The 132,161-nt window shown below is 40.8% G+C and overlaps 2 protein-coding genes across 3 annotated transcripts; both read right to left on the bottom strand.

The window, feature by feature from the left end:
* Positions 1 to 11,069: 11,069 nt before the first annotated feature.
* On the bottom strand, positions 11,070 to 60,377 carry NEDD4 (NEDD4 E3 ubiquitin protein ligase; the record flags this gene model as incomplete). 2 transcript variants are annotated; one of them, XM_083871141.1, is made up of 29 exons in its annotated part: positions 11,070 to 12,838; positions 12,917 to 12,989; positions 15,084 to 15,180; positions 15,774 to 15,881; positions 15,975 to 16,034; positions 16,612 to 16,672; positions 16,824 to 16,897; positions 17,896 to 17,991; positions 19,399 to 19,469; positions 19,568 to 19,689; positions 20,239 to 20,468; positions 21,737 to 21,802; positions 22,633 to 22,691; positions 22,781 to 22,835; positions 23,084 to 23,161; positions 24,255 to 24,461; positions 24,823 to 24,942; positions 25,530 to 25,595; positions 27,348 to 27,515; positions 27,651 to 27,768; positions 28,329 to 28,498; positions 29,174 to 29,276; positions 29,620 to 29,681; positions 30,491 to 30,541; positions 47,911 to 47,964; positions 48,422 to 48,460; positions 48,666 to 48,744; positions 50,234 to 50,307; positions 60,172 to 60,377. In XM_083871141.1, 29 exons carry the CDS (start codon positions 60,214 to 60,216, stop codon positions 12,736 to 12,738), a joined length of 2,709 nt encoding a protein of 902 aa, XP_083727267.1. In that variant the 3' UTR covers positions 11,070 to 12,735. The 2 variants fall into 2 exon arrangements, with proteins under 2 accessions (XP_083727267.1, XP_083727266.1); XM_083871140.1 differs by lacking the exons at positions 47,911 to 47,964; positions 48,422 to 48,460; positions 48,666 to 48,744; positions 50,234 to 50,307; positions 60,172 to 60,377 and adding an exon at positions 42,376 to 43,887.
* Positions 60,378 to 69,608: 9,231 nt separating this feature from the next.
* RFX7 (regulatory factor X7) lies at positions 69,609 to 90,231 on the bottom strand. The gene is made up of 7 exons (XM_083871173.1): positions 90,151 to 90,231; positions 89,226 to 89,348; positions 83,044 to 83,193; positions 81,192 to 81,264; positions 80,313 to 80,520; positions 77,772 to 78,067; positions 69,609 to 76,880 (listed from the first exon to the last, which is right to left on the bottom strand). The coding sequence occupies exons 2-7, from the start codon at positions 89,333 to 89,335 to the stop codon at positions 73,572 to 73,574; spliced, it is 4,146 nt and encodes a 1,381-aa protein (XP_083727299.1). The 5' UTR covers positions 89,336 to 89,348; positions 90,151 to 90,231; the 3' UTR covers positions 69,609 to 73,571.
* Between the last annotated feature and the right edge of the window lie 41,930 nt (positions 90,232 to 132,161).

The following is a 132,161-nucleotide window of genomic DNA, read 5'->3' as shown; positions in this document are numbered from 1 at the left end:
TCAGAAGCATTATCTTGAGAAAGACAGAAAGGCAGTCCAGGAGTACAAGATCTTGCCGCCAACATAAACAAAGCCATGCCTACTTTGCTGCAAGGCAGCAATTTTTCTTCTGTCACTAATACAGGGTTTTTTTGCTTGACTCAAGCTGTGTTTTTGGTTATCCAAACTTCCCCAGGTTTCGTGGTTCTTTTCATACCCATAGAAACTCTTTTCTATGTGAGAGCTCTCTTTGAAGTGCTATCAACAGCTGGAACAACAGCGTGCTGTCGAGGTTGCTGTCTGTAAATAACCTGACTTACCTTATGCAGCATTTCAGCCTCAGGCCTGGCCAGACTGATCTATATGCTTCCTGGAAATAAAGATTTTAAAAACCAGATTGACTTGAATAGATCTGACTCAACGTTTTTCTCCATGGGCAGCTGGCAGCACAACCAGGACTGCTAAACTGAGCGAAGGCTATAAAATCCAGAATTTTGGTACTATTATGAACCAAAGAGAAGGATTTTCCAAACATGAATGAAATCTCATGACTGTGGTACTTACATGCTTTGTCTAAAGTGTTACCAACATCTCTAGAAAATGAAGTTATAGCCAGGAGCCTTCTCTGGGATGGAATGTAGCAGCCTCAAGAAAAGGAAAGAAGCTGAAAATTCACTAACTGGACCTTCCCAAGGTGAACTCTGTATTTATGAGATCACTGCAGCCACAAACCCAGGATGGAGAATGCAGATTCTTTCCACATTAGAACAAGATTTTTCTGGTGTTAGAACATTTACATCTCCTTCAGCTTAAACCAGAAACAGTCCTGTTTGTTCTGTGGTCAGTTCTGCACTGAGCATTTCACCCCTATCTGAGAAAATGAATAGCATCATGTTAGCTCTTTCATCCCTGTGGTCTGGAAAAAGCTGTCACAGCAGCATGGATGGTGTTTGGTATGGCCACAAATGGCCTGAGCTGGGTTCCCACATGCTGCTGCATCCCTCCTGATCTAACAAGTTTGGCAAAGGGAAAGTGGTTTTGCCCACATGGTCTTTTCTCTTGTTTTGTCTTCATATGGCTGTGCTCTAACACCATAATGTCATGGAACAGAAAAGGAGGGGAATGAACACCTCTGGGTGGGAAACAAGAGAGGTGGGGAGAGAGTTATTTACAGCAGTTTAAAGTGTCCCCACTGGAATATGTGCAATCACTATCCTCAATTAGTTGTAGTACATAAGATGGGGTAGTGTGGTCCCAGAGTCAAAATTCATTTTCAAATGGACATATAATCATTATCCTGGTCCCCAACAGGCTTAGCCCTTCCCAGCTACGAGTGCCAGGTCCCAGGTCATCCTCCAGCTGCTGGGTGTCACTGCTGGTGTGGAGGAAGCTGGAGCTCCAGGCACTGCAGAGTACCAGCAGCACGGGCAGCTGAGTGTGGCTGTAGCAGTACAGGAGCTGCAGCCCAGGGCAGGCTGGGAGCAGTGGTAATTGCCAGAAACCCATTAACTGCAGGGGAATTACAGCAATTTGCACCAGCCAGCTCTGCCTTCAGACAGAGTCCCAAAGCCCAGCTAAGGGGCTGCCACGACGCTGCACTCCTGGCAGGGTGTCATTAACTCTTCTTCTCAGGGTAGCCCCTTTTGTCCTTACAGTTCTTGCTCCGAGTGTTTTTGATCTGGTGTCACTGTAAGCATGTTTAGATACTTTCTTGTTTCTCGTGCCAAACTTCTGACCCAATTACAACTGTATTCCTGGATTTTAAGTATGTTACACTAACTCTATTAAGACCCACCATAAAAATGTTTACTTTTGGCACATTTGGTCACTTAGTAGTTTCTTGTTTCATTCTAAACCCGTGTACAGTTACCATCTCCGTTGCCTTCTCAGAGGAGATTCACTCCTTCCATGAGCAGATGGGCAAAGCACACTTTGGACTGAGCCCTTGGGATGCTAATGAACTTTATCTTCAGGGAGCCTTCCTGTATAGGAAAAGCACACTCTTGACAAAGGGATTTTAACACAGATCTCATCTGATCTTGTCATAAAACAACAACTCCAAAATAAAAGCAATAAAATCATTTGCTGTATTAGCATTTTTCCCCTTCCAGCCATCTTCCAGTGTTTCACTGGCCCAAATCAGTGGTGTACCTTTGCCAGGTTGTTTCACAGTGCATCCAGCTGTTTACCCCACCCTTGAAGGCTCATCACAGAATGAAGAGGAACCCTGGCATGAATTTCAGAAGGAAATAGATGACACTCCAACATCCTCTCCCCTGCTGATGGAGGTAACCACAGGCAGTTTGGAACAGCAACCTCACAGGGATCTGGCAAAGTGCATTCCCTTGCACTCCCATGCCCATTTGCTGCTACTGAAAGGTGTGAAAAATACCTAAATAGTTTTGGTCAGTCAGCCTGCTGTTTCCTTGCAAGCCACCAGATCTTGTTGGTACTGTTAACAAACCACACAGCTACAGAAAATGGGGCATACCTGATCCCAGATGCACTCTTGCCCTCACATACAGTGGAAAGACTTTATGGTGTGGAGTTCGGATTTACTGCAGCTTCAAGCTCTCTCTTCTGGCCTTCATGCCACAGCTGATGCTCCTCTGCTTCAGTGAATTTCTCTGAACATATAACCTGCCAGAAAATTCTGGTTTTCAGTAGAGCTTGTTTTCTCCTGGTTAATCTCCCTACCCTGGCTCTTAGGGGTAGAAACACCAAGAGTTGCAACATAGAGCAGAAGGTATGGCAATAGCATGGGACAGCAGCTCAGATCAGCCAAACCACCATGAACATTTCCCAGGCCAGAGAGCCTACACACATCTGCCATGCCACCTTGGGCTCCCAAACAAGGAGCTAAGCACCATTTACTTCCTCTGAGCTCAGGGATGCTCAGCACTCCTGGAAGGAAAGTCCTCACCACTTGGCTGGCATGGGACCAAAGTGGCAGCAGACTGGCAGCAGCAGCTGGAATTTGCACTCTGAAGCACACAGAGTATTTTCATGAAGGGTTTATGCATACATAGAAATTGCAAGGCACAGGAATAGCCAGCAAGTGGAGACTCCCCTTTTATGGGAGCTGTCCCATAAAATGCATTTGCCATGTATATATTTTTCAATTGGCTCAGTGCAGTCTCCTCTCTCAAACCTTTCCCCAATATGGAAACAAACAAAATCCTGAAAATTCTGCAGTACTGTACTCTGATGTTATCTTCCATAAATCAAAGTGTTTAGGCACTGGGTCGATACAATAAGTATCAGACCAAGAATAACTAAACAGAAAGAAAATATCTCCTAGGTTACCCTTTTCTATGTTTGAATCTACAAAGGAATCTCTCAGAGGCAGCTTTTTGTTAGTCTGTCATGCTTATCATGATAACCCACTGTTCTGCAGCTATTTGTTTAGCAACAGGCATGAAATATGGTCTCCTTTCATCCCCATGTAAGTTACCTTCATTCTGCTGTTATAACAGGAAACAGGCAAGTAATTTCTTCCTCTTTTCCTTTATATGCTTGCAATGATAAAACAAATATTAGAAATAAAATAAATGACAAACAAGGCAAGTCAGAGGCTAGCTAGCATTTGGACATACTGCTGAATATACCATGGTACAGATATCTCTTTATTTTTGCTGTGAAAGATTGCCTTTCCTTTGTCTTTGCATTCTCAGCATGTCAACAATGTGGTCTCTCCTCTTATCTACAATTTATCCCAAGGAACTATTAAAAAGAAGGATTGGAGGAGGCTTCCTGCTGCTCTTGTCCCATTTCATCTCACAGAGGCATAAGGAATTGCTGGTCAGGGAGAGGCCACTTGGCCAAAGCAGGCTGTGCCCCATCGGTTTATCTCGGCGCTGCCAGCGCTGCTCCCTCCAGCGCACTGCCCTGTCACGGGAGAGCGATCGCCTCTCAGGAGTGTGAAGATAAACAGATTTGAAGCCTTCAAGGCATGTTCCCAGCACCTCCTCCCCCTCACAGGCACACAGAGGGTCGGCCTGCAAATGCCCCGGTGCACAAGGCGGCTTTGGGGATGGAGACTGAGATGTTTTTGAAGGGCCACACGGAGCTGTGACTTGCATGAAAATAGCTTTACCGAGAATTCGGGCTGACCCGCTAAAGGCAACACCCCGGTGCAAGGAGCGAGCTGAGGGGAGCCAAAAGCTGGGCATGGCACGGGTGATTTCTTTTGATGCCCAAATTGCTGCCTCCATCAGCTGCAGTTGCTGGGATTTTATCTCAGCTGGGCTGCAGGAGTCACCTGGGGGCCCGTGGGGATCTCCCCTATTTAAAGGCTCTGGAAGAACTCTGCCCAGCGCTGGACAGGATATGAAGGCAGGAGACATGGCTGGATCACAGTGCCCTGCATGGCCCAAGGGACTGTGGGGAAACAAAGCAGCCCGTCCCAATTTCTCCTTCTCCTGCACTGTTATTAACCTGGCTTAGGTCTCCACCTGGTCTCTGCCAAGGTACAGCAGAGCAGGAGGAGATCAGAAGCTCTGCTGGAAGCACATCCCCAGGTGCCTTCAGTTTAATGGAATTCAGCACTTGCCAACCCAGCACAGGCACTGCCAGTTTCAAAGAGGTTGTGTGACCAAGCAAGGAATAAAATAAAAAAATAATTCTGATGGAAATAACTTGGGGGGCAAATCACAACTTTTTTTTTGTTTTGCTGGAATTAATTCCCTGGTGCAATTTAGTGTGTGGCATACACAGGTATGGCTGCATAACACATCGAGAGAGCAACCAGCAGTTAAAGCTGCTCATAGTATAACTGTGCTGCTATCCAGCTATCTGTGCTGCTAATCATTAGTCCAGGATTATGTTTGCTAAATGCTAAATAACATTTTGCTGTCATTTGTGTTCAGATACCTCTGTAAGATCACCATGAGCAGACGCTGGCACATGATGGAACTTGTATTGTTTAAATAATACACATATGAAATACATACCAAAATGTTCATGCAAAGTAACTAGGGGAAAAAAGTATGTGTGCTATGTGTGTGGGGCAGTTATGACAAGTTAGGGAGTTCAACTGGCCTAATGTGCTCAACTGAGGACCAAGCCACTGCAAGTCACTGGGTGGAAGCCCCATCTGGAGCAGATGGGCCACCCCACCCAGCCTCAGCAAGCTGCAGCACCCAAAGCATGATGCCTAACCACAGCAAACCTTCAACATACAGACAGCAGCCCTCCAAATCCTGCCAGGTTTGCAAACTCCTGCTGGCTTCAGGAGGAGCCTGCCCCTCTAACACCTCCAGTGCAGGACAGCCCCAGTCTCATCCTGGAGCCCACTCCCCACCACAGCCTGGCTCCGCAGCAGCTGCAGCCCCCCACCAACTAATTGAGCTGCTTCAATTAGATACAGCATGATCAGGATTAATTTCTTTCTGCACTGAGAGATCAACTGATGCAGCCTGTTTGCACCTTAAGAGTCAATTAAATAGCTGGACCTTTTCCAGTGCAGAAAAGCATTTACGTGACCAAAATGTTGTTTGTTTTTCAAATTCAGATCTATGTAAGCAAGCAGAATTTCAACTTCACCTCTTATCTTTACAAAATTGTAGACATTTATATAAATGAAAATCTGATCTTAGAAAGGCTTACAGTCAGACTTCAAATTCTCAGTGGAGAATAGCAAAATTAATTAATCTTCAAAATAATATATTTTAGCTACATTAATAGAGTTAATAGAGTTCAATTATATTATATTGGATGAAGCAGTACCTCACATCTTGATAGCTAACCTTTAACTATACTAAGAAAAGCACTTGTAACAATCTGATAAAGCACAGAGAATTACTTTTTACTAACCTGTGAAATAATTATTCTGTGAGTCTTCAGCACAGGATGCCTACAACTACAGGACTGATACTCAAAATAGGAATGAACAGGTTCTCAGTCCCCTGGTTTTGGGCCCATTTCTGTAGGCCTACATAGAAAGGCAGGCATTTATTTAAAACTCTGCATTACAGCAAGCAATAGTGCATAAGCAACTAATTAGGAATAAATCTATTAAGGATGGACAACTAATTGCTGGTCAGCAATACATAGAATGGGTGAGGCTCATAACTCCATCAAACATTTTCTGAAACTGAATTTATTATATAGTTATCATAACTAGAAAACAATGTGTTGTAGCTGTTCACAATAAATAAAATATATTCACATTAATCACAGCTTCAGCTAGAAAGTAATTTCTGATATCTTCTAGAGAGAAATTCCTTTACTTGGGCAAAGGAGGAAAGCAGATTTTCCAGACAAAGGGATGGCATGGCATGGCCTGGCCAGGGTAACCTCCATTAAAATGGCATAGTTTGTCATATCTGACAACCCACTGAAGAAAGTTATCACTAGTTAAGGGCCTGACCCTGCATTCCTTAAGTAGACAAAAATCCCTTTGAAGTCAATGAAGCATCCTGCTCAGATAACTATATCAGGATTTGGCAATTAATGAAAACTTCTAATTTCTTAAGTACATTATAAGAGGTTTTCCCTGAAAAATAACTATTACATGTTACTCACAGCAACTCCTTCACAGTGTGGGTTTGCTTGTTTGCTTGCTCTTGCAGCACAGGAACTGTTTTTCACTAACTAGGAATTACCAAAAGTCAAAACTACATTGTTTTCTATTTGCATTGATCTGCCTTAAATGTTCTTCTCTAGCTGATGCCTAGTTGAAGGTTTTGACAGCTTTGCATTCAAAAGGTCAGTAAGCAGTCCTCAGGGCAATTTGATTTAAACCTTTAGCATTTTGCATACTCCCAAGCAGCAGTGTATAGAAGGAGGTGTATTCAGAGCCTCTAAAAGGTCATACTCTCAGCCCTCAAAACAAAACCCCAACCAGAAATATTTCAGCTTGTAGAAAATAACAGAAAAACTAACAGATAATTATGAAAACATTTACCATTAAATTAAACTCAAAATGGATTAAGAAAAACAAATTGTAATGTATGTTTTTAGACTGTGGTGTATTTCAACAGGAAGTTTTACATTCTGTCACATTTGGGAAGGCTGCCTTATCTGTCTTTCCTCAAGAGGCAGGCTCACTTACTTAATGTCTGTTTAGGTTTTCCAAGCTGCTTGGCCTCCCCCCTCCCCAAAATCCCAAGCCTCTCTCTGGGATGAGAACCTGAAACCTACAATGCAAAATTTGTTTGAAGTCTCATTAAAGGAGAAACCTCAAATTAAGGACAGCTCAGCAAAACAAAACATTTTTCTACAGAATCACGTGGACATAAACCAAGCATTGCATGGAAGTTCTCCCTCATTATCCCTTTTGTGAGTTGTTTGTATTCTGATTAGCATGCTAATGATATATGTTCCACAGAGAAAAAGCAATTAAGTCTCCACTTCAAAGAAAAATGATTTAGTATAAGAGCACCAAAGCTTGTGCTTGCATCTCCTACTGATTCTGTGATGCTGCAGAGCAAAATGGCAGCTGTTAAACGTTTAATTCCTGTTTATAACCATGGAAGATGGTAGGTGTGGGTTGTCTTTTAAACGTATAGACATTTCAAAAACACGCTTCTATGGCCCCAGAGGTATGGGTGGTGGTCAGACTGCAGATAAATGAGTTCCTCCCAGTTCACATCGTAAGAACTGCAGTGAGTCTTTTAATAGTTGATTAAAAAGGGGAGATATTAAAATAAACAAACTGCATCATAAAAAGCAGAATCTCATAGAAAAATAATATCATAAGACCCTATGTGAAGAACTCAAGCACCTAATGAGAAACAGAAAGGAAAACACACATAGACAGGATGAAAAATGAGAGACAGAAAAATGAGAGAGGAGTCTGATCTCCTAACGACTGACATTATTTTTGACCACACAAGAAATTAGTAAAATGAAAACAATATTGAAAAGTACACATAATCAGTTTTAAGTATTTCATATGTTTTAGCATGTTACCATTGCCATGATGCAATTCACACCCTAGGGAATTGATGAGTATCATGTATTTGGTAAGTAATACTGAAATTGCACTGAAAAAAAGTACAAAAGGAAAAAACAAGGAAATCTGTGCTGACAAAGGACACGTATGCCAGAGGCAGCCTTGGATTTCAAGGACACGTTGCAGATTTTTGTAAAGCTGTCATCAATTTGTGAAATAGCACCAAACTGTGCTATGGATCTACAGAACAAATCAAATGTCAAGGCACTAGATAGCTTACAAAGTTGCTACAAAGTATGCATGAAATAGCAAGGTTAGAGAGATAAACAGGATAAAGAAGGAAAATTAGTAGTTTACACTCATGTATTTTGCCCAGGTTTGATGCATTAGTCCTAATCTCTAATAAAAAACCCCAACTTGTTCAATACGCTTACAGATGTGATTTTTTTTAATAGTAAAAAGAATTTAAGTCATGTGTCCTTCAAACTGTGTAAGTGAAGACTCAATGGCACTTTCTATAGAAATTATTGTTTTTAACTTCCTTTTAACAAACAGCTCTACCTCATGATGCAGCCAGAATGCTGAAGAATTACCTGCACCATCTTGAGAAGTCAGACTTGATACAAGTAACACCCACTTAAAAACCTGTCTGTTGAAAGAAACTAATTTTGAAGGGAAAAGCCCACACTACCCACTGCCCCAAACCTCCAAGTGAGTGTTGAATGTGTCTTGTCCATGCCTAAAGTCTCATTTCCCTACCACCAGACTGCAGAGCAGTTACACAGACATAACCTTCAGAGTAAAAAAAAAAATTTAAAGTTTCCACTGCAAGTCTTTGTTGAGGTTAATCTATATACTTACCCTTTTTAGGCTAAATTCCCTTCTTCAAAAGCATCGTAATTCTTTATTCGGAAATACCCTTTACTATGTAACTGTAATAATTAACATACAAATAAACACCATCAGCACCCTTATTAAACATGCAACAGGAATAGTTTAACTTCCCAGGGAAGTTCAGCCCCTGAAGAGTCTCCTGGAGGTTTCACACCACCCTAACACATCTAACCCCTGTGGCAGCAGCTCAGGTCCTGCTGTGCCCCATCACCCACCGACCCCAGGGGCCTGGCCCAGCCATTTCCAGTGCCCAGGGAGGCCCCACAGCCACTCCCAGCCCAGCCAAGAGTCCAAATCCCAGGCAGAGCCTCCACTGGAGCCTCCATGTTCTATACGAGATGTCTGGAATCAGTACTGAGCTGCAGAAGCCACAACCAACAGGAAGAAACTGCTTCGTTTACAGCTCTCCAGCTTGGAGCAGCCCAGAAAACTGTAACCATAAACTCCCCTGAATTTTCAGTGTGGTGTTTTTAAAGCTGAGAAAAGCAAAACTATTCCTGTTGCAGTCATCCTCTCCCCTCCTGTTGTGATCCATCCCCTGCCCTGGAACATACATTACTCTCAAGATCTTTCTCATCTCTCAGTCTCTTCATAGATCAATGTTTCTTAAACAGATCTGCACAAAATCTCTTACCAAACATCAACCCTATATCCATTTTTCCCCTTACCTACCTGAGGAACTTCCTTACCCCTCACCTGGCACCTGCATCTGGGTGTTAAGAGCAATGAAATCAGTGGGACAGAGCTGGTCATTGACTCACAAGGAAGCAGCTGTAAACCTCTCCTCTGCAAGACCACAGTAAGAAGCCTGCAGCTGACATGTAGAACTGTTTCTGGTGAAGAAAATTGGTGTTCATAGGAGTGTCTCTGGAGTTCCTCCTCTTTCTGTGTATGTGCTTCAGGGAATACAGAGGTCGATGTGCAGAAAACACAAGTACAAAGGGACACGCAGCAGATCCCAAAGAGCACCTCCCTGCTTGCCCCAGACTGCACCTTTGTTTGGCTGTTCATGACTTCCAACAGAAGCCTCCCAGGTTGCTTCCCCTCGCACTGCCCTGCCCTGCCCACAGATGTGAGGGAATTTAGCCTCCCCTAAGAGCCAGGGTTTACAATTCTAGAATTCCTTGAGAAGCTACAAAAACCACTCTGCTCCCTTCCTCATGACAAACAGCAGCCTGGGGCAAGTCCTGACCAGGATCTTCCCTCAAGGGTCTGCACCACCCTTTTGCCCCTTCCACAGTCCTCCCTCCATCCAGCAATACCAGCCATGTCTTTTACTGCTCCCTGGCTTTTCCCTGCCTGCCTCTGTGCTCAGGCACACAAGGCAGGGCCCCTTCAGCCTGTGGCATCCTCCACAAAGGCTCTCTCACCCCCATCACCCTTGCCCCAGTTGACCACAGGGCTGGAGTACCTCTCCTCTAAGGAAAGGCTGAGAGAATTGGGACTGTTTTGGAAAAGAGAAGGCTTCAAGGAGATCTAATTATGGCCTTCTAATACCTAAAGAGAACTTATAGGATAGATGGGGCAAAGCATGTAGTGACAGAACAAGGGGGAATAGGTTCAAATTGAAAGAGAGTAGCTTTAGATTAGGTATCTAAATCTTTACCCCATCTTTTCTGCAAGGATGGTGAAGCACTGGCAGAGGTTGCCCAGAGAAGCTGTGGCTGCCCCATCCCTGCAGGTGTTCATGGCCAGGTTGGATGGGGCTTTGAGCAGCCTGGTCTAGTGAAAGGTGTCCCTGCCAATGGCAGGGGGTTGGAACTGGATGCTCTTCAAGGTCCCCTTCCAGCCTAGGCCATTCTATGACACTCAGCACCATCAACCTCTCCTTTACTTAAGCACAAGCTGCCATCACCACTCCCCCACAAACCTAGTTTAGAGCCCACAGAAAGGATGTGCTGCTGGTGCAGGGTTCAGGGCCCCTCTCCCACTCCCCACCCAGCTGTGCAGCTGCTGGGAAGGTTCCCAGAGCAGGGAGGAGCCTGGCCCTGCCTCACCTGGTCAGTGGCCTTGCTGAGGGGCTCCCCTCAGCGTCTGCAGGCTGACAGTGACCTAGAGCTGCTATGAAAACACAATGTCTATGCTTCCAAGGCTGCACATCTCAGGAGCAGAACACCAGGAGACAGCACTGCTGCATCTTCACAGCTCTGTAAAAGTAGCAGCATGTTGTGGTGGAACTACTGCTGTGGCCTACCTAGGAGTATAAAAATTACTCAATTCTTGCTATTTCAAGATTACTGATTTTCACTTCAAAGAACTGAATCACAAGTTATTAGAATAAACTTTTATTTATGCTCTCAGGATCCTTATTTTATACTTCAAAGTATGCAACAAAACCTGCTACATTCAAATCTATACAGATTTACTGATATATCATCCACGTTTTACAAAACTGCATATAGATTTGGGAAATTTGTATAAGTTACCTTTATTTACATGTAATACTCTCAGTCCTAATGACCTAGTCAAAGGATAAAACAAAGTGGGATTTTAAATATCCCTTAAGACCCTTTAACATTTGTTACATAATTTACATATCTTCAGAGAGATGTGCTACACTTCCTTCTTGCATATTTATAAAGACTGTGACTAAACAGAAATTTGCTGGCCAAAGCTAGGTACTGTCATTTCCTCAGATCATATTGGTAATAAAATGTTAAAATTTGAGCAAGCCAGGTATACAAACCAACTTTTTTCTTTCAGAACCAACTTTGCTGATCATTTTAACCAGCACTTGCTCAAAAAAAGTGTTAACATTAATACAAAAAATACCCACATTTACAAAAGAAATCAAACTAATATTTATATATGACAAGTTGATCTACAATAAATTGCACATTGTTGGTTATGACTTTGGTTATACTGTATTAACAAATTTGGTTTCTAGACTAACACTGGAGAAAAAAATATAAAAATGCAGCTGTAGAAACTAGCAACCTGTAAACATATCACAGAACCAAATTCTGCACCTGATCACATGTGCATAACCTCCATGCAGTCAGAGGAGTTTGCACATAACAGACTGCTGAATTTGGCCCAGAAAACCCTGTAAACATGTTCTTTTATTGTTATGTAGTGCAATACTGCAAGAATGGATAATAAAGGCCTCTAACTATCAGTAACTAAATACTGAGTGATATCCATACAAATTTCACTTTAAGATTGATTTGTTGCAAAAGGCTGAGTTGAAAATATTATTGTTCAACTACAAATTTATCAAAAAAAGTGATGAACACTCAATAAACCAACATCAGTATACAAATTCAAACAAAAAATGGATATATTTTTTCATTAAAACTCAGAATTATGCTGCTTATCTGTTTTGTATAAAAATCTTGGGTTTGTTACACTGTTTCAGCAAAAGCAAGTTAGAAACAGAAGTCTAAGAACTGTGTCAGCAAGTCAGTCTTCTGCAAACAAATGTTTTCCAATGTTTTATCTAATATGCTGAATTGTAAGGTGCTTTGGGCAGATCTGTTGCAAAGAGCCTGAAGCAGCGTAGATTATGATATTGTAATACATGAAGTTTGTTGGGGTTTTTTTTTTTGTTTGGCTGGGTTTTTTTAAAAACAATTTAACAATTTCAGTTGTTCCTCTTAAAGCAGCAAATCAAATTTAAATCCTCTGCGAAGATCTCTTCACAGCTTTACTTCAGTAGTTTACTGCAGGACAGTCTCCAATATTGTACAAGAGGCAACTGCTAAAAACATTTTAGGTTTTGACTTGGCACTGGCTGATCCAATGTGTATATTGCATGTATCATCAAATACACAAAACTATGGAAATGACAAAATACCTCTTCAAAAGTTAGCAATTTTTAATACTCAGTTATTTTACACATGATACTATGAAGATTCAATAGCCATGTGACTAAATACAATGGTAGTCCCTGGAAAATTCAAATTTCTTTGTAAACCCTTAAAATGAAATTGCAGCACTGGACCAACATAATTTATGTCTGTGTCTTAATCAACCCCATCAAAACCCTGAGTGTTTTCAATCGCTAGAAGAAGTTTATCCCATAAATCTTCAAACGAGTCATATGGAGGCAAATCCAACCGATTAAAGCTGAAAAACAGATAAACACTCTTTAAGTATTTTATCCCTTTTACTGGAGGTCATAATTTATCTGAATTAAATACTCACCAGGTATGAGCTCTTGGCAGTTTTTCAGGGGTACCCCACTGTTCAACTGTGAACAACTGTGGTCCATTTGAACCTGAAGAAAAGAGCACATCAATTTTCACCTTATTATGAAATCCTTTTATAATCAGAGATTCAAATTATGACATATTTGGGGGTTTTGTAATCCAGTTCTGACATTAGAAGGAGCTATCTATATGAATAAAATACAGACTATAGGCAGTAATAGACCTAAATGTATATGCATAGTAGCTGCCATTGAAGTTTTCTGGACAAGACAATTTTATATTGTTATAAATTTTGCATGTAAAAACTTACAGATGTTTATTACCACATGCCAAGTTTTATAATCTGGTAGAAAGAAGTCAATGTCCACCTTTACAAACGCAACAAAACACAGAGTAACTGAGAACTTTTGGAAACACGGCAATCGTGTACTCCCACGATGTTCTTTTGCACCTGAGAGAACATTTTTGGCTAGGAAGGGCAGCCCCAGCTCCTTCTACCCTTCAACAACTGTCTTACAGCATCTCATCTCTCAAAGTTTCTTTAACTCCTCAGTTCTCACCAAGTATACACAAAGAGCGTTTTATAACAGTTTTCTTAAGTTGGAGGAAGACCGTGCAGTTAAAAAAAAAAAAGAAAGACAATTCACTATCTCATCAGAAAACGTCTGTTCTGTGCCCCAGTGCTCCAGCACTTGTGGGTTTGAGCACTGGGTGTTTGAGGAGCAGAAACGCCCGGCTGTGCCACCAGAGGGAGATCTCCGATAGGAAGAGGCTCCAGGGCTGCAGAGCGGGCATGGGAAGGGAACAGCCCAGCAGCAGCAAAGTGCTACAGACCAGCACAAAACACTGAAAAACCACATACAGCTCTTTCAACACAAGGTACGGGAAATATAATTGTTACTGGGGTTTGGTAAGGATGGCACGCTGGCCATAGTAAAACAGAAATAACTGTAAGAGGAAAAAACAGCACCGTACAAGACAACTGCTAGTTGAGTTTTTCATTAACGAGTGAGTGAATACAACTACAGAAGACTGCCCAGACGTATTCTAATCTCCGGGCAGAAGGAAGCCAAGAACTTCAGCAGTTTCTTGCCCTGTATCAATTCTTAGTTCTATCTCTAATAGTGTTCTTCGACTAATAAGCAGAGCTCCTGAGGCAGCAGAACTCTGGCTGGGTTCCCCTGTGATGAGCATGAGCTGTACCAAGGCTCGGGTGCAGCAGCAGACACATGGCTGAGCCTGCTGAGCACACTGTTCTCCCCACTGGAACTCACAATTCATTTACTGATGGAACAACAGAAAAAAAATAAACCAAGTATTTACAATGAAAATTAAGACATGAAGAAATAGGAACACATGATGGGTGGTTTTGTTCACAATCCTTTTGTTTTATAAACAAATTAATGTCTTGTTTATAAAAAAGGAAATGTTTAATCAAAGAAGCAAGTTAGGCTATTCAGTCATTTGCACAGCATCTCAAGCACTTTTAGCCTTAATAAAGTAGTCTACCAGAAAACATAATAGCTGATGGCAGCTGAGAACAGACTTCCCCTAAGCCAAGCATCCCCACCCTTTGTGGGCTGCTCTATCTGCTTGCCCTCAGTGGCTTTTCTGGCTTTGCTATTGAAATTCACTCCCTGCTGTCCTCTGCTTGTTTCATTCTCAGCGTTGTAGTTTCAGTACTTTATGTTTAACTCGTGTCATTTCACTGGTCCCCTCTGGAGTATATCCTTACAAACAACTGCATCTGTACAACCGTGGCTTATGAGCAGATAAAAGCAGTTGTGGAACTGAAGTTAACTGCTGATGCCAGCATGTCTTTGTAATCAGATCTTGGATAACTGGGAATTTTCTTCAAGCTCAATCATGTGTTAAACAGGGATTTTTGCAGCTCTTGAGAACCTTAAAAATCCACATTCATTTGAGAACTCCTATACATTTAAAAACTTCCAAAACCAGAATTAAAACAAAGTATTTATAGAACATGGGAAACATGATATAAGTGACTCTTCTCTAACTTTGTTTCATGTAACTGCCAGTACTTACTAAATTTTAGAACAAAATTTGAAAAATAATTTGACAGTGTCTGAAGTCAAAGATCAGGACAATGTTGGTATCAGGTTCTTTGTTACTTAATTGTGAAGATAATCTCAAGTACTCACCATACAGCTCAGCAAACCCATTCATGGGAACGCGTGATGTGCCAGTAACAAACTGAAGTAATCTTATTCTCTTTTCAGAGTCCATCATTAACACTGCCTATGTATGATAATGATTACAATTAAAGATTTATTTTTAAATTCAAGTTTTAAGCTAGTAGACTTATGCAACATAGTATCTACCTGTAAATCATTATCTGTGATATACATATGCATTTTTTTTAGTGACACACAGCCTACTTCTCTACCTATTGCTTACAGCTATGAAGTCAACAATTTTTAATGGCACTGTAACGAGAGTATGGTTACTGGCTTAGCAGGCTGTTAAAATGCTTCCCTTGAAGATCTGGCCCCCTACTTTCTTTGAAGTTTCTTGATGTTATGAACTAGAAGCCAAATTCCTGTAATTTATTAAACAGAAGAGTTTAACACCTCTTTAGTGTAACCATGCCAGGAAAACCTACACAAATATTTTTAACCCCAGTCAGACAGGGATCTTTTTTAAAAAGCAAGCATCAGTATTGCATTTACATTCTTAACGTGCATCTCATAGTTAGTTTTCTTACTTTCTCAGGAATTTTAATGGTCAAATAATATTTACCTAACCTTTTAATGAATGAAACTATAAACTAGCAGAAAGGCAGCAGCTTTTGAACACATTTTCAATAAGAAAATTTTAGAACTTTATTATACCTTCCAGAACCACTGTATTACTTGATGGTTTATGTTGTAGCCATTTTTGTATTTTGTGTGTAGTTTCCAATCGGCCACGTCCACATCTCCCAGTCCACACATTAATAACTACACAGATAAAGAAAAATAAACAACACCAAAGTTTAAGTCAGTAAACTAAAATTTCAACATAATTTGTTTTCTTTTCCATGATACACCTACCTCTAGCTCATTTTCATCAAAAATTTTAATCAGATCCTGTGGTATTAGTTCAAAAAAGCCCTAAAAAAGATGAGAGAAGTTTGTAAAAATCAAGGCAACATTATTTTAGCATTTTTAGTCATGGAGAAGGACATTTAGAGGCTTTAATAAACACAACCAAAGCAATATATCAAATACAGATGTTTGGACACCGTAGCCCCCAGTTTTGTTATAGTACTTTTAATTGATTTCTCACATCTTTTCTGTGCAACACTGAGTGATGAGTATGGAAGTCTGAATATCATTTACATAATACAATTTGTATAAAAAAGGGTAAATTGCCTAGTTTAAATCAAACTAATATAATTAAATTAAGTTTAATTTCTGCATTGGTCATTAAATAGTTTGCTCTACAGCTAAAGCTGTCAGTCAGGATTGAGAAATAAGCAATTTTTTCAAGGTGAATTAAACACCTCAGTAAAAACATACCAAAATATTTTTAGCTCTGAAATAATTCAAAGCTGACACTACAAACAGCATCACTGCCTTTTTTTATACTTTTAACAAAATTATTAGTGGGTCTTCAGAGTGTCCAAAGAACCTTAATATCAGATACAACAAACTCTTAGAAGAATTTATTTTGTAATTAAAACTATACCTCTTTAAAGGCTGTCATTTGTTTCTGTACTCGGCTCACAAATCTCCACTGAATTACAAGACTGCAAAAAACAAACCAAACAAAACCACATTTAAAATAAAAGTGATTTATATAGAAAGCAACAACTTCCTTTTGTAAATAAAGCTAAAATAGAGCCTCTGTACTAGAGGGCAATCCAGAGAAGTACATTGCCCACAGCAGCTGCTACTCACTGAATGTAGTCTCTCTTGTTCTTGTTGGTGACGACGATTTCTGATCCACCACTTTTCAGTTCATGTTGATGGGTCTAAATGCAATGCACAGAACAGGTCTTAAATAAGGTGAATATGTAACAGCATTCCTATGTTACTATTAGGTAACTCATGCAACTCTTAAAGATTGCAGAACTTGAGAACTATGAGAAATAAATCCAGTCACACAGGTAACCTAATAAATAGAATGTTATACATTAAAAAAAAAAAAAAAAAAGTATTATTGAGGGGTGCAATGGGAAACCTCCATTTTTTCTGGCCTGCTACAACACACCACCAAAGAGGTTCAGAGTAAGGCACACTTCTCTAAGTGCATATTCCATGACCCAGCCCTCATTCCAAATCTCAAATCAAAACCATTACAGAAACCACTTCAGCAATGATTCCAGTAAGTGAAGCAATACACATCTCTCTTAAAAAGTGACTACTAGAACCTCAGAAGACAAATATCTCATCTTCAGTTTTCATGGATGTACACTTTCATTGCTTCTTCTTAAGATCACTATTGTTACACAAGACCACAAAGCTTATTATCCTTAAATCTGGCTGGCAACTGTAATTTGGAATTTTTATTCAAGACTTGTGGTATTTCTACATGACCTATCTTAAATAGCTTTGTATGCAATAACAAACATATTTATTCCATAGGTTTCTAGTACATCTTAAGAGAAAGGAAACATGTTATCTCCCAACGATCCCATCAGTTTCCAAAGGAGCTTTCCAGCCAATCACACAAACCCAACCTCTACTCCAGACCAAATAATGTACTATGGTATCTTAGTCTTGGTTGCCTTCACAGCATCAGCTACATTTCAATGCAAGCAGTAGTCAACAAAAAAGCACAAGCAATTTTTTAAAGCTCTGGTTATTTCCAAGTCCTTTATCATACCATGTTGAAAGCACTGCATAAGTGGAAAAAGCTGAGTGAGCAAAGGGGTTTTCTTAACACCATATAGACAAAATCCCCTAATTTCACAGGTCAAGTATTTTTTTTTCATGTTTTGTCTAGTCTACATTACATGAACATACTAACCTGACCAAAAAGTTCTTCATCAACTATGAATCTGAGGTCCAGTTCTGTTGGATCATTTTCAAGGATCCATCTCAGAGAATTGTAATATTCACTATCCTAAGAAAGAATTACAAAATAGTAAACACTAAATAAAGTAGCCACATTATAAACTGCAAGAGGTTCCCTGACAGCCCAGTGAACACTTCTGCCCAGGGTAATCCTATACTGGATACAGAGACACTGCAGTTTGTATGAAGTTCTGAAGACCTTTGAAATCCAATTGTTCAGCAATCTATGTAAATGTCTCATATAGAAAAATGGTGGTAAGATGGTATAGCACTATCTGAAGTAATAGATTTTGGACTCTTCTCTTCTCTTATCCTCTATTTATCTTCTTTTTACTGCCAGACATTACTACAAAGAACCTTAGGAAATGAAAATTAAGATAAAGCCAACCACATCCTGGCTCCATCCAAAGCAGTGTGACCAGAAGTTTGAGGCCCAGCTCTGGGGCCCCCAGCACGAGGACATGGAGCAGCTGCAGTGAGTCCAGAGGAGGCCACCAAGATGCTACAAGGGCTGGAGCACCTCTGCTCTGGAGACAGGCTGGGACAGCTGGGAGTGCTCAGCCTGGAGAAGAGAAGGCTCCAGGAGACCTTACAGCACCTTCCAGTATCAGTACAGGAGCGATAGAACAGGGGACCTTGTGATAGGACGAGGAGGGTGGATTTAGCTTGGATATTAAGGAATTCTTCCCTGAGAGGGTGGTGAGACACTGGCACAAGGTGCCCAGAGAAGCTGTGGCTGCCCCATCTCTGGAAGTGTTCAAGGTTGGACAGAGCTTGGAGCAACCCAGTCTAGTGGAAGGTGTCCCTGCCTTGCAACCCAAACCACGCCATCATTCTAGAGTACTGAACAAAAACCAAATCAAAACAAAAAAAAAATCAGGACACATCTACAAATCTATTACTCAGAAACAGATAGCAACTACATGCTGCAATCCTAAAGGGCTGCAAAACCAGTAACAGATTAAAAAAACAGAATAAAAATAATTTTGGCCATGAGTATTCTAGATAAGAGCCATTATCAGAGAACCAACTTAACAAGAAAAGTCTAAAGGACATGTCTTTCCTTTAAAAATGTTACATTGTATCACTTAAATATTTTCAGTCCCTGAAAAACTGATTTTTATAATCAAAGGAAAAAACTAAGACAGGAAGCCTAAGAGTACTTATATTCAATTTTATAAAATCTCAGTGTCTAAAACATTTTAAGAAAACATCATAGAAAGTTTAGGTTCAAGTTTCCAATACAGCTTAACTGACTTGAACCTGAGTCTAGGTCTTTGGTTTTCATCAGAAGTTTTAATTCCTATACAGCTTACAGACTTATAAAAGACATAGCCTAAAGATACCTTTGAATCATGCACTTTCAACCTTCAAAATGTCACTAAAGATATACATGTACACATAAAAATTATAAACTAACATGAAAATTATCCACATGATAAAGTAAATTACATACCACAGACTCCATATCATGTAGTGTTATTGGTTTTTGAAGCATCATCTTGTAAAAAGGACGAATAAAAAAGGCTTTAAAGAAGAAGAAATAAATTTAACAGATGTAACTTAGGACTCCAAACACATGCAATATTAATCTGAATATCACATTACATAAGATAAATACTAACCATCCAGAAGTTTTCCGTGGTAAACAGCCATTCCAGCCACACGACCTATAAACTTGAAATAAGAGAGATGATCTTCATTGCAAAGCCCAGAGTTCGGATTGATCTGCAGAGTATAGTTATCTCTGAAGTTGAAGGAGGGAAGAGGGAAGAGAAAGAAAAACAAAATGTTGTACTATTGGAACAGTCTCACATTTGAAGATCTGAAAGACATCACTCATTAAATCAGTTATTGCTTTTCATGATGATATCTAATATTAAACAATATGCAATAGAAGACTATTAGTATATCAGAAACAACCACCATGAACTACCTTAGTAACTTAGAGATATACCAAAGAGAAGGGGTTAACTCCCATTCATTTTAAAGTAGAATAACATTCTCTGCATTACTGATTACATAGTGCCTCTTCTGTGTGCAGGAGATGGTTGCAAGCACACGTTTGTCCATGCAAAAATGCCACGGCTTGTGTTAGACTGCTGTAAAAAACCCCACAAGTACTGTCTCCACATTACTCCTCTGTCAAGCAATTGTGCACAGATTATCACAGTTATTATCAACTAAACCCTCCCATGCATTTGCAAGGGCCGCAGGAACCCCATTTTTAAAGGAGGTATGAGGAATACAATTTCTTTTCCTAAGTTTTCACATCTTCTAGAACAGTATTACTTACGTAGCTGAATATTCGAACAATCCATAATAAGGATTAAACATTTCTTTAGAGAGAAGGAAGAACCATTCCCTGGCCACTCCTCCATAGTCTAAACCTTTTTCACCATCAAATTCAATCCAAAGTCTTGCTTTAAGGAAATCTGCTCTCTTTACGGCTATAATTCTTCTGTAAGAATCTTCAAGGATTGTTGTGCGATGAATTTTCATTTCAAACCTATTTGGAATATCACTCTAAAAAAGAGAATATGAAAACAAAGAATAATGAAACAAAGCCCAGCATCTTATAGTTTTGCAGAATATGCAAACTCTGAAAATAGACAAAGAGGGCACAGAAACCCTTTCCTTACATAACCTGGAAACATAACACAATATGATTGAAAAGAGGCTCTATTTACCTACAATTATACTAGCAAAGAGAATTTCAGATATTAACTTCTATTTCATGCTAAGAAAATACAGTTAAACTAAGTTCTTAACAGTAACAGCATATGAGCAGTTGTTCTGCATGCAGCAGAGTCTCTTCTGACACTGAACATTTATCATATTACACACTTGATTAAAAACAGCTCACAGTTGACACATAAAATTATCTGGAACCATTTTACCTGACTTATTTCACCTTCTAGTTTAATATTCTATAAGCCTAAGTGTCCTGTTCTCTTAACTTAAGACAAAATCTACAGTTGTATTTAATTCTTAAACTACCACGATTGCATTGCATGGCTGAGTTGTCTATCACTTCTCAGATTAAGATACTGACATTTGAATGAATGTCAATCTTGTCTGACTAGGAACACAAAAAAAGAAATGCATGTGTAATTGTGTGCAATTTACTTGTCAGCTCAAAATGCATAGGCAGACTCAGCAGGTAGAAGGTAAAGCATGGATCTAAACTCAAAGGCTGTTATTATATATGTAAAATATCTCCCAAGGGTGTAAAATTTGATTGAACTTCTGCAGACTCATTGTTATCTGGCTGTCCAGATGCTATTTAGAGTCTTTTATGCTACATGTTATAAATATACTTGGCACTACCACTTCAAACTTGAGTTTGGAAACAAGATTCATAAACTTCAGATTTTAAGGCTGCAACAATTTATTGTAGTCAACCAGCCTGATCATGATGACAGCAGATTTCTACATAGACAGACTAAAATATATTCTGAGAACTTCTGAGAACTTTCCACATTCTGACTTTCAAAAACTATTCTATGCTTGATCAGTGATTTCCAAACTTTTCTGTTGCCATTCTTACTTTCAGGTTCATGACATTTTAACCTTTGAGAATTTCTACTTTTTTAATTAGATTGCTTGCAGTCTCATCAGTGCATTAAGTCACAAACCCTGCTGTTAGAGTAAATGCAATTGTTACCAAGTCAGTTCTTCACAAATGTATTTGTGTTCCAACAGTAAATTTACCTTCCCTGTAACCTAAGATTTCCCTTGTTTAAGAGGCCTAAGTTTCATACCCTTCTGCCGGATTCCTACTGATTACTAACCTGTTTCTTCAATTTCTTTCTGAAGAATTCATATTTCCGCTTATAGTCCCTGGAGTAAGGCACAGCCTTTGAGGGAAAAAAAGAAAGAAGTCTCATGTCTTGTGAAAACCAGACAACCCCTTTAAATTCTGAGATAACAGGAATACATGTTTAACTGAGTGCCAGGGGAGACTTCCAATGTATAAACACCAGGAATGAAAAGCACTTCTCTGTTCAGATCAGATGCACAGAATTCATGCTGTACTTCCCCATTAGCTGATGTAACTGCCTGAGATCCCTGAGTGGCCCAGATCAAAGTGACCAAAATGCCTTCGGTGACGTCCATAACAGGTCCATTTCCCTGCTGTATCATGAGAGACCTGGCTACAAACACCTCTATTTTCCATGGACAGGGAAGGTTGTTTACACACGCAGGCTATTAATAAACACAGATATCAGCTGAACACTAAAACCCATCTATAATTATAATGCAAACCATCTTTGCAATTAGTTCTGGTAATTTCGCACTTCAGATTAAGTATTGAAGCTGGATAATTATTTTTCAGTTGAAAATTAATTCCTCTTTAAGCCTTTTTTTCTTTCCTTCTTCCTCAAATTTACTTCTTGAATTGAGCTAGTGCAGACAAAAAATTAATAGACTTTCTTACTCACTTCCAATCCCTCCCCACAATCTATAAGGAAACTTTCCTACTACTAGGGGAACTGCTTTTTCTTTCTGGCATTTAAAGAACAGAAAACTTTCTAAACAGTCTTTAAAAAATAAATAAAAATGCTTTGTTCAAACACCCTGAAAGTTTCAATTACTAGACAGACTAACTGATAAGTGACAAGAGTTTGTTTGGGTTCTATTAACAGTATTTCTGAAAAACATGAAAATCTACATTAGGAAAGCTTACTGGTCCAGTTATTGCCACATTCTGCAGTCGAGGATCCTCCCATTGTGTTTTCTTTGTATCTGCAAGAGATCTTTCAATTAGTTTCATTAATTTAAATAATGTTCACATATAAAATTATGAGTAGGAAAGAATACTACATTGTACATACTGTGGTTTATGAAGAATATTCTTCCATCTGTGTGAGTTCTCTCTTCCCACCCTGGCTGTAAAAAGGCAACATTTGTTTTTATTAAATTTTTATTATAAATTTCTGATCATATAATGTGCATAGAATTCAACATGATCTGCAGTTGTGGGCATTCCTCCCCACCTACTATTAGCACTGCAATTCAAAACAGTATTTTTTGTAGGAAAAAGCAGGCTGCATTTTTTCATGTGTAAATTTCAATAATGCTGACTTAAATACATAAATTGTTTCTTCTGCAAAACAAGTATAGAACGGTTTACTTACTGGTAATGGGCCCAGGTCAACTGGATCTAGGGAAGGCTTTCTCCTCGGATAAACAGAAACTTTCAGTCTTGGATCTTCCTTTGAAAAGAAAACAAGCAGCATGTTAAAATCCTTTTGCTGTTTTGTTTTTAATTTTTGTCTTTATTAATGGCTTTGTAAAGAACATGCTTAGTACCAATTAGGTAACGGTTGCATATTCTGTAGCCAGAGGAATCCTTGCCGATTCTCAGTCCTACAGTAATTTATAATAATTTTCTAGTAAGCTCTCACTTTATTTTATTTATATATATATAAATATAGAACCCTCACTCAACTCAGTTTTTCCATAATTGAGTCAAATTACTCTTTCCACATGATTTCTGACACTCCTTATCCTTTTTGGGTTTGGCAGGGGTTTTTGTTTAGTTGATATGTTGGGGCTTTTTGTAGGAACAAGGATGAAGATGGTTGTGTTAAATGAGTTCTTTTCATCTACCTGGAGAAAAGAATACCCATTTTGAATCAATTTAATGCATTTCTCTTTCCTTTTCACTTGACAGTAACACTGACTTACTCTTGAGATGCTTAAGCCCATCTAACAGCACACCAAGTGGTGTGCAGTGCCCCTCTGTGGAACTGCAGCTGTACAGCTCCCTCATCCATATGATGCTTGCACTTGGTCTGCTTTTCTAAGCATTCACAGAAATTTATGTTGTGGCCTGTGATAAATTCAAGGTAATGGATTTCCTGATGAAGGTATGTTTACAGAACTAATTTCTGTGAACAGCTCCTATAAGCTACCACAGTTCTGCAATGTCATTTAGGATGGGCTTTACATCTGCAAAGCAGATTCCTGTTTTCCTCCTTCCAAACTAAGCTTTCAAGTACCAATACAATTAGTAAAACTGATAACCTTCTACTTATAACAGGTATTATTACATAGCACTCAGACTCACACAGAATATTTTGGGTTGGAAGGGACTCACAAGGGTCATGGAGTCCATCTCCATGACCTGTACAGGGATTGAATACCCCACCTTGGCTTTATTATAACCAAGCTCTGACCTTGCTCCTGAACAGACAGACACAGCTATCTTGGGACTAAGGAAACATACGGAAACTTGCCAAAAGCAGCAAAGTTTTGACTCAAGAGGAACTAGAATTTCAGTTCATGAGAACAGTTTTCCATTACCCATGTTGTGGTTTTGGTGTTGTGGTCAATAAAGAATGGTCTCCCATTGGGTGCATGTCGGACTTCCCAGCCTTTAGGGAGAATTCCTTGCTCCATTTCAGGCTGCTGCTGAGAAGACTGTTGTGATGAATCATTTGATGTTGCTTGTGGCTGTCTTCCTACAGGAATACTTTGTGCAGCTGACACCTGACTTGCTTCCACAGCAATCTATGGTAAATGACCAAAAAACATCCTATCAAATCAAAGCCCTGTAAAGCAATATTTTCATAAAGCAAGTCCCTGACAGATTTCATAATATCAACCACACTGACTAATGATCACTGATAGTGCTGAAGGTTTACAGAAGCCTTCCAACCTCCTCAGCTACCACTCTCCAGAAGGGAGAGTGACTTGCCATAAACATTATTGTTCCTAACTCTCTGTGCAGTCTCTCAGACATTTAACGTGGTACTTTACAGTTTATGCCTTTCACGTGTTCTATTTCAAAGCCATCTCTCCACTTCTATTACGCAAGATGTTTAAAAGGTTCAATGAATACAAACATCAGTAAATTGAAGACAGGCAATACCTGTACAACTGGTTTTATCCAGGTAGTGGTTCTAGAGTTGTGATCTATATAATATGACCTTCCTTTTTCATCTTGTCGTTCTTCCCAGCCTGGGGGTAATCCAGATGAAGTAGGCAGTAACTATATATTAGTGATAACAGATGAAAAACAATTAAGGAAACAATGAAACTTACTGTGAAAAGGTTTTCCTGTCAACTTAAAACAACAAAACTGTACTTCAGAAGGTTCAAGACTTTTTTAAATTGGATAGAATAGATAAGAAATATTTAAGTCCTTCCTGAATATTATGAAGCCACAGATTCTTATTTGTTTGATAATAAAAAATTCAAACTCCTCGTGTGAAAGGATTCATTTCTATACCTGGTTTAGGTTGATCCAGCCTAGTACTTCTGGCTGTGAGATCACAGTTTCCAGTGTCACCATGAAAACATAATGGAATGTGGTATAGCTTTTAATTAGAAGTAAACAATTATAAGGCAAACCATTTGAAAAACGAAATTCATATCATCAGGGCAAGACTACTTCCTCCTGCAGGCTATGCATCAAGCTAACTCTAAACAAAGCTGAAACATGAAAGCTTTACAGCTGAACTAGACCCATAATTGCCATTTTGTCAGGACAGCTGCTGGGCAAGGAAGGCCAAATCTCATTTGAAATGTCAGCACCTAACACAGCTAAAAGCCTGTGTTTTTTGAAAAATTACTTACCACTGGATGTGCAGGCTGCTCTTCAGGTCTGTATGTTTGCAGACTACCTCTTCTGCTGGAATGGTTCTTGAAGGAGTGGAGAGGAATGACACGTTAGCTATTACTGCAGCTTTAAGGATGGCAACAAACATTCAACAATGGTTATCACACTTCAAGCTATTACAGTTTCCATCCTGAGCAAGGTGTATTTATTTTGCAATGTGATTTAGTATTGTATTTTTCAAACTCCTGTTTTAACAGCTACAAACACCAAGTTCACAGAGTCTGTTATAATCTTAGAATGATAGAGGCTTGTGAAAGTTCAGAAAACTCTAGCAATAGATGTTTTGGCATGTAAAACATTAATTACAAATAGTTACAGTATATTTGAGCTTACAGTATAGAACTTTTTGTGTTGTCAGTAAAGTCTGTGATAGAGCAGAGTTAACACAACTTTCCAGAGAGTAGATTAGGTCAATAATTAAAAGATAAGACAGTCTGAGATAACCAATTTGAGAAGAGCAATTCAATTCCTGGACTTTGCATAAGTGTCCATCTTCCTGCCTAAAGCCATGTTTAGATCTTGCTGCAATTAAGTACCTGTATTTCATTTTGCTCCAGAATTTCCACAACTATTTGAAGGATTTTCCCCTATCCAAATACTATTGGACTACTTCAAAGAAGAAGCATGATTAACTTTTTAATTTTTTTTGTTGTTGTTGTTGGAGGGGGTGGGGTGTAATGCATGTGAAGGAAGGCAAGACTGCCATTCTAGCTGTCTCTTGCAAATAATTTGAACATCTGCCCCTTTCTTTGCTCAGGCCACCCAAGCAAGCTGAAATAACAGTTTCTTTGCTATCCATCCCATGCTGAATAGGAGAAATCAAATAAAGTCTTGTTACTCTCAGTTGACTGTTTCCAGCAACACTAGTGATACATTTGTACAAACTCAGATAAACATTGTCAATTCCAAATTTACATTTGGAAGGGCATTCTTAACATCACAAAAACTAATGATTATTTCAATACCAAAATCTAACACACTAGATGGCCTGGGTCACCTCTACAGGCTTTCCTCAATGGACAGTGAATTTCTCATGTCACATATCAGGTTACAAGGCTGTTTGTGGAGCTCGGGTTGCAGAGGACAGCTGAGCTTATTTAATTGCTTGCTACCACCAAAAAGTCGAGTTTCACCCTGGCTAAATACTCCTGCTGTTTTCCCTCTGCTCCTGCAGCATTTGTCACATAACCCAGCATGCTGTTTCAGTTGCTCAAACTGCAAAAAGGCAGAGCTGGGGAAAAGAGAGTACTTTTCTGCTGGGTTAGCAAGCTGAACAGACTCATACAGAGGTCAGGCAAGTTTCACAGCTGGCACAAGGGCTGTGGAGCTGTATGAGCAAGCTCCCTTTTTTGCTGCTAAGGAAGCAGCAGGTTTAAACAACCCAATCATAAAACCTTTTCTCAATATCCACAATGAAAAATGGTCAATCTTAGAACTTGTTCTAATGGGAAAAGTAACTTACATAGCACAACTCCCATAGAAACAGGCTTTCAGGATACAGGCAGATGTTTTCATTTGTAGTTTTCAGCACTCTATGACACTAGGCTAAGAGGTAGATTTACAGATTGAAAAATAGTTCACACAAATCTGTTTTAACCTCAGGCAGAAATCCATATTAGCAAAGCAGAGAGGAAGAAAATGCTTACTTAGATGGGATTCTACAGCAAAAAGACTATTCTTAAAGTTTGTGCATTTGAGATGAAATTAAAAATATAATTCCTAAATAAAGGATTTATGGATCTAATTCTATCAGAACAATGAGAAAAATAATTTACAGTGTAGGCTGTTGACTGGCCAGTAGCTGGACTTCCAGAGGTAGTAAGTCTGTTACTCAATTCTTCTGCAAGATGACTCTGTATATCACAGCTACTCTGCGAGAGAGGTATTTGAACGTTCTGGCTGCTGTACATTGTTGCCTCATCTTCAGTTATAATTTCCCAGCTCTTTAAAAGGAAAATAGAGGGAAAACATTTTTTTAAAGTAGTTCCAAGTTACAATTAGTTAAGACAAGCTTTTTGAGTAGGCTAGATTAAAAAATCACTTGCATTTCAGAAACATTTTGAGATGTACTGCTTTACCTCGGGGGAATCTCTGTTGTCTGTGTTTTCTGTATCCTCTGATATCTGTCGCCGGTGAGTGAACACGTGCTGGGCCTCCAGCTGCACACTGCCAAGATCTGCAACAGCCACACTGTCCCTGGTGGGGCAGGGTGGGAGAAGTCAGCAAACAGCAGCCAGAGTTTATCTTTCAACAGTAAGCCAGGCTAACAGAAAACACATACATCATAGTAATTTTGGCAGAAGAAAAAGAAACAGTCTGGACTATATAAATTAATGTAAACTATTTAAAATGAATAAGCATTCATGTCAATGTGAAGTGTAAGCTGAAGAACCAGGTAGCATTCCAGGGGAAAAAGAAAAAAAAAACCTAAAAAATAAGGCAAATAATTTTACTAAGTCCCTGATGGGAAGAAAAAAAAACAGGCTGAAAACTGAAAAATTATTTACTTTCCATTCCTATAGCTGTTGACTCTCCAACTACAGCCAGTTTCTAATTGAACACATACTTCCAGAGCACAGTAAAGTCCAAATGATCACCAGCCAGTGACCACTGCATGAGGGCTTCTAAATTAAGTAAGGGAAAGGTCTCTATCAATTTTCAAACTGTTCACTTTTTATTTCTCCTTGCTTTCAATGTAACTAGGGTGAATTACACTAGCTAATACAAGACTTGAATTTTCAGGCTAAAAGACATACTGTGCAGTTGGTCTTTTCCACTGTGTTCTTCTGAATTCATGATTGACATAGTAGGTCCTGCCGAGGATGTCTTGTCTTTCTTCCCAGCCTGAAGGCAGTGGAGGAGATTCCTGCTGCTGCTGTTGTGGCTGGCTGGCAGCCTCTGGTTGGTCCAATATAATCCACCCAGGCTGAAAGACATAATATAACCACCTTTAATACTACAAACGTTGAAAAACACATCTTAATTTATCAAGCTACTTCCTGTTTTAAGGTGAAGTTCCATTACATCTTAAGCCAGCACATTTGACTCTGGTTTTTGTGTGTTTATTTCTAGAAAAATGACAGGGCACGTTATGCATGCAGAAATCTTATTTTTAACTCAAGGTCCTTAAATATATTAGTATGAGAAGATGTTAATTCCAGGAAAATAAACAGCATTCACAGAATACACTAAAAGCTTAAATATTGTCATTTCGTACATATGCTGCATATGTATGAGGCAAATGAACACACCTTTCTGTAACAAAGTTTCACTACAGCAAAGGTGGTAATGCTGAATAGAGTAAAGTCTGGAAAAGAAACCCATTAATCTACACTGGATGTACTTTAAAAGATTACATATATATGGTAGGCAAGATCAAAATATCCCTATGGATTGGAGAGAGTTGAAATTCTAAAACAAGAGAGGTGTTAGTGTCTGTCTGGGGTCAAACAATATTAAACAGTACCTACAACAGAAACTTTAAGAAATTTAAATTGCAAGATATAAGCAATGACTTTTAACTGGTTTGTTTCTAAAACACTATCTATAGCTTAGTGATGCCTCACATTCATTTTTCAGCAATAAACACATCTTTTCCCACCTCTAATTCTTCAGCCTGTTCTGTGGTTTCCTCTTCAGACCCATTGTTTTTAGGTAAGTAAGTCATTTTCAATCTAAGGTGGCCTTTAACTCTTGATTTATGGCTGCAGGAGAGAAAATAAAATGATCTTATTTTGCACTTGTAAAACAAAATCACTGAAAAAGCACAGCTATAGGATTATTCTTAAGTGTTCCAAAGCAAAACTGACTTTTTATAATCTACATTAATTGAGCTCCATAATGGCATTGAGGCTTCAGACTTCTGAATAAAATAAGTATTTAAAATAATGCTGACTTTTTAGTAGAACATGAATATCTTAGAAATGGCTCCTTGAATTTCCTTGATGGAAACAGAAAAACTTCGAAAATGCATACATATTTACAACTAATTACATAAGAGCATTGTTTAGATATAATAATTAGAATTTCCATGTGGTATTTACTAACCTTCTTGGATGAAGAACAAAATCCTTAAATGTATATGGTCTCTCCATACTTGGATTTTCTGTCTGGAATAAGAATTTTTTACAAGAAAAATCCTTATCAAGCACTTGAAATCAAAGAAAATTATCAGAAATTTATAGTTGATTCCTTTAAAGGCCTTATAACATTTTAAAACTTAAATTACAGGTTCAAGTACAGTAACCAGCAATACCAGCTTTAATGTTAGCAGCAAGACCAATACTCTGGTTCAAGAAAACAATTACCTTTGTAATATGCACATTACAGAATGAAACACTTGCTTTTGAAAAGAGTTTGCCATGGCTGCTACCCTATTTTTAGGACACTTTCTGATAAACCTGTTAGTATCTGCTAATGTTTTGAGACTTTAGAAAAAAATGAAAAAGCTTACTTATTTCAATGTTCTTGGTGATATTTCTTTAAAATTAATTATCTGCTTTGCGAAAGGAATACAAGAAACAAAAAAAATTGATCAAAGCAACACCAGCTCTATTTCCCACTTACGCTCTTTTTGGTATCTGTTTATGTGAATAAGGAACAGTAAAAATAAATTTACAGACTTTAAAGAAATATTTTAAGACATGACAATAATTACACTCTCTTCTTATCTTTAAGACTGTAAAACAATGGAAAGCTAAAAGTACTCCAATATTGAACACCAAGGTAACCTACATTACTTTATAAATATCAGCACTGAAAAATACCAAACAGATCTACAAAATAAAACAAAGAACCCACAGGACAGGAAAATTTTAATCACTTTACTATCAGTATTGTTAACTTCCTTAGATGACTAACAGAGTGCATATAGAAATATTTTTTCCCTTTCATAGTTTTAAAAACAAAAAATACAAACCGGTAACTGATAAAGAGGAATATCCACTTGTCCAAGAAAATCATCTCGAGTCTACAGAAAACAAAACAAACACCACAGAAAGTTGAAAGCTGCAAAATGTTTTAAAAATACTGTCCCCACACCCTGATAGCACAGCAGTGCTTTCTTAGAACCTGAAGGCACTTTTGAATTATAGGCAATAACTTGTTCTGTACAGAGCAACTTCTGATTGATCCAACACTCAAAGCCTTGGACAGTTTTGCCCTTCTACAAACAAAATTTGAGGGAACTGGGGGTGGAGATTTAAACTGTTTACTAAATAATACAGACTAATGTTAACCAAACAGGAGAGTTATTCAGCATCAGCACTGAGACTCTAGCATTGTCCTAAAGGACCTTCCTCCTAGGAGCACCCAACAGTTTCCATTAAACCTAGGCAGCTGTTTGAAACAGGCATGTAGAAGCATTTTTTTTCTTTTCCAAATCATACAGCTACTGTCAAAGATAATAAGAAGCAAAAGTAAGTGTAATCTGTGGTAAGTGCTTTGGAAGTTCCAGCAATTCCAGTGGTCCCAAGCTTGGCGTGAAAATCTGTTAGAACTATGAAAAAATATCTTCTGTCTACACACATTGCAAAATTTAGTCTTAACAATGACCATCCAAAGATTTTACCCTGCCTTGGACATCTGCACTGTCCAACTGGGACCAGACTATGAATGCAGAGCTGTTAGATCAGGGCAGGGACTGACAATACCCAGTATCACTGCACACTTGATTTTTCATCATGGATTTTTGCTTGCCAAAGAAATTACAATTTCAGTAATTTACATAGGTATTTTCCGTATTCACCAATAATCACCATCAGCAGTACTTTACTTGACTTCTTGCTGGATTATGGAGCATGTGCTAAGTTGCTTCAAATTAATTCATGATTTGAAAACCTTTGTGAACCTCCACAAAAGCAGGAAAAGTATTATAAGGGTCATTTAACATGAAGACATACCAGTGCCTGTGGAATAAACTCAGGTCAGCAGGGAATTTTTTGAAGGTATGTATAAGCTTATGGCTTTAAAAAAAACCCTCCTGCACTACAACAAGGCTACACTTTTTTGCACAGGCTGAGTAAGGAGCTGTAAAAGTCTTCAACTCTGCGGCTCGTGCAACCTCTGAAATTCCAGGCTTCCTGATTTTTCCAGCTAACAAAAGATTTGGTGCCTATTCTTTCCTAAATCTGTTGCTGCATTTATTCAAACTGATCACCCCAGAACTTTAATGTCTGTCCATAAAACTTTTCACCACAAGGGTCTGCAGCTTGCTGACATCTGATTCCTTCACCTCAGGGCAAAACCATGTGTTTCAATTTTCTTCTGGAAAACTTATTTTAATTTTCAATTCAAATGTTTTACAGCATTAAAACTCCAGTCTAATTCTATCCAGTTTTTGGTCCCTCTGACATTAAAGTATAGGTATTTCTTGAAGGAATTTTTTTTGCCTTAGTAATTCTGGTATCTTTTTTCCTTAGCTTTGTTGTCCTAAGTTCATCCAATTAACCTTTAAGTCATACATGTATTTGGAGAATCAGTGTCTCACATGTGCCTCTAATTTCTACACCTGCAAAAAGCACAACTGGATTGTCATAGGTGATAAGATACTAGAAATTTGGAGATATGTCACTTCAAATTCAATTTGCAGCATGGATGTCATGTTCAGATCTGAAGGGGACAAAAATGAAAACATATGCAAAACATCTGCCTTTTTAGTGCACAAACTCATTTGAGATAGAAAGCTACAACAGGTTTCCTACCTGAGGAGGCTTCCCTGAACTACTGAAGGAAAACTTTCTGTGCTATTACAGACCACAGGATTCTGGATAAAAATAGTTATCATTTTTGCCTATGAGGTTCTTTTTAAAATGGCACAGCACATACCTTAGACACGTTAAAAGGCTTAGTATTTGTAAAGTTCTTGGCAATCCTCAAGTGGAACATGCTTTCCAAATAAATTATTGGAATGTGGGACAAAAGTTTGCTCTATTTTAGAAACCCTCAGAACATTGTGTTTGTTACCAGCATAATTTGAGTATGGGCTCCTGTTATTCTCTTTATTATTCTGCTGTCTCTCCTGCTATTTTTAGCAGAGTTAGCCTCAATAACCAACTCTTAAACAGTACTTTCTCCTCCAGCTAGAATGCAAAACCCTGAGTGGAGATTTTTGTTGATCTCCAAACAACTAACACATAAATCAGATAGCAGGAATGATCTCCAGCAATGTGCCCCACTATGACAAGCTGACTAACTGCCTGCAAAGAGGTGCCAAAGCAGCTTCGCAACAGACATCGCACACATGAGCAACTAAATGCCAGTGGAGCTGAAACTGTTTGGATCTCTGTTTCATCAGAGCAGGCAACACACACAAGTGGGTCAGTTGTTCTTGTCAACTTCTAATTTCTTAACAGCCAGAGAACTCAAACTTTCTGCTTGGCATAAACCTCAATTAATGATATACTGCACTAACAGAGAAGCCTTGTATTTTACTGATTCACTGGTTTAGTCTATAGAAAGTTATTAAAAACAGGTGAGGACAGACAGCTGCTGTACACAATTCATTTGAAGAAGTCCAGTGCAATGCCAAAGCATTCAAAGAAAAGCACCAAAAGACAGTAATTCTGTTTAAAACTCATTTTCATCTATTTTATGAATATAGGCTTAATAAGTTTTAGGTTTTGGACTTTTTTTTCTGCAACACCCATCAGAAACTGAAGTAGATTTTAAACAGGCATGCTTATCTGAGTCACACAGAGTCTGAGTCTGTTTAAGAGCAGTAGTGAGAACATAACTTTTATCAGGTTTGAAAATGGGTCACTGAATTTAATGCCTTTCTTAATTGCTGGATTCACCACACAGCCTTTTGAAACGGTTCTTGTATAAGACCAGGGTGTTGAAATAACATGTATTTTCCCTACCAATTTTTGTGACAAATGCTTGTTGGTATTAGTGCATTAATTAGAATCCCAGCATATTCCCAGTCTTTCCTGAATAAACTGGCAGCTAGCTGTGCACAGGTTGCTCTTTGCACAGAAATCCACAGCTGTATGGCAAAACAAGAAAGCATACAGCTTTTATTGGAGGGAACATAAGTATCAATTCAAATTGAAAAAACAAACAGTGATCTGGAGTATCGCTGCTTAAGAAAACAAGAGCTCAATAGATGCCTTATAAAACCAACATTCTTCTTGCTTAAACACCCAAACATCAACATTAGTTACAAGCTTGATGAGAATGAAAAAAACTTTCCTGAGCTACACTAGCAAATTCAAGTATTTTTCTTTTCATGCTGTGCTGAGTGTATTATTTGGTTCTCTTAAACTCTGAATTGAAAAAGTGAGCTTTTCTTTTTTCTTCCATAAAATACTGCCAGCATATCCTATTCCTCATGGAAAAGTAACGGTTTCAAAAAAACAAGATTCAATTATGACATTAAGAATGTACCAAATTCATGGATTCCACAAGTAATGTTCTCTTGGTCTTGCAATGCAATAAACAGTTGGTTGCAAGGAATTCATTACAGTCCCAGTCTCCTGTATTTTTAAGGGGGGGACCTGTGGGCTGTGTGGAATTTTTTTTTAGTGACACACAGGCCACATAGGCATTTCTTTAGAGCTGGCATCTATGACAGAGATGTAAGACCCTTTATCAGCATTTTCAAACTAGGGAGAATACATACTGTTAGATCAAGGGTTATTACACAACATGTGTTTCTGCAGGACCTTCAGCCCTGCTGGCTGTTTCCACAGCAAGGTGTCAGCACGACATGCCTCAGCAGTTTTACCATCTGCTTAACAGACAGCATTTAGAAATGACATTGAAGTTATTTTCACTAATTCTCTCTCACTTCCAAAGATATTTTCAGACAACTGCTTATCTAAAGACCAGAGAAAAAGCATCATCTGTTTCTCCATTTATAGCTTACACATTTTGTATGGCATCAAAATCTTACTGCTTCCTTAAAAGTTCATATTTAGTTTACAGTACTTTTATGACAACATTCATATATCAGTCTATCCAATGTGTGCTGCTTTGAGAACTTGTCCTTAATGGTTCATTAATAATGCAATTTAAGATAGCCTTTTCTTTTTTTACCCAGTTCACAGGAAGGCATGTTATCTAATATAACCAAAGCATACTTCAGAACAACGTAAAGAGAGAACATGTCAAAAGTTATTGATGCATTGATTTTATTCATTAGGACTTCAAGTTCCTTTGGTTTGATGTATACATGTGACAAACAAGCTATCATATAAAAAGCAGATATATTACATTTTATGGAAAGTCAAAAGACAATCCAGATTTGTCCTCCTGTGTTAAATCTGCCAATATTCACCACAAAAAAATTTAGAAAACAGTACCAAGTATTTAATTAGGTACTATTTCAACAAGTCATTCCTGACATCATGTCAGTTATCTTCATAACAGTGTAAAAACATAAAACTCTTGCATCTGTTTGTGAAAGCTTTTTTGCCAAATCTTAAGACTTCAAAGAAAGTTCAAAAAACAAACTCTCACAATAAAAATTCCAGGTGCATTTTTACCTTCACCATTTAACACTATAAAGCTTAAACCACAGAAATGCAATACTCTTATCAAATGTTAAAACTGCACGTGTAATTTGCTCCCAGAAGTAACAACAGATAAAGCAGATATTGCAGATGTTTACCACAATGGCTAATTAACACATTCAGCTGAAGGACTTGATACAGTCAATCAACTTTTTACTTTTCAGAGCAATAGGGAAGAAATAGAACTAAAAATAAGATAAAATGCTTTTCTCCAAAAAGGAGACAATTGGAGCATATCTGCATCATAGTCTCACTCCCATGAAGTTCACTTGATCCAGTTCAGGATCTCACAGAGGCATAAAGTCAGGTTGAACCTGGAAGTTGCTTTTCAGCCCTAAATTAAATCAGTTGGCCAAGGCTGTACAGGTACCTGGCCACTTCTTAGATAATGAGCCTAGAGCAGGGCTGGATGCAGGCTGCATGGCCTCACCCTGCTCCAAAGTCAGTCCTACCAGCTTTCAAAAGAGTTCTTAAGCCTACTGTTGATGCAGCATCAACACTAACTCAGGACTGCCCCATGCCTTTGCACCAGCACACACCTAGTGGGCACTGCCAGTCACACCACAGCTTCTCCTGCTCTTCCACACTCAGCTTTAGCCCTCAGCCACTGCTCAACAGGAGCCTCAAGCCCCACCTATCGACCTCTCCCCAGCCCCAAGCCTAAACCTCCTGCTGCCAGGTGTAAAGGTAGAGCAGGACCTGGCTAAAGCAGAACTCAGTGGTTGGGGTTGTCTTGCTGTGCTCAAGATATAAATCCCACCTATACAAAACCAGTCTGCATAAACTGACCTTGGATGCCTCAACCTCTCATGACAAAAGGTGACCACGACAAAAATAATTCAACCACAATTACTTTTTCAACAGAATAGAATTACAATTTATTTCAGACAAGCTCAATGACACTACCAAAGTCATATTACACTTCCCACCTCAGACACGGTTTTATTAGCCTATAATTTGCCAGATGTTAACCCCTCTACACTCCTCGTTAATAAGCCAAACTTATGTCCCAAAACAAATTTAATAGAAACAATGATTAGTAGAATAACTGGCTAATGTAGAAATTGTGTTGAAAAATAAGTAATTTTCATAATAAATTCTGGAATTCCTTTTCCTTCAAAAAGCCCTTGTACTTTCACATTACCAAACAGGCCGTCTCCCTTATGCTGGGAAAATCACTGATTGCCAGAGAAATCATCTAGGTCTGAAAGAATCCAGTTCTGTGTTTCTTACCACATTCCTCTTCCTGAGTAGCTGGAGCGTCTAATTTGCATTTTAATACGCCCTAACTTCAACGACTCCAATTTAAGTTTGTATGTAATTTCAGCCAGGAACTTGCTGATGTCCTTCTTAAATTCTGTTTGCTTATGTTACAGTTGATACAGCTGAAAGCAGCCCAAGGTCTCAAACAATAACTGCATCTATCTGTAGACTTTTGGATTTATTGTAAACTATCATGACAGAAAAAAAGAATAATGCACTCTCTTGAAACAGAGATGATTACAGATCCATAAACTAACGCTGCAATGAGCTACAAACATTTTGCTGGCTGCATTCCCAAATCAGCATGTTCTGTTTGTCACAGGGAATAAGGAAAAAAGTACACTTGAAACAGAGACACTTAACAGAAATGCAGGGCAGTCCCCTTCAGACAAGGGTGAAAGTCAGTCATAAGCAAATGACTGAAAAGGCCACTCAGTTTTGCTTACTTGCTTAATCTGTGAAATTCATCCACTTCTGGAAGATGAGAAAACACGTGTTAGAACACAGAAGAGCACCCGCTGCCAAGGGTGAGGGGAAAGCATTCCTACCACTTGATCCTCTGTGGCTGCAAGGGCTGAGCAGGCACCAGAGAGCCTGGGGGTCAGATTAACACTCTGCCTACCCTTGTATCCTTTCCGTGTAATAGTCAAGAGCAGATGCTTAAGGAATAATAATAGTGGCAATTAAGAACAGTACTTCCTTTGATACAACCCCCAGTTTCTAATGAATAAGTAATCATGGACCTCTTGATCCTGACATTAAAATAAATATTGAAAATATAATACCCTTCGATGGATCTTTTGTGAACTCACCTAACTTCTTAAAATCCATTTCTACTTTTGATATACAGATCTTGAGACAATTTCCTCAGCAGCACACAAAACAACATGTTTCTTTATAAGTGGAATGGAAAAAGTCACCTCCCCTCATTTTATAAACTCCCTCTACACCATCTTTTTTTTCCAAAGCTGAAAGCCCCCTGGCCTACTTAGTGTTTCTCCTCACATAAAACTCACACCAATCTTGCAACCCTTCTTTTTTCAGTTCTGTAATCTTCACGAAAAAGGACAACCAGAAACACATGCCATGCACTTATTTGGTGTGGATTTGCACAATCCCATAATGGTGGTTTTAATTTTGTTACTTTATTTCTTCCCTAATAAATCCTAAGGTTTTATTTGCCTGTCAACAAGATCTGAGCTGACATCTTCAGCAAGTCTTTCCCCATGGCACAAACCATTTCCTGACTAGTATAGGAGGCTATCACCAAGGGTGTGCATCATTAGCTGCTTTTCATGTGTGCAATACTTGGCATTTTTCAACACTGATTTCCAAATTGCCTATTTGGAAAAAAAAAAAAAATAAAGCAATGATCATGATCTCATATCTGAAAACCTGCAAGCTCTTTGGCTAGTGAGGAGTAAAGGAAGAATGTCTCTAGTTTGCCCTGTGAACAAATTTTACTTTAACACATTCTTGTAGGTATACCAAGTTTTAAAAAACGGAATAACTATAGCTTGTGGCAACATTAAAGAAGCCACAGCATCAACGCTCCCCACTCTCTCATGGCAGATTAAAAGGGCATGAATCACCCTGAAAACTGGATAATTACATATTTACATAAGCTGTTTCAGGAGGCCTGCTCTGCATGCTTTTGCAGTTTTAGTTTCCCCATTTTTTTTTCTGGCATGAGAAACCTGCCCAAAAATTCAGTTCAGCTGCAGACTATAAACAGAATTAGGCTAATCATAATCTCCACAGAGCACAATCAAATAAAACTTCTCCTTAATATGTACATGTAATGTTTGCCGAGGACTACAAAGTGCCAGAGCTTTAATACACTGGAATATTCAAATATCTGCCTCCTTACAGTACAATGATATTCTGAAAGTTACATATAGTTCATAGCTGCCAAATACAACCTGTGAAACCTGAAAAACTTTGGGGACCGAGTTATTACCAAATAATATTTGATTGTTTCCTTTGCTAATGCATCCATGTAGCAACTATTCATAGCCAAGCTGTAAGATCTATCCCATCCTTTGTGTGCCATCTTTTTCTTCCCCTGAAGAAGGATTGCTAATCAAAAGCTAAAGCATGAAGAAAGGTAGAGAAGAACGTGTAGCTAAACTCTGCATTTAAGCAAGATGAAAAACAGAATAAATTAGTACCAACTATTAAAGCAATACAGATCATTGTCACTTTAAGCATAGAAGCAGGAAATTACCTACAACTAATTATAAATTGTTTATTATTGTGATTAACACAGTTTCCACTGTCTTTCCTTCAATGTATTGATATACACTTCAGCTTCTAAAATTTGTCTGAGACACAACACATACTCTCCTATGTGATTTAAGTCTAATGTAGTCATACCCATGAGTCCTCAGAAAGACACCACCTTCCCTTCAAGCCCAACTCTTCCTGACTGAACTGACAGACCATGACACCATGACACAGCAATGCACCACATGGTCCTGTAATGTGATCCTTCAAGATATGCAATACTGAACAATACGAAAGTTGTTAGATTATGAGGTTACCATAGCACAGTAGCATAAAGAGATGCCAATTTGTGCTTTGCCTTGTATTGGCTCCATAATCTTCCGCTTTTGCTGCTCCTTTTCCACCTCACTTCCTTGCACAGATTTGGGACACTGATACACATGCAGCCCTTTGCCCCATGAGCAAAGCCGGAACTAAGCCACAGCTGTCCTTCCCTTCTCTTGGTGCTTCTCCCTGGCTGGATCACTATTTTCTGAGAGGGAATTATGCTGTGACAGAAGCTCTAAGCCTAAGGAGAATGCAAGAGAGGAGACAAACTCAGACTATGCAGCACTAACTTGTGGTGCAGCATTTATCAAGGGAATCACAATCTTCCAGACACAGGTTCTTGTCCCCTCAGCACATTCAGATCAGCTGGGAAGTTACTCAAGAGAAAAATCCTCATACACAGCCCCCTCAAATTTCTGTTTCACTAAATTTAAATTTAGTATAGCAAGATTCAAATAGCATTTTTTATGAAGAGTTTCGTGAAAAAAGCTTGAGAGTTCCAACTAAAAGGTTTCCTTTACATGAATCTGACAGTAGAAAATCAGTTATTTTACATCATCTCTGAAGTTTGGGGGGTTGTTTTGCTTCAAAACATTTCATTTCAATAACTAGAGAAGAAAGGAGAAAACTTGAGCAAAATTACTTGTAAACAAAAGGCCTATAACACAATTGATTCCCTCAATTGTATAAGAAATTATTTTAAAGGTATACAGCTACTGAATCAGATTTGCAAGTACACCTGCAATATTCAAATTATCCAATAGAGAGTGATACTGATGGGGAAGGAACAGCTAATGTCAACAGGGATGTCAACATGATATTATACTTGTGGAAGAGATTTACAGAACTTTTATTTTTTTAGAAGTTTGTTTATATTCTACAAGAACTGGAATTGTATTCCCTGCTTCTGCCTTTCTCTGTACCTCTTGGGGTTTATGTATATATGACGACAAGTAACCTGTTCCCTTACTCATTCCTACCCTCCCAATCCACACCTGTGATATCAAAATGCTTTAGTTGCAGATTATTTCTACCCTAAGCAAAGACTGATGCACTAAAAAACCCCAAAACATTAAAGCAGAAATACATAGTCAAGGACAACGTTCAATGCTGTAACCATGGACTTATCTCTTCCTCCTGCTTCACATAAATGAAATTCCAAGATCTACTACAGAACCTATTCAATAAGTTTCCAGTAAAGACCAGCAGTGGCACACTTGCCACCACCATTCCCCATTTTAACTTAATTAAAAATAATCCAAGGCCAGTTGTCATAGAAATGGTGTTGATTTTTTTTTTTTAAGCCAGGCTTTAACAAGCTGTTGATTATGGAAAGCAGGAAATGTGATCCGAGGTGGCTGAAGGCTGGTAGCAAGGCACAGAAGAAAAGAATGCATAGACCTTTTGCTGCTTCAGCCTCTGGAGTCTCTGACCACAGCACTGATTTGATTTCATGGCTGCCCTGTACAGATAGCTGACATTACTAAATGCTACTCCAGTATCAACTTGTTAAATTTGAACCCAGACTCAGCATATCAATATACTAGGCCAGACTAACTGGAGTCAAGAGAAATATTTTGGGAGTTGTTTATTTTTAAATGAGTCACAATACACCACAATAATTAACTAGACTATGTAATTAAATGATTGCCATAGAATCTGTTATATTGGTCACAAAGACTAATAACAAATACAATGGTATTTATCTATTTTATTCCAGTGCACTGCTGAACTGCTGTGAAGTCAACTATGATTTTTGCTTGGTTTGGAGGTGGAAGCTTTTACAATTTTTGACATGTTTTATAGAATATTTACCTATTTACTGGTTTTTACATAAAAACTGAAAAGAGACATTTGAGGACTGAAAGGTTCCTGTACCTGGTGTTTGTGTCAATCCATTGTAAACATTGCTCCTGGGAACTGAAACAAATTATTGCCAGTCCAGTGTCTTAGGAGGTTTTATGGAAATGTTAGCTAACAGTCTAATCCTGAACTTGGATTAAAATACAGAATATCTTTCATATCAGCTCCCATTAAACACAAAGACCAGCAGCGCAAGTTGATGAGAAATGGACTTGAAGTGCATAACTCAACATTTTTTCACAATATACTTTCAAAATAACTGACACATTTTAATTTGTCTGGGTCTAATCTGTTTGTGCTTATTGTGGATTTTACCCCTCACTGTACAGTGTGATTCTGGGACAAGAATCACCAAACAAGATGTATGTGTGTGTATATATATACACACATATATATGTAGTGATTATCTGTGCTCCACTGTGAGTTTTATCAGGAAGCTTAAGTATAAATCATAGTTTCCCAAGAAGAAAGAAGCATTTTCCTTTAAACTCTAACCAAAAAGCACTAAAGAAGTCAGAAAGTGTACAATCATCAGGCACTGCTCTAAGGGCAATCAAAGACTGAAAATTCCAGGCTAATGCCTCCGAGGTAACTGTCTTACTAGTTTAGAAAGGGACTGTCATAATTATAAGGTCTTTGGCAAAAAGCCCTTTACCTAAACAAGCATGTTAGTTATATGGTAGTAGTGTCAAATCAATGAGTTCTTAAAACAATTTTAGTAAGCATCAATTGTTGCACTTTTATCAGCATTCATAACTAAAAATACTCAGCTAATGTAAGTCCTCACAATATTATTTAAACAAGGCTTAAAATCTACCTTTAATGTGGCCTGTGCTTTAGTAACTGCCTTAAGAGTTAATAAGAGTAGACACCTCTGCAGTTTAGCTGGACATGAATTTCATTACATAAAAAAATATAGATATTTAATATAAGCCTTCTAGACCCAAGTACTATAATTTGAACAGTAATGTTGTTGGGAGAGGTATTAAGTTACTCTGTACTGCTCAGGCTGAAATAGTAGTTGGAAGGAGGAAAAAAAAGAGTGAGAGGAAACTCTGAAAATTCCTGTGGTTCAGGGTGTATACAGAAACAAATGGTATTTACAGTTTCTCTGCTCAAATAGGACTTATCTTTAATTCTATGTACAGCAAACTGCTCTGTAAAATAAAGCCTACCTGAAATAAAACTAAAAGATCACTCATTTTTACCCATTTTATATGCAAACAACTTCAGTAACTACCAATAATTTACTGAAAAGTTAGGTGTTTATAACTACAGTATTTAATCTGAAGTTTAAATGACTCCCATGTCTCAATAACTAAACAAGAAAATCCCTATGAGTTCATGTAAACAGCAAACTATTGTTTAAAATCTATTAAATACATAACACCTATTCATCTATGCTACTGTATGTACCATATTCTAAGAAACTAATCTAAAACCCAAATGTTACACATAATTAAAAAATTAACTTCCTAATGGTGACAATTTGACACCATTAGGAAACTCTGAAATCATTGTGCTTAAGTCTTGGTTGCAAACTTTCATTACTTTCCAGATAAATTTCAACTGCAAAATACCATCACATTTTTCTATAAACCACAACACTCACCTTATGGGGCCTCCACAAAGTGCTAGACATTTCCCTTTTAGAGGTTCCATATCTTTTTCTAACACCAGTTGTTTTTCCTTCATTCCCAGCTTTGAACTGTATGTGCAACTGAGACGTCCTTGCACTTTGACACTTGTATTTAAGGCTGGATAAGCAGCAAGAAACTTTTTGACGTGATCCTTCCAAGGAAACACTTCTTTGCAAAATATGGTGAGTTTTGCTCATCTGTACATTGGGTCTTTCTAGTTCATTTATATTAATCTGATATTCTGAATCTGTTTTTGAGGGCAGACATGCAGATGTGCTACGTTCCAGTTTTAAATGAGGGTATTTTGCACCAGAGTTCAGATTTAACTCTGGACTGCAAGACCCATTAACCATTTCACTGCTTGATGCAAATCCTTTTTGTGTAAGGTGAACTGAAACACATGAAAAGCCATCAGGTACTTCTTCACAGGTTGCCTGCTGAGGGCCATTCAAAATTTGACTTTTGTCCTGTAACGATGCATTCAAATAAAGCGGTCGGATGTCTCTGACCTCGCCAGAAGAGCAAACCGTTTTAGAGAGTCTAAGTCCATTGACTGCTGTTGAAAGGAATCCCTTGGAAATGGTCTGATCTTCTTTTTGTGCCAGCTCACTAGGAGAAATAATTAATTTATGAGATGTTTGATAGGTGCCTCTGTGTGGTAGTTGACCTGAGCTTACTGGAGAAGCTGGAGGAGTACTGGAAGGACTCCTAGGAAAAATAACCAGTGATGAACAACGTCGCAATGGAATTTTAGTTTTCTTCCTCACTGACAAAGCATCTTGGTCAAAAGTAGTATTATTTCTATACAATGTTTCCTGAGATGAGTTACTCCTGGAGGGATTACATCTGTTTGCAGTGCTTCTATATGAAGAGTCACCATGTGCAACACTACTACAGAAAGTACTGTCACTTGTCCAAAGAGAGCCACTGCCACTGTCACTGATGACACTGTTACTATAGGAACCTCCATCACTTGTGGTACTTGCACATGATCCATAGTCACTGCCAGCACTGCTGAACGAGCCACTGTCACTTGCTGCAATGCTGCTGAGGCTGCCTCTGCCCAGAGCAGCATTGCTCAGAAGGCTGTCATTAGATCGATGATCAGCCACAGCTCCAGCGCCACAGCTCTCTTCACTACCAATACCAATGAATGAAGTGTCTTCACCAGCAGCCACAGCATCACCAAACTGGGAACATCCACTCTGCTTTCTAGACTGCAAGGAAATGTGCAGTGAACTGCTCTTTTTTATTTGCAGTGAAGAAACAGTTGTGCTTTTCTCTTGATTAATTGCTTGTTGCACTACAGGTGCATAAGCAGCTTGTCTAGGAGTTAGTTTCACTTGTGTAACGCTAGGTGCAGAGCTCTGAGATTTTTTGAAGTACATACAATTATTATTATCCAAAAAATCTTCAGAGGTTTCTGATAGTGGATCTGTGTTGCTTCTTTGAGTAGCAAAATGCAGTCTTAACCGGCGTGCCATTTGTTCTCATTTCCACGCATGTTAGCAAATGAAACCCACAAAGATCCTTCAGCAGAAAGGCTACAGGCAGCTGCACAGAACCCAGAGCTGGTACATTGCAACAGTAAAAGCCCATAAAAGTTGCAGTCTTTGTCCTAATTTCTACAAGATACTAGCATTTGAAAAGAAAGTACCTCTTGAAATAAGTCAGCCATTCCTTGAACTGTAGTTTCTGGACCGTCGATTGCTTGCAGTCAGAAAGCCTTCACTTAAAAAGCACTTATGTTCCAAGGACCTCAGCTGCAACACACTGACAAACACTACTGACCTTGTTTCAATTATACCTTCCAGATTTTGCATAAATGAATACTATAATAGGCTCTCAGAAGTTCCAAGTTCCAAACAGCAACGCCTGCTGCGGCTGCACGAGCTGAGTCAATGTGTCCGTACTTTCCCCGGCAGCGTATGACTACTAATATTTTTACCCATAGGTTTAGAATTACAGGAAGTTGGTAGGAATGAAGTCCCATATAATTGAGTATCAAGTCCAGGATTGAATTTCCAAATAGTAACCATGCTAGCAAACTGCTGAGGTCTGAATTATGCACAAACTAGTGAAATAAGCCTCCTCTCCCTTAAGAAAATGTTCTTCTGTACTATTTAAATAAAACTTGAAAGAAATCTGGCATTATCTTGCAATCCACATGCTGCTAAGTAATCCCATTTTCTAAAGATCTGCACATAGTAGAACCCTCTGTGTTTATTAATTCATAATTTTAAATGAGGTGCAACTGAATAGGAGCCAAAAAAAAGTTTTTCTGGTTAATAATTTGGCATTTGTTTTTCTTTCTAGTTTGACCTTTTCTAACTACAGCTGTTAAAGGTAGAACAAAACAAAATTATTCTTACAAATTAAATTACCTCATCTTGTTTGCTGGAAGTCCAGAGTAAGGACACATTCATTACAGTTCAATGTGATTTGCAGATATGTGACCAGCTAAATAAACTTTAGAACACTGAACTAAGTATGCACAGAGATAAAAAGCATTACCAAACAGAATTAGAGCAGAAAGCTATTCTGTAAAATTATATTGAAATTGCCTCATACATTCCTAACTAATTTTTAAAATATATTTTCATTTATTAAATAAAACGATCAGCATGTCAAGAAGTTAATATACTGTCAATTCTTCCAAGACTAAAGGGATTGAGAATTCCTACAAAATGTTTCACTGGCTCATATAATCTGTAGAGGTCCTTTGCTGGCACCTAGTGGGACTTTTGATAAAAGACAATCTTGAATCTTGTTAAGTGGGATTTCTGTTGTGGGTTTTGTTTTGAAAAACAAGAATATTGGGTTATGAATGTACTTTTGAATACATAAGCCATATATGATGCAGTACTGAATGCTACTGCACTAACATGAAATTACTTAGTGCTGCTGAAAGAGTACAAACACAAGAGAACACTAGGCCATTTATACTTTTATAGGTCATACTACTAGGAGTTTTTTCTGCTTCATATTTATTTAACCTTTACTGTATTTTAAGCTAGAAGGCAGTAAAATTAACATTTATACCTCCTTCCCAAAAAAGAGCCAAGAATCAAATTCACAGTGCCTTGTTTGCAAGCAACAAATTTGTTTTCTAATTATACTCCAGGGCATACTTAACCTCCATTACCTGAATTCCATTATTAGAATGCAGCAATAAATGAATACTAGCTTATTCATAAAAAGCCAACAAATACAACACTTCATTTATTTCATTATAACCAACAGAACTTCTTCTAAAGTTATATTTTTTTGGGGGACTGGGATGGGGAGAGAAGAGGAAAGGAAAATACCGTAAAAGATTCTTTTGGTCAGTTTCAAAAAGTTACATTTGAACTTCAAGCAATACAGCAAAAAAACCCCATAAAACCAAACAAACCAAACACAAACTAAAAACATCAGCAAGTGACCCTAAATTATGTGAGTGAAAAGTAAAAAATGCATTTCTAAAGGCTTCATCTCTCCTCAAGAACAAATGAATTAGTGGCACAGTTTGTAACATGTTGGTGTGACACAAAGTGCAACCATTGGAGGTGCTGGTTTCCTTTAATAAAAGCATGACTTTCTCCCCCAGTGGATGGTGTGAATTTTACTAAAGAAATCCTAAGAAAACAATAAACTGACCTAATTTGGTAACTCAAGCCTTAGGATTCCAGCAAAGCTTTTCAACATGTGTCTCTTCCTTAGCTATATCTGTATAGCTATTCCAGCCAACTGCAGCTTTCTCAGGCTGCAGTAACAGAAGATGAAACACCTTTTGATCATAGCTACTTAGCAAGGCACCTCTGAATTTTGACATGTGAGGAGGAATTAATAGCATTGGGGGAGCTTGTCAATGCTAAATAACAATCATAGCTAAGGCAACAATTTGTCTTACTTAAAACAACCCAAGACACCTGGGATAAAAACACAGTTTCTGAGGGCAAGCTAAAGAGAAATAGGGAGATGGCCTGTTCCATTCACCAAGTGAGATGTAAACCATGAAAAATATAGGCATTTTATTACAGAACTACAGAGTGATTGATGAGGTCATGATACTTTGATCTCTAAACATAATCATGCAGGGGAAACAAAGCATCATTTCCGAGCTGATACCAAAAAAATGTTTAATTGGTTCCTCTCCATATGCAAACAGATTAAACAATTTATATATTCTGGATTAGAGAAAGAATGTGAAGGAGTTCTCCTGGTGGAAAATACAAAGAAAACACTGGCCTTCTCCCCCAAAAAATCAAGAATCCTATTTTCTAATCATGCCTCGTGACTTCCAGGTGGTGGCAGCAATGCTCTAACAAGATGTGCAATGGACAGAGTATTTCAAACTCATAGGGGATATGCTGCAACCCATAATATTATGTCCAGATGAAAACTTGAGCATCCTGAAAAACCACATTTAACTGCTCATGTAGGCCACAAGTGCTCATATCCCTTTAACATTGCTTTTAAATAAATCAGAGACACCCTATTTGAAATACTTGGGACAGGTAATATCACCAGCTAAGTAAATGGTCTGGGGACTGTGTAATGCCTATAACCAAGAAACAAGCCTCTTCATTCTTAAATCTCATTATTCTAGGCAGTTTGTAGTTATATTTACACATATTTTCACTCTTCCCAACCTCAGAAGAGCAGCGCCTTGATAAAAGATACAATGGTTTACTGAACACATGCAGAAAGCTTTAGGAAAAAATGTTTTTCATGGACAACACACTACTCAAGCACAAAGCACAAAGAGATCCTTTATTCAGAATGAAACTGTTTGGAGTGTAAGAGCACTCAATCCCTCCTATTAGTTCCCACCTCCTGCAGAAGGGAAAGGTATTTGTTCCAGTGACAGGGAACATCAGTGAAACAGATGCAAGTGTCATGACTGTACTGCTACAAGCTTACTCCCTTACAATGAAAGACAAACAAATACAGGTAACTAGACATCTGGACACAAAATGAGAGCTTGGATCAGAGGAGGAATTTTGATTTCACTGAGATAAAAGCACAAGTTAGCCTTATCTCACCAGTGACCTGCCATTCAGAGTGATACAATCCACTCCACTACGAGATCACAATTCACTGTTCACTTCTTGAGCTTTCCAAAGAAAATCCATGTATGCCTTCTTTCACGCTACTCTCACACACTGAAGAAGCTTCTCACACCACGTATCAATACTGCTTTGTTTGTAGGGAAAAATAAACATCCAACATAGAACTTTCAATATCACCAAAGAATTTCCTATCATGTGAACAGCACTATAAAAGAATGATGCTTTCACGAGTTAAAGCACATTAGAAGTTTACAATAATGATGTAACTGCTTCACAGTTTCAGGAATGCGGTAATCTCAGATAAATAAATTAATCAGGTCTGCCTTTAGCTTTAGGTTTCATTATAGAAATTAAGGTTGTTTGGAGTGGGTTTTTTAATCCACATTGAATCTTGATGGACTTGCTTTCATTCAAATCTTTAATGAACTGCAAAATTAACACAAAAAGACCTACCAAACGGTTTTCATCAAATACTTCAAAAAGGAGTCTGTGTTTCTGAGGATTAACCTATGAAAAAGAAGAATAGTTATAATTAACACATATACTCAACTCCAGCTCTTGTCTTCAGCAAAATCTTTGTGTCTATGCAGAAGGAAAGAAATGCCAAAGGTCTCTATTAAAACAGTAAATTTATACCTTCCTGCCATTCTACTATGCAATGCATTTCTATTAGAACCAGTAAGCCACAACTGGTACTATCCCAAACTGTTTCTAAATCCACATACATGCTTTTGAACATTCACAGAATAAAGAAGGCAACATCAAGATTAAAAATGTAACATTTCTGCCAGAGTTAACAAATCTATATCTAAGGAAAGCAGTTTTTGAGCCTTTTAGAACATTAATTGTAGAGTTATTTCTGAATTAGGGAAGAGTTCTGAAGTAGGGAGAGTACTGAGTAGCTTTTCCCAATGTGTCAGCATAATATCCAACAGGTAATAAGCCTACAAACAAAATCACTTACTCTAAATAAGAGTTCTTCATTCCATTTTGGGTTTAAGGACTATGTGCAGAGGAAGAAAAAAAAAAAAAAAGAGAGCGTTAGTTATACTGATAATTCTGTACGAGTGTACATAATTTCTGATGAATTCTCATATTTCCTGTAGCTTTAACTTTTCCTCTGGAGTTTGATTAAAAAAAAATAACTCAACACAATACCACAAACCCCAAACAAACCCCACCACACCCACACAGATAAGATGACTAACCTTTCTAATAGTTTTTGTCTGAATACTGGTAAGGACTCCATTCACTGGATCATACAATGTCACTTTCACATATGGGTCACTGGTAGGGGAAAAAACCAAACAAGTAGTATGTTGCTCTATGCCCTTTTTGGTCACCGTTATCAGCAGTCAAGTCTTAAAAGGCTCAAATTAATAGCAGTTATGTAGCCAGGGGTTACAATTACTTTGCAAATACCACAGACATTTGTAATTTACAATCATTTCCTACATAGTTTTAGAGATAAAACTAATATAAACACTAGCTGTGATAACGATCATATTAGCTATGCCATTCTGTGTATCAGTACAATTGGACTCTGTCCTCTTTCACAGTTATTTCTCAAGAACAGATTTAATAAACCCTCTCACATTTCAACAAGACATGCATGAAAAAAATCAGTTGTGACTGAAAAATCTTGAAGTATTAAGTATCTTAACACTTTTGAACACCTGGAATTTGAGGTACTTCCTCAAACATGCAACAATTTTACTAAACATTTTATCACTTTGACAGAGCTTGACCCGAATTTTTCTGTTAACAAAAATGTCCTAATATTGTTGCTTAAAATGTCATACTGTCTTTTCCCTTTCTGTAGTACTAAACCCCAACATATTATATCAATATCTACTTTTCATGAACAATTAAAGCATTCAGTTGCTCAGAGTAGTAACAAAAAATGACCATGATTGTCTGCCATACAGCAAAAGAGCATATGGTTTTCACATATTTAAGTTATGATTAGAAAAGCTGATCTGTTTTTGCTTGGAGTAAAAAAAAATATACATGAACAAAAAATTTAAGGGAGATTGTCTGGCTTTAGGGAAAATATTAATTTCACAAGAGAAATTCTTCTATTGCTAAACTGATGTCACTCAGAGCAATTTTGTGCTAAAATAACAACATTCCTGCACATATGCCAAAGCAGCTGACAGCAGAACTTGTACTAAACCATCAATACTTTTCTAGACCCTCTGTACAAAGGCCAGAAGCAAAAGTGGCTTCAGCACAGAATGCATTCTGCCACTTGCCAACTCTACAAGATCCTAAAAGCATTTTAATTACCAGCTCACAAGTCTGATCATTCCTTTGCTAAATGTTAAGCCACTGTTCCTCTGCACATAATTTGAACTGAAACAGTCTTATAGCTACCAGTGTTTAGTACTGTGCTCATTCCAAGTCTTTCAAGCACAGATGAGAACTCTGACTACAACTAAACTCTAGTTATTTTAGCTGCAGCCTACCTGTAGTGAAATACAGACATGGATATATCCTCCATGCAGAGCTATTTCACCATGCAGAGAATAAAACATTCCTCTACTTTGTTTTGCCAATACATAAGATCTATCCAAGTCACTCCTGGACAAGAAAGCAGATATCTTCACGTTTATATAGTCTCTAATAATTTTATAAAGTTGCCAGTTGAAAGAGTTTAAAAGAGTCTGGATTTTTTTTTTCCAAGAGGCACAGAATAATTTACTGAGAACTGAAGAGCTGTTGAAAGAAAATAAAGAAGCAGCTGTCTCTTAATACATTAGCAACACATTCTTACCTGGCTCCTAAGATATCCTTCTTGGCCAGGCCAATTCCAGAAATAACCTTCACTCTGACAATTCGCGTGTTCTCCTTAAAAACAAAGTAACATATTAAAGATGCATTCAGATTTATTTTTCTGGTCTATTTTCAATTAATAATGCTAAAAGAAATTTTGGGCATAATTTTGAGCTCACACTGAAAACTGCAGACTAAATGATGCAGCTACTTTGTGTGACAGAAATAGCTCTATCAACTCAGACACATCTGCATGGACCACAGAAGCTTTCACCTAATGGTATCTTGGCATTCATCAGAGGGAGGCAAACAGACTGACAATATTTATTTCCTGGGCAGAATGAAAAGGGTATAAAATTTATCAAAATAGTTTAATAAAGCAGTAATAAACTATGGGAAAAAAATTCAAGAATGAAAAATTCTTGCATCTATTTTTGGTTAACAACACAGAGAGGTCACATTAAAATATCAGGATTTCTTGTATGACCTGCCAGCAGAGTATGGGTTTTTTAAGAAACCAAAAAATATTTTAGTTACACATTATACAAATTAGCTTCACAAGGGTGATGTAAGTAATTGCACTTCTCCTGTTAATTAATACAGCTGCACAGTCCTACATGGCTCATCTGATAAGGTACTGAATTCAAGAGGGAAAAAAATCCCAACAGCTGTGACCATATCAGAGGAGGAAGACAAATGAGCAACTGTTCTCTGGAAAGCAAAAAGCTTTCCAGATGAAGGGCTGTTTGTAGGAGATGGTGGGTCAGAGACACTTGTGAGGAAAGCTGACCCAGTCTAGGTTAAGGAGTTAAACAGATACAAGAGCAATGGGTGAAGCACTGGGTGTTCTCCCTGGGGGCTTCCCGAATTCCACATACTATTGAAAGTGCTTTCTAAAGGAGACTCCTAGGAAGCACTAATAATGCTTTATCATTGGTCTCCTATATAACCACAGGGCTAGACTCCTTAACCAATCCCCATTGGAATGGTTCTTAAAGCTAATGGAGAGAACTGCATCCTAATCCTGAGGCAGGAACTACTAGCTAAAAATGTAAAACTGAGAACAGACCATTAAATTAAAAAAAAAAAAAAAAAAAAAAAAAAAAAAAGTAAGCAAGTTTCTCCCACCCTCTACAGTTAGAGGTGATTGCCCGGGAACTGAAATGAACATCTACAATGTCCACCCACTGACAAAACAATCAATTGTCCAAGTCAATTCCAGCCAAGTCACAAGTCTATCTTTGGCCTTCACCTCAAAGGAAATTGTCTCCTACTAGATACACTAAGAATTCAGAAAAAGAAGACCAACAAACAAACCCTCCCAGCACTGCCCACTAGAAAGTGGCCTAAACTTTCAAAATTCTTAGTCATGATCAGGCATTTAATGTACATAACAATATCAAGTGTTTTATGACAACAACAGAACTGACCTGATTTAAGGAAACATAAGTAAAAAAACTATGTTGGCACCAAATTAAGAAGAGCTATTTGTTAATGCTTTTATATATCACAAATACCCTAATGTATCCACCCATCTTACATTCTAAAACAATGTCCAGTTTATCTTCTACCCAGTACTTGGCTTCAGTGACATTCAACATCAGTGAGTTTCTGCAGTGATTCAAGAAGAGTCCCCCGTGTGCATTTCCCCTCTCCCTGAGCACCTCTGCACTGCACCCAGAGCACCCTGACTCCCTTCCAACAGGAGGATGGGCCTCAGCCACAGCCCACAGGACCCAACGGACAGAAATCAGCTTGACAAACAACCCCACCTTTTCCTTCTCAGAAAAAGACTGAGAGCCGACGCTGATGTAGGACACACAGCCTGAAAAGACAAATGGCTTTTCTTGTATCTGCATTCAGTTGCTTAGACCACGAGATTTGTTCCATTATTCAAGCATGAGAACAGCAAAGACAATTAGATGCTTTTGGGCACAGACATCCCAGAGTCAGGCTTAAGAGTGCATCAGTGTAGTCCACACAGGGGAGATCCCGGAATAGGATCCATGCTCCTGAGATTTTAAAGTTGGCTTAATCACATGGCTTGTTTACTTGTATCATAATAAAGATATGAAAGCTATTTTACAGAAAGACAAATTGCTTTGCACATAGCCTCAGGAAACTAGAAGCCACAAACCCAATGCTGGCATGCTGAAGGTTGATTTAAACATGCCTTGCTGAAAGAAAGGTTATTATTTATTTGGGGTCAGTGCCAAACTAGGACAGCATTTTAGTTAGCTGAGCAGAACAACTAACCAAACCACCATGAAAGTATGAAAAAGTATGCCCCACAGAAACACCCTTGTAGATTAACAGAAAAACAGTTCTAAATAATTCCTGAATTGTTCACAACAATCTTCCCAATAGATCTCCTTTTTCACATTCACATTTTCAACTATCAGCTCTCACTGCCAAAAGCCACCACACCCCCTTTTGTTTTTTTTAAACTGATAGGTGACACTGAATGCCCTCTTCTCCCTTTCCCAAGCTATGGAGATTAGAAACTTCAGGAAAAAACCCATGCTAACAAGCAAGGGCAATACATAATCTCAATATATGAGGTTCCTCATTCTCTGGTCACACCGGTGTGCAATGAACATCAGGGGAAGTTCAGACAGCTTGATCCAAACCCAGTCAGAAGGGCCTGACACTGGAAGGAACCATTTTGCCATGACCCCACACATCCTGAAGAGGCAGAGCCTGCAGACAGGATACTGGGCTGGGCTGTGACCATCCGACCTTTCCTCCTCACTCACCCAGAATCACTGAGGAACTGCTGCCACAAACACACTGATCCCAGAAAGCAGTGAACAGCCAAAGAGCTCCAGGACCTTTTGAAGCTCATTTCATGCAGACAAAAATTAGGCCATGCAAGCTCTGCAATGGAGATAGAACATCAGATACTTGATTCTCACAGGAAACAGATTCAAAATCAGAATTTCATGCTTTGAAAGGCAATTTTGAACCTCATCCTCTTCATTCACCTTTGCTCAGGAGATCCTTATTTGCCTTCTTCATAGCCACATACAAGAAAATGTGGATCAGTAACTCCTGTAGATCCATAGGCAGCTGCAACATGAGTGTTTTTGTGGTTCAAAAAATACACAGGCTGCAGCCTGTACCTTTTACACTTCCACACTGACTACAGATGCTCTCAAGCTTGTCTTGCTACTCTTTTATGCCACTGTCGTGCTTCCAGTGGTTCTTGTGGCAGAGGAGGGGACAGGCACCTAGCCAGTAAACAGGAACACACCAGCTATGCCCAGCAGCACTGCAGTTTATCTAAGAGACTGCTCTCTCAGCCCAGTTTATCTCCTCAAGAGTCTCTTCCTGGATATAAATGTCTACCCATGCTTCTGCAGTCCTGACATTAACTTGAACAGGTCAATCTGAATTTATTCTGTCTGTACAGCTGAAGAAACTGAGCATTCTCTGCTGCTTTGCACACACAGGTTTAGTGCCCTTGTACCCAGCTGCTCTGTAGCACAGACATGCACACAGCAGCCCATCAAAGGCAGCAGCTCTGGGCACAGACTTGTACAGGGATTGTTTGTACAGATGGAACAAGGACATTCAGCTTCTTTTGACAACTTCTGACTGCCAGCCATTCCAGAGGCTGGAGGCAAAAAAACAAACAAAAAGAAGAATACAGTAATGTTACAACTGCATTGTTAAGCTGTTCCCTCTGAGAATGTAAGTAACCCAATATGAATCAGGTAAAAACAGCAAATGGAAATAGAAGAAATATTGTTGAAACTACTGAATTTGCCAGGGAGTGGCTGCACACTGTATCACTTAGGCTGCTCCCAACAAAATCAAGCTTAAATTGTTTTTAGGGGGTATATAGTATTTTAAAGCTATGGAAGAGGAGAATATTACAGAGACTAAACTATCCAAAATGTCTTGGTCTGATTAAGTGAGACAAAACATCCTTTTCAGAGCTGAGTCAGCAAGATAGTTATCTTATTATCAACTTCCAGGTTTTATATTACTCTATTGTTAGTATGTTCTAAAGTACATGTTCAAGATGCTAGTCAAAATACCTAGGACTAAATAAACCACGTCATTTTCACCATCTCTAATAATTAATCTATTTACTAACAGATACTGTGTAACAAGGGATGAAATAAAAGGTTTCCGAGCCAGCATGTTGACAATCAGTAACTTAAAGCTTTAAAGGCAATGTTTTCCAGCTTGCGATTCTTGGAACTGTTAATAAAACAGAAATTATTTTTATGTGTGCCTTAAAATAGTTGTAAAATGTGTTCTCAGAGCAGCAAAGCAAGTTTTAAACTAATAAAGTGGTACTTGCAGAAGACAACAGTTTCATTTCCACAAAAGTCACTATGAAACTACCTATGTCAAATGAATATATATTAAGATGAGATATTCTTGAATTGTTCATTTTGGACAAGAAAACAGCACTTGGAAAAAATTTCAACCTTATAAGGAGTTCAAAACTTGTTCACAACCTCGAGAATGGAATGGTCTTGCCTGGCTTACAGTCAATAATTACAAAGGACAGGTATTAACAAACTGTTCATTCTCACCCCTATCCTTTCCAACTTCACATGGCAGGAAAATAACACTAAAGACAACTGGGAGAGCGAGTCCTGCCTTAGAACTCCAAGAGAGAGCAGAAGACAGAAGAAAAATATAAGGAGGAAGAAAGGGTGAGGAAAAAAGGCAGAGATCAAGAAATGGTGACATTTAATGACTATAGTCAAAGCCAAGATGGTTAATTTAATGTAAAACATAAAATGGTAGTATCTGGTGGACTATTAGATAGCTTTTTTTAAGGAAGCCAATATAAAAATGACTGAGTAGTCTTACAGAGAACACTTGGTAGTAAACAATTCCTCTAGGCAATAACATCCTGTTATTCTTTTGTTCCTGTTAGATGGGTCAAGAATCAACTACCACTAAAGCCAAGATAAGCACCAAAGCTTATTACAACAATAAAACAGTACAGTAGCATCAGCTTTAAAGATTCTGGCAATATCAGGAGCTATATATTAAGGCATTCTTAAGATTCCTGTCTGCATATAGTTCTCATTTGAAAGAAAGCACTTCCCACAGAATGGGGAGCCTTAGGTGGAGAAAAGTACTTCCTGCAATAATCAGACTTCTCAGATGAGGCAGCCACACATGTTAGGTGACACCTAAGTGATAGCAAGTCACTTAGCACCATCACTTCATTTCACCAGGAGATGGGAAAAGGGAAGGAAACTTTCCCATTTGACCACTGCTTCACAACCCAGAGAACACTGTCCCCTCTACAGTGACCAACAGAGCTGAACCTTTTTTCTATGAAGAAATTATTTCAAACTAAACAAAGTTTTAGATTGAGAAAAATTCCTATTATAAAACTACATTAACTGATCATTCAAACATAATGAAAGTCATTAACTTCCTCCTGCCAGTTACAGATCAGTCTTACTAATTAACTAGAAGAATTTAATTGTACCATGTGAGCATTTTGTGCTCATAAGTACGAGTCTCATCCATCAAGAAATGCTGGCTGTTACTACAGATTGTATTTAACAGCTGCATTTGACTACAAATTAAGGAAGAAATTCACGACAACAGAAGTCCACTAATGGAGTTACCAATTTGTCAACAGAATTTAAAAAAACCCCACCCCAAAACCCTCCAAACAATCACCAAACAATTTTTCACTATGTGCAACCCAGTAGCCATAACAGTCCCACTCAGTGTTTATTAGTTCAGTGTAAAGGAAAGGCTCAAAAAAACCCCAAATAACAACAAAACACAAACAGAGGGGCATCAATTGGCTTCTGGAAACCACCAGATCTACACAAATTACACTGCTGTTCAAAAAATGCAAGTGAATTCCAAACAAAATCAGGAAGACTACAAGCCAGCAAGCTTCATTATTTCTACAAGAGTCTCAACTCTAATCCAGATTCATGGGATTCTAGGACATGTCTTGCAATGGTAAAGTCCTTCACAGCCTGGAAAAAATTGAGAGCCTTTCTAAATCACAGAGACACAAACGTCTATTTTTCCTGTTTGAGTGTCTGTATAAGAACAGTCAAATATAGCAGATATGTCATACAGAATCACTGGGGAGGCCATAGACTTTGAACAGGAACTGAAGCACTGGGCAGCCTCAAGCTCAGGCACAAAGGAGCCAAACAACATTTCTGGTTTTGTCAGAGGCAATCCAAAAGAAGATTAGCCCATGCCAGTCTCTGAAGTCATGTCTGAAACATTCCTACACATCAGCATCATCTCCAAAAGACAGCAATAGGAGAAGAGTTGTGGGGTAAAGCGTGCAGAAGTAGGGAAGACAAACCATGTATCCTGGTCATTCCCCTCACCAACTACAAGCTAAGTAACCATAAACAACCTGCTCCAGTAGCAGATCCTAAAGGAACATAACAATGTATCTAAAGCTTTCCAGAACGAAATACCATACACCTATGAGAAGTCTTGGGTGACCTGCAGTAAACAAGAATACATTCTACACAGAGTAGTTCTCAAGTGACTGAGAAAGCTGAAATGACAAACATATGCAAAGAAGTGTATTTTTGCATATGAGAAGTTCTCATTTCAAGATTCATCCCTGAAAGCAACCAAACATAACAGATGCAAAAGATCTAAAAATCTACCTAACTTAGAGTGTTATCTGGGCAACATAAAAAGAGCTGAACAAAGTAAGTCTTCAGTTCAGGCTGGGAGCGTAGGAACTCTGACATACAGACATCTGTAAATTAAACTGGCTATGAAAGACATCTGTATAGGCAATCAGTGTTGTTTTACTGAATGCCATCCCAAAGCCCTACAGTGGGAGCAGGTATTATGATAGAAAACAGAAACAGATACCAGACAACTTTCGAGAAATTTTATTTTTAACACAGCAAACCACTGAGAAAAATGTAATTCCTTCTGTAACCAAAATAATAACAGTGCATTAGCTAAGCTATCAACAATTCTTGCTTCAGTCTTTGAAAGAGCATTCCACAATTACTGTTAGAAAATACTGTATTTAGTAGTGCAGTCAATTGTCACAAAAATACAGTAAGTGGAAGTGAATAAATACCTCGTCAGAAAATGCTTGATCAAAGTGATTAATGTACAGAAACCCAAGTCTTAACAACTGGAAAGTTTTGTATGAGAAAGTCCCTCTTCCAAAACCCCACTAGGACAAAGAAAGGCAGCAGCAGTTGTGTCAGTCTGCTCTTGTGGGTGTGAACCAACACCTGTCCCTGCATTCAAAGGAAGACCGAGCATGGCAAGAGCAGGCAGGGCTCCCACACCACAAAGTCTGCAGCAGGGAATGTTCCCAGCTGATGGCTCCAAGGAACCTGGCAAACAGTGCTGTGAGAGGAGTGTGACCTGCTGGGAAGAAGGAAGTACACTTTATCGCATTCCTTTCCCCTTTGAAAAAAAGTTACTAGGGTGATAAAAAGCAACATGTTCTTCTTATTTCCATACCATTCGAGATCTACTTTTCTACTGCTAAGACCTTGGTCTGAATATAGAATATTGTTTTTCCCATGTTGATCTTACTAGAGCTCATTATTTCAATACTCAACTAAGCCACAAGTCCTGTGGGTGACAGGATACCTTTACAAAAGAAAAACTGAACCAGAGAAATTAAGAACTGCATCTGCAACTCAGATACCTATATACAGCATATACAAGACCCCACTGTATCCACAATAACTTCAATTACACCTTTTTAATCCCAGCTTCTTTTTGTGTCAGCAACATCCTATTGGCATTCCTTTATTAAGTCCAAGTGATTAATACACCATTAAAAAAGAAATCTGTCATAAATGCCTACCTTGAGTTGTGGTGATGGAATCCAAACCCTAATAGTGCACTCAATTGCCTCAACAATTACACCAACTTCTCCTCACCTGCCTTGCTGACTAACAATTCATTTATAATTATTATATTTGCCATAGGATCATATCCAAAAGCTGTAACAAGAGGTTTTGCAGACAGTATTGCTTTCTTTCATTAGATAGTTCTGATTTACACCCCAAGTAAATCCATCTTACAGAAGAGGCCCCAGAGCAGCCCTGGGGAAGCAGCAGCATGCAGACAAACTATGACAAGACTGCAAAACAATGCAGGGAGACAACAGAAAAGTCCTTGATGATACTTTCAATATGACTTGGGTTTCTGATCATGTTTTTCTTGTGCTTCTGTGTATACAATCTTCAAGATTGCAGTATCTTCACTAAACTGCCTGAAGACAGAAAAAGACCATCCAAGGAGGGAGAACTCTATATTCCATTCTAGTATCCTAGGCAAAAGCAGCTAGAAGAGCAGTTTTCTTGGAACCCTAAGATCCTTTGTTTTGTCATTTCTGCATGCAGAATCTCACATGGAAATTATGAAGATAACTGAGCAAGTTCTTTACATGAGAATCAGTATGTACTCACTGAATATTATCATCTCTGAGCATAAACAAACTGCACTTTTCACATATGTCACTTGAAAAAGTTTGGCTAAGCTCTTGAATTGCAGAAAAAGTTGGATCTGATAGATTTTTTACATGGTTTCTCCCCTTTCCCCCAGCTGTTCCAAAGAAACATATTTATGCTCAAAATGATAGAGGGAAGATCAGAGTTGTTCAATTTTAAGCAGATTTCAAAATATTTTCCTCATAGCTAGGGAGGCTACAAAGCAGCTGGACTGAACAAAGCTTAACGAAGTTAAAATAGAGAGCCTAAGGCATAGAATGTTTTAGTACAACTACACAGCCTCAGAAAGTTACTAGCAACTGAAAACAGGATCTTGCAATAGGAAGTGTTATGCAACCCTTGCAGTATGCAGTGCTAATTTTGTATTAGAAATCCTATGTACTTCAAATACTAAGATGAAGAAAAAAAAGTCATTTAAGAGCTTTTTAGTTACTTGTCCAGAAATAAAGCACAACATGAGAAAGGGAGCCATGCTAACAAGACAAGGAATAGTATTTTCGAGCTTTAACAAACTGAATTCCTGTTATGGATTCAACAAGTATGCATTGACAAAGAAATCATCACTGCCTGGACACAAAAAAGAGCTGATCAGAGACAATCTCGGTAATTTATCCTGTTGGCTCAAAGACAACATCACTGACATTTCACACAGGTCACCAAACAGCTTTCAGAGACACTGCTTTTAGTCTTCCTGCATCTGCAATTTTAGAACTCCCCTGACTTTTCTTCTTGATAAAGTTAACTATTCCATAACATCCTGCCCCATGCACAAGCCTCGGTCACAACGCAAAAGCCAACTCCACCTGTCTGTCACTTACACCCGGTAACAGGTACCTCATCCCCGGCCACCCTCCTAAAGATCCACGTGCTCGGGAACTACGACCTCGGGACAGAGGCCACTGCAGGGGTCACCTGCAGCCACCCACGGCTTTATTGCAGAAAACTCACTGGAACACCGACGGGATTTCACACTCCCGCTATGGCAGTGCCGGGATGAGCCCCGTCGCTCAGGCACCGCGCTCCCTTCTGTACCGCTCTAATCCGCGCAGCGCTCTGTCACAGCACCCGTGACAAAGCCCGGAACAAAGACGCGATTCTCCGGTACCGGGAAGAGAGCGGGAGGAGAAGAAATCCCGCTTCGCTCCGTCACGAGGAAGTTGGGAGCGCACGCGGATCGCTCCGTCCATGGAGGAGGCTGCACAGCCCTCGAGGGGCGGACAGGAATGCCGGTGCCGGGCGGCGCGGCAGCCGCCACCTCCCGGCGGGCCGGGGCGCGGAGCAGCCGGCACCGGGGGCCGGTCCCGCCGGGACCCCCCTCATCGCCTCACCTCGCCCCGCTCCCCCGCCCCGCGCCACGCCGCAGCGGGTCCGCGGGCAACACCCGCCCCGCAGGGGGTTCAGCCCCCGGAGAAGCCGCCGCCCGGGCCCCGCGGAGAGGGCGGCGGGAGGCGCGGGGGGCGGCAGAGGCCTCGCTCACCTCCTCGCCCGGCAGCCCGAGCACCTCCGCAGGAGACGCCGCCATGGCCGCGCGGCGCGCGCCCCCCGCCGCCGTGTTTACCTACGCCCCGCCCCAGGCCCCGCCCCGCGCCCGCCCCGGGCTCCGCCCCGCTCCTCTTCCCGTCGTCTGATTGGCGCGCGGGGCCTCGGCCCCACCCACCCGGATGTCTGCGACGCCTTCCGATTGGCTCTCGCTCCATGCCCCGCCTGGAGACACGCGCCGCGCGGGCAGCCTGAGGGGGCGCGCGGCCGCCGCCCTCAGCCCCGCCGCCCCTGAGGAGCCGCGCCGCGCTGTGCTCCGCCCTGCCCGCCCCGGCAGCCCTACCCAGCGCCGCCGCGGGATAACGCCGCCTTTCTGAAATGTTTCCCGGTGGTTTACACTGTCGACGTCTTTCTTTACAGAATCTATTATGTTGAGAAAGACCCCTGAGATCATCGGGTACAACCTATGACCGAACACCACCGTGTCAACTAGACCAAGGCACCAAGTGTCCAGTCTTAAACACCTCCAGGGACGGTGACTCTACCACCTCCTTGGGCAGCCTGTTCCAATACCTAATCACCCTTGGTATGAAGAAATTCTTCCAAATGTCCAACCTAAAACTCTCCTGCTGCATCTTAAGATTGTTTTTGCACCTCTGATAGCTAGGCCCAAGCTATGGAGCTCTTGCCTAACCCCTCGTACTCAGGGAACATGAAATTGCAAAAATTTGGGGAAAAGGGAGAGGAAAAAAGGACTTTGCCCGCCAGGATGAGGCAGTGCTGCCTTGCAGCGTGCTCTGAGGAGGAAGGAAGTCCCAGCTGTGTGAGGAGCTGACCTGACATAACACCCAAACGAGGAGAGTGCCAGAGGACAATAAAAAACAAACCGTAAAAGCCATGTTTGAAATCAAAACAACGATGTTGTCAAGACTTTTCTCGATAAAAAAATCTGCTTGCCCCCCACGCCTGGTTCAAGCCTGTGAATCAATCCCTGAGGAATCCCGCCCTGAGCACCCGCCTTTCCAGCAGGCAGGGGACAACAGCAAGAGCTGTGCTAAAAAAGCTGTAAATAGAGTGGTTTAGTATGAGCTTTGTAACCTATAAGCCTTTCTACAAGCCTAAGCCAAACTCCTCCAGGCACTGCAGAGTCTGGGAGTGCAGAGAACATACCTTCCCCCTTAGGCTGAACATGTTGAAAATCACGGGTCACTGACAACAAACAAATGTAGCAGCACCTGTACTGGCAAGGAACCAGGGTCTTTCGTCACCTTTCCACTGATCCAGCCTGGCCCCTCATGCCCTGGGTGACCCAGTTCCGCCATCACCATCTGATGAGAAACTCTTCCCTTTCCAAAACAAACAAAGGCCCAGCTCAGCCCTCTGGACTGTGCCCCGGGCAGGCCATGGAACAGCCAGGTAACACCTCCTCAGAGAGACTCGGGCAAACCTGTGCCCATTGTCACACACACACATTCTCCTTCCAGGGGCTAACCAGATGCTCCAAGGAAATGCAATCTCAACATCAACATCAGTTTGTGTGTGTCCCAAAATCAGTGTAGGGTATTACCTATGCAAATTCAGGCAAGTATCTTACAAACAGACAAAGTGGCATTTGGGTAAGTGCTTCATAGCCAATTGGTAGATTTACTTGGGGAAACAATGTCTGTTACAAGACCAAACAAGAATGCTTGGAAAATAAGATCCAGAAAAGTTTTTGGGTATTTCAAAATAAACAGCCCTCTTCTGTTTCTGAATTGACCCTCTGGACACCCAAAGTTTCCAATTCCTTTGGCTCAGCTTTGCCTACATCACTCTTCCAGCACAAGTTTAGAGGTTTGTCCAAATTTAAATTTCTGTGTAACAGCCAAGGCAGGAAAATCTGCCTAAGTTACAACAGGCGTGATTTCCAGGTCCAGCTTTTTCTGGGATTGAGTATAACGAAGTTTAGTAAATTCTTGTTACGGCTTGCTAGAAAAAGCATGTGGGTTTGTGGCTGTCAAACACGAACACTGTGGGTTTTGCAGCGCTGTCTCCCATACTCTGCTGGAGTGTACAAACCATGTCAAACAGAAATCATCAGAGCCCCAAAAGCTCACAGTTGAGGTTTTTTGTTTTGTTTTTCAAAATTGTATTGGTTAGTCTAATAAAAGATACTCTTGTATTTCTCCCTATAAATATCTTACTACACTTTACTGTCACTAGCCAGAACTCTGTCTGCCTTTCTGCAGTCTCAGCTTTCCTGTACAGTTAAGGCTATAGGAAGAAGCATCCTAAAGTCCTTTTTAATAAAGGTTTCCATTGTGAATATTTTATTAGCACATTATTTATTGGGCTTTTCCGTAGGACATCAAAACTCAAACATTGAATTTTAAATAATGTGTCATTTCAGTAACTTTGAAAATTAAATTAATGCCCTTTTGAAATTTACAACAGGACATTAACATACTCATTTTGTTATATTACGTTTTTTAAGTAGCAGATTAACATAGCACTAACACATTTTTTGTGTGGAAAGACCACTGACTGTCCAGAATAGGAGTTAGAACAGAGTCAATGCCCAAATCCATAACCAGATGACCTGCCATGAACAGATCAGAAACACAGAACTTGTGTTTCTGGGTTTGATACCCAGAGGCATCCATATATTAAAGGAAGGTCTATGTGCATTTTCAGTGGGATCAATAGTTATCTCCAATATTCCAGCAAGATATCTATTGCTTCACCTAAATTATTATTTTACTTAAAAATGGGGGAACATAAACCACAATATGTTTGTTAACATACATTCAGTTCTTACATTAGATATCTATTTCCAGCATTTAATATTTTATGGTGTTATGCTATTACAAACTATTAGTGGAAGAGAGCTCTTCTGAAAGCAATTAATTGATTTTCAGTTGCAGAGAATAACCTGAATTTGGATCATCTAAGTGCAATGGAACACTTTGTATATCCACACCAAAATCTGTTCATATCTTATCTCATTACTCCTTTCCAATAGTGAGTTCTTATCTGGTAACAAATTTGACTTTTCCTGCCATCTAAACTAACCTTCAGTCCCATGAAAAATCAAAAATTTACTAAGTTGTTTTTTTTGTTTGTTTTTTTTTTTAATCCATCTCTAAGCTGATGGTATTCACTCTGATAGATCCAATTTGTGGTTTGAATCTTATATACATTTATGATACATGGTTTGTGTCTTTCTTGATCATAAATGCTTTTCCTAGGCCAAAGAGAATCTGTGCACCATAATACTCAACTACTTTGAAAAAACCCCAACAAAGCAGTGTTTGCTTTTAAAGGAGGAAATTATGTGTATGAAGGAGATTTGTTTCAGAATTCCAAAGGGTTATCACAATAGTCTTTCATTTAAGAATATATGTTAACTATAGAGACAGTTAAGTGATAAAACCTGGGACATCAAGTAACACCAAAGTACGTTTTAACTTATTAAATGTAGGATACACTTTTGCTACAGAGGATTTTAAACCAAACTGGATACATTATCTTTGCTGGTCTTCCTTTAAACCAAAGGAATAGAAGTCTTTTTAACTGCAACTAAACAACAACAACAACAAACCCAGATGCAAATGGCAGAAACAGATTTTTGTCCTATTGTCTTTTGTTCTACTGAGTCATACAACAGAAAATGTTATGAACCACTCACAATGTCACAGTGACAGGCAAATGGAAAACTGTGTACAACAGGGAATTAATAGAAAAAATTTGAGTCATGAGTCACTGCTATGACTAAGAGAAATAAACACCTATTGGTATCCTAATAACCTCAATTTCTTTACTATCAAGGTAATGTCTCAGTAAAGAGGCTAATGCAGAGATGTAGTTAAAAGCCCAAGAGTTAACACTCTTGTTGGCTCTTCTGTTAAATACAGGCCAGATTCTGGCATTTAATACTAGCTTTGAAACACCATGACAACAAGATGCAAAACTGATACAAACATAAAGGTTTAAATTTTGTAAGCAAGAACTTCAGTCTGGTAGTCACTCCAGGCTGGCAGCTGTCTCTGCATTGCATTGCAACCGGGCTGTTAGCTCATTTGCAGATTTTCACCAGCCCCTTCCTGCTCTTTTTCACTCTCAGCTCTCCAAAGTCACAGGTTCTGTTTTCCTGAGCTTTTCTCCTTTCCCTTAAAAGCAGCATATCCTTGTTTGGATACATGTGCTTTCTGTGTTGCCTGAAGCCAAGGCACTGCCTCCAGCAGCCTCAAGCCCTGCAGCTCTGCAGGATGACAGCGAGGTGTGACCATCACCCAGGGACAGACCAGATGCGAACCAGAAATTCTCTGCTCAAGTAGCTCCTTTTCCAGGGCAACCTGCAGACAAAATTTAACACTGCTCTCCAAGCGTGGGCCTGTGTTCCCCAGGCACCAACACCTGCCTTGGGCCAGCTCCCTTCTTCCGTCTCCCAGGAAAGATGCTGAGCTCTCCAACTCTCACAGGAGAGAACAGAAAGATATAAAAAATGTTTTTCCTGATTTTTGTGACTTGTATAACAGTTTACAAGCAATTTCTTTTCAAAATATCTGTCTTGATGAGCAAACCTGCATAGTAAGAAGAGCAACTGTAGTGGAGGTGGAAAGTCACACTCATTTTGTGCATATGCATTTGAATGAAATGGTAAACACTTGTCTGAATCACCACCACTCAGATGTCATCTTTTTCTCTCTATTTTCAGCTTGAGGGGGAGGAGAGCTGCCAGAACAGAAACCCGGAGGTGATGAGCTCCAGTCAACTACTGTCATACTGTTCCCAGATTAATTATCCACAGTGATCCCATGTTTAACACACTAATTGTGGGTATTTTTGCTAACAGCTCAACCCATCGCAAAGTTAGAGAAGTAAGAACTTTCCAGGGAATTACATATTTTGGCTTTTCTTCTTTAAATACCTTGAGATTATCCTTCTCCGTATGTGTATGAAGTAGTAGGTGCTATATGCTCTTTGCCTAAAACATTGCTAAGACCAGGAGAAGCTGTGACGTGTGACTGAGCATCACTAATGCACTCCCATCTTCCCACATCTCAGTTTCACACAAGATGCTCCTTCTTATAGTGTTTCTTATTTCATTAGGAAAATGCGAATAGTAAATAATTGCTGTTATTAGTTAGTTTTAATTACTTCTGAGGTATTTGTTATGTTCAAATACTTTTGAGTACACAGATTTTCAGTGTGTTATTCTTGTTTCACTGACTGGTTTCCAATGATCTTGAAAGTTTTGTCACTGGGAATTAATTACTGATAATGCTAAACTACACTTAATAGCACACCATCCAAAAATGTCCACATATTGTCAGGTCTGGCTGCCATAGAAAGTAATCCCACAAGAAGGTACGCCTAAAAACCAGGCTGACTGACAAGAATGTCGGGCTTTGTGCATGCTGTAAAATGATACTTATTAATGATTAGAGGATTACCTCTGCCAAAAGCAAAGGGAACTGCAAATATCCTCCTATTATACAGCTACTGTCTTTGATAAAAAGCTAACCTCAGATAATTCCTAAAGCACTGAAGTAATTTAAAGTTATTTGCAGCAAAACAGGTCTCCAGCAATTCCTTATTAGTAAGCACTGAGATCTCCTATTTTGCTTTTTCAGAGACAGCCATTTTAGCCCCCTGTGTTAGTTTTGCTGTCCACAACTAATCTTTGTCAGAGCAGATTTTAGTTATGCCATTGGTGCAAGAACCAAGAACCTTTGAGCAGGGCCTCTTGGACAAAGGCACTTCAGCATCCTTCTCATCTCTACATATGTAGCAGGAGAGATGGTTTTAATTTTTCAAAGGAATTTGAAATAGAATAAAGAAGAATATTTTTTTCCAGTCAGAAATAATTATTGCTTATACACAGCTTTTTAAAGAACACATTTCAAAAAGCCTCTTCTTGTCTCAGAGCAGGGAGGATTTGGGCATGATGTCTCTGGGAAATTATTATCTTAGCCCTTGGAACAAGTGTCCTTTTGAAGTACTGATACAGAGCAGGCAAATAGAACACTCAAGGGCATTCTTGATAGGCAAAGGAGATGACCAAGTCCTTCTCAGTTAATTTATAATGTAGGATAAGTAACAGTGCTGTGTTTTCCCATCCATATTAGAAACAAAAGGAGAATATTTGCAAAAAGCCCAATAGCTCTCTAAGGTAAGTATGTTGAGAAGTACTGATTTGAAGCAATAGGTAGGTTGGCTACCTGAGGAAGGCTGCAGGGACAGGTTCTCTTGATTCCCACTAGCTCCCTTCTCCACACAGTGCTTCAAAAACCTGAGGCTACAGATGGACTCGGTCCCAGCAGCAGTCAGGTAATGCCCTGTTCCATTTTGTCATCACAAAAATCCACTGCCAATAGGTTACTAAGTGAACATAAGGATATCAACCCCTGAAGAAATAAAAATGTATTTTCAACTTCCTATGTATCTTCTTCTTCCTACCTTCACCACATATGAAGGCTTTAAAAGCACATTTAGCTTATTTCATATAATAGATACACAACTTAAAAATAGTTCCATCAAAAAGTGGCCCCTTGTATGCATAGGCAGGCTAAAATAAAGCTCATAAGCTGCTGAGGCTCATTTCAGTCCTTAGGCCAATTTTTCAAGTGCAATTGTAACATTTGACTCCAAACCCCCCTACACAAACAGCAGCATTTGCTTTGGATCAGTAGCATACATTACTTGAACCAGCAGCTTGAGATCCACTGAAAATTTTATTCTAATGAGCATCATCTAACTAGGTAGTGTGGATAGGCAAAGTTCCAATGATACATAACTTACCATAATCCATATAAAAGCAGTTTATTTAAAAGGAGGCTGACAGCACAGAAAAGATGAGCCACAGGGACAAAAATGGACCCTTTTAATGATTTCAGAACTGAGGTATTACCAGATATAGAAAATGGGTAGGCAGGCCCAGGAAGAACAGACTCAGGAGGAGGCACGACAAAGCCATTGGAGAATAGATATGCAAATATTCCAACACATTTCAAGTATTTACATCACTAGTAGGATATTTCCTACATATCCAAAGCACATGGCAGAAATGTTATGACCTATCACGAACGATAATCATTCAGTTATGTATTCTGCATTATATCAGTTAGTCTTTTATTTGGGGTATTTAAACACTAATCTTCAAGAAATGGCTGTCCTTGTAGCCACTAAATGCTTTCAAAACAATTTCTTTCCATGTCCTCAGTTCACTTCTGATATAATTAATCTGGCTTTCCTGAGTTTGTATTTCACCCCTTTCTCTTTTTTTAACAAGCTGGGTAGGAAAAGCAAAAAAGAGACTGAAAGATTTGCAATTTCATCAGGCAATGTTAACTGTGCTAGAGGGTGTTGGTTTGTCACAACAGCAGTAACAAAGGCACTCAGATCCCATGAAGTAATACTTAAAATGCCATTTGCTGGAATGAGCACTACAAAGAGAGGACAGTACAGACAGTCTGACATCCCTTCAGATCCCCACCTGTGCAGCACAGAATGGGCCTCCAATCCACACACACATCTCGCCCATAGAAGGCTGCCTTATTTGAGCTATTACAGGATTTTCCTACCAGAAAACAACTCTGCTCACTACTTCAAAGGCCAAGCAGAAAGGATGTTCACATGAGAACTTTTAGCTGCACTTTCAGATAAAAGGCAAGGACACACAAGTGGCATTATTGCCAGCACTGAGTGGGAGCTGCCTGCAGGCTCCTCTGTTATGGCTACCTGGCCAAGGCTTCCCTGCAGCCAGAGCACAAACACAGCACAGGGACAGCATAGCCCAGGCCTGGGCACATTCGGTTAATTGACTATTTTGTGGATCCCCAACTTGGAAAATTCTTAAGGATACAGACAGGTGTCTGCTCCTTCCTTGACTTTGGAATAACTTCCCAGGGTTGCTCCAATTTGTAAGCCTCACTACATCTTTTTCTTTGTCTCCTTATCCAAGCTTAACTTGTACTATTTTTAAGAGAGGGAGGAGAGCAGCAAGATCTAAGCACTGGTTAACTCTGACTGGATTCAGATGGAGCTTCTGTCTCTTGAGTCTAGAACAGTTTCTAAAGAGGCCATTTATTCTGTGACCACATACTAATACAGGTCTGCTCTAGAGAAGAGGTATCAGTTGCCAGAGACATTGTATGGACTACATGAACCACCGCTTCATTTGACACAGCAATCCTTAACCCCAGAGGTGGAATTCTGTTTACTGGAATACTAGCTGCATTCACATCTACAGATTTGTATTTCTGGAAATATATTTTAAAGCAATTGCTTAGGACTTACTCTGGATGTCCTTAATAAGCATGTAAGCATCTAATAATTTGAAACCTACAAAGCTCATGACTTCAGTTCCAAGATTTCTACCTTCTTAAATCTTTCCTGTTAGGACATTTCCATTCACAGATTTGTTTGTTCTTTTGATCCTTTTTATTAACCATTAAGACAAATTCTTTCAAATTTACCGCTGAGAGGTTCCAATTAAAACCTGTTATTACTTCAGATGAACTATTAATTTCTGAAGTATCCTTTTATTATCTCCTACATTATATTCCATCTCATACCTTGGGATTATTTAATTTGCATTTTTTTGATTGTGGAACATAAAGTGTGTCTGTCAACTGTTCATTGAGAACTCTTTGTAAAGCATGTTTAGAATGCAGTGAGATATATTATTTCTTCCCATGACATGTTAAAATTAATTTCTTTCTGATTCTCTTTCATTTATGTTGTCTTATGTCTCCCCGATAATTCTCTTTCTTTGTTGATGAGCCTAAGTGATTTTGTACCACCATCAAATCTTGTCACCCACCAGCTTATCTCAGCACCTCTATAGTCTGGGATGTTCTGTCAACCAGTGCTATCTGTTTGGCATGAAAACCTGAATATTTATCCTCTGTCATCTTTTTGTAACCAGTTCCTGCTCTGTGGCAATGCCTTTCCATCCTGTTCACACAGCCTGTGCTGGGGACACTGATGGGCTTACATGCAATTTTACAATCCAAATACAGGATTCCATAGATCAAAGCACACATTTTCCCCTTTATGTCAGCAAGTCATGCCACACTAACACCATCTTACATCTTGTAAGAGTGCCTTACAAACATGGGAAAGCAAAACCAGGCAACTCAGTGCATGGCAACAGCAGCAATGGCACGTTGTATGTCACAACAGCAGGAGCCACCAGCCAGGAATGGAACCAACACTTGGACTAAGACTGACCAAGGCACCCCAGTGAGGAAGATTCACCTTCACACTCAGCTTTACTGGGCTCAGCAACTGCAGCAAGTCAACTGGGCAGCTGTCATCTCTCATCACAAAGTTCTGTATTTAGGTCAGCCCTAAAGCACATTTTCCACATTAAAAAAAAGTCCAGAAATAATTTTAATATAAAATGTTTTTATTGTTTTTGAAAACATTTAAAAAACAATTTTTGAGCACTTTCAATAAAAAAAATAACTGAAATGCTACTGCAATATTCAACTACTGTAGTTTCAGCAGTACAACAGACAACAAAACACTGAGGAAGAGGGGAGAAACTGGATTTCCTGCACTAAATGAAAATGTGGAACAGGGATTTTTCTTTCCTTATGGTGCAGTAAATAAAGCACAGTATAGTACAAGACTATTATATGATCCTCAGATGCACTGCACAAGAAACGCTTTCCTTCTTTTCAGTTCAGAAGTCAGTGCTTATTGCAATTATTTGCAAATTATTTACTTCATGAATTCTTATCATGATAAAATGATGCAAAAATGTTTTTCAACACCAGAACAATAAAAAATAATCCAAGAAAGGAACATATTCAACAATAACTAAGCTGAATTAGTTAACATAAAAAAGTAAATAACTTGTGAATAACTATGCTCACCTGGTTAACACTGAACCAGCTTCAATACAGCAAAAGAATAAAAAAAATAAAAGTGGTTACAGGAATATATCTAGTACTGTACAAGATTAAGTCATTAACACTCATGCACGTTTTGTGATCATGTATTAACATGGTGAAGCCAACTAAACTTAATTTTTCCTGCTGCAATATTCTCATGTAAGAGAATCAAAAATAGAAATATCTCATTGAGATCAATGCACATTGCTACATAAGACAATTTCACCTGTCACTTTTAATGACATTTTGCCTTTTAATAATGAAACACATTAAAAAGATTTTTTTTTTTTTTGTTTTGCCTTTTTTTTTAAATCTGTGGGCCGTATTTGTTGCATTTATCCTAAGGAATGTGCCTGCCACAGGTTCAACAGAATTTTAGTGCAATATATGAACCCAGAAAGTTTGCTGGACTAACCAAGCAATCAAATTTAAAGTGTTTGCTGCAATACTGTACACAGGGTACAAATTCACTAGTTCGTATACTTTAGCAAAAACTGCTATCAAAATAATTTATTTCTTATGTTAGTAGGAAGCCAATAATGTAAACAAGGGGTCAGAACTGTCTCAAATTCATAGTTTTGGAGTATCTGACAAAGACAGGCTTCCATTTGTTAGGATCACAGAATTTTCCTTTGGGTATTGCATACTTTGGTGTGCAGTAGTGCTCTGTCTCAATGTATCATAAAGAACTAACTAGCACTAAGTACAGGGACCTAACATTAATTATAACACCAACACACAAACATCTCTAAAATGATACATACCAATGTACAAAGCTGTGCCTGTGCCTTGGATTTTACTTGAAACAATTCTTATCGAATTTAATACTTTTAAAATTAAACATATATTTGCTTTAAACCCACTGATTATAGAATATTTCTGCTAATTAAGTCACATGTTAGGCCCAATGTAATGCTTGCATTTAAAGATAATTTTAAATGCACATTTAAAAACCTTTGGTGATGGCTGCATAATTTAGAATGCATCAACTTTAAATCTAGTCTTGCTTTTGTGAGAAATCTTCTTAAAAAACCTAGCAGTTAGGCTAAACCTTCCTTCCCCCAAGCCCCACTCGGTGTCAGTGGGACACCACCCACTCGTGTGGTGGCCGTGGGACAAGGGCTGCGGCGGCACCCGGGGAGCTCCTCCCGCAGCGGGCACTGAGTCACAGTCACACAACAGCTGAGCTGGAAGGGACCCTCGCCCTTCACCGAAGCAGGTTTCACCTATTCACAGTAGTGCTGGCACTTCACACAGGGTCAGGAAACAGAAACAAAAAGGTGCTGAGCGTCTCTCAGATCCATCCTCCCAACGGAGTGAGAGGATGTTCAGCACATCCCTGTCAAAAGGCCATGGGCAAGTACAGGATTCAAGCCCTGCCTTCGGCAACTTTAGTCTACAACAAAAACGGTTCAAGTCTTACTGACAGACACCTGGCAGGACAACAGAAGGTTACTATGCAGCTTTTAGTCTCCTCCCCATTGCCTTGGAAGAGTCACTTGGTCTTAAAGCAAATCACATTATTACAACATCCTTGTGCTTCAAGGAGGGATCAGAACTCTCCAGGTTTGTTCCTGATGAAGTGGCAAAACTTCTGATGCAAGCACAGTGAAATCAGGCCCCCATAAGGTGCTATAGCTTGGCACAACTGTTTGTCCCTGCAGAAGAGGCCATAAACTGGTGATGAATCGAGGCAAGGGCAAGAGAAGCCATGATATACCAGCACCTCCAGTGCCAATGCAGCAGCACAAGTTGAATCAGCACTGCCAAAAAAAATTGACCAGTACGGGGATCTCGAGTCATTTTCAAAAACTGAAGAAATAGAAGACCACCAAGACATTTAAAGAAAAACACTAATTATATGAAAAATCTGAGCATCTTCCCCTTAGAGAAATCTAGGAGGGGTTTACTGAACCTTTCCCTTCATAAATTCATGACCACTCATCAAAGAAATGCAAAAGAAAAAAAATTTTCCTGCTCTATTTTCTGTTTTGTGTCAGATCATAGGAAAAATAATCCATTTTATACTAGGCTTAAGGGATGGTATTGTAGCATACTCACTGCACCACTTCTTTTGTAAAATCCTGCTTCTGCAAGTCCTCTTTCGAGCATCAAAGCCATAGCTGGGTAAATACCTCTCTCTTTTGACCATTAGATATCCATGTATGCCATGCTGATAAAATAAAAGGTCTTTTTGGTTTGAGTGAACCAGTGAGACGGAAGTCTAATTCTCATTTTCCAGAGGAGCAGCATTTTTTTCCTTTAAAAAAAATTAGATTCATCAACCCTGTCAAATCACTTTTGAAAATGGAATTCAGGCTTCTAAAACAGTAAGTACTTTAAAAAGAAATTTTACCAAAAGAATGATCACATGTCTTACTGTGTATCTGTAAAGTGCCTGGCAGTATTATGGCTCTATATGAAATATTTTTAGATTAACCACATTTTCTAATATTTTAATAATCTTTTGTTTGAAAGAGAGCGAGCAAGAAAGACAGAAAGGCTCAACCTACTGAAATAGAGAGAAAATAACATCTTCCTACACCCTCCACTAGGTTAGGAAAGAGCAAACTTTAAAAAAAAGGAACCTTTAGAAACAGTATTTTAATGAGCTCCAGCAGCTCTCCATTAAAAAAAAAAAAAAAAAAAAGGAAAAAAAGAGGGAAAAAATCATGTTCCTTCTCTAGCATTGATAAACAGTACCTATCACTTTAAAATAGGGGGTTATGCCTAGATTAAATCTCAGTGCTCAAAATCTTTTTGCATTAATTTTACCTAATATAAAAACATTGACATGAGAACTAAAATATCAAGTATGTCATGAATATTAATGGATAAAATAACTACATAGATTTATTTCTCTTAAATAAAAAAAAATTTAGTGCATCTTTTTCCTTGATCATTCTTGTTAGCTTTTCCCATCTCTGTGTTTTACTGGAGATGCCAATGGCACCAGTCCTACAGAGATTTCCTGAAGTTCACCATTGAGCAGTGCTCCAGACAGCTACGCAATGATCAGGCATCTGCATATCACCTGGTCCACTTGTACCCACTCCCCACCACCTCACCTACCTGCAGGCACCCTGCATTTCAAACCTGGATGACAAAGGTCAGTAAAGATCACTACTAGGAAGTAACAACCAATACAAAGTATGGTAAGCCTACTAACGAGCTTGAATTAAAACCCTCCCAAAGCATCAACCATAGCTGTTATCACTGGCTGCCAGTAACCACTTCTTTATTTGCTAAAACAAGAAATGTTGAATGGGAAACACTCCAAAATTCAAATTTTAATACTGGCTCTTTGATAGCCCATCACCTTCAGAGATTTGTTTAAAATTGGTAAGACTGCCTTTTCCTTACTGAAGAATGAGCAACAGGTACAGCAAACTTTTTTTTAAAAATGCCACAATACATAGCAAGTGTTTCTGCTGCGGGAGGCACTTCCATTAAGACAAATACAATACGTCTGTCTTTTAGATACAGTGTGCTACATACATATTATAAAACAAGATTAACCCAACATTTCAACAGCAGGATGATCCTTACTCTCCATCCACTCAAAACCTGATGCAGTCATTGAGTTAATGGATTCATTGCAGATTTGTTGAAACAAGGGGTCATTTTTTAATTCCTCCAGTGTAGCATCATCATCTTGTCCCTGCTGACGACCTGGATCAAACAGTAGATTTGGGTCTAAAGTGTTCAGATCGTTAATGCTGCCTGAGAGCTCGGAAGACAACCTGATGTCGCTGGGAAAGACAGATGCAACATTATTGAGATCTGATGCCACCTGATTCACCAGCTGCTGGTTTGTTGGCAGACTGTCCTCCCCTAAAAGGTCTTTTACAGTGCTGCTAAAATCTAATTGCTGCTCTCCGATGTCTGATTGTGCTTGGTTATCTCCAGAAGAAAAACTGATCTGATCGGTGCTGCTATTTTTTGTGAGGTAATTTGGTGTTTGGAATTCATAAACTGAAGTGCTGGAATTGATCATACTTTGTGGGTTGGCACTAGGAAAAGCGGTGGATGTCTCCAAAATCTGAGTGAGATTCATCCTGGCTGTGTAATTTGAGGGCATGTTGTTCATTCCCAAACCTCTCACTGCATCATCACTATCAGAATCAAGTTTGTTTAACAACACATTGGTTATTTTTTTAGTGTTTGTTTGTTTCTGAAGAGACGGGAAGGCCGTCTGCATCATCACAGTCAACGGGACTGACTGGCTTCTCTGTGCTATGTTATTGGCACTGGTGTCTGCATGGATATTAGCAAATACATTGTGAACTTCGGGAGTCACTGGACTTCCAAAAGGTGTCAGACTAGAGCGTGGTATATTTGACACAGGGTAAACAGTGCTTCCACTGAGATTACGCTGGCGATGGACAGCAGGGCTCACACTCCGGCATCTCAGACTGTTGTTGAGAGATGAACCAGTTCCTTTGTTGTCCAAAGGAGCAGGAACAGCAAAGCCCTCCTGCTTGGTAGTGCTACTGGCAGGGGCTGCCTGGTGCTGCACAGGTGAAACAGGAGTCACGCGACCGAAGTGAGTGTCGTGGTGGCGCGGCTGGGACTGGTACGACTGGCCAGGAACTGCAAAAGCGTGAGGTTTCCTGAAGCGATCTTCCACCAGCTCCTGGTAGCTTGTAAGGATGCCATGGTTTGCAACTGAAGAATTACTAACCCCACTGTAGCCATTATTCATCCACTCCAGCTTGGTTTTGTCAGGATGGGTAGCCATAGGGCGCTGCATTGGCTTCACAGGGCTGCTTGATATGATGCTGGCATCATGGTAAGCCATGCTAGAGCTGATGGGAGTAAATGCAAACGGGTTTCGGCATTCCACAGGACTTGGAGGGACACTGCTGCTGCAGTTGGAATGGGGCGTTCCAATAGGTGTGTGCCGGCTGCTTCCTAGGGCACTGTCCACGGGAGTTGTCTGAGCCAGCCTTGAACAAGGGCTCTCTCGAGACAGGTTCTGAGATCCAGCAATCATTTCAGAGGTGGGGGTTGGAGTCGGGGTGGGGGTGGGAGTCGGGGTGGGGGTGGGAGTGGGAGTGTGAATTGGAGTGCTGTTGTTATGGATCGAGTGGTAAAAGTGCGTGCTGCTTGGATGAGATGACACGGGAGTTCCTTGAGCTGCAACCTGACTCTGAAGCGCCATCCCTAGACTAGAATAAGGATGGGAATTATTCATAGACATTTGCTCTTCCATGAGTACCAGCTCCTCCACAATGCTGTCTTGGGTAAGGTCGTCATCAAATGAAAAGAAGTTTTCATTTGACTGAGGGACTGTATGTTCAAACTCTTTCAGCTCAGACTGCAGAGGTAACTGATTTGAAGACTGTGCTTGTATTTGATCCAAGGAGTCCTGGATCTGGCTCTGTAACTGCTGGCTGTACACATCCTGCTGTATACCTTCACAGTGCACTGGCTCCCACGCAGACTCCTGGAGGTCACTAGAGCCAGAGTGCCCAGCAATAGCCATAACACTGATATCTTGCTGCTGATCACAATTCACAGATGCAAAGTCAGAGGTTTTGGTGATATGGTGCCACGTATTTGGGTTAAAGCTGCCATCAGATTTTGAATCATTTTCTATGATAAACAAGTTTCCTTCCAATTTTACTTTTATATCTGGAGATGATGCTGATGTAAGCTGCTGTTCTAGAGCAGGATCACAGGTATTTAAATTGGTGCTCAAAGAAAGGTCTGTTGCTAAGTTTGCAGCAGCTGTAGAAGGTACAGGTACTGTCATGGGTACCTTGCTGGGAACTTGAGCAAGTGTTGCTGTATTGTCACTGTTAGCTAATGATCCAACCTTCAGAGCCTTCTTAACATTGTTAGCTTTTTGACCCTCCACAGCATTACCAGCTGCAAACTGCTCCACTAGTGGTTTCTTTACAGGTGGTAACTGGGAATCCTGAAGTGTGGAAGGTTGTCGCTTTCTTGGACTTTTAGTGCATGTTTTGTCTTTAATCATAGACTCACCACTAGGAGGTGAATTGATGCTGGTGCTGGACAAGTTTTGACTGGCAACTGTGAGCTTAAGAGTGCTTTGATTATTGCCTGCTGAAGCAACTGGTGTGATTTCATCAGACTGTGTCTTATATTTGGTCCCTCCTTCTTCAGCTTCCTGATCACAGCCCTTACCTGGTTTTAGCTCCATGACATCATCCGCTGAAACCTTCAAGGCTGCAACCTCAAAATTGATTAGCTGTGCAGGAGGCAGGTCAGGGGTTGCCTTTATGGATTTAGACACATCAGAGCTCTCTTGGCCCTGTGCAGAGTTCTCATCCAGCAATGCTTCTGGTTCCGTTTTGATCTTGACTGCAGGTGTAGCTGCAACAGTGCTAGGCTTGGATCCTGGAGACTGAAGTGAAACAACAGATCCATTTTTGATCTGTGGACCAGTCCTCCCTTCTTCCACTGCTCCTGCACTAGTGCTAACTGAAGGCGTCTGTTTGACGGGCACACTGCTGCTGCTTGGGGCAAGAGATATTGCTGTCATTTTTACCACATTTAAGGAATTCACATGTGGAGCTGGCACAACAGTCTTGATTGGGCTACTGGTAAATAGCACCGTGGTGGGAGAGCGGATGGTGAGAGCACTGGTGTTTGCTGGCTTGGGTAAGATCTGTGGGTAGCGATGCCGGGCAGAGCGGTCACCAACGGGGCTGGCAGGAACATTCTGGGGAGTCTTTGGTGGCTGCTTGACTGATTGCATGTGCTGAGTGACCACCTGGACATTGAGCGGCAGGACCTTGCTATCAGACGATCCCATGGGACTTGGAGATGTCACCAACTGCCTGGTCCTTGGCACCTGTAAAGACAGAAAAAGAAAAGATGTGGCAATGGAGCAAGAAGTCCCCAAAGCCCACACGTGACCTCAGCCCCAAGCATTTCAAAGGTGAAAGGTGACATAGCTCAATACACCAAAGCTAGTGAATGTCAGCTTGAAACAAAATAAGCTCTTCTACTTGTCCAAGACAATTTCTATTTCTCTGCCTAAGGATTGGTAGACAGATATATGCTTTCTATTTCTAAGGCATAAGGCACTGGTGTACACACTAGTCTGCTCTACTGCTAATGAAAGGGTCATTCTCATACAATCCTTCACCACCTGGGACAAAAAGGCAGACATACAAAGGCTAAAGAGGAGGATGTGTTCAAAATACTGCTCATTGTTAAGGTTTCAAAAGTGAGTTAAATACAAACTCACTATCAGGCAGAAAAACTGGCTTACCTATCAAAATGAACAGCACAGTGAATATCTTAAAACCAAATAACCTTCCTAGCCCAATTTTATATGGCTGAACAACAAAAATGTTCAGTACTACAGACATTCATTCAAAATAAAATTGTACCTGTCACTAAATGCACTGGGCCAATGAAAGGCAATTTAGATTCCATATTAGGGCCTCAGTGACCCACACAACTGGTGTCAGCCCTCTCATCTGGTTAAACTTCAAGTCAAGGCTCACTTTAATGATTTCCAAGATGAACTTGGTATACATTACATGATCAGAATTCTGCTGCCTCTGTATCAACCCATTAACTAATGTGGTATAACACAGTCCAGACAGAAAACCATCAAGGCACCCAAGCCTCTGAATGGAAACTGTTCTAATCCACTGACACCACTGCTTAGTTACTGGCAATGAACAACCTTTTCACAGAGTGGATTCTCTAGAGAATTGCTGGAGAGCATTACCGGTATGGGGCTGGGGACAGCAGCCACAACAATGCCAATAGGTGGAGGGGACAGAATGGCAGGACTTCCATTAGATATACTGGTCACACCGTTGGTGGCAGCGCCTTCTGTTTTCTTTACTGGAGACTCTCCTGGCAAAGGAGACTGCAGTTTCTGCTCTTGCTGCTTCTTCTGGATCTTACGCTGCAGCTGCTGCTTAGCATCAACAGGAGATGGCAGAGTTTTCACTTGCGGTTGAAAAGAATTACTTTCAGCAGTAGGTATAAAAGCTGAGGGCTGAGGGATCCCTTTTATTCCTGAAAACAAAAGAAGGAGAACGAATTACAACCAAACATACCCTGTCTGCTGTGGTGCCACTTCTGTATCTAACAGAGAATATATGGCAGGCATCTCCAAAACCATTCTGGGAACACCTCCTCCATAAGGTGCTCCCATCCACTTCAGACTTAAATCTATTCAGCTTCAGTTTGTTTCCACATTTGTGGCAAAACCTCTGTCTGTTAGGCAAGCTGGGCATCAGCTGCTAAAATACTCTGTATGGGCCTCTTGTTTCCAGTAACGTCAAATGGCAACTTGCCTGTCAGCACAATCTCAGCCCGGCGCACTTCACTGAACCGGCAGCAGAGGGCGGCGGGCACGTTTCAGATGAGCCCTTAAAACCAGCACCTGCCGTGGTTTTGTTTTGTTACCTGTTCTAAGGCAGCTTTAAATGAAAAATGTTTCCAGAAAGCTGTGGGTCTGTGTCACAGAGGAGCAGCTCTGAGCAGATTACTTTATCTAACGGCCAAGGCATTAAATATAGAGCATCTATTATCAGAAAGGATCAAAACCTCTATGTGATCAGGGATAATGGGGGGAAAATGGCAAAGAGTGTTCAGGAAGAAAAAGAAAAAAAAAGCTGAAAAACAATGGAAATTAGAATGGTAGAACTTTTTTTTTTTCTGGAGAAATTACTTTGCTGATCACAAAGCAAGCAAGTGCTGTTTTGAGGGAGAAAACAGACTTAGTGTCCTCTGTGCAGCTAGTACTGATTTCCCTTACAAAATCACATCACATTTATGATCTTTTGTTTATTAACAATCAAGAGGATTAGCATGCTCTTTAGAGACCAAATAACCTTGCTGAACTATCCCTTTAGAAATGCTTTAACATTGTTTCATTTACACTTTGAGGTTACAGAATTTTAAAATAACTGCTAATTATAAATTAATCAACACCATTTTACTACTTTACTAGTTTTACTGATACTAATTTTACAATACTAAACCCAAGTATTTGGTTTAGATGCCCAGGACATGCTTAGAAACTGTGATCTGGGAGCCCACTCTCTCAGCAGCAGCCTGCATGTACCACAAGACATTGAATGTCTCAATATGTCTCCACTTTCACAATTTCTTCTTCACAGAGCAGTGAAATGCCCAAATATATTGCAATTACTGGCACACAATTCTTCTATATGGGCAAGTAATACTGATAAGAAAAAAACCCTCAAACTTTTCTTTGAGGGTAAAAGTTGGTTTTTTCTCAGTTAATGCACAGAGACATTGCAAGAGAAATGGAAATATTTTTGTCATGCTAGGAAGAGCCTCTTCTAAAATGACTATCCAAGCCATAGAGACATGCACTGGAAGTAACTGCCCTTTTCCTTGAAGGAAACCATCTTGTCTTGAAGGAAGTGAGGGGAGGAAGCTATGTGAGTTGCAGAGCTGTCCATACACTGAGTGTCCCTTCCAGCAGAACCAATGTAGCCAAGCATTAGGTCACAATGGAGCACACAAGCAGCAAAACCCAGCCCTGCCACCTGTCAGGTCCAAGTTGGAATAAAGGAAAGAGAACTGGAAGGAGAAAGAGCATAATCCAGAAGGGGATCACCTGAACACCACTTTCCATTTAAAACTGTCTGTCTCAAGAGGTTGGCCTTGATCTGAAGACATTTTGCTTGACAGGCCTAGTCAGAACTTCCCAGAGGCGAGTCTGCGGGTATGCTGGTCACCTGCATTTCCCTTCTCATCCTTCATTTTTGTAATTTACTTTATCCACAGTCACCAAAACACACTTGAAATGATTAAGTGACTGATTTTGAATATGCAGAAGGAAACAAACCATACAAAAAATGTGCTCTTCACAGAAATTTGTTTCCAAATTAGGGCAGGTTAGCAGATAGCTACAGCAGCAGTCTATCTACAAACCACCACTGTAGCAGGACCAAACTCCAGTTCTAGCCAAGTATGTAAGTTCAGCACAAGTACTCACATGCCCTGAAGCTGACACGTGCCTGAAGTTCTTTAGAAGACCAGAGTCTCACCAGAGCAATGGGAGGATCACCATCTACCTGAGACCAGTGCTGGTTTTCAGATATTTACCCAGACTACCAGCAAGAACAGTAATTTGCAGCAATGTGACTCAAATCATAGAATTGAATGTTCAATACTCAAAGTCAGTATTGAAGTTCACCCTGAAGAGAAGTGCTTCCTCAAACCAAGCTGTTACTACGCTCAGTAGGAAGATCCCCCATGTCAACATTCAGCATTAACTCATTACCTGCTGGTGCCCCTGCCATTACTGTTAAAGCTGGCATTGACTTGGTACCAATATAGTGACTTTTGACAAGGAAACGAGCCAATTCCAAGACTGTATCAAAAGGCTGGCTCAGCACTTTCTGGGCCCATTCACAAACGAGCCTGCAGGCTGCAGAGACGACTTCCTCATCAGCACTTTGCAGCTGCCCCGATGGCTCTGCTCCATCCAACTAAACCAAAGAAACAAAGGGGGAAAGGTTACTTTAATTAATAAGGGTCATTAAAGCATAAAAACAAAATATAGAAAGCAAATTATTATCAGAATCACAGCAAAAGTTGAAGTAGTATGTTCAGAGTTTTACATGAAGTTATGAGAATAAGATCACAATATCAGTATCTTTCAAAATTAAATGTCTTGATGATAATCTACAGGTTGTTTCCAAAGGCATTATAGGGAACTGACATTTCTGGAAGAAAAATCACAGACAGAATCCTAATATTTGGAGCACCAATAATTAATTTGCCCTGTATCCAGAGTCTTGTCAACTCAGCAGTCACTATTATCCAGGAACTGCTTCTTTCACTGGGGTATCTCTTCCCTAGCACTGGCTTAAAAAAATACAGTAAAAGCAAAACAGAATCAAAGTTTAAAACATGCATACGGTGGATAGGAACACTGTGGAAGTCTACTTCACCTCCTAACTTAGTATAAGAGTATTGCAATTCATTGTGAACTTTACAGAAAAAAACATAAAACAATGATTCAGAATATAAGAATCATATAAAAAAATATTTAAAGCTGCATGGATCTTCACTTTGTTTTGAAATGTTCTGACAGAAAAACAGCATTATAAATGTTAACATGCAGAAATATATATAAGCAAGCAAATATATATCATACCCCATCTCCAGTTTTATGAAAGTCAAGGTTGGGTAGTGTTGGCATATGCACAAAAGCCTTCTTCCTCAGTCCACTGTAGCAATATGTGAACAACAATTAAGGTCTATATTGTCTGCTTGTTAGCTGAGAGATAGGAGAGAAGAGCAGTAATTCCTCTGATTATCCTCATAAGCTTCAAAACCAAACTTAAAACAGAATTAAGAGTTCCTGTCATTAGCATGAACTCAGAGCCAGCCAGAATAAAAAGTCTATCAATGGCTGCATTCTTGGCCAGGCCATTGGGTTTCTCAATCTATGCAGAGATGCTGGATATGATGAATTTCATTTGATGACTTAGAACAAGCACTAAACCATGCCAGGCAGTCTCTATTAGCTACTCAATATTCAAATCATTAACATAAGTTTTGACTAAATTCTCTTTCTAAAACAAGATGGGAGAATAAACTAAAAAAAAAAAAAAAAAAAAAAAAAGAAAAAAGTTAATCACTGTTAAAAAATGCATTCTCAAATTTAGGTTCTACTTTGTTTCCTTCTCCTGAAGGACTTCCTCAAACTGAAGTTTCCCAGGACAAGATAAAGTGCCTGATGAGTGAGTGCATTTCCTCCTAAGATTTCACATCATTTTTGAGGCACTCTCTCCTCCTATCCATGATAATTTTTCTGTAAAAATATAAAGACCCAGACTTTTTCTTACACTCATCTCATCAAATCGGTACACAAAAATATGCTCCCTTTATTACTCATACTCATTTGTTTACAGGTCTAAAAATCAAATCAATTTTTTTTTCCTCTCCACAGCATTAGTCTGGGAGTTCACATACAGTGTCTTTTCTCCACGACACACAAATCCTTTCCAGGATCACTAATTTTTCATATTCTGTAAATATGTCTGTGTTCTTTCCTAGGCCATGGAGTTTGCAATTGCTTGCATTAACCTGGATGGAGCATAATTACAGTACAAGAAATCTAAGAAGCCTGGGAATTACAGTAGGTGTGAGACAAGGTCACATTTTGATAATTCTGAATTAGAAACATTGGAAATAGAACTTAAAGAGATCCCTTGGGTCAAGCTACAATTACCTCATATGATTTCTCCCCTAACACTTCTCTAACTCTATCCAAAAATGAGTCCTGAGTTTCCAAATTCACTGCTAGATAATCCAACACTGTATTTCATGAAACAGTTTAACTGACACATAACTTCTCCATTTACTACATCATGGAAGGTTTTTTCCTCAATGAAAGACAAGCAATTCTGGGCTGTCTGCTAGCATTTAATTCTCTAAGTGCATGCTTCAAGTGAGACCTGGCAAAGGCCAGTATCACAGCACATCCATGTCATTAATGTTACTTCTTCTGAGTGGTTTTTAATTAGGGCCTTTTAGCCTTTTCATGCCCTCCCTTCCCTGCTTACTGCAGGGTTTTGCCTACCCAGCACATTGGGATGCAGCAAGAGCCAGCCCTGGGGAATGCAGCAGGTAGGACATTACTTCACTATGGCTTCTAAGGGCTCTCATGGGAAGGTGCAATTCTCAGCTCAGAAAAGAAAAAAATTCTGACTGATGAAAAAATTGGTTTGAAAATCACTAACAGTTTTGGTTCCTTTATTCCAATATCTCTCTTTGCACTAAATTATAAAACTTTTTTGATGCCTTGCTGCTGTGACAACTAAGTGTCAGAACCTAAATTTAAGTACTTGTTTCCAAAGTTATCTCTTGCAATCTAACTCTACTGCAACTAATAATTTTTAAAGAATGTTGGAAAAGTGTCGGCATTTTTTATTCAACATTACTTCTACATTTAGCTGGTGGTTAAGCCACAACAACAGATGTTCTCCAGGCAAGAGCAGAACGAGTTACAAGAGAAGTGTTCTAGCAAAGGATATTTTGATTTGCCTCTTGTGCCTAGACGACGGGCCTTCATATTTGGAAAGACATTTTTCATGATCTTTCCAAAGTCAGCAGCACTTAATGGGTGGTAGCCAAGATTGTCACAATAGCTCCTGCAACAAAGAGAAAGAAAGCGTGAATGGAATCGTAGTTAATACAAGAGGCCAGCCTACATGCTAGACTCCAAAGGTTTTCAAAAGAAAACACTTATCCCCATCCATATTTAGAACCACATTTAACATTAATGAAGCTATCCACAACGAATTGAATGCATTAAAAATGTATAAACAGAGCTATTAATATCACAGTTTTTGCCTTGTTCTCTACTGAGTTCAAAGACAAGTCATGTGGAGACATAACAAGCAGTGGCACTATCTAGAGCACAGTTAAGATTTACTCCACAACTCAGTTTCAAGCATATGCTTCAATTCACTTATTTCAGGACACAATAAAGCAGAGACTCTGTTCTAGCCAGAACCACAGCTTGAGAGTGGTAAGGCCTGAAGTCCTTCAGGAATATTTGAAAAGCAGTAGGTAAGAGATGTATCAGAGTCCAGAGAAAGATTTTACATATACAGTTTCTATTTAATAGACCTTAACAGAACTAAACTTAACAGATGCCTTCCCAGGGAGCCAGCTTTATAGATGTAACATAAGCACATACTGAGGACCCAGTCCTCCTACCACTGTGGCTCTACTGAACTGTGAGAGCTGCTTGATTGTAGACAACTCCATTTAACAGTCCTAAATTAACAGAGATTCCAGCTGCGGCTGCAAATGAAGATCATCATGCGACTCAGTATACAACCTGATGATACAGAGGAACAAAGAAACAAAACTTAATTATTTTGCCATCTTTACTTGTTCTAGTAAAATGGGCACTGTTATCTGTCTCCAGTTCCCAAAAGCAGCAAAAGGAATTCTGTTTCAGTATCTGAAACATTTAAAAAATATGTTCATGAGGCAGAGAACAAGAATTGTTGATTTTGCTGCAAAAGGTGAATGCTCTGAAAAATCAGAAACATAAAGCAAAGGAGAAAACCAGGACCTGCTCTGGAAGTGCTTAAGGCTGCACGAAGACAGCAACTCCTTGCACTGTTGCACAGACCTAAAATGTACCAGTATAAAACCTTCTCAGTGAGATTCCCAACAGCCACAGCATCAGCAAGAGGCAGCAATGACCTCCTTTCCCATGAGAAGTCCTATCAGCAATACACAAAAACAACCTGCCTCTGAAAAGGTGACTGTACATCATCAGCGTGGTTATCAGCAAGAGAGCAGGAAAACAATGATTTCACACCCCACAGTTGCCTGCTACTCTAATCAGGTACATACACACAAACAAACCTCTGGAAACTCAGGCAGATGTAAAGAAAAGGCAGCAATCTGAAACAGATGCTTCACCCCCAGCATCACCTAGTAACAATCTGCATCCAAGCAGGCCAGTCAAAATGTCTTCTCTTCAAGTTGTAGCTCTGTAGAAAGCTGTATGTATTTCTTGAGATACTTCCACTGCCCTTTCCTTTCTCAGTAAAAATATCAGTTACTACAGAGCAAGTATCTGCTGCTTTTAGCCTGGCTGTATGTTGGTATCCTCCACTTGGAAACCCCACCACAGATGTAATGATTTTGATGATGACAAACAGCCACATTTATGCTCCTTGGTTCTGACACTCCCCTGCAGAGCCTCCCCACGTCCAGGGCCACTCTGTCCAAACCAGGAGACATTGCCTACAACTGGTACACAGGCATCAGTGTAGTTTCTGTATGGAACATCAAGAAGCTTTATACCCAATTTATGTACCAACACATTTCATTTCAACATATGTCACTCACAGAAGCTGGTTTCTAGATATGTCCCTTTGCAGTTATTACAAAGGAATTCTTTCCTGCCTCACTGTATTCTCATTAGAATCAGACATTGCTCCAGGTGTAATAAATACATCTCTGTGCTTTTTGTCCCATGCATCTTGGCCAGGCCTCCATGGATTCAAACTTTAGTCTGAAAATTCCTGAATGGAGGGTCTTTGTTGCTTACTGATGCTGATTACAAGACTTTAAGTCTCAAATACCATTCAAAGGAGGACTCTCCAAATTTCTCTGCCATAGTCCGCAGTATCTTTGATTGAAACTCAACAATGTCAGCAAAATAAGGTAAAAGAAATAAACAAAAAAACATGCCAGCAAAACACCAGGATTAGGGACCTACCAATCTATTAACTTCAAAGTTAAAATTATTCCACCCTTAGGAGAAAATAAATAAATAAAAAGAGAATAAAATTATCCATTTCTCGAGTCTCGCACATCTGGTTTAAGACAATCACTTGCCAGCAGCAAAAACATACAGTCTAAATAGTCCCCTCGTATCCATAGTGGCAGCTCCTGCAAGCTTGTGATTTCTGAGCTATCAGTGTTATCATGGAATTTCAGTTCTCAGACAGATCATCCTCCATGGCCCCTCCCCCTCCTGGCTTGGCCGAGAACCCTCCATGTCCATCTGTGGTCTCTCATTGACTTGACAGGACATACCAGGAGTCTCTCCCCTGCAGCTCTTCTCTCTGCTACTTGCACTCTTGGCACATCGCTGAGCCCAGGAGCTGTTTTGCTCTTTGAAGGGTGGGTGGGAAACAGATGGGGGGGAGGGAAGGTCTAAGCAGAGACAGGAATGACAAGGGACACGCGGTTGCTTTGTTCTTTTGTACAGAGCTCCCCTACATGATAAGTAGAAAAGGCTTTTTCTTTTGGTTGTTTTTTTTTAGTCTTTGAATTGAATATACTCCAGACATAAAATACACTGGCAGTGCACCTGAATTAAAACACACCAAAAAAACCCAACAAAAACCCCCACCACCAAAAAGCTGATGAAGACAGCTGATGAAGCTTATGCAGCTTCCTGGACAGAAAAAACCAGCATGAATAGCAAATGATAAAGAACCTACTAAATGAAACAAAACAGAGGACTTGGTTTATCTAATCCCCAAAACAACTGGTCTCCAAAAATGGGTTAGAGTCAAGAACCTCAGAAAGACACAGGCTCTCTTTAAGCTGACAAACAATGCTGGCACATAAATGAGTCCTTATAATCAGGTAAGATGGAAACCCGATGTCCGAAAACCACTAGAGAAATTAAATTGCAGGACTCACAAGATCAGCAGCAGAGGTGAGAAACAACTGCTTTAGACTGAGTTTGATTTGCTTTCAAAGGAATTATATGGGTAGTTGCTTATGACATGGGACTAGACTTTGCAACACAATAGGTGTTTCATCTATTCCAGTTAGAGAATTTTTTTTATACAAAAACTCTGGGTGAGCACTACACAACAACATTAGTATGTGCCTTGTGTCCTTTACGTGTTCAACAGACATGGTATACCTATACCTACTGCCCTCTTCTGTGTTGGCTTCTGAATATTCTTCTAATTTATTGGTTAATATTCTTAACACTTAGTGCATATAATCTATGCATCAGGTGGCACCAAACGGCCTAGCAGCCAGTAAAGCAAGGATTAATGATTTACAGACTAAAGGAAAGAGATACAGGATGGCTCAAAGACCTTCTAATCCATATTAAGTGTATCAAGTGTATCTTCAGGACACCAAACTTAAATATGAATGACTTTTGTCCCTTGCGTCATGGCAGTAGAAGTAAGATAAGAGGACTCAAGTGTTTAACTGAAGGCTCAACAAATCATTTTTGTGGGCAAATAAGGATTTTGCCTGCAAAAGTACTGCAGGACTGCATTTAGATTTGAAATCCTAATTCTCTAAACTCAGCTAAATCTATACAAGGCTGTGTGCAGAAGGATGTTTTTCTAACAGGGACAAGATATCCAAGTAAAATTGACTTACAAGAAAACATTGGAAGGATCTAATGGGAAGCAGCATCCATTCACTGCAGGCTGGATAACATGCTGGGCACCTCCCCTTGAGCTCCCATACTTTCCAGCCTGTAACCCCATAACTCCTAGAGGAAGCTGGCAGAAGAACTGTGAGCACCCAACAGAAACCCAGTTTCTTACAGCTCAACATATTCTGTCAGTACGAGCAGCATCACAGCACCAACAAGAGGTGAACCAGCTCTCATCCATCTCCTTACTAAAATTCAGCTGCAAGCTCTCAGCCTTCCCAAGTGCCTTATACTGTGATGCATTTAAATTTACTTTATTCCTTTCAAAACAAAGATGAATCCACTCACTTTTATCCAGTTAGAAAAACGAATTCACACTTAAATTGAAGAGTAACAAAACAGAAAGAAGAGTAGCTGTATTGAATAAGCCCAGTGAGAAGGGGCTACTGAAATGTGGAGGAGCTGAAAACACTATCAGCACTTGCCAATGGTGAACTTGTGTGGAGTGCAAGCTTCTGTCTTTCTCTCTTCATAGAAAAAAAAATATACAAGGTGATGCAGCAGGCTGGTAGTTTTGCAAGACACATTTTGACCAAATTTACATCAGGAATGAAGATGCTGGTATGATGCAGCACTCTTCTGAAGCCTTGCACTTTAGATTTACACATGCAGAGTGCATAAGCTTGCTTATGTGAGCTCATGCACCATCAACCTCTGCACATAGCAGAGAGAAATGGTAACTGGTTAATATAACAGAACTGAGTTTTGAGAGGTCTTAGCACCCTTAGGTAAAGAAAAAGGACTTATCAAAACTAACTCACATATTTATATGCCTGTTCCCCATGTCCCACTCCAAGGCTACTTCTCCTCTGGTGTGCAAAAATAGCTCATGAAAATATTCAAAGAAACTGAATGTTTTAAAAACAGAACAGAAGCTTTCAAAGGAGAACAGATTCCAAACATTTGATATTTTCCTGAATATTTGCTCACCACCCTTATTTTGTTAGGGAAAAAAAAATACAATACACAAATACTTGATGCAGCTACATACAAAGCCATCCAAATTTCACACTCCACAATCTGTAGATGATGATATTTCCGGGCATCTGCAGCTTGGCACAGCATGGAAGCCAAGCAGATTTGTTGCTGAAGCAGGCCATAAATTATTTAATAAGAAATATATTTAAGAATAAGGCTCCCATCTCTCTCCCGCACAGCAGCTGCCGCTGTTGCTGTGTCTGCGGAGCGGCTGCGCGCGGGGATTGGCCGCCCCGGCACGCCGGAGCCATTGGCTGCGCGGCTGCGCTGCGTCACCGCTGCTGCCCGGGCAGGGGCTCACAAATAGGTGTCTGCCTGTTTATCAACCTCGGGCCAGCCAATGCCAGCCTGCCTCGGCTCAATCACGGTAAAACACTTCAGCACAGAGAGTTAATTAAAAGGAGGTATTTGCAGAAGGCAACGCTGCAATAACAATTACTATGGGGTGAATCCTGTAGGCATTTAGGAGGTGAAGGGATTCGGCTCCCCGCAAATTACTGTAATCGTTCAGATTATGGAAATACTCATACTAGATCATAAATCTGTTATTCATCTTCAGGCGATTGGGCTGAGGATGATTATTTCTTTCCCCCTCCCCCATGGGGTATGTTTTGTAAATGAATTCAAATCCAACTTTCATCAGACAGCTCCCTCTCCCTTGCTTCTAATCACTTTCTCATTACACGGTAGCTTTGAGACTTGACAACACAGACTCACAGTGGCCTTGGTTACTGGTCTCATACATATTCAGATATATTGTGCCTCTGCAGAAATCAGGTTTGCTGCAGGAAGGTCCAATATTTATGCATTATTCTGGAAAGAAAGGTGCGATGGGCAAGATCTTATGTGCAAAATAGCTGCATCTATGGGGAACAATTCAACCTCTCACCCTTGTTAAGGCAGTCATATATGTATGCAAACAAGGAGACCAACACAATATTGGAAGACAGTAATTGATGCTTTTTACCTGTGCCACACTGCACAAAACAAACCCAATATTCATTCATTCATCCCATACTGACATTTACTTAAGAAATACTTGTATCTTTCCTTCAGCAATTGTACATGTAATGCACAATTTCAACATCACAGTCTTATCTCCAGAGGCAGCAGTAATGAATATAATTTGTCACAGAGTAGCTACTGCATCCTCAGGTACAGCAGCATGGTCCATCACATGTCCACACACACCAGTGGAGTACGTGCAGAGTCAGTGTCACAGAACACTGCCCTGGCTAAAGCCAGACGTGTGGCACTCACTTGTATTCATCATAAACCTCCTGCTTGGGAAGGGAAGTCTCGGGGTGCTCCTCCAGGGTGTTGCGTATCCAGGAGAAGGCGTGCATCTGCTGGGCACGGCTGGACGACATGGAGATCTGATCGCTGGGGAGAGAACCAGCAGGGTGATGAGGATGTGGCTCTACAGCTCCTCCTCACTCACAAGACTTAAAAGCTGTCTGCTTATACAGGTGGAAAGACACCAGAGACAAAGAGGGCCTGCAGCTCATGGATCTACCTATTCCTTGAGCCTTGGGCAGCAGTTTCTCCTTCTTTCATCCACAAGTTAACAAAGAGTCCACACTCCAGTTCTTGACTGATACGCAGCTGCGAGTACAGTGACTCTTAAATTTATTATTCCTTACTGGCCACCTCTAAGCTTTTTGCCCACTTAGTTTGGCAGCTGTCCTTTGAGAACACCCAGTTTTCCCAGAAAATACTCAGTGTGCTTCCTATAGGCACCTACCTGCCTATAACCACCCTACTGGGAATAGCTTTATTTTGTGACACTCATCTGCAGGTTGGTTTTCTAGAACTTCCTTTAGTCAAACAAGTGTTACCAGAAATACCATCTGTTTTTTCTTTCACCCACCATCACATTGGTGTTGCTATTTTATGACTTCATACATAAACAGTGAAGGAACAATTACACAGACTGTGAAATACTTTCTCTGATGACTCTTTCATTTTAGGATATTTATAATCACAAGCTTTTCATGCAAGAAAAGATTCTAAAGCTTAAAAAAAACCCCAACATCTGATCTTCAGGAAAACAAGAGTACTTAATGTTTAATAAAGATTGCTTCTGCTACCAACATCATTTGAATGATTCCTTGGCAGTTAAGTGCCACAGGAAGTAAAGCAAGTTTTCAGTACTAGCTGCAAACCTTTACCCTCACACACATACCTTTTGTCTCCATTGTTGGGACCCGAAGGCAGCTGAAGGTAGAGGTAGAGTTTCTCTAGGTCTGTAAACTTCTCAACTTCTTGCTAGATAAGGTGTTTTGATTTGGAAAAAGAAAAAAAAAAAGAAGGGTGGAGAGAGGGAGGGGGAAAAAAAGCAAAGAAGAACGGTTGAGCTTGACACCTAAAGCCTGTCATCTGACAGTATATTCCTAAATAATATAATTTCAAGCAAGAATATATTTACTTATGTGAAAGAACATGACTGTGAGCACTATGTGACTAGAAATGTGATTTCCTATTTTATTTGCACATCGTCACCCACCAGAAAGCAGTTGTTACAATTACAAAATTCACATGCAATAAAAGCAGAATCTGGAAAAATGTTAACAATGGATTACTTCTGTAACCAGACATGTAATATGAAAACTTGGTCTTGTACACATGAAGCACCTCTGAGAATCCAGCATCATGACCAGCTATGTTGTAACAACACAGAATGCCAGACTTGATCCTGCAATCCACTATATTTACTAATAGTTAAGTGTCACAGACTTCAATGAAGTAATTAAAAAAACCTATGTACATATGTATTTTTTTGTTTCCTTTGAAAATCAGTTATTGAAACTGTTAGTGCACACAAGCCCCTCAGTTAACATCCATCTCAGTTTTGCCAGACTCCTGCTCCAGAGGAGGCCAGCTGTGGATCAGACACGAGGGGGAGTTTTACCTGGTATATGCAGCCAGTGATTGCTACACGGAGACCAGCTTTTGGTCATCTGAAACCAGCTACATGGACTTAGAAATAGAAGGAAAATCAATTGTGGTAACATGCTCAAGGCCCGCTCAGCAGCAAGGAGGCACAGGAAGATGCTACAGAAGCACTGCCTGAGGTGGTTCACCATCAGTACAGAGTTGGAGATTCAGTTGATCCTTTTCAAAGTCAGAATACAGCTTCCTTATTACTGCTAATTCTCTTTGTCTTTACTGGTGTCTTATTGCCAACATAACACTTTCCAGAAGGAAGAGAAAAAAGGAGGGACCAACATGCAGTGAGACCTGGCTCACTTCAGCAGCGAGCAGAATGGAGAGTGGGAAAACCAAAAACCTAAACTTCACTTCAAACGGGCACTCCCTACCAGACCCAGTCACATCCAGACCAACCTTGTTGGCACAAAACTGACAGCAGTGCCCGAAAGAGGAGGTTCCACTTCCTTCTCCCTGACCCCAGACCCTGCACAAGGACAGGTGGGACACAGTATCCAGGGAAGGGTACTGGGAGAGCAAACCCCATCCCAGAACTGCTGCACACAACGGGGCCACCAGCGATGTGACAGACCTGCCAAGGGCCAAGGGAAGCACTTCCAGCAGCACACAGGTAACAGACACTGCATGTGTTGCTTTTATAAGCTGCAGCAAACCACAACATTTGGTTGAGGTGTTTTTCCTCTGACAAACTCCTGAAATTTGCTGACACTGATTTCTGTGTGGCTCTACAGCAGTTTACACAGCAGAGGTGCTCAGACCACCAAGTATCTAGAGAGGTATTTCTTAATAATGGGTGCATTTTGTCAAATCCTCTGTCCTTCTTTTCCTGTATAAATCACAGCATTCAAATTGGTGGGTTTTCCTTTGGCAAGCTCATTATTGCAAAGTCAATGTTCTCCAAAGAAAGAATTTACAGAAAATTAATCATTTTTGAGAAGACAGAAATTTAACATGAAAATCTGTACTTCATCATTAGACATCCTCTTGTCCAAGGAAGTCAGCTCTTTTTGTTTTAAATGGCAAAAGCCCAAGCAGCACACCAAAGGGCACTGTCTGGGTGGGATTACCTTGCATGGTAAGCACTAATCCATGAGACAAAAGCATCCAGGGCAAAATTAATCCCCCCCTCCTCTCCCCATGAGTCTGACACTGAAGTGGAAGACAAATTCTCCCTTCCAAATCTAATGTAACCAAGTGCAACAGAGAAGGCAAGGTTTTAGAAGAAATACTAAACCTTTCATCAAAACACACTGCAGTACTCTCCAGCGGAGTAGTGCCCACTCCAGCTGAAGCCATTTCTGTGTCATGGTAGGAGGAAGGGGCTGTGTGGAAGGGCCCTGTCTGAGCCACTCTGCTACACAGGTCCCACATGTCAGCCCCTCCAATTAAAGAAAAACAAAACAATAAAAAACCCTAAAAAACAAAGAAAAAAAATGTGACTGGAATTGTGTTAGCAGAACCTTTTCCAAAGGATGTGAGTGAGCCTGTGACTCTCCCATGAGCAAAACTGCATCCCTTCATCTGGCTGAGGACTAAGGCTTCCTCACATCCTTGGCAGAGGCAGCTGCAGAGTGATGTTATCTCACTGTCTGCACTCAAACCCCACTGCTCTCCCTGCCTGGCCTTAGGCAGCACTTTCTGCACAACTCCTTCAGCCTCCAGCAACAGCAGCAGGGAAGCCCTGGGAAGGCAGGACCTCATCAGAATGGGAGAGTTAAAAGAAGTCACAGGCAGTTCACAGAAGTAATCCTACCTGGGTGATAATTAGATAAACCTAAGCTTATTAGATGAGACTGAATCTATTTAGAGAAAATCATCTTAAAACTGAAGAAGTGGCAGCAAGGAGATGGAGTGTGACAGTCAGTGCAAGTAGATTTGGGAAAGACTGTGTTTTGCTTAGCTAAAATTTATTAAACATTTTGTTTAGGCTGTTTTCTCTACACATTTCTGAAACCCTCAGAACTTGATTACAGTCTTGGTAAGTACAGTTTCTTCAATCTCAGCTGATATCCACCAGCCCTCAAGACTAAAGGCCTGGTGAATCCAGTAATAACTGAAGTTGCTATTACTACAATTGTTCAAAGCATCAAAATTTTACAATTTTTCAATGCAATCAGAATCACAGAATTTGGGAAATTGGAGGAGTATTTCATCTGGTCTACTAACTGACCAAGAAGAAAAAGGTTCATTCATTCTAAGTCTTCCTTTGTTCTAGGTTGGATGCATATGGAAATAAATAAAAAGAAACAAGAATGCAAAATATTCTATAAATTCCCACCCCAATCCCCAAATAGGTCAATAGTGTGGAAAAAATAGGTCATTAGAGTGGAAGAGAGTTATGGCATCAAAAGGAAGAATGTGATGCTGGCAGCATCTTGGACAAACTCCCCTTTGTGCAGCCTGTTAAAGCTTCTGCTACTGTTCTAAAAACCACAGAGCCTGTGCAACGTCTGGGGAATCCTTTTCTGCTACTTAAAAGGATCTAAGTAAAAATCTTGCTTGAAGTATCCTGACCTTGACTGACTGGTTCTATAACACCAGATGAAGATGGTATAATTCTCCAAAGGCTATTTATAAATCGTATTTCTTGAACTTGCATTAGAAAAATGCACAAGCATGCTAAGCTGCTTGCAGGACTGGGGTATAAAGCCAGCACAAAGCATCACCTCTGGTTCTCTTGCTCTTCACACATTTACCTTTATCTCCTGCAACTTGAACCATATAAAACAAAGGAAGATTCAATGAAGATGAGGAGCAGGCAGTGTTCATATTAATTTTTACAGCTTGGCTTCAATTTAGCCAAAAATCTATCAAGCACTCAAAATATCTCTGTGATCTTATATTCTGAGACAGAAAAACTAAGGACAAAGAATTAAAAACCTCAAGTCACAGCTAAGCAAAGACTTTCAGTAACACATAAAGGAAAAGAAATCTCTTGCTGTTTCAGTTTTGACAGTTACCAAATACAGATAGGTAACTACAGAAATGCACAAAGTAAGCAGCAAACAAATTAAACCAGAGATCAGTGGCCACAAAGATCTGCTCCAAATGAATCTGTCCTTTTGCTGCCCAATATATAGAACAACTTTTTCATTCTAACAGGCATTTTGATTGAGCAAAATAAACACCCGTGAAATAAACCAGGATGACCAAAATGATGCAGGGTAGGGGTTTTAAAACGAAAATAGAAGGTTTTGATATTGGTTTCCATTCTGAGAGACACTAACTTGTCACTGCAAGTTTCTGCAGCACAAAGAGACAAAGATCTATTCAGCACAGAATGAGGTTAAGGACTTAATCTGTGCTATAGGAAACAGAACTTATTCGTGTTTCTGATTGAACCAGAGAACCCAGAGATTTGAACGTGAGTCCCCAAAATCAAAGAATATCTTTCAGGTTTCCTGACCTTGATGGATTGGTTCTCTCCTTCTGGTTTTCTCTGACTGCTCATCTACTGTCACGTCACAAACATTAGTGAAGCTTCATTTCAAAGTTGTCAAAGGGATTACCATAGGAAAACTCCAAGCACAAAAAACATATGCTTTTTCTGGATTGTTTACCTAGTCAGGCCAAACTTTAAATAAGATAGAAGAATAATATACTAAGGAAAAATCAGAAGAGCTGCTACTTCTGTAATGTGCACAGTGCAAATGTCATTCAAATTTGAACTATTTCAAATTTCCACAATGAAAGCAGAATTGCAGGTTATTTATGTCCTTGGATTTGGATAAGAGGAGCTGAAGGCCAGGGGCACTCTGCAAGTTTTATGCAAGACTACTGTTTTAAAGAGCATGGACTGTTCTTAATATTTCTTTCCACATTTTGAGTATTTGCAGACAACTATGCTCTAATCAAAGTGAAAAAGGCTGTGCCAATGGCAATGTAACCTGCACCTACTGGCAGAAAGGCCCTAAAATTTGTCATACTTCAGCAGAACAAACATCTATTATTTAACAACCACAACTAAAAATAGAAAAGTAGTCAAGCAATCATCTCCCTACTCTATGAATAGAGAAACAAAAAGCAAAGGTTAAATAAGTTACTCTAGGTCACATGGTTTGCTGGAAATAACACCAAGAAAGAAAACAACTAATACTAAAAACACCCTTTTATTCTAGAAAGCAGCTAATAAATACGTTTGATACATTTGCTTTATCTGAGCAGAAGCAGGAACATATTTCAGGTGCTAAATACTCCAAACAAGCCCTAAAAACACATGGCAGGTTTGTTGTGCCAGTGCCCAAGCACAGCTGCCAAGGCTCTGTGGAGCCTGTGCTGTAGAGCCCAGCAGACAAGTGGCACCTTCACTGCTGCAGGACTGACAAGCACTGCCTCAGCACACCCCACACCATCAGCACCTCTGGCTTCCATCCACCCAGCACTGGCCTCTCTTGGAGGACTAAGGAAAGAAACCTTGGCCTTCTTGCTGAGTGATTATATGGAGCAAACCATTTTAAAAATCGGGTTCAAAAGTTCACTTAGTATGTGGCTACAAATATAACAAGTGAAGTCATAAGAGAATCTACTGCTAGACATGTTTACTACAGTTAAAAAGATGTTATAATGAATTTTTAATGACTGTTTACACCACAATTCTTGCTAATTATCTTTTTTGGATTGCACAGTATACAATGATTTTCTTATGATCTCCCAGAAACTGACAGTGTGTCGGAATGTGAGTGGTGCAGGGTAACAAGTTGAAGGCAGATAACTCTGGACTCTTGTATGAAGCAGTTGCAGTCTCAGTGCCCTTACACTGGCTGCTTTCCACAGCCCTCTGCTATGAAAGACCTCCACAACAGACCATTGCCATCACCTCTGTTTCTTCCTAGTTCTCTCCTTGCTGAGCTGTGTTGAACTTGGCAGCCTACAAACATTTGTGTGTGGCCCTGCACACGGGGGCTGTGACTGGTGCTACCAAAGGAGGGATTCAGAGCTACACAGCCACAGCCTTTCAGCTCAACACACTTTGAGATTCTGTCTTGCAGCTCACAGCTTTCCAAAGCACCTAAAACCACAGAAACCATTTTGCCAGAATTCAGCTAAATTTGGATTTCCTCAAACTATTCTGATCTTGGATTTTTCTTTTATAAACTACCTGAACAGCATTAGATCTACCTTTGCTAACCTAGAGTGGCTTTTCCACTGTTGACACGACTCCTCTGAACTCATCAGCAGGACAGACAAGGAGGCATCTGGAACAGAAAATTAGACCATCAGGACACTGCTGCTCCATTCCAAGGCAAGCCATGGAGACTGCTTTGTGTCCAAGACTTCTCTGTCAATCCAATGGATGAGACCTACCCAATGCCCTCATACAAACTGATAATCCCTACCTCAGTACACAAAGTCCATAAATCTGCAGAATTTAATGCAAAAATAGTCCTAGTGTAATTCTATTTTCTTAAAACAGATTGCCAAAAGCAGAAGACTGGTTAACCTCCTACTTATTTACTCCCTCTCCAATGCTACTTTAGAAACACTTACCCAACTCCCTTTTTTTTTTCTACAGAAATACCTGGTGTTAAGAGAGTTGTACAAATGCAGTTTTGCAATCTGTCCTTTTACCACTGAAGATTCACATACAAAACAGTTAAGATCTTAGGGCACCTGCTTGGTGTTCATAAATGTCAATAAGGAATAAAGGGGACAAAAATTGTATTCTGCATCCCTATTCCCATTTGGTGCATCCAAGAACTTTTAAACAGTGGTTAAATGGGGTCCAAAGTCTGTTTGCAACACAATACAGCTTTAGATCTTATACAACAATAAATTCAGAGATTTTAAGGCAAGACAATTCTGTACCACCTGAATTAGACTTTCATAATATGACTTTGAGGAGTATTCTTTGTTAGCTCAGCCATACTATTTGACAGTATCTAGATGGCTGCCTATGACACTTTTCTCTTATCCACTGGTACTTCTGGATGAAGTGCTGAAGGTAAAAAGTCAGGATAAGCAATCCCTTACAGTCCTAAGATTTATGAACTCAAGACTCTGATTTAAAAAAAACTCATAATCCGCTCACTACTAAAAACAAATAAAACCTCTTTCTGAACTAGCACTTCCTAAAAATAATCTCTTATCACTGCCTAGGTCTTGTTATTTTAATGCACAAATGAAGATGATGTTTTTGCAATTCAAGAGCCTTTCCTGCTTCAAAAAATAATCTCTGCCCTAAGCAGCACAGCAGAGCTAACAGGACCTGTAGTGTTGCACATTTCTGGGAAGGTACCTGAGATGGAAACTAATTTTGATCACATTTAGTGGTGGTATCTTGAAGTACTGCTAAGGAAAGGCTTCATAATAGCTGTCAGTCTCCAGAGCCATCTATTTTGGTCTTGCAGCTCATTAAATATTGAAAAGCTGAAGTTGTACTTACCAAAATGCAGTCCACTTTCGATTGTACAGTTTTGCTAGATGTCAGGGAAGAAAAAGAAAAACACTGAATTAGTCTAAAATCAATTACAAAAACATTACATATTAGAATTTCTATCTCTGCACTTCAGGCTTTATATCTTGCTCTGAAATATCCTGCTAGTCTATGGAATAATACTCAGTCAGCTATTTTTCTGTAGAAAGTCACCCCACCTTAACTGCTTGTTGGAATTCTTGCTGCTCTGTTCTTTTACATAAGAACTGTATATTTTTTTTTAATGAAATACCATTGCAATTATTATCCCAAGGTACAACGTTGGATGTCACTACTTTTATTGTAGCTCTTACACAATTCAAATATATGTGACCTGTTTACCTGTAAACAAAATGAACATCCCCCTCTCCCCAGGCTTCAGTAAATCCAACCACTCCAAGGCATGTATTTCTGACTTTCCAAAGAGCTGCTACAAGGCACACAGCTGTTATTCCACTGGCAACGCTGGAGCTTTCCAAGTTAGCCTCTCTACCTCCCAGATGGCTTATTAAGACGACGCTGGGTGGGGACTCAACTGAAATATGCCAGGAATGACCTCAGCGCATGTGCCAAGGCGGGCAAACAGTATGGAACTTATTATACTTCCTATAAACACACCCATGAGCAGCTTTCGTGTTTCTTAGGGGTGCTGTACTTCACATTCTTCGTCTGACAGCATTAGTTGAAGGCACTTTATCACTGCCCTGAAGAGGAGCAGGTTTCCCATACAGAAAATCCCAGTTTGAACACCTACTAAACAAGCATCAAACAACCATTTGAGTTCAGAGAGCAATTATTTTCCTAGTAAAATAAAACATAATTCAATCTCCTCACACAACAAAACATCTCATGGAAGTTATTTTATTTTTGTACAGATGCTATCACATACAAAGCTGGACCAAGTCAGGCAGCTGATGGATTTACTAAAACTATAAATAAGAAACAAGCTAAACAAAGAGCTCTGCTGTCTGGTGGTGGTAGGAACTAGCATTTACTGTTCCATCAGATGCCCAGAGGCAGGAGTATGGTTGCCCTGCTTGTTACACCACTTCCAGTTTGAAACAAATCTAAAAATCTCTTTTGTAGAGGCCTCTAACACTGATGCCCCTTCCCATACAAGAACTGCTCAGGTTATAATGACGGAATACAATAAAAGATTTCAACAGGTAAGGATATTTGACAAGTTCACTGAAGCAGATCCATCAGCAGACATCCACTTCAGCCTGACTTTGTGTAGGAGAAGCCATCAGGCGGGTAGACAGGAACACCAAGGAGACAGTAAAGCAGAGCTGCTGGGGGTTTTTAAGAACAGGGAGTGCTAAGGACGGTAAAACTGAAGCTTTGCCTTGCCTTGGGAAAGATGCTCACATACACTGCAGCCACTGAAGAAGGGAACCTAAATGTCATCTCACTTATCAAAAACCACCATCTTAGCAGAAAAGTCAAAGGACACCGAGCATGGAAACCTGCTGCTGCTGCATGCTGCCAGTGCATCTGACCCAAAGCTGAGCAAACTGATGGGGACACAGCTGCTCCAGCAGCACTTCTCCACCCCAGACTGCACCTCCTCACTGACTCCAACCCCGAGCAAGGCCTCACAATCTCCGTGCTGCTAAACACCAACAGCCTCTCCTACAAAGCAGCAGCAACAGGAATCAGGCACAGGTACCCATTCTTGTATCTAAACCTCTCGTATGGTTTCACATGACAGTTTATGCAGAAGGGGTGCATAAAGGGCAAGGGGATGCAGGCTACAGACAGAGGAAACTTAGCCCAAATACAGCCTCTACAGACTTGCAGAAAACACCAGGCACTGGGCTTTTCAGGACAGCACACTCCAGCCAGCAGAGCTTCCCTTCTGCCAACCTGAGCATCAGCATGCCCATCTGCATTAACATCTTCTTCTTGCAAAGAGAAAGAGGCAAGTTGCCAGGAGGCAGCTGGGCAGGAGATCCCTAGAGCTGTCCTTTTATCTCCAAATATCAGCCTGAGTCAGGAAATGTAAACTCTCAAATTTAGTTCAGGCTCTTCCAGTTGTGACCTCTGCTCCTACAGCACCAGTCAACAGTTGTTGAGAAGCTGCAGCAGAGGGGCAATAACAGGGCCAGTAAATACAGCTTCACTATGTTTCCTTTTCATCAACTGGTGGCACAAAAAGGACAGTCAAGTTCATGTCCTCCAATCGGCAAGCAGATGTTGTGACATTTTAAAAGGCAAAGGTCCCACTGCTTCAGCAGGGATATGTATGATCTCTATTTAAAAAGCAATTTTTTCCATCTCCTGCTCCACACTCTTGAGTATACTGGGAGGATATCATTAAAATTTGTTAGTGGTAAACTGAGGTTTCTTTCTTCCTAACCAGAGCACAGGTCAATGTCGCTTCATTTTATAAAGTTTGTGCCTAACAACAAAAATGCTTCCTTCCCTTCCAGTGGAGGCAATCCATGTCAGTGTCAAGCAGTGGCAGCCCTGAGGAATGAGCCCTTTGACTGAGACAGTACCAGGAGTGACCTTCTCATGGTCCTGAGCACTGCACAGAAACTCCATTTGGTGACACTGCAGGACACATCCCCATCACATCAGAACATAAAAGGGCAAGTGACAAAGGTGGCAAAGGGACAGACATCCCAGTTACACCTGCCACCTTTGTTTATTTTTGTTTATTTTGCCCCACTTCTCTAGCAAGACATACATGTTTTGAAAGCTGAAGTTTCATTTACAAGTAAGTCTGCTTCTTTCTCTGTCAAATGCATCCCTTACCTAATTACTACTGCAATTACAGCGCCTACAACCAGCAATCCCAACAACCAGGCTGAATCAGGCCCTACACAGAGCCATTTCTAGCATCTGGAGGCCATTACCCACACATTTTGCTGCAAGGAGAGCAGCAGGAATGATGTTCTTTCTAAGGAAAATAACCATTTGAATCTATTTGGAATCTAAGCCCATTGGAAACTCAGAAACTGCACCTAAAGCCCACAGCCAGCTTTGCTCCTCCTGGAGCTGCTTCTGGGGGCTCATTGTGATTCACCCCCATCTAGAAGCACAGCTGGTGTTACTCTCTCTTTTGCAGCTCTTCATGATGACAGTCTCCCTCAAGTTAAATTAGTTCACTTACTTGATCCAAAAATTAATCCATGCTACTTCATGCAGTTTTATCCAGGACAAGATCTGTGGTTCTGGGGGTAGCTGTCTCTTGTGAGTGACAACAAATGTGGCTGATTTTACAGCTGCCTTGGATCTACCAATCTGTGCCCAATGACCCAACACAAGAACCATGGAGCATAAAATTTTATATCAAAACTTTGTATGTGCTCCTCTCCAATCAAAAATTAGAGACACTATTACAACAAACAGAAAGACACTTACTCAGTGGGTACCATCCTATTTATTGACTGTTTCATAGTTAAGGCACGTGGAGTGACTCAAGAGGGACCCCGTTGTACTGTCTACAGCAATGATCCTCAAAAATGCCAGCTTTGCTCTCAGCACCACCAGTGCGGATCAACATGGTCATCTATGGTCACCTACCCACCAGGCACTCAAAAACATGCACCCAGCTTCTACTAATTAGTAAAACAGCAGAGTAAAGGAGGTTTCTTAGGCTGTGCTTGGAGAAGCAGCACAGGGCAGCTCCCTGCAACAGCTGCTGTGTTTCATGGAGAGCCCCAGACTATAATTTTCCAGGGAACGTGTGTTGGCTGCTTTGGGTATCAGCAAAAAGCCTTACAGGAAAGCCTCCAGCCCACTTAAGAGCCTCAGCTTTTGACTTTAAGGACCAAGACCTTTGAAGGATTCTTGAAGGTAACTTTCAAAGGCTGTAGTGATTCAAGCTTCTAAAGGCTGAAGACAAACTCCTGAAATTATCTTTGGGAGAATGAGATGGGGAGAAATCAGATTAAAGTATTTCCTCAAACTGTTCTTCTATCTTCTGCCAAAGTATGCATTTCTGTTTTCCCTGACCTATTTATGTATTTCTGCTCAGAACAGCCATGACTTGGCACAGGCAGAATGAGGAGTGTGTTCTCTTCCCAGGTGAGCAGCTGGGTTTACTTTGCACTGAGGAAGAGAGAGGGGGAAAAAACCAGAAGAATAAAGCAAGGAGATGCACTTTTTTTTTTTCTAAGTGGCATAAAACCAGATGCTGCCAACCTTCCTCTAATTAAGCAATACTTTACTTTCAGGAAGAGGCAGCTGAATATTGCACTGAGCAATATGGGACTATTATATTACCAGAAGTGGCAGAATCCACTTGCTCTGAGCATGAGCGCCTCTTTAACGTTGCAAATAGGAGAAGCCATACAACCACAAGGGATAAGAGAAGCCTTATGTCTGTGAGACCAGAAAAAGGGAGGTGGTTGGGAAAAATAAAAGAAAACCCTTGAATTTATCAGCTACTGCCTGGTTAACCCTGAGCCTTCTTAAAGCCTGCACAGCACTGAAACTAACCCTTAGCAGCTGAGAGAATTCAGCCCCTGTGAAAGGCAGCAGAGTGACCAACACTGTGGGAGCACAGTGACCCCACACCCTGCAGCACAGCCCCTCTCCTGGCACACATGGCCAGGGCAGGATGCTGCCAAAGGGGCTTGGGCCATCACTGCTCTGCTCAGCCAGGGGAGACCTCCCAGCCCCAAAGTCACCCAGGACATGGCTCTCACCATCCAGGCACTGACAGCACACTCAGGCCTCAAAATGGAGGAGGATGTCAATGACAACAAACCCAGTTCAACCAAACTTGGCAGATAAATTGGAGCTACAATTTGTTGTGCAAAATTTAGTAATAGTTTGAGTAGGTGGTCACATGTGGGAAGCCCAGAGTGATATTTTCATCAAAAGTTTGGTGCATTCAGTGAAATTGCCACAGATACTCTGTATCCATTCAGCCCAAGACTGCAAATATTTGCATGAACTGAAACATCCTCCTGAAAACAGCCTCTGTATAGCTGGGTTTGGCACTTATTGGACAGCCTAGAGAAAACATTGTTTCTGCCAAACCATAATGCAATTGATGAAAAGAAACTACTTTCCCTCACTGCTCATAGCTGAGCCTTACATCAGGAAGGCAGCCCTCAACTCCTGACCAGACAGCAAGGGCTCCCCTCTGCAGGTTCCGTTTCCAGTACTGGTGGATTAAGTTACATTATTACCCAACATGCAGGACTTAGAGCAAAAAGTTGCAACTAAAATGGAAAATCAGAGTGTGCAGTTACTTAGCAAGGGCACAGTTACCTAGTTATTCACCTCAGAGTGTAACCCGCCCTCTCAGCCACCTGAGAAAATGTTTACAAAGTTATAAAATAAACTTTCCTTGGAAAAACGAAAAAAAAAAACCCAAACCAAAACCAAAAACCCTGACAGTGCATGGCAACACTGCTGCCCTGGTATTTTACTCACACCTGAAAACAAGCCTTCCACATGAGGATACCCAAGACAGCAGTTAGAGCTGTCTGCCAAAGGAGTGTCCTGGCCACAAAAAATCACTGTGATTTGAGAAGTCTCCATTTCCCACTGCATCACTTGTGCCCCCACACCAACACCATCCCCACAGGCTGTTTGTCAAACTGTTCAGCACCAGGGCCCAGGGGCAGTCTGAAGGGCTGCTCCACACAAGCAGCACTGCCAGGCCTGTGTCTCCCAGGAGCCATTTGGGTGTTCACAGCACCCAGGAATCCTTTCTCTGTGCAGTGTCCTGCTGCCCCTTCGCCTCTTGCAAAAACCCACTTCAGCTCCCAAGGAAAACAAGCCAGACTTCACTACAAAGTACCAAGAGCGACAATTTTGGCAAAATCATCTTTCTGAAAGCCATGTTAAAATAGGGAAGGTCATGATTAAACTGCCTACATACCCTTTTGGAAAGATTCAATTTGAATTCCACAACTCTGATGACATCAGGTGACATTAAAAAAAAAAAAAATCTCTATTTACTCTGCATGCTGTGAGGAACCACTCAATAAAAGGATTACCAACCCCATTACAGTAAGTGGTACTATCAGAAAGGTACTATTATCACATCCTTACCACGACAAGCACTGTGTCCCAGCAGTGCCTGCAGCAATCAGCCCTTAATTCTTAATCTTACTGAATTAATGCTTCTCTTTCTTAGACTAACAGCTCTAAATATATCTTTATATAACCTTCCACTCAGAAGCACAAAGAAATGTTAAACTGGAGCCAAGGATCATCTAAGGAGAAAATTATGAAACAGCCGCCTATGTGTGCTGCTACTCAATTAACATCTTAACATATGCCATGTTACATTGTCTGGCTTGGCTCACAGTGATAAAGAAGTAAAATGGCTGTAAAAGCATTTCAATTAAATATTTAGAAAGCAGAGCTGCACAAGGTTGAAACTTGTTTGAATTAGCAAAATGACGACTATCCATACTGCTCAGCTAATGGTGTAAGAGCTCCAGCACAGGGCACCGAGAAAGGAAAGCACACCCAGGGCGGGCATGGCCCTGCACCCCTGGCCCAGAACTCCCTCCCATCCTCACCTCTCACCCTCGGGCCTGCAGAGGCCAAAAATCAGGTGGCTTGTGATGCCACCTAGGGGCTCTGTCCCTGCCTGCACTGCTCCATCCCCGGGGAGGACCCAGCTCATGCCCCACACACCGGGCACTTGAGCCTTGCACAAACACGGGCAAAACATTCAACACAAGGCACATTAGGTCTTTCAGGATTCAAATGCAGAAATATTTTTATTCCATAGAAAAGCCACAGGGACCACAATTGCATCCTAAAAGCACATGAAGAATCGCTATTTCCCTAAAGTATAAAAATAGAGCAGTGTCCACTGGAAATGTAGAAAAGTTCCAACTCTCAGGCCTCAAAAAGTAAACAAAGCAAGTATTCATCAACTGGTAAATATTGTCTCTTTCAGTCTGAAGGCAGATTCCTCCTCAATCCCAGGCAAACCATCCTTCTCAGCAAAATCAGGTGGCAAACACTCAGCAAGCCAATAGAAGAGTGCAGCAAGAAGGGTGAGCTGCAGCTACTTCATCCTCCCTGTAACCTAATCCGCCTCCTTCCACTCACCAGAGAGAATAAGCCAAAACAGTTTTCCATCAGCCAGAAGAAGGAGCAATGCTACATCACAGTGCTGAAAAACATAGTGGTTTCAGTGGCCTCGAAGTTAATGCAGGTTAAAATGTGTCAAACGTGTGACTTCAACACTTGTTACTAAAATAAATGCAATTAAAATAGTTCATAGAGGATAAAAATTTAATCCCTTCACCATTTCTGACACTACAATCATTTTATGAGTATAAATAATGCCAACTATACAAACAGCTGAACAAAGAAGGAAGATAAGGCTGCTAATGAAATGCCCAAGTCTCAAATGTAGCCCATTGTAATGAACTGCCAAGAAATAATTAGCCGGCAGACATCAGAATACCTACGTCTGAAATGTAGGTCTATAAACATCTCTTTCAGCTCTCTGAAGAAATCTAGTTGTATTCAACACTAAAGGCTTGTTCCACTATTCTTAAAATAACTGGGAAGAACTTGCAACAATCACACACTGCCAGGTGCTCTATTCCAATAAGACAGTCATTTAAGTTCCTAAGGTTGAGGGGTTTTTGCATTTATTTAAATTCAGTATATTGCCACAAGTTCCTGTAAGGAACTCTGAGAAGAGACAAAGAAAATGCTTTTACACAGCTCTCACCCTGGTTTTTTCAGCACTGCTCTGAATTAAAATCAGTGCATATTGTTAAATTCAGGCAGGAGATTCTGTTCCAAGGATGCAGTGCCCTCTGTACAGGATGTGGGAAGATAATATGACTTCAGAGGAGCCACATCCTGTATTTATTACTAACAATCTACAATCTCAAAAAAGCATCACAAAAAAAGATTTTCAGTAGAAATTTCATCTCAGGAATGTCCCACTGAAAGCAGAAAGATGGAAACAGTCACCAGACATGCAGATTTGTGGCTAAGCAGCAAATCATCCACCGCAACAACTCACGTATTCCACAACGAAAACTGCTGGGTTTAAAACTAATTATGGAAAAACAAATCAACCTTTGGTTGCTTCAGAATCCAGTCTATAGATAGCTAAGAGATCTGCTGTGCTATTTTCAGCCTAGGTCATCAGAAGCCCCATCACAACATTATTACTTAAGGATAAGAACTGGAGGTGCTGTAAAGCCAACTATGAGACACTGGGATTTTTCTCCAGCCTTTGTCCCACATGGCTCCAAGAAAGGATGCCTAGTGAAACTAAGGGGGATCCTCAGCAGGACAGTCAACCCAAACAGGAAATTAAGTGCATCTAAAAAACATATGCACAAAATTGTTTCTCTACCATACTTGCAGAGCCAACAAGCTGAGGAGGAGGAAGGCAGCACCTTGCTGTGCATCACAGCCTGCCACAGGTCACAGACCTGGTCCTCTGCTGCCTTTCCCTTGGCAAATGGTGGCTACAGACAGCTGATGGCAAAGCAAAAATAGGAAGAGTTCTACACTCTGCTTATATGTAACACATACCCAGAAATGTACAAATCTGCATAGGGCTGCGTTTACTGCACATAGCTCAGAGCTCAGCTGAATCCAAGAGAACAGCTCCCAGTGTCAGCAGCTCTGCAGTAAGGCTTTCCTACCACATGTGTTTCCCAATGCTGGCACAGGTGCCCGATGGCAGATTTAGGCCTGCTGATAAAAATTGTGTTTCTTCTTCTTTATTTCACGTTGTTTCCTTCAACATTTTCAAGAACCACAGCTATCCTAGTCATGTTCTATTAACAGAGAGATTTGCTGCTACTGGTTGTACCTCTTTATTTCCCTATTCATTTGATACCCACAGGCTGTCACCTGGTTTGCAGTGCCACACCCCAGTCCCGTCCAAGCTCTTCTGTGGCTTTATCCTGAGGAGCAGAGGAGACCCCCTTCCCTGCAGACCCCCACATGCTGCTCAAGTCACAAGAAGCCAGCACCCAGCCACTGCACACAGCATCCCCTCCCCAAAACCTGCAGGCTCAACACTGCAGGTGTCCCACTGTCAGTCTTCCCAGCACACTGCCATCTCCATGCTCCCTGGGCCTGGCACACCCTGGGAAGCAGAGAAGCAATCCAAGGGCTGTCTTAAGCCTTCCACAGACACAGCACTGAGGAGGCCCAGCTTAACTTGCAGGGTTTCCCTGGCACACTCTTTGTCCCTCCTCCATGCCAGATATCCTTCTCTCCCCTCCACACTGAACAGTTCCCCCATAAGCATCAGCCTGTGCTTTTGCAAACCAATCCAGCTTTTCTCTACCCCTCTTCTCCCAATGCTGCTTGCAACATCCTATTACCCCTGCTTCTGCCCTGATTGCTGGACACATACATTCCTCCTTCTCCTTGCTCCCTTTTCTCTCATTTCTCTCATGGCTGCTCTCTACACAGCTCCTCTGCACCCTTTTTTCCACTTGAGGAACCTGTACCAACTGCTGACTCCCACGGAATGCAATTCTTGCAACCTCTTAGGTTTCCCTGTGCTGAGTAATGCCCTGAATTATCTACATGCACTCTCCAAGCATTTGCCTACTAAAAGGGTCACTCACTTCTTTCCTGCTAGATGGGCATGGCTTCACTGCCATAGGAAAGTTGCCATAGGAAAGGCAACTTCTCCCCAACTTGTGCCATGCTGCTCACCTGCACATCCCAGAACCCTCTCCTGTCCTTGACTTTACTATCAGGTGAAAATTTAAAGCTGAACACATGCAGGGTGAGCATGGCACTGCTGCCTGATGGTGACCACACAACCTCCCATCTCAGAGGGCTCCCCCCTGTTCAGCTCCCACAGGCTCTTTCAGGCATCCATCCTTCAGCCTTGCACCTGCACTGAGGCACTTCTCACTCACCTCTGCTTATCAGCTTCAACCCACTCTGGGCACAGAAGCTGTCTGGTCTCTGCAAATAAAGAGCTGCAAGTAGCTAGAAGACTCTTGCCTATCTCAAGGGTCAGTTCACTGAATGCTAAAGCAGTGTAACTCATCAGCTTTCCATCCTGTGCTGCTGGGGGTAGAAAAAATAATCTATGTGGCAACTTTTAAAATGGTTTTAAACCCTAAATTAGGATCTTCAGAAGAGTTACAAACACGTGCTACTCCAACTCTTAAGGATTTATTTTGAAGCATTTGAATTTCCCTAGCCTACAAACCAGGTAAACTTCAGTTGACTTGCAGACTCAAAAGCTTGTCCAAAACTGCAAGCTGCACTTGCTTAAAATTAAAGCTGCAAAAAATTTCATTAACCTGAAGCCATGTAAGTTCATACATGCATGCACCTATTTCAGTTTGCACCTACAAAGCTGAGTTTTAACACAACTGCACTCACTCCCAGGTGACAAATTAGCCCCGTCCAACAGGTACCTTACATGGCTCTGCACAGCAGGACTGGCTGCTCCCACCTGGATCATGTTTGCAGCTCTGGGGCTGCACCATCAGGCCAGCCCAGCTCCATCCACAGCAGCAGCAGAGCCCCAGGGCAGCACTGCAGGAGCTGCAGTGTGGGGCAGCCCAACACCAAGCACTCCACCTCCACTGCCTCTTCCCTGCCAGGCTGCCTCTGCAGCTGTGATGACTGAACAGGTGAGTCTATCAGAATAGTTAATCTAAAACTTGCTCATGAATGGAATTATGAACAGCAAGTATCTGACCAGTATTTAATACCCCACAAGGTTCAGGTTAGGGTTCAGTTCTCTGTGTCCTCAGAACAGGAACAATGTGTGCAGCCAGTTTGTTGCCTCACCATCCTACTTCTACAGGCAACCAGGGGGACAGGACCCAAAAACCTAAAAACTTTGTCATTTTCTTCTCAAGTAACACACCTGCTTTGCAGGAACAGCATCATCCATAAGCATTTTGATACTTATTTCAGAAGTTTTCATATTGTCGTGGTTTTCTTTTGAAAATGCAGCAGAGGGTATGTGACCTGTCCTAGTACAAAGTACCAAAGCCACAGCCACACAGGCCACTGAGTTTAGCACCCTATTCAGACAATTCACAGAACATCTGCACGGATTCATTATTCGTAGCATGTATATTCCAAACATCTCAGGGAACTGCACAGTTACTCCACAACTTACTTAGCAAAAGAGTCAAAATCAGAAAAGGCTGGCCTTGATTAAATCTAGATCAGAGTTCAGAAAAGCTGCTAAACTAAACTTCTGACTTTCCAAAATTTGTAACACCAGACAATTATATTTCAGATGTATGTAGACAGTTCTAAAGAAATACTCACCAGGGTAACAGTGCTGCTCACCTGTAGGCTACCACACGTTTTCAGCATCTAACAATCCACTGAATGATGCTTCTGTAAAAGTCTCATGCTAATGTTATCTACAATTACTTGTCTGAGGGGTCCCTCCAGAAGGAGACAGTGTTTAAGAGCAATACAGAATTGATCAGTCTGGATTTTCATTCCTGTGAATCACATCATGCGTAAACATTCCAGTGGGAGAGCAGATGTCCACATTACGAGAATGAGAATGTCCTTTCCTGATTATTAACACAGTTTGATTTCAATTTTCACAGTGAACTGTATGCTGCTTTGACACTCCTTTGCTCAGGAGCTGAACTAATCAAGCCAAAACTGCACCTCACCTTTCTGAGTGTGACAAATTCCAGAAGGATACAACACACTGGAGCTATCTCCAGATCCTACACTGGCCCTCACTTACCACAAGGCTACTCCTATTTAAAGTTCTCAGCAGTAACTAAGAACTTCATTGAAGTGACAAGAATCACTGTGAAGTGACAAATAACAATTATTAGTTCTGCACTGGAAACACTTACCCATTGCAAGTATTTTCACCCTGAACAGCTGGAGCTACTCACCATCAGCATCCCAGGGCACACATGGGTGACTAGAGTTCACAGAGAGGCTTCCACACACAGAACCATGGTACACACAAGCTAAACTCTGTTTTTCAATTAAGTTACAAGTTTCACCAATTTGATTGTACAAACCATGGTGATATATGAACCCACATTCCTACCCCCTCCAAGAGAAGTAAGCTGCCAGCAAGAAAGATGCAGTCCATGCAGGTATGTCCCATGAAGGCTAAGTGGGGACTGCCTAAACTCACTGGTACTAAATAAAACAAAGTATTTTGTTTCATGTTTATTCTTAGAGGTCAAGATTATTACCATTTTTTAGCTGCCATTACCTGAAAACTGACTACTCAAAGTATATTCAGGCAGTATATACAGGGTAATCAGACACCTTCCACTCAGAAGTAATCAATAAGAGAAATATTGTCTGGATATCTTCATGGATCACAGACTTAATTATACAGGTTACCAAATCTTAAGGGTCACCATTTTAGAATTTCTTTGCATGATAAAAATGATGCTCAAGATTAATTTTTAACTGAAAGTTCACTAAAAACTGTGTAATTAAACACACACCAACCACCAGCATTTCCAAGTATTTTATTTGATTCAGCAAACTATCTCCCAACAACTAATAGATTATGTTCAAAATATCCTTTTCCTGGGATATTTCTCACATTTTAAAACTGTATCTATCATTCCCATTTTGCTTACTTGTTGAATGGAAGGGACAAATACTTTTCCCTCAGCTGTTATTTAATTTCACAACTTTTTAGGAGTCAGTGATTGAACCATAGCACTGGAATCAAGCATAAGGAAGGTAATGCTGCAGAGCAGGCTCCTGGAGCCAAAGGCTGTCTTAGCTCTTCAGCAAAATGTGGTTCCAGGTGTGCAGCTTCCAATTACTCCCAGTGAGTAACTTGACTGTCTTTTAAATATCAACTAATTCATTAAGTTTATATGGCCATTAATAGCAACAGTAGGCCCTCATCATTTATCATGCCAAAAGACTTAATACATAAAGAAGAGCAAACCATAAAGAGAATTGACCAATCTTTTACACACCCTTAATGAAAGGAATTTTGTCACACTTTGTCAGAGTTTGGATTAAAAGTTTCTGTGGCACAGTCTGACTCCTGCGAAAACAGTTCAAAATTATTTTTAGCCTTTTCTTCAGACAGTTCCATCACAGCAGAAGGAGCTGCAGCTTTCACCAAGGGCTGGCTGGCCTCACAGATGCCTCACCCACAGAAGCAGTGCACAGACCACAGAGCAACCATGGCCTTGCACAAAGCATCTGAACCCAGCATGGTGCAGGAGATGGACCAAGCACCAAGGAGCACAGCTCTCTTTGGCAGGGCACCCTGCATGCTCTTCCCAAAAAAATACTGGCCTCACACCCTCAGCACACACAACAAACTGGTCCTGCCACAGCATGTCCAGCCCTGAAGCAGAAGCCTCAAGTCTCAACTTCAGATTGCCTCCAGACACCACATTCACACAGGATCCAGAAGCCCTTGCAGAATTCTCCCCCTGGTTTAATAAGCACCCATCTCTTGAGTACTTTCCTCCACTGAACCAGCAATAAAACTAACATGTGGTTCTGGAAGAAGGAGGTGTCACATTTTTTCAGAGCAGATTAAAAAAACAAGACTAAAATTCCATCCACAAAAAAATTAAATAAATGTTAAAGCTTTTCAATTTAGAAAATTAACCTGAAGCCATGTAAGTTCATACATGCATGCAGCTATAGTACCGAGTGACTGCCTTTCCAGTCTGTATTTTAATGTAACAGTGGTTCTGAAGAGGAAGGGAGAAGGCACACAGGAATATTTCCACTGAAGTCATGAAGACTACTCCAGGTATTTCCAAGTGATTTTTAAACAAGGGCAAGAAGATGGTGAGGCAAACACAGGAGAACAAACTGCCCATCCTATTATCCAGCACGCTTTTCTCATACACTAATTTTTGTTTGTCCAAAGGATGCTTGTGGTAGATACTTACAAGGCAATCTCTTCTGTACTGAGAAAAAGTTCCAACAGTTTGTATTGCTGACCACTTTAAAAACAGTATAATCCACTGCTTTATATGCAAAGTCATGTACTGTAATTCCTACTGCCCAGTGCAATCTAGCTTTTTCACCCACAGGTGTCCCAACAACCTTATAATGGCACTTAGGAATTCCTTACTAAGAAATACAGATTGCCTGCATCCCTGTGAGGCCATCCATCAGAAGGACAACCATCGATCATGGACCTTGACATTTAACCACAAACTTCCTCTCAGAGGCAGATACAAGTATGCCTCATTTAATAAAAAAGTTCTCCCCAGGAACAAGATTTTCTTCCCAAACTTGAAGCACCTGACAATGGGCAAGGGATGGCACTCCCAGCCAGCTCCATGGAAAAGCTGAGTGGGATTCATCCCACTGGAGGAGCACAGGTAGACCCCCAGGCAGCCAGGGGACACATGGAACAGCCTTGTCCTGCCCTGGCAGGTGTCTGGGGGTACAGCTGGGGAGGGACAGCAGCTCACACCACACCAGCAATGAAGACAGTGGGCATAGGTCCCACCAGCCAGAGCCACCCCCATCCCCAGCCCTGCACCAACACCTGGCCTCCCCACACTTTGACAGGTACAATTCACCACAGCAACCACAAGCAATTTTTAAAAAGCAACAAGGAAAATATTTGGGAAATTTTGAATTGTTTTTCCACCATCTTAACGATTAAACATTCAACAACACAAAACACTGGGCAGCTTACTGAAAGCCTGTTGATGGCACAGCAGCTGATAACAAGCATCCTACTTGATGAGAGATAATCCTTTTTCCATTAAATCAAGAGAGCATTAAAATTGAGATACTGGCTAACTCCACTTAGGAAAAAAAAAAAAAAACAAAAACAAACCCTCAAAATTCCCAAAGATCTAATGGAACACCACAAAACATCCCACCATTCCCAGAATTTTTAGATTATGGGGATTCTTCTCACAGGCTTGAAAGCATCAATTTGTGCTGGCCCTTTGCTCAGGCTCTTTCTGGGTGACAGTGCACTAATTGCTCTTTCACCTATTCAATTTACCTTTTGAATCACCTGCTGATAGCTTTGTAACACACAGTCCAGTATTCTACCTGGACTGCTCCAGAGGGAAGCACGGAAGCCACCTCCCTGTCCCCCTTGCCACAGTTTAAAAATAAAGAGCTCCTTATTTATATATGAGGTTTTGTAATATTAGATATTAGAAAGGCTTGAACCAAAAATCCAAATTTGGATCCTGATCTGAATTTTGCAGCTCTGGCCCTTCTCCAAATACTTCTGTTTGGCAAGCAGCTGAGAAGAGTAACAAGAGAAGGCAACATACATAAGTTATGGGATCTGTATAAAAACATTAAGCTCAACCCCTGCTCTCAAAATTACACACACACACACACACACACACACACAGAGAAAAAGGCTAACAAAACCACCCCAAGGTCCAATTAATTAAAAGATTAATCAGTGCTTCACTGTAAGTCTGATCACCCCAACCTGAGCAGTACTGTCATCTCACCCAATTATATGATTTTTTTCTGATTAATTTATACAGTATCCAGAAACTTTTAGGGGGAGTTTCCAGGTAGAGATTTGGATTCCTACTTGCCAGCAGCCTACAGACACATGTAAGTAACCCAGAACTCTCCCAAATGGCAAGTAACCCAGCTACAGAGGCCTGGGATGACAATCCTGCAATTCTGCACTTATTAAGGAGTCATTAGAACCACAATGTCACACCATCTGACTTGCTTCAATGAAGAAATTCCTGCAGTGGAAAGTAAAATGTTTATGAAACAAGGAATTGCATATGTTTGATGCTGTGAAGTCAACAACTGCACGCACTCCAATGCATTCCAAATGAACAACAGTAAAACTTATCCAAATCTTTTATTATTTGAATAGTGCTTTCCCCCATATCGTCTTTCGATTCTGTTGTTTCAAGAAACAAAAACAAACAAAACCCAGAAACAAGAGTGAAAAATCCACTCTTCCTAAAAGCAGGTTTATAAAGACCTTTTTTCTGCAAAGTTATTCCCTCCAACTCAGAGCCAGGATACCCAACAAAACCTCAGCTCCATTCTCCAAAGGTTACATAAAGGTCACCATTCATTTCACTCAGGTTTATTTTCTAACCTTGTAAAAACGCCTGCAGACCAAATTGGCCTCCACACCTGCTGACCCAGAAACTCCACCAGTGTGTTGGCCGTGCCCCGTTTTGGAAAGTCTCCTCTCCTCCCACGCCGCCCTGGCAGTGATTCCCGCACCGCTGACCTGCCCGTGCCCAGCTCCCGGAGCCTCCCAACAGCACAGGGATGCACTGCAGCAGGGACAGCCACAGCTCCTGACCCTGCTCGGCCAGAGGGAATTCCTCTGGGGCCTTCCCCACGAAAGGGGTTTCCTCTACACAGGAATGTGTAGGAGCAGATAAAGGGTGTACCCAGCCCTTGCTCAGAGGAATGGAAGGTCCCCAGACAACCCACAGAAGCCACATCCTGGAGGGGTCAAGGTGAGAAAGGGACAAAGGGTGTAGGATTTATTTCACCCAATTCATGAGTTCTGCACCACAGATAGTTACACTCTGGTTTAATATTTGTTTGCAGTCAGAGAATTAGGCACATGAAGTGATAGGATGGATTGTTTTATGGAAACATCTCTCCCAGGAGCTGGCCCTCACCTCAGAAATGTGGGTTTTTTCCTCCACAATAACTACATGGGAACTTGTACAGAACCAGGTGGAGTGAAATGAAACAAATTCCACTTTCTGTTCCTATCCATTTGGGGAAGCAGAGTGTGAAGGAGAATGACAAGCTGCTAAATGCTTTGCCCAAGGAGGGGTGACCTTCCCTGAAATCACCACGAGCTACTCTAAATTTTTTTATTCAATTTTTTCCTCTGTATTTGACTGCTTATACACTATATCAGGAAACACATTCAGGACAGGCAAACCTTACCATCACCTGGAAACAGTGGAACCAAGAAACCAGGGAAAACTGAGTCAGTGACAAGAAATCTTTGCAGTTTTACACATTATCTCTCAGCTTCAGGGCTCAAGGTACTTTTTCAAAGGAGGTAAACACACTTCTGATGTTGCATAGATTACGTGAAATGACTGCAGCCTGTACACCTGTCAATAATAATTATTTGATTTTCCTCACAGAAATCAGTAATCTCTAACTGAAGAATTATAACCTGTGTTTCCCACCTCCAACAATGAATTAACCAGGATGAAGGAGGGAATGACGGCCACTGCATTTTGTGCTGGGGGCATAGAATAACAACAAGTATTCTGTAATCAGAGGGAATTTTGAGTTCTTTCAATTTTGACAGGCTACTTAACAAAATAACAAAGGTTATGTAGGGCTTTTTTTCTCTTATTTCCCATATCCCCTCCCAAGCTGCAAGAAAGAGAGAAAATGTTGATGGATTGGTTTACAAGTTAATCCAACCTGATTGAAGAAATATTTGTTTTAAAAAAAATACATACAGAAATTTCAAATGCAGAAGAAAACTACCAAAAAGATATATCCATTTGCATTTGTTAAAAGCCTGAAACACATACCCCTCCAAGCTTCCCTCTTCATTGCCAGGCATTTTATTAAAAATATCAAGACTGTCAATCATTTTTTCTGCTGACCTAACTATACAAATAAGTAGCAATTCCTATTATGAAAAACCTCAATGGCATTTCCCAAGTTGCAGAACATTTGCTCTGCCAACAGCTAAGTGACAATCCACGCTTGCTGACAATGCCTAATGAGGAGTGATGGATGCAACTGTAGGAGGGAGCAGGAACGTTTTAAGTGATAAAAAAGAATGGAGCCTTCCAAAGATTAGAACACCTTGGTGTTACAATCAGCTAATCTGGTTTTCTAGCACAATACCAAGAACCCAAAAGTAACAAGGGCACAATTCACCTCCTACTTCTTCAACATGAGACAAACTGGGCATTAGGACACATAATTTCAGCACTGCTCAGACTTGCTCATGTGGTTTTCCAATAAAACTTCTAGCTAGAAGAGCGATTTGAGGACAAAAATTATGGATCTGAAACCCACACCCACGTCCAGTTGAAATGGCTGCAAATGCAGTGCTTTGTGTTTGCCACTCCACACTGCCTGGTCCTCAGCTTGGTTTACACACTCGACACTGGGGCGGGGAAGGAGAGAAATTAATCTCTCAAGCAGAATTGCTATATTCAAATCCTAACAGATGCCTTTAGGAAAAAAGAGCTGAGATGCAGGCAAGGTGAAAGAAGCTGGGGCCAACCTATGCACAGATGCAAGCCCCAGATTACTATTTACAACGGTAAACAAGCGCTCATTGCTGAACCATCACCGGTTATTCGCAACAGTGAACAAGAAAACAAACCTGTCCACTCCATCAACGTTCACAGCAACTGGATTTTGGATTAATACAGTGAGCTGAGGGATTAAATTGCCTAAAACTGTTGGTCTTTTTCTTTTATGCCAGCGATGACAGACCCTCAGCTGACACCATCCTCCCTTGGCCATCTCTGCATCTCAATCCTCGTGCCACACCGCTTTTACATCCACGCTTTGCCGGCTGTCTTCAGCTGTAAGATATTCCATGGCAAGTCAGTGTGATACTGAGTAGACTCTGTCTCCACCACCATATGTTTGGGTACAGAAACATCATATACAAATAACACACATTTGGTAATGCAGTACCCTCACCCGAAGAAATAAGTGAAACCCCATTAGTCTATATGCTCAGACAGCTGACTAGGGAGGTTTTCCCGCCTCAGGCTCCAACGTCTGGACAAAAAGCTATTAATAAATATGAAAGCTTTAACGAATCTAAAGAGAAATAAAAACAGGCAGATTAAGGCCCAGTGTCCAGCGAAGACCAGGGCAATTTACAAACCCGCCCATGCTGACACTAATCAGCCAGGCTGGGCTCCCAAAGACGTGTTCTCTCTGTCTAGACTTCTAATCCGTCAATGGGAAAAGACATCCAGTATTATTTCTGCCCGCTTCACCCACACCGTAAGAACATCCAACTGCCTCAGCAACTCACACACGAAACAAAACCAGACACCACTTTGCTGCATGTGTTCCAGTGGGGCAGGCAGGACACAAATACAGAGAGACAGTGATGAGCTTCAATTGCTGTAACCAAATAGCAGTTAAATACCTGTATGTGATGTTGTAATGCAAATAAATACTTCCTGATTTGTTTTTAAGCACAGCCAAGTAATTCTTTTATCTTCCCCTCCTCAGCTCAAACTAGTGGTCACCTTATATGCCAAAAAACACCCCAACAAAAAAAAAAACAAAAACCCAAACCCAACAGACTGGACACCTAAAAAGCATATTTTTAAGTCCTCAGTACCTATACTGACCATGTCTCCAAATGTAACCAGCAGGGCTTTTTGTTTCAATATAAGGGACTCCATATGTACACAGTTACTTAATATGTTTTTGTCAAACTACATTTTATTTAATAAACAGAATAAAACAAGTACGAGTTCAGATAATGAATAGCTCATTGTCCCACTTGTGGCCTGCATCACTCACTATATTTGCATTTGTCTGTAAAGTGGAGGGACAAGCACAGACTTGTTTGTGATCCTCAAGTCCACTATTTAAGTAGTTGCTATATTTTGCTATATTACTATTTTCATTGACAGTACAATCTGAAGACTGAAACCTTTTAAGAAAACAACCAAACAGAAAAACAAAACCTTGTAACAAACACAACCAACTAAAGGCCACCATCCACTATGCACAAACACGTGTAGGAAAAAAGGAGGTATAGGGAAAACAACAGAGAAGAATCCTGAGCTGGATGTGCTAAACCTGCTGGGAAGCAAAGGGGGAACTGAATGCACCAACCTGCCAGCACATGCAAGTGGCACGGCAGGGGAAGAGGGGAGGAAGAGGAGGGAAGGAGAAAAGAGGAAGAAGCTCTGCTCTGCACATTACACCTCGTTCTGTTAACAGCAGGGCACTGCCATTTTCACACAGGCCTTCCACAACCTCTCCTGCTGTTTATCCATCAGCAGCACCCACTGAACAGAGAGCAAAGCCCAAACTGCCAGGACAGAGGGAGACTTCCCACTGTTTATTGGGGCCCAGTGTGTACAACGTCCCAGGCAGTGCTCCTCATCCTTGCTGCACCAAAACAACTGCATCTCCAGGAAAATGCAAATTAACATTAAACTCCAGCCCCAAATGAAGACTGCTTGATCACAATAGAGAAACGTAAGATTTGAAGCCATCAAAAGAAAAGGTTTGCTTATAAAAAATAACCTTATCCTCAAATACTGAATTTCAGCAGCACAACCTGCAGGGAGACTCTGCCTGAGAGCAGCAGGGAAGTTGAAGCCCGGTGCAGGAAGCAGGTAGCCAGGAGGAACACTCTGTGAGGGTGAGGAATGCCTGTGGAAGCACCAGGAGACAGGGCTGCAAGGGGCTGGCAACACCTCTGTGGTCACAGGCACTTGGCACCAGGAGAGCCACTCACACCGGGCAAAACGCTTCATTCCTTTGTACCAAACATGGGCTTGGGCTATTCACCAAGTTCACCTGAATCAAACAAGCAGTTTGCATTTCAGAAGCTAATATGTGCTCTTTTTCCTTGAAAATAAAACCCACGTTAAAAGCAGAGGTTTTACTTAGTAGCCATTTTGTCTTCAACTTGGACATGATACCTAATCTGAATGCAATGTAAACATGCTCTCCGAGGCTCTTTTCCAAACGGCACGTTCATGCAAATAGAAGGAAACGTGAAAAGACCATCACTAAATACCACAATAAATTGGGAGGGTGTGAAGATTTTATGATCCAAACATACAGAAAATTCTGCAGTTCATATTCCTTCTCTAGGTCACATTGCAGGGAAGACCAAAACAAAAGATAGCAAGTGTGGATTAAGGAGAATGAACTATTATTTACTGTTAAAATAAATAAAAACAAAATAACCACCATCCCAATAATAAATGCAATTTCAGTATGCCATACAATAAAAAAACAAAACTGAAGGTAAAATTATATTTAGATTCTCTTTATTTTCTAGCGACATCCATTCAAACCACACAATCTAACTGTAATATGACGTAATATGCAAGCCAGATCAGTATGTTTTTATTGGGATGAGTATATGTATAAAATACACATGGTGTGTGCGTACATAAAGGAAAACATTATATGAGTAACCTGTATTTACAACTCCCAACTTTCAGCACTCTTTATCAGCGCCCTCAGCCAAAAGCAGCTTTTAAAAACATACATAAAATACAAATGCTGCAGGTGACAGCGTCTTACAGATATTTAAAAAAATCAACCAAAGAACAACAAAGTGCTTTATTTGCAGCAAGCTAAAACTCGATTCACCTCGTTCCCCCAATACACATAAAATAATATTCTTGAATAAAATGCTGGTTTACTAGGAAATTGAATTTTATGGGGGAAAAAAAAAACAAAAAAAACCACCAAAAAATAACCTGGATTCCTATGCATAAACTTGAAAACCCATCGTGAGCTGCAGCCAAAGCTGCATTTGAACTGCCTGGCTGGGACCTCAGAGGTTTAGCGGGGCTGGACAGTCGCACCCTCCCTGCCCGGCTGCGCATCCCCGCCGTGCCGGGGGCTCCTGCGCGCCTCCAGCGCCGGGGCCGCGGGAGATGCGCCTGCGGCAGGTGACCCGGGCCCGGCCCGGCCCGGCGGGGAGCGCCGCCCGCCCGCACAGACACATACACTGTACACACACACACTGTACACACACACACACTGTACACACACACACAGACACACACACTGTACGCACACACACACAGGGCCCGGCCCGGCCGCGACCCCCGCCCCGGACCCGCGTGGGCCCCGCGCCGCCCGCACAAAGGGGCCGCGCCCCCCCCCTCCGCGCCCGCGCAGCCCCCGGCCCTTCCCCCGCTCCGCTCCCCCGGCGCGGCCCTTACCAGATGGAGCCGCGGATCTTGTGCTGCAGCGCGCTGGCCTCGCCGCCCTGCAGCCCCGGCACCAGGGCCGGCAGGGCCGCTCCGGGCGCGGGGGTCCCGGCGAGCCGCCGCGGCGGCTGCCCCCCCTCCGGCTGCTGCTCCTCGGCCATGGGACGCGAGCGGCGCCGGCCGCACTAGGCCTCTGCCGCAGCGCTCGAGTGAGTCGCCTTCCCCCGCCGCCCGGGGGACATCACGGGCGGAACCCGTCCCGCCGCTACGCCGCAGGATGGCGAGCCCGGCCCGCGGCTCGGCGCATGGCGCCCGGCCCCCGCCGCCCCCGCGCAGGTCGCTCCGCGCTCCCCCGCCCGCCCCGCAGCCGCAGCAGCACCTGGCCCGGCCCGGCCCGCCCCGCGCCGCTCCTCGCCCCGCGGCCGCCCTGCCCGTCCGGCCGCCCAGTGCGCAGGCTCGGCGTGCCCGGCACTCGGGCCGCCCCGCGCCGCCGCCGCCGCCGCCGGGGAGGGTCCGGGCCGGGGCTGGGGCCGCGCTGGGCCGGGGGCGGCGAGCGCAGCCGAGCGGGGGGGCGGCCCCTCCGCCAGCCCCGGGACCCCCGCCGGGTGGGGAGTGGGGAGGGGGCGGGCTGCGCTGGGAGCGGCACGGCGGGGCGATAACACGTGTGTGTGCCCGTGTGTGTGTGCCTGTCCCCGGCCGTGTCACGGCGCTCACCGCCCGGCACACGCCGCTGCCCCGCGGTCCGGGCGCGCCGCAGACACGTGCGGGCGCTGCGGCGGCGGCAGCGTTACAGCATTACATCAGCTGCGGCACCGCGGCCCGGAGCGCCCCGCAGCCCCCGCGCCCGGCCCGCCCTCCGCCGCCGCGGAACAAAATAACAGCGCGGCCGCGCTCACAGCGCCCCGGGAGCGCGCACCCGCACGGGCGGCCCCAGGCCCCGGCGGGCCCCCTGATGTGAGCGGGGACAGGCTGCCATCAGCCCCACCGGCCTTCACCCGCCGCCTCTCTGTGAAAACATCTTCCCAAAATTTAGATTGTGCAGCCACCACAACTGCTTTCTCTGAACTACAGGAACGAGCCATATTTCTGCTCCTTGAAATCGTGGCTTTCAATAAAAAAAGCCAGAGGAGCTGCACCGGCTGGGATAGTGGGCGGGTAAATACCTGAATTCAGGGACTGTGATACAAGGTGACCATTATTAAAGTCGTTATTAGGAGCTGGACTCGATGACCCATGCGGGTCCCCTCCAACTCTGGATATTCCATGGTTATTGTTTCTCTTCCCTGTAGGGTTATGGTAACAAAGCCTGCTCAAAGCCCCCCGTTGCCCCTCTTTTCCCAGCCACTCCAGTTCTGGTCTGTTCCCATTGGAATTCACAACTTGGACACTCAGTCCCCTTGGCAGGGACATGCAGGTACCCCCCTGACACAAGGATGCAGTGACTCCCCAGCCTGTGCTGATGACAGAAAATGTGGGCTTAAAGGTGACTAATAATATAAATATACACATGGAGAGACAGCATTGCTAAATTTAGGAGATGAGCATTTTGTCATCAACTGAAGCAAAGGCCTTTCAAAAATAAATATTTGCTTACGTCTCCACTGCTCCAAAATCAGAACATTAATGATGGTGATCTTCCCCTTACAAAACCTCTCACCAGAACAAAAACCCCCTAAGCTTTCTTGTTCCTGCCTCTTATTAACAATGCTTTTAATGATAAGTGAAAAATTCTGAAGGTCATTTAAAACATAAGGAAGAAAAAAAAATACAAGTAAAAATTTTAATCAGAAGTAAACAGAAAAGTAATCAATTTTAAATCGTAACTGCTATGCTTTTTGCAAGAAGACTACATCAGTATGCAGGTAAACTGGCACAGGAAGACAAGAGTGAACGTCCTTGGTGATATTTTCTAGTTTTGTGGCAATTTCCATTTAATAGCAACTGTATCAACACAGCCAGGGTTGCTTCTGTTGAGATCTTCTGTTGGACTGCCACATCTGCCTGGTCAGAACTTAACCCACAGGTATCCAAGCCATAAAATCCTTCTGGCCAATGCCTATATATTGCCCTGGATTGAAATTGATGGCCCTGCACCTCAGAATAAAGTTCAACAGCTGTGCATCGTGTTTGCAGGATCACAGACCATTACAATAAATTTTAAAAGTACACATCATTTCAGAGTTGCTTTCCGTCTAAACCAGCAGCTGGAAGACAAGTTTATTATTTAGCTCCTCATGAATTTAGTTCCTAGACATGTCCTTTTAAACATGTTTATTTATAGCTATATGGGCATTATGTGATTAAAAAAAAACCCCAAAATAGTCACTTCTCTTCTGCAAAATCTGCAGTACCACTCCAGGCTGGCACCCAAGGGCGACCAGTGCCACCCTGAAATCACACCAGGTGTTTTAGAGCAGGACAGGATTAAACTGGCACAGAGATTTAACAAGTGAGCCAGACTCCAAGGTTGCATTTCTGTGGTCAAAATGGTCCATGGACTTCAAAAGCTATGTTTATGCTCCCATATCTCACTATCAATCAATTGTTCTATAAAAAAACCCTTTTTCCTGTGCCTTTTGGTTTGAAGCCTTTCAAGCATATATGTTACTGCTGGGTTTGAACATGAGGCCCAAAATAAAACTCCACAAAGGCCCAAAATGAGATCGAGGTTCTGTTTTTTGTAAAGAAGAGATTTCCTGCTCAGGCCTAGCAGCAAATTAAAAATTAGCATTTTTCCACAGTGTGATACTTAGAAGAAATAGGGCTGTGTTGTGTATAAGTACAGCAGAGGAGCTCACACTCTGCTCTCCACAAGCCTTTTCCTGTTAGGAGTAATTCTCCCTCAGTGCTTTCCTGGCATTGGCACAGGTCTGTTCCATGCCTGTTTCCACACTGAGCAGGAGTCTTGCTCTTTACACACTCACAGGCTCATAAATGGGGCCCATCTTGGCTGCCTCCCACACAACCAGCTGACTCTGCCTCGTGTTTTGTACAGTCTCATGCACCTGTGCAAAATGGGCAAAGATGGCAAAGTTTACGTGGCCATGATTAACTACAGCAGAGAACAAATAGATCCAGAGCTACTGTGTCGACAAAGAGCTGTGCTGATAGAATTAACTTGAAGATACTGAAGGGAATTATTTAACCACTATGAGATGAACAGCTATGAGATGGACTGACTGGACATCTCCAGGGATCATCCACCAAGGACCACCACAACCATCTGCTGGAGTTCTTTTACATAATGGTTCTGAAAACCTTCATTTGATGCAGAGATTTAGCCTCTGGTCAGCACTGTATAAGAAATGCACTAAAGGTAACACAAAGGAGTTAATTTTAAGTCCCACTACTGTAAAGAAATATATGTGTGAAAGTTTAAGTACATCAGAAACCAGATTAGTGTTGGCAGGATGAGGATCTTTCCTGTTCTTTCCCATTTCCAAACATCTGCCCTTATTGAAGAGCACAGCAGCTGAACTGTGAGTAGGTGGGGGCTTCCTCTCTCCTGCAGGCAGATTTTACTTCTCTAGAAACTGATGTTGCTGCACTAGTGCTAAAATTCCTGTCTTTTCTAACTCAAAAGCACTGCAAGCCTCCCATGACAGACAGATGTATTCATCCAAGGATGATCTTCAAAAGAGAATGAAAGCTGTTTTGGAGAAAGAGCTGGCTGTCTGCATGAGGACCATCTCCACTGTGCACTCCTGTGACAGGTGGGAGCCACCTCCATTTTGCCAGGTTAATTCCAGAAGCTCTGTTTATTTTCCTTCCAATTCTGGAGCTTCATATCTAACACAAGCCCTCTCTATGGGGAAAAGTTATGCTTAAATACTGTCTAACCTATTTTCCAGGATTTTCTCTGCTGCACTTTAGTGTGGCTTTGTTTTGGTTTTTTTTCCATAATGAATTGTGTCTGACAGTTGAGGAATACAGTGTCTCTCACTTCCAAGGAGGAATGCCTTGCTGCCCTTTCTCCAGCTCACAGCCAGCACTGAGAGGAAGGAGCTTTTCCCACTCTCCTGTCCATAGAGAGGGATCTGCCACCTCTTGTCTAGCACGGGGCCAGAGACCCACATGCTCAGAGGTATGAGCCAGATAAATTATGAAATCTCACTATCTTTATCCTCAAGACAAACATGAAGTACCTTCTCTGAGGATAATTGACTTTAAAGGCTTGCTAAAAAAAGACACTTCCCAAAAGCTTTAAACATCAGTTCAGTGAACTCCATTTTGATGCCTTTTTGCAACTCTCCTTCCCTTGGGATGTCTGTCTCTGTGTATCCTGAGATACACCCAAGACATTTCACTTTGGTTCTGTTTATTTTCTTATCTCCATTTATGTGTAGTATCTGTAAAGTCAAAGTGCAATAACTAGCAATTCACCTAACAAATGTTAATGAAAACTTTAGCTTTTATGGTTTTGTTTTAAAAAACAAAAAAAAAAAAAAAACAAAAAAAAAAAAAAAAAAAAAAAAAGGCCCCTGTTTTCTCAGAATCAAACTCACATCACCCCACTGACAGAAGAAACTGGTCTGTGCTCAAACCAGGCAGTGAAAAGGGGGCTACTTTAATTACAATGAAAGCCTGCTTGACCAGAAATTTTCTAAGTTTTGCTGGGTCTTGCAGCATCTGTTTGGAGTGGGAGTGAGTATTGTGTGGTGCACAGAATGGCCACTTGGCAAATAACAGGAAATATTAAAAATGTGCTGGGGAAGTTTGAGGTAAGCCCCATGACCATGCACCCTTCTCCAGCAAAGGAAGAGCATTAACCACCCTCTGCCTAGTGATGGAAATGGGATTATGGGATTCAGAGCTCTGCATGGCAGCTTTAGGGTGCTAATGAACAGGATATGAGCCCTTCCTCTGTGCAGATGTGGACAATCCTGAGGTGCAAGACAATAAGGCCCAGGCTCCCAGCCTGGCTATGGCTCACCATGGCTGGTCAGAGGAGGATGTGGCATTTTGCACCTTGGGTAAGACACAGATCATTTGCATTCTGTAAGTTATGATGACCAGATTAAATTCCCAAGGTCTTTTCATGTTTTTTGATGACACAGATATTTTGAAACTTCATTTCTGTAGGCTGTCTTCTCTGTACAGTACAGTCATCTTTGTCTCAGTGTAATGTCAAATGGGCTCAGCTGCTGAGCTATTAAAAAAGGGGTGTGGTGTTCCCAGATATTGCATTCTTTTCTTCAAGTTGGAAGAAGTCAATAAGGTAGAATAAGGCAGCAACTATTACAGCCTAAGAAAACTACATAGAAGAGGACAATGGGTCATGAAAGTCATGGTTCAGACTGTCCTGTACAAGACTGATAAGTAGGAAGGAAGGGCTCCCACTGAAAGAAATACCAAAATTTGGTACTTGGCTGAATGAGGTTTTAAACCATTTTTCCCCCATCTTTGGGGTTGTTGAATATTGATTCTCTGCAGAAGCTCAGAGAAAAATATTTTCAGTCAGACCCCTATGCAGATGCCTGATCTTGTCAGTTGTCTCTTATGCTGACCCAGAGACTGAGTTTTGGGGAGATTCTGAGTGAATAATGGCCAAGGAGGGAGAAATATATGCAAGTGACATATACAAAGTAATCAACACTTCAGTCTTCCTGGGATTCCTATCTTTTTGAATCCAGTAGTAAACTGGAAAGGCACAAGCATTCAAAATTCAATATTCCCTACCTGCAGATTGGCTGGAGTGCAGGGAAGGGGTCAGCTGCAGTTCACAGGAGCCTTGCCACCTGCACAAAATCATCACCCAAATTAGGCTGACACACTAATGCAGTGGCCCAAGGTATCTAATAGCAGGGAATGGGAGAGCACCAAATCCCCAAACACAGAGCCATATGGCATGGGAACCATGAATTCTAGCTACATTGGTTCAAGATCTGAATCCCCTGATAAACTATGGATGTCTTTAATCTTAGTGATGCCTGAAGGATTTCTGGAAGATTTCCAAGTCATACAGCCTCCTGAGAAATTTGTTTGCATTTTCTCCTGTACGCAAATTGCCAAGGCAGCAATCCAGAGATATTCAAGTGTTTACGATTATGGCATTGCCCTTTGATTCCTCATCTTGAGAGCAGGCAGCATCTTGAAAGATCAAACCCAGCCTGAGGACATATTAAGGATATTTGTTCTGAGAGAAGTTGCCCCCCCTGCCCCAGAAATGGGGCAAAGGAAAATGCTCCCTGCACACAGTGACTGTAGAGCAGACAGGTAAACCCACACCACAGTAAAGCCTTCCATTTGGACCTTCTTCTTTCAAGTCTCTTCTCGACAAGACAGAGGAGCGTCCTGTCAAAGATCAAAGCAATCACATCTCCTCAGTACCGGTTTATGCCCATCTGGTTTTAACACTTCAGTTCCTCTTGGTCAAAACTCCACTTCTTCCCCTGCTCATCTTCTGTCTGACAGCTCCACCACTTCTGAGCACCATTCCAGGACCCTCTTTTCCACAAAGCCTTTTGCCCCAGGGGCTGCTCCATGGGCTCCTCACAACCTTTCAGTCAGCAGTGCCTGCTCTGCAGCCCCGGTGGCTGCTGAAGGCATCAGTGCTGTGCTGGGAGCGCTGCTATCAGAGCCTCGTCAGGACGCAGCAGGAAACGTCTGGCCTCCGCTCCACGACCATCTGCTAAAACCAGGCCTCCTCTGGCGGGAGTCCAACACAAAGTAAACACAGTTTCACAGCCAGATTTCAAACAGCAAAATAACTGAGAAATATGGCTCACTGCTTCTGGTTTTCGAATTTAAAACATTCAAGTCCCTAGAAGCAAAAATCCTTTATGGATCCTAAGACTTCTTGGTTGCCAAATGGATCCACTGCAGCTAATACTATAGAGAGAGTGCAGCGATGTAGCAATTTTAGTTACACCTAATTAGTTCAATGTATGCATTTGGTAATTTTTAAGATGATTTCTTTTTCAAGATCAGTGATGGAGAAAAATTAATTTGTTAAACTGCAGATTTCAGCTTGCAATATTTGTTTGTATGGGTAACAGTAGAGAGAGAAGAATTCTGAATCTTGCTACTGTACAATATTTTTCATGGTATAAGAGACAGAGAAGGACTCAATGAAGTGTGAAAGATTTTTTAAAAGAACAGATTGCCATGTCTTTTAAAATAGGTCAAGTTTTTGGCCTACTTTCCTTTAAAGTATCCCTTAAAGCAATGGGGTTGGAATATCCATGATAGTGCCATTGCTTTTTTGTTTTTAGCCATGTCTGTGTGTGGCTGTAGTTGTAAGGCAGAAATGTTCCAGTGTAAAACTACGATGGCAGGCAAAGACCACGTGTCTCCAGGAGCACTTGTGAATGAGTTACACTGAACAATAAAATTTCAGCAGTGGCTGCATTTCATCCTTATGGGTAATGTTATTCTGAAACATGACTGAGAAAAAACCAAGCTATTAAATAAGGTGATGGCCAGTGAAGCCAAAACCTGCAGACACAAATCCTGTCAAACCTAATGTATTAACTCTCCAAATTTCAGGAGGGTTTGCACCATTGTTTGCTTTCCATCTTTAAATTGATTAAATCAATTGATTAACTTGATTTAAGTAGATAAGAGAACTATAATAATGACAGGTAGACTGAAGATACACAAGATAGCACTTGTAAGAACAAACCAAGGCCACCTATGTTGAATGGAGATAAAATTCAACAGTCAGCTGTCAAAACAGAAAGAATCTGTATGTGTACATTTAATTTTTGAAAAAGGATGTTCAAGATATTTAAAGAGGGAGGAAATTCTGCATGCAATATTAATTAATATAGAATAAATACCATCTGTCTTCTTTGTACAGAGCAGTCTGGTGTGTATATTTATGGCTGCATCTTTGCTCTATGAACATAACAGGTATAATACACATGCATTTACTATGTTATATGGATTTAATTATTCTGCATAATACACATACCAGTAATTGCAGTTGCCTTAGTGTAGCTATATGGAGTGAGGCAGGACATGAGGAGGATTTCCTCCACCACAGACGCCTGGAAAAAGGCCAGGTCCAAATCAAGAGTGGTTGTGTTTGGAGACAACAAGGACAGGACTTGTCACTTTTCCTGCTCTCCCCTGAGGCTGAGGTGGGTGCTCAGCACATCCCTACTAAGATGCAGATTCTTCTCCCCACTAAGCTGATCCATAAAGGATAGTGTCCTTCAGGCACAGCCTGTACCAGAATGTACCTTGTTGTGGTGAAACTCTGCATTGACCTATTGCACAGCCAGTAATAAACATCAGTTGGCTTTACAGTGTTGTACAGTAATAAACACACTGAAGAGCTTGTCAGTGCACACTTAGGGAAGAAGTACAGTCTGGAACAACAGGGCCTGTGCACACACTTAGAATACAAATTTTTTGCAGGCTGTGTACTTCATTATGAAAACTGTGATTCCAGTTAAGCTGTGAGTGAAGGAAATGCAAAGGCTTGTCTGGTATTCATGTCATTATAGTGTGGAAAGATAAATCAGTCTTTAACAAAGGAGACAGTTTTAAGAATACCTTTCTTTTAATAATTATTGTTATTTTGTACTGAGATTTGTAGTTGTAACCACCATCATGAGTGGAGCCTTTGTTTTGTACTTGATCCTACTCCACATCCTTTGCTGAGCAACCAGTGTGAACTGTTACACACATTTCTTTGGGTGCACAGTTTGTGACATAAAAAGGCTCAAGAAGGGGAAAGAGGAACTTTCTTTTAGCAGAATATCACAAAATGCAAGAAGAGTCATCCAGAGAGCTCCTAAGGATTCTGACTTGTGAATAACTCCTTTTCACATACTACTCCCACTACTTCCTGTGAGACAAGAATATTACACACACAGGTCTGGTGTGAGTTTTCACACTGGCAGTTCCTCCCAATGTTGTTCATATATCAAAATCACTTTCACTTCATAAGAGACCATAAATTCTTCCAATAATAATTCTAAGAATATTATTTTTGTCTGCTGCACTTTAAATGATTGACAAAGATGCTGAGCAGATTTGTGATGCATTTGATATGGAGCAAGAAAATGTTAGTGGCTCTGCAATGATCACACTTCCAATATCTGGCAAAGACTTATCTTGAAAAGAATCTCACTGAAAAGTTTTCCTCAGCATGAATTTGTGATTGCAGAATCACTCGTAAGGAGTGGTGGACTAAATCTTATTGATTCGTAATCTGAATCAAGGTGGGGAAAATTAATATTATTTATTTGCATGAATTTATAAGATTCACACAGAGTTTTACTCAGCAGCATAGAGCTCAGTGGAGCACAGACATTATATTCTCTTATCAGGATGAAATATAAGAAATGAAAGATGGTTTATTTAGGATACTGTACAAAGGTCCAGATTCTTAATTCCTTCATCTGCCATTATAAGGCACTGTGGGGTCCTGATGTCAGCAGCACATTCAGATTCCAGGTGCAAACCAGGAGCTGTGAGTGGAATGCCTTCTGTGGAACACGGACAATAATTACACTGCATGCTAAAATAAGGCAACTGGCTCAGCTGAAGGACAGGACTTCAGTCTATTGGGCCAAAGCAGTCTTCTGTGGGGTTGGAGCCAAGAACATTGAAAAGAAAATGTTCTTCATTATCCATCTGGTTGAAATCTTATCCTATCTAAGCACTAGATGTAGTTCAGAGCCAAAATCAGGCTATTGAGAAAGGTACCAGTGAGATAGGGATGAAACCAGAGAGTGGTAAGAGAACCAGTTCCTGGGCAGACAACCTGTGGACAGGGTGGGAGGCAAAGGCTGGGGAACAGCTCCCACGTCAGATGAGCAGAGCAGTGAATGAGACAGCTCTGGTGGTTATTGGTGGTTATGGTCTTCTCAGTACCTCTGGTCTTAACTGTGTTTGGGTTGGATGCTCAACCCAGCAAGAAATCCCATGACAAATCATTTAGGTAAGAGAAGAATGACATCTTTTATCAAGATGCTTTATCAATGTCTTAATTAGTTGGACAATTCTGTATCACTATTCTTACAAATCAATACCACATACAGCCAAGAAACAGCTGTTCTCACACTATCAGGTTTCTAACAATGCTCTAAAATTTTAAAAGAAAAAAGGTATAAATTTCAATACAAGAGAGTACTTCATGCCCTCTGCTGTTTTTAAGTAAATCTGAGAGACGACTCATGTATTTAAATACATTTTTAATAAATATTATGTGTGAAATTATGGAACTTTACCTAAAAGCTGCCACTTTATCACTTATATGATATGGGAATAGGAGGAAAGTATGGAGCTTATAATTAATAAATTACTAGACTTTATTATTTGGGATGGTGCTCAGGGTATTTCAGCATTTTTAATCTGAACAATTTCTAGTGAAGTGGCTCAGTTTACAAACCAATACACTTTGCAGCTGGATCTTTTATACCACCATCCAAAGAGTAAAATAAATAAATGGGCAGGTCACCTTCCTAACTTGATTTTCCTGACTCAAATAATTTTATTTCATTCATGAAGCAAAGAACAGATCTCTTTCAGCATTAAGAAGAAAGGAAGTAGGGGCAGCTTTCTCTCTGCTCATTTGCTTTAAGAATGATCATATTTTGTTCATAAAAATTTCCCATGTTGGGGCATTTCTCTGCTCACTTCTCTTCTTAGTTTCTCCCCTTTTGGTTTTTCAAAAGTCCTCACATTGTAGCAGAACCCAAGCTCAAAAATTCTAACCAAAGTTTTAGAATATTGCTATTGACACAATGTTGTAAGGGCCAATTAGCCAAGTGTGACACCAGCCCAGGGGTAAGGCTGTGTTCCTGTCCGCACACAGGAGGTAGGAGAAATAATGTTTAGTCCTTTTATTAACTTAGCAGGCACCCAACTTAGAGCTGTGCCTGTTCAGGCGTCTAAAAACAGTTTGCACTGACCGTGCCCTCTGGCTTCCTGGCAGGGCTACTCCCATACCAGTAACCTGATATATTCACTCATGGTCACCATAACACCAGCCAAGCACATGGAAAGAAGAGCATCTTTAGAAAATACTTCAATGGGTTAAAAAAACCAGCAGGTCTCAGCTACCAAAGCCATGTCTGGGATTCTTCCCTCTCTAACACAGAGAGGGGGCTCGGTACCTTCTGGCTGTTTGCTGCTTGAAGAGGAAAAGGATGATTGTGCAGATGGCAAGTTTGTGCACAAAAAATCTGTTTTCAGAATTGCAGCAATTGACTAGTTTGAGTTGCTTTATTCCTCCAGCACCAAGGTAAGTAAGTGATAGAAAGGTATCAGCTCTGCCACTTGAACACAGTTTAATTAACTAAATGTTACAGGCCCAGATTCTGCCCTCACTGTGCTGGTGCAGCTTAGAGCAAGTGATGCAGTTGCACAGCCATGTTAGAGGACAAACACTGTCATGGCACAGTTACAGAGCTTTATTACTAGTAATTTAACTGTCAGAAAGGAAACAATATACTGTATAAATGCCTGGTGGGTGGTTAGAAAAGATTATGTTTTTGACCTTATCCACAGTGTATTTAATCTCAAATTACAGACACAGATATAGAACACACTGGTGTTACTTTTAAACATTGCAGACCTGCCTCTCTGTAAGAGTGGGTTTTTTGTTGTTGTTGTTGTTGTTTTCATTTTGGGGGATTTCTTGAATAGAAATTTTAACAATCTCAGCACACAGTTGTCTGTTGGAAAAAATACTATTCTGCTTTTCAGCAATTTCCTCTCTTTCTGAAAGCATAGACAAATTAATGAAGGATAATCATAGCTTAGTCATAAAAACAATCTGTCAATATTTACATGGTGCTCTCTAGTTTCTTGGTCTTTCTTTGCTGGTTCTGATACTTCAGCTAAGCCCAGTACACATCACCAAGCTCTGGATCTAATAATTTTGGAAGATGGAATAACTTTGAGATGCATTTGCATCAGCAGAAGGAAATCCAAAGGGAGAGAAGAAAAGTGTCCACAGCATGATTCAAAATAATTGCTGAACGAGAGGTCAGGATATAATAGGACAAAAAAAAGGCAAAGGAAAATAAAGCAGGCAACAAGAATCCAACTGGTGAGTCTGGTGAGCTGAGCTGCCATGTGCAGCAATGAGAAGGCCTGTAGGTGCACTGGCAACTTCCTCAGACACTGACTAAAACTTTAAATTGATGTACACTTCTTTTCAAAAAAGATGCAGCTAATATATAGTTATGTCAGGTCCTTTTTAAACTCTTCTGCTCATCTGAGGTCTTGACATCACTCTTTAGGGGCCTCAAGAAATTCTTTTGGGAAAGAAAAGAATTGGACCTTGAAAACTCCCAGCTTCAACAGCTGGTGCCACAGGCACTGTCTGGAAGAAGAGCAGTTTAAGAGCTATCAGATGGCTTTTCCATCTCACTGGCATTACAGCTTCGTAGTTCTGACTTATTAGGGATCAAACACAAATATTGAGAGCTATTTGAGCATAAATGTGACTTCTCAGACCAGCTTTTAGAGCGACAGGAACAGGCCCACTGCTGTCGCAGGGCACTGAGGCGAGGAGAGCGAATGCTCAGACTCTTTTTTTTGTGGCAAGTACGTGAGCACTGCTGCTGCTTCTGAAACCCAGCTGCTGCACTACTGCAAAGAGTAACTCAGAGCAAGTGTGAAACCAAAAGTACTGCCACACTGACACAGCATATTTCCCTCAGAAGGTTTTTACCCAGAATTATGATTGTTAGCTATAAAAGTCTTTCTCATTCATGCTTTTTGGTTTTAGTTGGATTTTTTTTTCATCATTCTTGCAAACCTGCTGCTTGGGGACTAAGCAAATAAACTTTATATGTGGAACAATTTTATCACAACTGATTAAATGAACAGCCTCTTTCTTTCTTCACATTGAAGATACCTCTCAAGGTTTTTCCAGTTACTGGGGCTGGCAGTAATGCACAGTCAGAGAAGGCACCTGGAACACAGCATGATGGAGATGCTTTAAGGGGCAGCATACCTGAACTCACTTACTGAACTGGTGTCTGAATCCTCCAGTTCAGGGAACAAAAATATGACACACAGCTTCCTAAAACCCACAGATTCCAAATAGTTTGTTTTCCAAATATTTCCAAGTAGTTTGCTTATTTTGAATTT

The sequence above is a fragment of the Zosterops lateralis genome (genome assembly GCF_965231275.1).
Source record: "Zosterops lateralis genome assembly, chromosome: 13".
Classification (NCBI taxonomy): Eukaryota; Metazoa; Chordata; class Aves; order Passeriformes; family Zosteropidae; genus Zosterops; species Zosterops lateralis.
Note: the sequence above shows the minus strand (reverse complement) of the source record. Positions and strands in the feature narration are given on the sequence as shown.

Excerpts from the sequence above, each read along its gene's own strand:
- RFX7 (XM_083871173.1), bottom strand. The coding sequence starts at position 89,335 with ATGTCGTCCAGCCGTGCCCAGCAGATGCACGCCTTCTCCTGGATACGC. Across the intron at positions 83,194-89,225 it reads GAGGTTTATGATGAATACAA|GAGCTATTGTGACAATCTTG; the intron begins GTGAGTGCCACA and ends TCTTTGTTGCAG. Across the intron at positions 80,521-81,191 it reads TTCATAAAACTGGAGATGGG|TTGGATGGAGCAGAGCCATC; the intron begins GTATGATATATA and ends TCTTTGGTTTAG.